Raw genomic sequence first — 104,092 nt, 5'->3', positions numbered from 1 at the left:
CTTTTGCAAAAAAGAAAAAGAAAAGGAAGCTAGCTAGGATTTTGATAGGAATTGCATTGCCTCTGTACATCAATTTGAGGAGTATTGTCACCTTGACAGTTAAATCTCTGACCCATAAACATTGGGTGTTTTAAATTTTATTTAGATTTTAATTTTTAACAGTGTTTTATAGATTTCAGTGTATAAATCTTACATTTCTTTTGTTAAATTTATATAGAAGTATTTGATTCCTTTTGTTGCTATTGTAAATGGAATTGTTTTCTTTCTTTTTTGGATTGTTCATTGGTAGTATTGAGAAATACAGTGGATTTTTCTACATTATTCTTGTATTCTGAAACCTTGCTGAACTGGTTTGTTAGCTCTAATCTTTTGTGTGTGTGTGGGAGTGTATTCCTAAGGATTTTCTATATATAAGGTGATGTCATCTGTAAAATGAGATAGTTTACTTCTTCTTTTCCAGTCTGGATGCTTTTATTTCTTTTTATTGCTTACAGTGTTAAATAGAAGTGGTTTAAATAGAAGCAGACATCCTGATCTCAGGGCAAAAACATCCAGTCTTTCACCATTTAAGTATGATGTTAGCTGTGACTTTCATGGATGCCCTTTGATAATTAGCAAAGTAAGAATATTCCCTCATACTCCTAGTTCCTTAACCTTTTTTTTTTAAAGGAAAGTTGCTGGATTTTTGGTCTCTATTGAGATGATCAGATGGCTTTTGTTCTTTATTCTATTAATATTCTTTACTACATTAATTGATTTTCAGATATTTAACCAACCTTGCATTCTTGAGATAAATCCTGCTTGTATAAACATTTTTATATATTGCTGGATTTTGTATGCTAGTACTTTGTTGAGGATTTTTACATCTATATTCATAAGAAGTGGTGATCTGGAGTTTTCTTTTCTTGTGATATCTTTGTCCCATTATATTATCTGGATAATGCCCAGATAGTCTGACTTCTGGCCCTCACTTTTCTTCTGTCCTGATTTCTTTTGATTTTCTGCCTCTCCGCCAGGACTGTCCCAGGTAGTGAGTGCATCTTGAGAATGCAAAATCATAGGCCCCACTGCTGGGGCCATAGCTGGCATCACCACTTGGTTTGTACCGTGGACTGCAGTCATCATCCCCTCCCCAGTCAAATGGCTGGATAAGTTGAGACTTCTCACAGGAGAAAACTCCAGGATCAGGGCTGAGGAAGAGGTAAGGGAAGGCAGTAGGTGGAGCAGTCATTCTGGATTCAACCAAGGAGATTCGGGGACTTGTTCTCACTTGTTATGCACGGCCCACTCTCAAAATCTCTTTCCCTCAAGCCTACCTTCCATTCAAGTCCTCTCCTAGCTCTGACCTCATCTCTTACCTACTCCTTACACTCAGCAGGGGCCAGCCATGTTGGCCTCCTGTTTATTTGTTTCTTCCTAGTCTTGGAGCCTTTGCACTTGCTCTTTTCTGGGGATGTAACCCATGCTCTAGATTTGCCTGTGACACTTTTCAAGTTTCAGCTCAAATTTTACTATATCAGGTTTCTGCTGCTGCATAATAAATGACCACAAACTTAGTATCTTGAAAACAACACCCATTTCTCACCTTATGCTTCTGTAGATCAGAAGTCTATGGTGACTCAGCTGGGCCCTCTACTTAGTGTCTCACAAGGCTGAAGTCAAAGTCTCAGCCTGTATGAGCTCTTATCTGGAGGCTCTGTCATATCCAGAATCACCCTGGTAATCAGCAGAATTCAGTTCCATTTGGCTGTAGGACTGAGGTCCCCATTTTCTTTGTAGGCTGTTGGGCAAAGGTTGTTCTCAGCTTCTTGAGGCCATCTACATTCCCTGGCTGGGAGCCTCTCCATCTTCAAAGCCAGCAATGGCACATTGAGTCCTCCTGCTTCAAATTTCTCTGACTTCTTCTGCCTTACTCTTCTATAGCTAGCTGGAGAAGCTTTTCAGCTTTTAAGAGCTCATATGATTACATTTGGCCCACCTGAATAATTCAGGACAATCTCCCTATCTTAAGATCAACTGATTAGTAAACTTAATTACATCTACAAAGTCCTTTTTGTCATGCAACACAGAGATTAGGGCATGGAATCTTTGGGGGGCCATTATTCTCCGTACCACAGTTCACCCTCTAGCCTGCAAAGATTCATGTCTATCTCCCATGCAAAATATATTCACTTCCTCCCAAGGTCCCTAAAATTCTCATCTCATTACAGCGTCAAGTCAGAGTCTAAAAAGAAAAATCTCATAGAAATCTCATCAAACCAAAAGCCTCAAATTTCATTATCTAGATTAGATGCATAGGAGGCTCTGGGTATAATCCATCCTAGAGCACAATTCCTTCCATCTGTGGACCTATGAAACTAAAGAAATAAGTGAGGTGCTCCAACATGCAAGGCTGGGACATGAATAGGATAATAGTTATACACATTCTGGTTCAAAAAGGGGGGAAATGGAAATTCAGAAGGAGTCACTGATCCAAAGCAATTTCAAAATCCAGCTGAGCATATTTCCTTGGGGCCTAAAGATAATCTTCCTTGGCTCTGTTCTGCCTTCTGAGCTCTCAAGTTCTGCCCTTTGGATTAGTCACCTTCCCTAAGAAGCCATTCCTGACTACTGTTTAGAACAGCCATCTCCAACTCCTTGAAATTTTTTGTCACAAAACACTGCTTAATTTTTCAATAATACATGTCATGGTTTTAGAATATCTTAGCTTTTTCCTTACCTGTTATCTGCACTAAAATATAAACTTCATGAAACCAGAAGACCTTATCTGTATTTTCACCTCTATTTCTCCAGCACCTGCCATAATGCCTGGTACATAAGTCTTGCTCAATAAATATTTTATGAATAAATTGGTTAAATATGGATTGGGGTCATGTGGTATGCTGAACAGTGGCCCCCTAAATTGTCCACAGCCTAATCCCTGAAACCTGAGAATGTTACCTTTTTTTTTTTTTGAGGGGGGAGGTAATTAGGTTTACTGATTGATTGATTTAAGTGGAGGTACTAGTGATTGAACCCAGGACCTCGTGCATGCTAAGTATGCATTCTACCACTTGAGCTATACCCTCCCCCCAAAGAATGTTACCTTATGTGGCAAAAGGGATTCTGCAGGTGTGATTAAGTTAAGGATGACTTAACTTAATGAAATACGAGATTATCCTGGGGTATTTGGATAAGTCTAAGGTAATCACAAGGGTCCTTATGAGAGGGAGACAGGAAGGTCAGAGTGAGAGGAGGTGGTATGATGATGGAAGCCAAGATTGGAATGATGTACTTTGAAATGGAGGATGGGGCCACTAGCCAAGGAATGAAGGCTTCAATTAGAAACTGAAAAAGGTAAGCAAATGGTTCCTCCAGAAGGAGCCAGCCCTGCCAACTCCTTGACTTTAGCCCAGTGAAATTAATTTTGGATTTCTGACCTCCAGAACTGTAAAAAAATAAATATGTGTTGGTGTTGTTTTAAGTCACTAAGTTTGTGGTAATTTGAGACAGGAGTAATAGGAAACTAACACAGTTGGGGACTGGGCTAACACTTGTAGTACGTGGCTGCAATATTCCATCTTCCAGAGTGAGACTGCTTCCTGGGAATAGATTCCTAGTTGACCTAGAGCTTTTATCTTGGTAAGAAGCTGCCCAGAGTAAAGATTATATTTCTTAGCATTCCTTTCAGCTGGATGTGGCCATGCGACTACATTCTAGACAATAGGATTATGGTAGAAATTATCTGTACAACTTCTGCAGTCCAGGGTAAGGGGCAAGCCATCCCTTCACCTTCCTGCTTCACAAGGGCTAGACTGTTGATAGTGGACCATCTTGGACCCCATGTGGTTGAGGGCAGTACCCCAGGGATTGAACAGTAAGAAGATAAAATCATGATTTTTAAAAATTATTCATGGGGACTGATGACTTTATGCGAAGATCCACCATACTAAGTTGGACTTTTATTTAAGAGAGAAATAACCTATCTCCTTTAAGCCATGGTTAGTTTGAGTCTTTGTTTCATGTAGCTGTATCCACACAGAAACTAATATAGAATTTCCACTTACTATCCATTATATTGGTGCTTCTTGGAAGGGTTGACATCCTTGCAATTAAGGCAAGTTTTGCTTTCTCTCTCTTTTTTAAAAATTTTTGAAGTATAGTTAGTTACAATGTGTCAGTTTCTGGTATACAGCATAATGTTTCAGTCATATATGGACAAACGTATTTATTTTCATATTCTTTTTCACTATAGGTTACTACAATATATTGAATATAGTTCCCTGGTGCTATACAGAAGAAATTTGGTTTTTTATCTGTTTTATATATAGTTGTTAGTATTTGCAAATCTCAAACTCCCAATTTATCCCCTCCCACTTTCTTTCCTCACCAGTAACCATAAGTCTGTTTACTATGTCTTTGAGTCTAGTTTTACTTTCTCTTGGCAATGGTGCCATCGTGGTCTGAAGACGTGTGTGAGACTGACATTTACTAGGTACCAAGAAGATGCTAGAAGGTCTGGGGCCCCATCCCCCTAGATGTTTTTCTAGTTTGCATGAACTACCACTAGTTGCCAAGAACTGGGAAGAATCAAGAAGGCTCACTGGATCTGAGGGTAAATTTCTCTGAACAGTGGGCAAAGGCTCAGACCTCACAGCAACGCCACAGCTCATTTTGGTACAACGCTTGTCACAGTGAGTGACAGAAAAGGAGAACTGAATAGAGAGCCTCTGCAATATGAAGGGAGCTTTAACCAGTCAGCTTGTATCAAGTTTTACTGCAGTAACAACCACCTCCAAATCTCAGTGGCTCACAACAACAAATGTGTTTTTCTCATCCATATTCCATGTCCTCCATGGGACAGCTGTGGCTCTGTTCTACATCATCTTCATTCCAGAATCTAGTCTGAAGGAATAGCCTCAGTCTGGAACTTTGACTCTTAAGACATAAAGAGAAGAAAGTTGGCAGGTCCCATGACGGCTCTTAAAGTTTCTTCTTGCAAGTAATACATGTTACTCCCACTCAAGTTCCTAAAGGAAGCCACACGCCCACTGCTAATGCCAGTGGAATGGGGATATATAATCTTTTTGTATGGTGGGACCTCATAGGGAGGGCCAATGAATGTTTTTGAACAACTGTCAAATCTTTCCCAGTCTGCCCTTTTTGTCACGAATACTGCCTTTTGTGTTTCTTCCACATGCAAAATAAATGCACCCTCTTCCCAAGGTAGATAACCGAAATGACCCATCTAATCATGGCATCAGGCTCAAATCCAGAACCTCTAATAGTCTCTATATCAGGTCCAGATGTGGCTTCTCTTGATCCAGAGACCTATGAACTGAAATAGATAGGTAAACAGATAACTAGATAGATAAATAAATAGATCAATCCATTAATCACAGGTTATCTCTCCCTCTTCTCCACATCCACCACATGAAGTGGAACAGGGACAGGATAATAGCAGTAAACACTCTCATTCAGAAAGAAAAATAGGAGACAGAAGTTACAGGTCTACAATAATTCTAAAATCCTGCTGGACAGATGTTGAGAAGGCTCCCCTCTTTTCCCTGGAATTGGGACTTCTTCCTGGGGCTAGTTCCCTAGTTCATTCTTCTCCATGTCCTTGGCTCTGCCCTAAGAATGGCCCATCCTTCTCTTTTTATTCTCCTTGGCCACATTTGCGAAGATTTGGAGGTTATACCTTTCTGAAGTAGGGCAGCTTTCTTGGTCTCCTTCATGCCCATAGAGATTTGGAAGCCCTCAAGCTCACACTAAGTCTTGAACACGCATGGTCTTTTTAAAATCCAAGCTAATGACTTTTTTGTGTGGGGGGGGGAAGGGGGATTTATCTATTTGATTCCAGTCAGTTCCTTGGGCCAACCACCAAACCCCCAATTTTTTCAGACATGCCTCTCTTTTTAGACTTAGTTGTAGGCAAATGGAGTGTTACACTCTTAGTCTCTTTTCTGAGTCATCTTGTATAACTGAAAGGATTTATTAGGAACCACTTTTACCAATTCAGACATTTTAACAAAAGTCATGAGAGCCATATACTTGATATGGTCCTTGCCACAAAGGTGAGTTTTAATCACTGGTTAGAAACATGGATCACTTGCCTGGTGTTTCTATATTCTCTTCCATTTCTGCTGAAAAACTGGCCAATTATTTTCTGAGTTGTCTCTTTCCTACAGTAACCTGTCAAGTGCACCCAACAGCAACCAAGGCATGCTACTAATATTCTCTTTCCCCAAGTTTTTGCCTAAAGCTCTAAGCTCTTTTGGACATTATTTATATTCTTAGTTCTATTTCCAGCTTACAGTTTAACCAAATGCTTCATTACTGCATAACACACATCTCCATCTTTCCACATTCCAAAGGTAGTGGAAGCCACTGTCCAGCTCCAAAGCCAATGCCCCCAAATTCAGGGGTTTTTTAAATTATAGGAGCACCCCACTTCTGGGTGCTATTCTGTAACAGTTGAATTAGATTTATTATGCTGTAGTAACAACCAAATTCCACGTATCAGTGGCTCACAGCCAGAGAAGTTTCTCACTTCCATTACACATCATTTTATCAGTGGGCTACAGCTCAGCTTCATGTCCTCTTAATTCTGGGTTCCAGGCTGAAGAAATCTTGATCTGGGAATTGCCAGGTTCATAGCAGAGGGAAAAGAGAAGGGAATCTGTCAGCCTACTCATTGGTGCTTAAAGCTTCTGTTTGGAAGTGGTACTTTCATTTCTACTCACATTCCATTGGCCAAAGCATGTTATATAGCCAAGCCTATTGTAAGTGGGACAAGCATGGATGTATAATCCTCCTAAAGTGAGGGGCCCAGTAGGAAGGACACCATATATTTGGAACAGTAATATAATCTCCCACAGGGCTGCACCAGAAATGTCAGTCACTGCATCCTCCATTCTTCCTTCATACACACTGCTGCAGCATTTTGTACCACATAACACCTCACGTACCTCTTGGTCAAGGGTAAATCTTGACTCAAGGTAGACAATTCATAGGTAGGTCAATGTAGCCTGACCTAGACCAATCAGGATCCTCTTCTTAGGAATCTGAACCATGAAATGTTCAGTGGATGAGGGAATTAGTGGAGAGGGCTGCAGCTGAAAGGTTGTGATGCGAAGTGGATTTAGAAAAGCCACAACTAACACAGACTGTGTTCCCTGAAAGTTGGGCTGACAGCAGCCAAGCCAGGATTTTAGTGCAAAACCTGCCCCTCACTCAGGTCGGTTTCCCACAAGGAAGTAGTATACACAAGGGAGCCTAAGAAACCTCCAGTGCATGGCTCCACTTGTCTGCTAAGTCTGCTCCAAACTTCCCACTCACCTGTTCAAAAACAGCCCACGGGAAAAGTTCAAAGTACTGAGCCCAGCATCCGAGCCCTCGCTTGGCCATCTGGCCGGCTCTTCCGGTAGGTGCTGGACGGCTTCCTGGGTGAGAAAGTAAGCAGCCTTGCAGGGGTGGCGCTGTCCAGCACGGCCAAGCAGAAGGCACGCGCTACACGTGGACCCCCATCTAAGTAGATGTGGCACAGTCTCCGCGTCTGTCTTATAGTCTCTATCAGATCCCAGTAAGTGCCATGGGTTGTGCAGTTCGGTTCTGAAGGCAGAAAGATGAGGGAGTGGACAAGAGGGACCCACAGGGCAGGATTCCTCTGAAGAAACAGGACGCAGGGGAAGAGATGGAGAATCGGGCTCCAGAGGCTGTGTCCAAATCAATCTTCCACTGGGGCAGGATCCATCCGACTCCGCAGTTTCCCGTAGGAAGGACATCCAGACTGCACAGTGCTGAGAATTAGGGGCTCCTTCCTGAAAACGTCTAGAATTTCATCTGTACACAGGATACAGAATCTTAAACAGTATGAAGGCGTGGGTACCCCTCCCAGACTTGTGCAGTTCAAGTTCAAGCAGCTAGGGAGGGAGCGGGACCCGCCACGCCTTCTCGCCTTAAGTCCTGACTCCCTACCCCTGCCAGTCTCCCGCAGGCCCGCAGCATTCCGCCTCTTGGAGTTTTGATCAAAGCGCTTTGCACTCTGTGACCCAATCGCTTTTGGGTGCGACTGCGGAATCGCTCTGAGGCCCGCCCACATCAGTCTAATTGCCGTTTAATACAAGGAGCTCACTGCTTCAGGATGGCCTACAAACCAATCCCAATGCTCTTCAGGAGCAACAGTTAGGTCCCCTGGCCAATCGTTTTCCAAGTTGCGACCGGGCCGCTCCCTCAGTCACGCCCCATTCCTTCGGACCTGGCGCAGGCACGGGGCAACCGCCACTCCATGGCCACAGGGGGGCGCTGCAGGAAGGCGCGCAGCTGCTACTGGAGGCGGAAACAGGCGGGGTCGCGCATCACTGCGGCCCAATCCCGCCCTCCAGCCCCTCCCCTAACCCGGGTCCAGGGGCCGGGTCCGAGACTGAACCAACGAAAAGGCGTCCAACCCTTCCTCTTCGCATCACCCCGGCACCCAAATGTGTACCCCACACCCGGCGGCCGAAGCAAACGGTACTGCGGCCAGACGGCCTGGGCAGCCAGGAGCAGCAGCGGCGACCTGTGGGATCGAAAGTGGGGTGGAACGGGGCGGCTGGAACCTGGCCCCGAGATCTTGGTCGGGGTCAGGTGCCGCCCCACTCCCACCAGGCTTCGGAGCCAGGAGCCAGCTTACCCCTGAAACCAAATGTCTGGGGACAGGCGTCACATCCAGCCCCAGAAACTAGGCATGGGACTTGGAACTCCTAGAAGTTTAGAGGCGGGGCCTGGAGCTCAGGTGAGTCACAGAAACCGGGGGCAGGCTCCTCTGCCGCCTCTACCCTCTTCAGCCACATGACCCCTGAGAAACCAGGTGTGCTGATGCAGTGTGGCTGGCTCTCTAACCTGAACTGTCACATAAAAGGCAATGCCTTTTTCTGGGCACAGGGCCTGGCCTGCTGAACCATCTGCCTGGCCACCTCTTCCCCGATTCTTCCCACAATTGGCCCCTCCTCATTTACCATTCCACTCAAATATCACCCCCTTTGAGACAGGCCCTTCCTTGTCTACTGTATCCAAAGTAACAGCCTCAATTACTTTTTCACAGTGCCTCTTCTTCTTGGCCTCAGAAGTGCCCATGGATGCCCCCCTCCACACACACACACACATCTCACCTGTGCCCCAGCCTGGCCTGGCCCAGCCTCACTGCTCTTTCCCCAGGGACAGTACAGAGCCAGATGTGGACGATACCCCCTCTTGGCCCTACCGGTTTTATGGGAGGGTAGTAGGGCAGTGCCAGTCTGGTGTGGTCACAGCACCTAGGACAGTCTGATCTGAGCCTGCCTGGGCAGGGCCTGTCCCTAAGGGTGGCCAGGAGGTGGGGATGCTGGATACCTGGAGACCCTGGACCGGCCTTTTCAGGAACACAAATGCAAAGGAAAATCTCCAAGTTCTTTTTGTTTTTTAATTTCTTACAAAACCACATGTCCCAGCCAAACAGGACACTGCAGGCCCGTCCCCAGGCATTGTGGCCTGATGGGGGAAGCCCTCATGGATGGGTGGCTGCCAACCCCAGAAGAACCGTCTGCCCTTCTGCCCAGGGCCAGTGTGAGGGAGGGGTCTGGCTGGAGGCTCTGTCCTGCCCACCCCCAGCTGCTGGGAGAGAAGGCAGACCCTGGGTCCCTGGTGCTGTCAGTGCCTGAAAGGGAAGGAGGGAGAAGACGGTTTGAGGGGGGAGGAAAGGCTGGGGTCAGGGACAGGGCAAGCCAGGGGGCAGGCCCACAATATCTCACCTAGAATATGCGATGCTATCAAACCAACGTGGAGACGCTAATGATGACCACCAGAATGAGGACAGTGACGGACAAACAGATGGCAATAAAGATTTTCTTCTGTGGGAGAGGAGGGGGTGGGTCAGGGAAACTCAGGAGAGGAGGGAGGGTGGGCCACCCAGTGCGGGGAATGGGTGGGGGAGGCTCACCTTCCTCGCCTTCTTCTGGTTCTCCAGGGCCACCTTGACATGTTCCTGCCCACGTTCCACATAGTCTGCTGAGCTCAGAATGTTCTTCTCAATTCGGTTGATCATCTCCCCCTACTCAGAAAAGGGGGTGGTTCAGGCGGGTAGGAATGACGGGGGTGGTGGGCCCAGCAGCAACTCTGTCTGCCCACCCCAGCCCCAAATGACTAATGGACGTTCCTGGCAGAAAACACTACACTAACAAAGACATGGAGGCAGAACTACATCTGACCAAAGTTCACACTCCAGAAGGTGGCTTCCAGGCCCCCTGTGCCATGCGCTCCCTCTGCCCTGCTCCCCTGCCCACTACAACCTCTACTTGCAGTGCTGGCTGGGAGCTGAGTACCTTAAATGGCTCATACTTTTTCACAGAGGGTGAACTTCCATCCCCTCATGAATCTGTCTGAATTCAGCCTGTCTCCCAGCTGCTGTGAAGCCCTCCCTATCCCTGCCTCCTCCTGGCACTGCCAGCCTTCAGGTCCTGGTACTCCTACTGAAAGAACTCTCTTCCCCACAACTCCCAGCTGCAACAGGGCACTGGCTACAGCCCTGGGGGGTCAGTCCTCCAGAACAGGGCTAGAAGCTCCCCTTATACAACCAGGGCCAGGGGAGGAACACCACCTCCCACCCCAACCTTCTGCAGAATTCAGGAGGCATGCCCTCTGGGGGCAACTCTGGAGCTCTTAGAGGTATAAGAGTAGATTCTGTTTGTGGAGGAGGAGCCAGGGTTTGGGTCATTCCTGGGGTGGGCTCAAGTTGGGGAGGTGGGGCGCAACGTATAGAGGAGCAGCCATCTGGGCAGCTGCTGAAGAGGTTGCAGTTGGGGGCACAGCTAAGGAAGGAAGTAAGGGCCGACCTGGAGGCATGGCCCAGTCTGGAGGGGAATGAAAGCCTCAGAGAGGGTGGAAGGGGGCTGACAGCCACGACTGGGGTTCTGACTGCACATAGTCTCACATCGAGGGGCCGGATCAAGCCCGGCCAGCTGCTCACAGTGCCCACCTGCATCTCCACCTCAGTAGCCAGAAAAGTGAAAATCTCATGAAGTTCACGGATACTGCGTTCAAGCTGCTGGATCTCACTGTGCCGGGCCGAGATCTCATTGAGGGCCTGTCGAGTCACCTGCGTGTCCTTCAGTATCTGGAGAGTGGACAGGAGTGGAGGAACAGGTCACAGGGAAGCCAGCAGCAGGTTCAGAAGTTCCTGTTGAGCTTCAGGGTAGCCCTCAGACCTAGAACTGGGCCAGGGCCCTGAAGAGTGAGTCCAGGCATGCTAATTCGCTCCCTGATGGGCCTCAGGATTCCCTCCATCAAAAAGGGGCCAGGACTCAGAGGACGGGAGGCCCGGCAGAGGGAGGCTGGATGCGGCTACTCACATTGGACACAAACACCTCACTCTGCCCGCTGTCCAGCATCTGCTCCAGCTCCTCATCCGACACCATTCCAGCATTTGCTGTGAAGGAAAAGGCCAGGTTCAGAGCTGGGTCAGATCACCTGACCCTGTGGGCCGGGTGCCATGACTCACTGATCTTCAGCTGCCTCCGAATCCGCTCCACATTCTTCTCCCGGTATTCGGACTGCATTGAGTTGCACTTGTTGATGAGCTCCACGAATTGCTGGGACAGGACCCCGTGCTAAGGATGGAGAATAGAGGCTGGGCAACCCTGGGAGGATCCCTGCCCGGTCTGGGCCTCAGCATCCCCATGGGTACAGTGAGCACAGAGCATAAGCTGTTTTAGGTTCCTGCTGCCTTAACCACCTTGAAAAGCTCCCCCAGTCTCTCAAAGTAAAAGCTGAGGCCCCTACCAGGGCCTACAAGGCCCTACAGGACCCATCCTCCCCACTTTCCCTCTGATCTTAATCTTCCCAATCATTTCTTCCCTACAGAGTGGGCTCCTTACTCTTTTCTGAACAAAGCACACCCCACCTCAGGCCTCTGCACTCACCGCTCCCTCAGCCTTGAAGGCTCAAGCCCCACAAAGGCCTTTAAGTCTTTGTTGTGATGTCACCTTCTGAATGAAGTTTTCCCCACCTTATTGAAACTGCAACCTGCCATCGCCCAGTGTTCTCAATTCCTCTTCTGCTCTTTTCCCTTAATGAATACTATGTTCTAAAGTAATTTACTTATTTATTATGGTGATTGTCTCTCCCCACTGGAATGTAAGCTCCATGGGGATACGGATCTTTGGTTCATGGTTGTATCCCAAACATCTAGAAAAGGGTCTGGCACACAGTTAGTCCTCAATAAATATTTGTTGAATGCTTGCTGAACACCAGCCTCACTGCTTAGACAGAGGTGTGCCAGTATGCTTGGAGGTCAGCCAATTGCCCAGATTTTACAGGTCTACCTGGGTCCTCGGCCTCTCACACCAATGACCATCACAAGCTCCTGAAACACACTCACAACTTGTCCATTCCCCTGGTGTCTAAAACATGCTCATTACTTGGAGTTCCTTCCTCAGAGACACATCTGCTCTCCTGGCTTCTGCTGCACTCTTTCAGATGCTTGAAATGCTCCATCTTCAATCTGGGGTCTTTGCTGAGCTCTGAGCCTACCTACTCCAACTCTCATCTCCAAGAACTCCAAACCACTCCTCCTCACTGGGCACCCAAAGGAGGCATCTCAAATCTTCTTACTAAGATGTTGATTCAGTGACCTCCCCCACCAGGGAAGTTCCTCTTCCTGACTTCTTGAATTCTTCCCCTGGGGCAGAGGATGTCCCTGTCACATGGGCAGGGAACCTCCCAGTCATTTGACTGCTCCCTCTTCTTCCCTGGGCAGAGCCATTAGCTACCAAGTCCTACCTGAGTAATGTCTTTGTCATCTGTTCAAGTTTAACTCCCCATCTTGGCTTCTAGAATGTGTATCACCTACAGCCAAGGCCAGATCATGTCAGGAGACTCAGCAATGTCTCACTGAATGGAGGAGAAGGCAGGGTGTTATCATGGATTGGAAGTCAGGAGACCTGGTTTCTTGACCTTGGGTGAGTCCTTTTTCTCTCTGAGCCTCAGTTTCCCCATTTGAAAAATCAGGTTGGACTTGATCTCTAAGGGCCTTCATTCTTACGTCTGCCATCTAATGATCTATAAAACACTTGCTGAAATGTTCTGGTTCTGGGAATGACAAACCCACCTGGGTTTTTCTCATTCTTGTGTTGACCGAGTTATAATTCTCATCAGCTTCCTCCTTCTGGGGCTCTATGGCTGTGGGAAGACACAAAGGTATTGGTGGAGGAAAGGGTTAGACCTGTGGCTTCTGAAATTCATCTGGGGACTAACACACAGGGCCACATTCATACCCCAGCCACCTAGCCATACAACAGAGAATTGCTTATCTCCATAGGATTTTTTTGGAAGTATAATTTATCATAAAATGACTAATTCTGAGCCTCTGAAAGGAGAAAGTATATTTTTCTTTGCAATAAATACATCAGAGAATTCCCACAAGTATGCAGAGGCCTCCTAACAAAACCTCCATCTGCCTACCCAAAGAATGCACACTGGGCAGCAAGAATTGTAGGAGTACAGCTGATCCTTGACAACATGGGTTTGAACTGCATGGGTCCACTTATACCTGGATTTTAAAAAAATAAATGCATACTCAGTACTACACAATGCATGGCTGGTTGAAACTATCCACACAGAACCTGGGACTTGGAGCACGGACTATACAGTTATATGCAGATCATGACTAGGGCAGGGGAGTTGGCAACTCTAACCTCCACATTGGTCAAGGGTCAAATGTAAATGGTTTCACTATAAATAGGGGAGCCTGAGAGGCAGGCATATGTGGAAAGAAATTAGGATTGGAAACCAGAAGATGCAGATTCTAGATGTAGGCCTATTGTGTGACCTGGATATATATCACTGGCCTCTCTGGGCCATACACTTCCCAGATATACCAGGAGCTGGGCAGGACCAGAGGAAAGTATCTGAGGTCCTAAGAGCTTACCCTTTAGCTGCGCGCGGATGTCCCTCCCCAGCTGTTTGATCTCGTCGCGCAGGTTCTGCAGGTCCTGCTTCATGCCTGAACAAGAGAAAGCCAAGTTTCCCAAACAGCAGCCTGTACCTCAACAAATCTCCCTGGCCACCATCTGCGTGGAACTACAATCCCCACAATCCCTCTGGCTAAGCATGCGTTCTGCACCGGGTTTCCACTCACTCTCCTCGGGAAGGGGCGTGGCCAGGATGGTGACTTGCTGCTTCTCCAACTCTCGGACTTTATTCTCCAGCTTGACAATAGTCTGCCGAATTGTCCGGACCTGGGGGTAATGACCGAAAGGGCAGAAGGAGGTATAGGGGTACTCCAGACCGCACTGCTTCTTGAGTCCTCCAGGCCCCTCGTGAATCCAGGCCGAGACCCCAGCCTCTTACCTTCTGGAAGAACTCATCGTCCGGGCTCCCCAGTCGTGCCGTGCCCGGGTGTACCACCAGCGCGACGCGCTCCTTGTCCTCATCGTCCGAGCTGTCATCCCCCTGCCAGGGTCGGGGTCACTGGCATCACTTCCTTGCTGTCGCTCTCGCCCCGCAGGACTCACGGGCTTCCGGGTCTTTCCTTACTAGCCCACAGCTACCCCTCCCTGCCCCGAACACCAGGAGTCCTGCATTCTAGCCAGACCCCACCCCATCCGCCCGTCCCCAACCCTGCTGCGCCGACTTCTCACCTGCCTCAGTTCGCGGGTCCTGTCCCGCATGGCGGCCCCAGCTCCCTCTCCCCGGCGCCGGAGCCGGGAGGGCCTCAAGATTTTAAGTTTGGAACTCCCGTACCCCACTCACACCCTGACACTCCCCTCCACCCTCACCTTGCGGACCCCAAAGCCCCCAACCAGCCACCAGAGGCTCTGTCCCTGGCACCATTCACAGTCAAGGGGAAGGAGCCGACCTCGGGGACCCCCAAGTTTCCACAGGTTGGAATTCCCTTTTCTTTCCCCCCTCCCGCTCCCGTAGCCTCGGCCCCGCCCCCTCTGGGATGACTGGAGCATGCGCATGGGATCGCGTCTCTTCCCCTCTCGAAGGAAAGGCGGAGGTCGGAAGCCACAGTGCCCTGAACGGAAGCGAAATTGCCAGGACGTGAGAACCCGCCCCCTTTGCCGGAACTATCGCATCTTCCAACGGAAATCTGGTTGCCAAAAGGGGTGGGAATGCGTCATTGGTACGTAGTCTGAGAGGCCCCACATCTCACATCACCCCATAGTGCACCCCCCCCCGCGTCACGTGACCAGCCGGGTACCAGCGTCTCCGACCATAGAACGTGACACTTTGAGTGTCACGTGTCTCGGCTCTGTCAACTCTGGCTCTGGAACACCTATCTCCCCAGTGTCCTCGGCACCCCGCCGCCCGCGTTACCCACCTTCAGCCCCCACGGGGCGAGGAGAGGGCACTGAGTATCCCCAGAGACCTTTTGAGGCAGTAGGTGGTAGGACCCTGGCTGAATTCGGCTTTATTTCTTTCGGGTCTAGAGGTGTGGGCAGACTGACGCCTTAGGATTTGGGGTTGTGAACATCATGAGACCTTGAAACTCAGAAAATAATAAGATCCAGCGTCAGAGTGTTGCAGGGTTTTGTAGGCAGAGAATCTGGGGGTGGGAAGTGACCTCACCCGAGGCAAAAGTTTCTCCCGCATACTCCTGGCACAGCTTCTGACAGGTGGGCGGCTGGCACCGGTTTGAGCACTGCAGTCCCGCCGCACTCACTACCTTCTGAGCAGTGAGACCATTTCAGGGCAGCTCAGGCTGGAAAAGAGTCTGTTATACTGAGCAGCAAGTCACCTACACCCTGCCCTCTGCCCCAACTTGCACCAGGTCTACCCTCTGGAGTCCACCCAAAACTTCCACATTATAGTGGCCTGTGAGCTCTTGAGGTGAGGGCATGACTTGTGTGGTTCTCACCCGAATCCCCAGCACCTAGTTCAGTACCCAGCACAGACTGGGCCCGCAGTAAATACTTGTGGACAGAATTTTAGCCTTTTTTCTGAAGATGAAGCTTATCATTCCCTAGTCTTCTCTTAATTTAAGCTTCAGGCGCTCACGGTGACACTCCGTAACCCTGACCCTCTAGATGTTCATTCCATTCAGTGGATATTTATTGGGCACTTACTATGGGCCAGACACTGTTCCAGGAGCCGGAGATACATCGAGACGAAAATGCCTTAGACTTTTGGAACCTACATTCTATAGGAGGAGGCCCCAAGGCTACTCAGTGAGTTTCAGCATAGCCGGAATGAATATTAGGTCTCCTGGACCCCAGAACTCTGGCCAGGGAGCTTATATGAAGGTCAAGCAAGGGAAGGAAGGACCTCTCTCTAGTATGTCCTGTTAAGGAAGCCTAGATTTCTGTGACTGAGTTGCTGTGGACTTCTGGAAAGTCACTTCTTGTCTCTGGGCCTTGATCTCCCATCTCTACAGTGGGTGGCAGTAGAAGGGTGGAGAGATAGCCTTTATGGGTATTCCCTGCTCTAAAGTTCAATGATAATGAGGTTGGAAACTGTCAAGTGCTGTCTAACTCTGTGTGAGGGGCTTTGATCCTTCTCCTCTTCCCTTTAGTCTCCAGCTGCCTGGGGCTGGGAATGAAGGAGAGAAGCTGGTGCTGCTCCAAGTAGCCAGAGAAGGAGTGAAGATGAGGGGGTTAAATGAAGGGCTCAGGAGGCCCAGCTCTGCCCTTGGGGGTCCCCTAGAGATCATGAGGAAGAATTTCTCTGCTCTTGGGTCTTCCATTTCAGCCTCTGCCTCCCTGCCCCACCTCCTTTCTTTCTCTGTCTCTGTCTCCATCTCTAGTCTCTCTGTATCCCTTAGTGGTAGAGTGGAAAGGCTTTTGGACATCTGACTCCTAGCCCTGTGTGTGAATAATTCATTGTTCCTCTCTGGGACTTAGTTTCGCCACTGGACCACTTGGTCTGGTAATTTCTGTTTTGCCTAAGGTAAGAACTGAGCAATATCAGGTGAGGTTATGAAAGGGTCTTGTAAACTGTTAAGGGTACGCTCCTCTGCAGGCCTTTACTATGTGGGTTCCAGGTTTCTCTGGACCCACCAGTCCCATCTTCCTCTCTCCATTTCTTAGCCTTTTGATGATCTGCCTTCTTGGTTCCAGCTATGATCTGGATTTGTTGATGCCTTTGTTAAATTTCCAAGAATTATGATATTCATCATTTTATTTGTGGTCTCTGGGTGGAATCACAGGGCTTCAGGATGGTAACTTAAGGTCATAGCAGGCTGGGCTCAAAGCCTCACGGAGGAGAAGGGGAGCAGAGGCCATCTCAGGAGAATGGCTCTGGGGATAGAACTTTCCAGAGCTGAGCCTTAATCTCTGTTTCATGGTCTGTTTTTACTCCTCTCAGGCCCTCTGAGTAGCCTCGAAGTGTGCATTAAGTGTATTGAGCCTTAGATGTGTGGCTGTTGGGGGAGGGGTATTTTCCTTTCAGTCTGGGTGAAGGTTAGACCCTACTTGATCATGACACTTGTCAGTTTGTCCTGTCCTCTCCATCTGCAGGTCCATCCTACCCACACTGGAACCAGATGACCTGGTTGGGAATCCCAGCTCATTCACGAGCTGTATAAGCCCGTAAGGCAAGTTACTTAACCTTCTCTATGCCTCAGTTTCCTCATTTGAAAACTGGTAACAGTAACAGTACCAATCTCAGGGGGTTGCCTTAAGGATTCAATGTGATGATGTGTGTAAAGTGAAAAGAACAGTGTGGAACTGAACAAGTGCTCTATAAGTGTTTGCTGCTGTTACATGACGGTGATGATAATGATTGTCACTCTGAGGATGTCAGCAGCTCCAGTGTCTCTGTCAGGGATTCCATGCTACTGCTCATCCAGGGTCTTCCTTCCTTTTCCCATCTCCTGAGCCCCCTGTGTCCCAGACCCTAGGCCAGGGGCCTTACCAACTCCTGCCCATCTCTCAAGTCTCCTCTTGGATCTGCCACAATATATATGTTGCTTATTCATTTCATGTATTGTCTGTCTTCACCCCTCCTCCTCACCCTACTAGAATGTAAGCTCCATGAGGACAGGGATTTTCATCTGCATTATTCCCTGCTGTGTCCCCAGTACCTACACCAGTGCCTGGCACATAGTCGCTGGTCAATAAATATTCATGAGGGAATGAAATGATTTCTTTTTATCTTAATAGTTACCTAGCATTTACTATGTGCCAGGCACCAATATAAGGACTTTGTAACTATTTACTTATTTCATCCTGGTATCGGTTCTACGAGATAGTTAACATTATTGTCCTCCTTTCATAGAGGAGGAAACTGAGGCAGAGACGTTGAGTAACTTGCCCAGAGTTATACACTAATGAATATGAGAGCTAGGATTTGATCCCAGAAAGTGAAGCTCCAGACTCCGCTCTACATGAAAAAATTCTTCATGACAGAAAAAAAATCAAAGCAAAATCAAAAGACATCAAACTGGGGAAAAAATATTTGCCATTCTTATCATACGCAAAGGGCTAATCTCCCTGTTGTTTAGATAGCTCCCACATATTGATAAGTAAGACCAAGGGTTCAATTAAAAAATGGACCAAGAACATGATAGACAGATCACAAAAAAAGACAATAAGGGCTTAAACACATGTGCAGGTGTTCATCTTTGCACATAATTCGAGAAATGAAAAGATAATACTGAAGTATCATTATTTACTGCATTAGCAAAATTCATATGTCTGACAAAACACTCTTTTGGCCAAACTGAGGGGAAACCGGAATTTTCACTCATTGTTGAGGGGGTTGCAAAGTGATACAACCCAGATAATATTTATCAAAATTCTGGACGCAGGAATCCCACTTCTGAAAAGCTGTCTGAAAGGTAAATCGGTTCGCTCCTCCTTCATGAGAAACCACCCCAATACTCACCGGCATAAAACAACAAGGATTTATTGTTTCTCCAGATTCTAAGGATCGCTGGGTGGTTTTGCTGCTGGTCTTACCTTAGGTTACTCAGTTGACGCGGTCAGCTGGCACTGTGGCTGGAGTTGGATGGCCCATGAGGGCCTCTCTCATACGTACATGTCTGGGACCGTATTTCTTTTTTTTTTTTTATTAATTTATTTTTTATTTATTTTTTGAAGGGGGAGGAAACTAGGCTTATTCATTTATTTATTTTTAGAGAAGGAACTGAGAATTGTAACCCAGAGCCTTGTGCATGCTAGCATGAGCTCTCCCAAGTGAGCTATACCCTCCCCCGCCAGGACCTCATCTCTGATGGCCCAGTTGGCTGGGACGATGCCTGCGCCACTCTCTCCTGGGTTTCTTCATAGCATAGTGGCCTCAGGGTTCCAAGAGGGTGAGAGTAGAAGCCGCAAGATCTCATGAGGCCCTGCTCAGAAGTTGCACAACATTACTTCCACCATATTCTGTTAGTCAAAGAGACTCACAAATCCATAAGGGCTGCAAAGAGTGAAGAAATGGATGCTGACTCTGGTTTTGATGGAGAGAAAGGCTAGAATGAGCTCCCTGGGAGGCACATACCGGTTGACCAGGAGAATGTTTCAGTAATCCAGGGTTTCGGCCTGGATTGAATCCCAGCTCCTGTCTTCAGTATGTTACTTAAACTCTTCACTTTGGTTTCCTGATAAGTAAACAGAGGTAATAATAACAGTAACCCCACATGGTTGTTGTGAAGATTAAATGAATTAACACGTTTAAAACAGAGCTTGACACAGGATAAACACTCTGCAAGAATTAGTTATGACTCTCACTATTAGTCGTAGTGTTATTAACATTATATTCATTTTAAGGGTTCAGGATGATTTGAACAGGCAGTGGAAATAGTGAGGAGAGGGATGTGTGACCAAATTCCAGGGGCCTAATGAATATAACCTGAAAAGTGGATTTGAGGGATGGAGGAACAGGAAGGGGCACACACCAGAATAACAGTGCTCTTTCACATCTGCTTGAATTGAGATTTTCAAGTTCACAAATGGCTTTCATGCTTGTTTTCACGGTAAATCTCCTGCTGTGCCTGAGGGGTGCATATTATAGCCCATTTTTCAGATTTGGAAACTAGGGCTTAGAGAAATTAGGTAACTGGCTCCATGGGGACAGGCTGCTCTTTGCTGTGCTCTCCACTGTGTCTCTAGCCACAGAATGTAGTCCTTTCACAAAGAGTAGGGCCTCAAGAAATTCCGGTTAATGGATGAATTGGTCAAATGGGTATTCATTCTTTTGTTCCTAAGCACAGCAGGTGTGATACGTCCTGTGCCAGGTACCATAGCAGAGCAAAGATTAATCAGATAGGATCCTTGAATATGAGGCACTCAGAGCCCAACAGATTAACCAGCTGTGTGTACATTTTGCCACCTGAAGCACTGAGGCTTCCTTGAAGGGCAGGTGCTCTGGGAAGTAACCCAGACCTACAGCAAAAGTAAACCTTTGTTTATTAAGTCACTGAGATTTGGGGGATGTTTGTTATGTAGCATAACCTAGCATTAGCCTTGCCTAGCTGATATTCCATGGTTCTCAAACTTGACTGAAAATAAGAATTGCCGGAGGTAACTGCTAAAAAGCCAGATTCCTGGGCCCCAACCCGGATCTACTGACTTAGAATTTCCAGGGAAGAGACCTGTATATTTAATAGGCTTGCCCTCCAGCTTCGGGAGGGTCAAGAAAGACTCCTGTGGCTAAACTTGGAATGGAAGAGTAGGAACTGGGCTTGGGGATGGGAGAGGGAAGGGTATTCCAAGGCTCAGGAACAACACGAGAAAAGGCATGGATTGGGGAATTGCAGGGACTGGCTTGGGACTAGGTATGTGGGGGATGGTGGTATGTGCTAAAGTGGGAAGTCAGGTTAGGAAGCCTGGGCTTTATCTCATTGGCAATGGGGAATTGGAGTGGTTTTCTGAGCAGGAGCTGGCCTTGTTATATTGATGGTCCAGGTGATCCACCTCCCAGGGTTACTGAGTGGACTTTTAAGTGATCATAGATGTGTTGAGTTCAAATCACTGCCCCATGAGAGGAATTACCGTTGTTATCACATAGCGTGTATTTGTGACCGTCCTTAGAGCCGCAACCAGATTTGAGTTATGTGTCTTTCACTCATTCATTCATTCAACAAATATTTATTGAGCACCTACTATGTGACAGGTGCCATAGTGCCACTGGAGAACCAGCAAGGGACAAAACAAGCAAAATTCCCTGCCTTCAAGTCCTGAACAGACATTGTTCCAAAGAGGACATGTAGAAGGCCAACAGGCCCATGAAAAGATGCTCAGCATTGCTAAGCATCAGGAAAATGCAAATCAAAACCACAATCACCTCACTCCTGACAGAATGACCATCATCCAAAAGAACGCAAGTAACAAATGTTGACAAGGATGTGGAGAAACGGGAACCCTTGTACGCTGTTGGTGGGAATGTAAATTGGTGCAGTCACTGAGGAAAACAGTATGGAGGTTTCACAAAACACTAAAAATAGAACTACCATACAACCAGGAATTCCGTTCCTGGGTATATACCTAAAAAAAACAAAAACACTAATTCAAAAAGATACATGTACCCCAATGTTTATAGCAGCATTATCTGCAATTGCCAAGATATGGAAACAACTTAATTGTCCATCAACAGATGAAGGGATTAAGAAGATGTGATCTATATGAACAATGGAATATTACTCAGCCATAAAAAAGAATGAAATTTTGCCATTTGCAACAACATGGATGGACTTGGAGGGTATTACGCTAAGTGAAATACATCAGACATGGAAAGACAAATACTATATAATATCACTTCTATATGTAATCTAAAAAATACAACAAACTAGTGAATATAACAAAAAAGAAACAGAATCACAGATATAAAGGACAAACTAGTGGTTACCAGTGGGGAGAGGGAAGTGGGGAGGGGCAATATAGGGGTAGGGGATTAAGATGTACAAACTATTATGTATAAAATAAGCTACTAAGATATACTGTACAACACAGGGAATATAGCCAATATTTTAGAGTAACTATAAATAGAGTACAGCCTTTAAAAAATTGTAAATCATTTAAGTGTACACTTGTAACTTATATAATACTGTACATCAATTATATTTCAATTTAAAAAATCCCTGCCTTCATGGAACTTACTTTCTTTGTCTTAATGCCTGGGTAAAGGTGTGAGGGAAGATGCCATGCATTAATTCAGCTCTTCACTCAGATTATTATTATTTTTAATTAAAAAAATTTTTTTCTGGGGAAAGCTCGAACACAGTCCCCCACTATCACAAATTATACAGCTGAGCTTCCCACGTTTGGGGAAATCGCAGGGTTCAGCACATCCAGAGCACAATGGGTAAGCCTCGCCCTGGGAAAACCACCTTCCTGATCATGGCATCTCCCCTGCCAGGCAAGTATTTCACTCAGATTTTAGTGAGCGTCTACTTTGTGCCTCACCCATGTTGGTTGCTGGGGAGAAGCAGAAGTGAGTCATTCCCAGGCTGTTCTAGTGTGGAAGTAGAATGAGCCCACACTGCATGAGGCTGTCTGCCTGGACCACTGTGACAGGCTTGAACTGGGCCTTGAAGGATGAGAAGTCTGTCTATCAAGGAAAGGGCAAAACAGCGTACCAGGCAGAGGAAACAACGCAGTGAAAGGCTCCAAGCTGTTCAGGGTCTATGATTCCTTGGTGTTGTTAAAGCGTGGGGTCCACAGAACAAGAAGGAAAGTGATAAGAGAGATGAGGTGATGGGGCTGCGGACCAAATGCTATTGAGTGTGATCCAGGAGGCTGAAGCAGGGTGGCTTTGTTAATGTGGGGGGTTGATGTTATCTTATTTGTTTGGTGGGCAATCACACTAACATCTGGGGAGAAAACTGGACATGAAGGAAAATGGCTGCAGGCGGGAAGACCCAAAAGAAGGCTGTCAAAACAGAATTCATCCTGATTAGGAGGGGAGTTCTGGTGCCCCTGAAGGTCCAGTTATGCTCCATCCCGCCCCTAATGCCCACCCCTCCTGCTGGTCCAGGTGAAAGCTCATGAGAGTCTAGACTGACCAGAGGTGGTGGGGATGAGGAGACCCAGGAGACAGCTCTGGGTTTGGCAGTTGAGGGAGGAGCTAGAACATTGTGGTTTTATAAGAATGGGCTTTCTAATCAAAAGATGCAGGCAAGAGTCCCAGCCCTGCCCTTTACTTTGTTTAAGCAGGCCAAGTCTGTTTCCTGATCTGGACACTTGGGATAATAACAGTAGCTGCTGTGAGGTTGGGAGGATTATGGGAGCTACTCAGTGAAGCACCTGGGAATTGGTGGATGCTCAGAGCATGGTAGCATTAATTGGATGGGGGAGAGAACCAAGGACAGCTTTCTGTCTGCTTTGGGTGACTGGGTGGAGGAACATGCCACCTCTGATGGAAAGCACAGAAGGGGCACTTTGGGGGGAAACGAGGCCACCACAGTCTTGGAGGTCAACGTCAAAGCCCCGCTCACTCACGGCAGCGATGGATCCCCGTGTCTCTGATTGCATCGTTTGTCTCTGTTCTTGGGACCCAGCTCAGTGCTTGGGCACATAGTAGGAGCAGGACCTGGCTTGCAGGTATAGATGTGGCTATTGAACGTATGCACAGCTGAACCCAGGGAGGTGAGAGGATAAAGAAAGAAGAGAACCCGGGATGGGGTCCAGGAAACCCTGACGCTGAGGGAATGTGAGAAAGGAGGGGGTCTGGAAGGAGGCTGGCTGATGACATTCAGAGTTTGGAGAGGGAAGGAATGGGAGACAGGAGTCAGGTGGGAGCCAAGGAGAGGAGGATTTCAAGAAGAGAGGTCATCAGGGTCACATATCGCTGCAAGATCATGGAGGATAAGGCCGGACGAGTGCTCGATGGATTTGGCATAGAAGAGGTCATTGGGTAACTTGGCAAAAGCAGGTTCAAGGCCTGTTGGAGGCCAAAGCCCCCATGGCAGGGGTAGAGGAGTTGATGTGATGTTAAGACGTGGAGATGGGGAGAGGAGGGGTGGACATTAAGGAAAGGGATGCAGAGAAATTGGACCCTCAGGGGTACCAGAACTCCCCTCCCAATCAGGACGAATTCTGTTTTAAGTCAGAGCCATGGAAAGATAGGCCAGGAGGTCTCCGGAGGTGGTGAGCACCCTGTCTCTGGAGGCAGAGGAGCAGAGCTCTGAGACCCATGCTGTCCAGGGACCCTCACACTGAGAGTGGGGAAGGCTGTGTTAAAAAACAAGCTCCATGGCCTTCTCAGCCAGACTTGGCTGATTCCTTGCATCACAAAAGAGGGTCACTCTTGCTATTTCTAGTGTCCAAAGAGCCTCCTGCAGAGACCCACACACAGAGGTGGTCGTGCACAGACTCACACAGATACTCTCAAACACAAAATATAAAATCTATCTATATCTCCTGGTGTAAAGGGATCCACAGCACCTCTCCTCGGGATATTTCCTTAGTTCATTCCCTTACCCCTTCTTTCTGCCATTCCACCGCCACCCCCACCCCGCACCAGCATCTCTGTGCCTCCAGCCGCATCTCCTCTGTCTCTCCGCAACTCTCCCTGCTTCTCTGGCCCTGCCCTTCCCCACCCAGCTCTAGGCCTCTCCAGTCCCCCTCCCTCCTGGGTCCCCCTCCCCGGACTACAACCCCCAGGCGCCCCCAGCCCGGGGCGCTGCGCATGCCCCCTGCTCCCCGCCCCCTCCCGGTTCCCCCCTCCCTCCCTTCCTCCTTACCTCCCTCCGCCCCCCTCCCCCGCGCTTCAGCTCCCGCATCCCTCCATCCAAGCCTGTGCCGCAGCCGCATCGCCACCGCAGCCCCGGCAGAGCCGAGCCCGGCCCAGGCCCCTGCCCCTGCCCGGCCCTCGGCCCGTCGCCCCCGGCCCCGCTCCCTCCCGCGGGCCCCCTCCAACGGCACCGGTGCCCCCCGGCGCCCCCAGACTCCAGCCTCCAGCACCGAGGCAGGAGGCAGGGAGCAGCAGCAGAGGCAGGAGAAACAGGAGGAGGAGGAGGAGGAGCCGTCGCAGGATGAAGGATCGGACTCAAGAGCTGCGGAGTGTGAGCTTGGGGGTGGAAGAAATGGGGGGGCGGGACCCCAATATTTGGGGAGCGCATGGGGATGAAGTGGAGGAGTTGCTGGGACATGGGGGCAAAAGCTGACTGGAGGTTGGTGGCAGGGGCACCCCAACATGTGAAGGCACCTGATGTCTCCAGTGAACCTGCATTTTAGGGACAGGGGCTAGAAAGGGTGGGAGGCCATTAAGACACAAGGGGGCAGGAGAGGTCCCAGGGGCCCTGGACACCCCACATTCCCGGGAGGGCCCTAGGGTCTAACCTGGGGATGGGAGAGAGTAAGTGTGAGGAGAGAATTGGAGGGTACTGTCATCCGCTGGGCAGATTTGCGAATTAGGAGGATGTGAGCTACTGGGCCAGGCTGAGCCTAGTGGGACCCAGATTTGGGAGATGGTGTGGGGAAGGACAGGTTGGGACTGAAATGCCAACACCTGGCAGTGAATGAAGTGTGTGTGTGTGTGTGTGTGTGTGTGTGTTGCTCTCCATGGGGAGGGGGCATCTCTCAGAGACCCAGTGGGAAGGGGTGGTCTCAGGAGACAGCCAGAGGGCCAGGGCCTGAGATAGGGTGATCCCAGAGGTGGGAGATGGGGCTGTGGAGGAGACCGAGAGGAGGTTCACACACAGGGCCACGGAATTGGGTTGTATGACATGGACTGTGCTCTGCTGGGGGGAACTGGGGCACCCTGCACGGTCAGGGGCAGGCTGACAGGAGCCCCTGGTCTGCAGGCCGGAAGAGGCCTGGCTCCAGGAGTCCGGCCAGGCAGTTAGTTGTGTTTGGGTGACGGGGGAGGAGGGTGGCACTGGTGTCTGCAGTGAAGGCTGCCATTTGGAGAGGCTGGGGAGTGGGGGCCTGATAAGAGTGGTTTCTGGGGCTGGAAGGATGCTGGAGGGGTGGGAGAAATGACCTGGGGCCCAAGGAGGCAGAGCTGACAGCCTGCTGTGTGCTCAGAGCCTGTGGTGTTATGTTAATAAAATCCTAGCCCCAGCTGATGTGGCCTAATGCACTTGACCAGATGCCTGTGGGTCATTACCCTGGTGGTTGTTATCCCATTTGACAGATGAGGAAACTGAGGTTCTGAGATGGGCAGGAACTTGCTCAAGGTCACCACGCAAGTGGGTGGGAGGATCAGACTGGAATCTGGGTTTCCCGTCTACCAAGTTGACATGTGTCTCCACTTTTTTAGTCTTTGAAAGACCAGTCTCAACACTGGGGGGGGGGGGAAATCTCTGTCTTTGGGGAGTCCCTGGGATTTGGGGGTGGGGAACCAGGTTACAAAAGACAAGAGGAAGGGGCTTGGAGGCCAGTGACTGTTGTCTCTGGGAGGGATGGGCTAGCATGTGGGAAGGAAGGAGGAACTAGTGATTGAGGGCGGGAATGTTGAAGATTTCGTTTTTTTAATTAAACTTTTACTAAATACACAGGCATCAGGAAAACGACACTTACAAAAATACCCAACACACGTGTGCCAGACACTGTTCTAAGTGTTTTATATGTATTCGTTCACTCACAGCAACCCTAGGAGACTGGTACTACTATTCCCCCACTTTATAGGTAAGGAAACTGAGGCCCAGAGAGGTTAAGTAACTTGACTGAAGTCACAGAGCTAATTAAAGGCAGTCTGGCAGGCTGGCTTCAGCACGGATGCTCTAAACTGCCCTTCTCTCATGATGCCATTTTCATCCAAAGCAGGCTGCTATCCGAAGTCTCATTAGACCCTTACCTGGTCAGGTAGGTAGGCTGAGAGACTACTTCATTTTATAGTGAAGGAAACTGAGGCCCAGGGTAGTTAAAACTTGACCAAAATCACACAGCTAGGAAGTGAGGAGTCCAGGTTTGAACCCAGATCCGCTGCCGCCAAGACTATGCCATGGCTCTAAAACCCAGAGAAGTAGAGAGTGGGTTGAGGTGAGGTGGTGGTGGAGTTTCTGTGTGATGAGAAGCGGGGGAGGGAAAAGGCAAAGGCAGGAGTGTAGGCAAGGCCGGGCATGGGGCCTTCGTTGGAGTGGGTCAGGGACCCTCCTGCTCAGGGTGAGGAATCCTGCCTGCTGGGGGCAGCCGGTGGGGGAGGTGGGAGGTGGTGTGGAGGGATGAAGGGGGCTGGGTGCCTGCTGATGGCTCTGATGTTAGTCATGGTTCAGGGAAACTGGAGATTTGGGAGGGCACGTATGGGGCGGAAAAAGGCTGCCAGGTGCCAGGAGTGCAAGGGTCACCCAACCAGAGTTGAGAACGAGGAGGCTGGGAGGCAGAGGGACTCAGCAGGGTGTGGGAGGCCTGGGAAAGGGGTCTTGGAGAGGCAGAGAGGGATGGAAGGGCAGTGATGGGAGGGGATGTCAGCCCGGGGGCCTGATTATCTTTTTCAACAGTACTTTTGAGGTCCCAAGGGGTTCTTAGGTCTGTTCATCACATAGCAGTCAAGGGCACAGATTTGGGAGTCAGACTGTCTGGATTCAAATCCTAGCTTTGTCACTTCCTGTGTGACCTTGGGTAAGTTGCTTAACCTTTCTGGTCCTCATGTTCTTTATGTGTAAATTAGGAGTAATAATGGGTCCTGCTTTGGAGGCTTGTCCTGAGGACTGAAATGATGCCAGAAGCGCCTAGAAGGAGGCCGAGTGCACAGCAATGCTCCGTGAGCATTTGTTATTCCACAGCGGACTTGTTCATTTCTCTTGAGCCTCACATCAGCCCCCTGAGATGGACAGGATGTGACCCCTGATTTATTTTGGACTAAACTGAAGGCCAGGGCGGGAACCTGACTTGCCCAAGGTCATACAGCTATTAATGGCAGAGCCAGGGTGGAACCAGGGTTTTCTGTTTCCAGTTTACCAAGCACCTTTGGCGCTGGGCTGGAGCAGAGGCTGTGGCAGGGAGTTAATGAGCTGGATGGTTGTCCCAGGGTCCAAGGAGTGGGGCCAGGGATGGGGCTGAAGAGGGGTAGAGGGAGAGCAAGTGAGGTGGAGAGGAAGGTTGCGGGGAGAGGGGACGCATTGTGGGCTGGAGCCCGTGAGGCAGCTGTGGGGTGGGAGGGGGTGTGGGGGCTGGATGGGGAGATTGGGAAATGGGCGAGGGGGAGGCCTGAGGTGAGAGAGGCTGGAATTTGAGGGCAGGTGGAAATGGGAGCTGTTCTAGGACAAATCATGCACCCTGAGGGCAGGGGCTGGGTCCAACGTATAGCACTTAGGTATTGGGGCACAGTAGGTGCTTTGGAAATGCAGACCTGATGTAACAGAAGGGAAAAGTAGCCCAGGGTTCAAGAGAGTGGGCAGGGATCAAGAGAACCCTGGGTGATGGAGTGCTGTACCCCAGCTGCGCGGGCTTGTTTCTGCCACTCGAACACACCAAGCTCACCCTGCCTGAGGGCCTTGGCACTTGCTGGACCCTCTGAATGCAAGGTCCTCCCTGACCGGCCAGTCGAGCACCACCCCCGATGCCTTCTTCTCTCTATCACATCTCCTCCTTCATCTCCCTCCTGCTATGTAGCACCATCTGAAGTTGTCTTGTTCGTTTTGCACTGTCTGTCTCCCTCCCCTGGAATGTCAGCCCCTGGAAGGAAGGCCCTCTCCCTGTCTTGTTCATCACTGTATTCTCAGCAGCACTCAGAAGAGAACTTGACAGAGATCACACATATTTGTTAGGTGAATGAAGAACTCGGTGGGGCAGAGGGAGGATGAGGAAGGGAGTAGGTGGGGAAGGCGGGGAAGGCGGAGGAGAGAGGTTGGGGTGGAAGGCTGGGCTGGATGCTGGGAGCAAGCCGAGGTCCAGGTCAGGGAGACAGATGGACTGAAGCAGGGGGTGCGGTGGAGAGAGACTGCTGCCTCTAGATCAAAGGATGCTTGTATCTCTGAGAAGCAGGTGTGAGCACATGTGTGTTGTGTGCTTGGGCATACATGTGTGTTTACATGCACACACAGACACACTCTGACTTTTCTATCATCCAGTTTCAGTCTCTTTCCACCTCTAGGTTTTTTTTTTTTTATTCAATAATTTACTGGGAATTGAACCCAGGACATTGTGCATGCTAAGCATGTGCTCTAACACTGAGCTATACCCTCCCCCGCTTCCACCTCTGTTTTAATCACCCTCTGGTTGTCTCTTTGGTGGACTTACTGGCTCACATTGCCCCTCTCCTCCCATCCACGCATCTGTCCCTGTTGTCTCCCCACCACCGACACACACATGAGGGCCCTTGGTGTCCCTCATGGAGAAAGATTGAAGCTAGAGGCTTAGATCTGATAACCCCTCTCCCCAGGACAGTTCCAGAAGGTTGCCAGGGCGGAGGCACTCTCACATTTAATCCTGTCAAACGCTTGAGGAGTTGGTGAGCCATAAAGAGCAGAGTACCTGGGTCTCTAGCCAGGCTCTGCCCTGTCAGCACACCGTCAGCTGTATGATCTCGGGCAAATGACTGAATCTCTCTCTGCCTCATCTGTCAAATGGAAATAAGAATGGTTTCGACTTCATGGAGTGGCCATAGGATTAAACAAGAAATGCGAGGCACTTGTAACAGGGCCCAACTCCCGGTCATCAGGACCATGTGTCAAGTGTACATAATTCTTATTGTCTTCACTTTGCACATGAGGAAACAGGCTTGAGCCGTCCATGAGGTGGATGGGGGCACATTTGATCATCTTGTTGGAGGGAGTCTGCTTTCTTTCAGGCTGGCCGACTCCTTTCGGAAATGGAGGCTGTGCACATTTAAACACGCACACCTCAGAGCAGGGAGGGCCCCTCATTTCACAGAGAAACCGGGGCCCAGAGAGGGGCTGAGATTTGCCTAGAATCACACAGCAAGTCAAATGGAGGCTGAAATGCCTGCCTTCCGGTCTGGGCTCTTCCTACAGCCTGGCATCTCTTAGTAGTTTTCCGTCCTGGCTGCTGGAGTTCAGTGGTACTGAGGACAAAGCAGAGCGAACTCTTTGGGGACCAGGAAGGAATAAAGGGACAGGAGGGGAAGAGCCTGAGATTTAGCACTGGATAGTTTAGGTCCCACCTCTGGCCTTATTTGCTGTGCAGCCTTAGGCAGGTCAGGCAACCTCTCTGAGCCTGTTTCCTCATCTGTAACATGGTAGGGCCACCGGGTAATAGTCAGCCCTCACCGAGCAGTTATTCTCTCTGGCAGCATCAGGCGTTTTTCCAGCCTGGTCTCATTGCCTCCTCCTGCCCACCAGTTAGGGACTTTATTGCTATTCAGCAAATGCAGAGACTGAGTCTCAGAAGGAAGAAGGTGTGTGGCCTTCTAGCTGCTGACCTGTGCAAGCTCTTTAACCTCTTTGTGACTTAGTCTCCCCATTTTTAAAAGGGGGCTATTGTAAGAATGAAATGGATCAATGAATGTGGTGTGCATTGAACCCTACCCAGCAAGTTATAAAATGCTATGCAAATGTTCGCCATAATTATAATTATGTTGACCAATGACCGTTACAGAGTTTAATGAAGATTAAATGAGATAAAAAGAATGCAAGACCTACGCCAAAGGTGCTTTCAAATGCTCGTACTTTGCGAGGTTTTCAAAGGCGCAGAGCATCTCTGGGATTGGGCCTTGTCTGGAGGGGACCTGAGAGGGGAAATACCTGGTGGCAGCTTTGCTGGTAGGAGGCTGCCTGGTCTCAAGCTTCAGAAAGGGCTATGGGAGGAGGCATGTCTTAGACGCCTCTGCTTTCCCAGCTCCCGTCAGCCTGGGTGCCTTCAGCAAGTCCCTTTCCTCTTCCCCCTCTGACCTCCTGTTCCCTCGTCTGTGAAATGGGGACATCTCTTCTCAAGGATCAGAAGGGATTATAGACGTAGAAGTGTTTGTAAACTGCAGTAGATTCTAGCTCTCAGATGTCTGTAATCATTATGCCAAATAAGTCATCCTCAGGCCCTCTACCTTTCTTCCTCTCTCAAGGGCAAGTAAACAGGCAGCCAAGGATGCTTCAGGGCAGAGACAGGGATCTGGTCCTGGGACCCCAGGAGAGAGAAAGAAGTGAGACTTCAGGAAGTCTTTAAAGACAGCGTGGGGAAGGGAAAGAGAACAGGAAATTTCCCAGACACCTGGGCCAGTGAGAGGCCCCACAACATGTGGGCAGCTGGGCTGAGGGCCGAGTGCTTGCAGAGAAGGGACAGAGGAATGGCTTTTGGCTCTAGGAGAAGGGGACCTGGTCGGGCAGCTGGCTTTTGAGGATGAAACATCATGAGAGGCTGGTGGGTCCTTGGAGATGAGCCAAGCATCCCAGAGCCTTTTGGAGACAAGGTCTATTGGTGTAGTTCCGGGTCAGGTGGAGGCTTGAGAAGCCAGAAATCTCATCAGGGCCCCCAAGCACCCCCTGGGGTCACCCCTCCTTCTGGGGGCAACTGTGGGCAGAGATGGAGGAGCCTCCCTTTCCTGGGAGATATTTGGAGATTAAATGTAAGTGCTGAGCATGAACCCAACTTGGTGCGGGGTGCATCACCTGTGGGGAGGACCCCTGGGGTCCATCTGAGAGGGGCTCAGTGAGGGAGTTGGGGTGCCTTCGAGAGGGTCCAGCTGGACATCTCTGGGCTTGCAGCTCTCCCCAGTGCTGTCGGGGCCCTCTGATTCCAAGTCACCTGGCTGTCTAGATCACATCTAGGTCCCATCTGGCTCTGTCCCGGTTCGATCTGAGCTGTCTGTGATCTGTCTGCACTGAGTCTGGTTGGGTCTGAGCTGTCTGGTTTTTGTCAGGCCCTGTCTGCGATCTGCTCGGACCCTATCGAGGTCCCATGTGAGCTCTTCTCTTTAGATCCCAACTGGCAACCCCACCAGTAGACGCTGTTTGGATCCTGTCTGGATCTCATGCAGGCTCTGATTGTGAGATTCTGCCTGAGTTTTGGCTAGGTTTGGTTTTTTTCTGGAAATCAGGGTGAACTCTGTTTAAACTTCCTTTGATGCTGATTAGGGCTCCCGATGTAATTAAGCTTGATGCGCTCAGCTTTTGCCCTCAGACTCCTGTCCTGAGCTAAGAAGGATCTTGAGTCGGAGTGTGGAGCACGGGGGAGCTCTCCCTGCCCCACTTCCCTCTTTCCCAGCTCCGAGTGAGTGTGCAAACCTGAGGCTCAGAGAGGCTGGGAGAACAGCCCCAGAGGGCCCTCCTGAATGTCCCCGGGGGGCAGGTGCACCTCTGTGTGTCCACCTGTGTCAGCAGGCAGCTTTGCGGTGGGTCTGTGTGCGGGTGAATGTCAGCAAAGCAGTGTGTCTCCGTGTGGGTGTCAGTGGGCCTATTTCTGTGTGCCTTGGGTGTCAGCCCTTCTGTCTATGTCACTGGTCTGTCTGGTGGCGGCGGTGGCGGTGAGGGTGGGTAAATCCCTTTGTGTCTCTGAGCCCCGGGGGTGGAGGGCTGAGCAGCTGCAGGTTGCAACTGGGAAATCCAAGCAAGTGAGAGTAGGTGGGTGTGAAATTGGAAGAGGCTGGATGAAAGCAAGTGAATATACAGAGGAGAGTCTTCGGGCGGGGTGGGGGGCTGAAAGTGGGTGGGAGGAGGGAGGGCAGGGTGCTGCCTGTGTTTCTCATCCAGCCCTCCCCGGGCCTGACTGTGCTTGCTTAACTTGGCGCCTGCCGCTGGCAGTGAAGTGACCTTGTACAGGGTCGGGCTAGTCGGCTAGTCAGCTTGGAGGCTGGAGGGGAAGAGAAGGGGGCCAAGTGAGGCCCGGCAGGAGTGGCAGGGGGATGGTGGAGGGGGTCAGGCTCCTGGGGCTCCATTCCAGACCCCTTCTTGCAGCCTCAAGCCAGTTACTGTGAGTCTGACATTTGGCTGGTTGTGACAGTATCGAAATACTTGCACACTGCTTGGTTCAAGCAGCTGTCTAGAGCGCCACCCGCCTCTAGGGTGACTGCACTCACACGATCACTTCTACCCCTGAAAGTGTGTCTTTGGCTAATTCCCTTCAAGGTGTCCTTTGGGCCGTCAGCAACCCAGCCTCTGGGACCCTGTGCCCGAGATATCCAGTATTCGTTCTAACTGCTTGATGCCCTGGCCCCCTGCATGTGACCCCTCCCAGGACCCCTGCTCCGAGCCTAGAGCTAGGAGCATGAGGACTGCTCACAGACGCTGCCTTCCTTTCCTTCCAGGCGAAAGACAGCGATGATGAGGAGGAGGTGGTCCATGTGGATCGGGACCACTTCATGGATGAGTTCTTTGAACAGGTAACAGAACCTGACCCCCAGCCAACAACATCCTACTCCCCGGCTCCCCCACCCCCACCCCAATCTCTTCTCCTCCATCCCCTTGGCCTTTTACCAACCCCTCTGGGTCTGGCCCATTTCCCTGAACCCTGACTGAGCCCCCTGAATCCCTTTGTCTGGCCCGACGACTTGGCTGGGTATAGCCGATTTGCTGCCCCAGGTGGAAGAGATCCGGGGCTGCATCGAGAAGCTGTCAGAGGATGTGGAGCAAGTGAAAAAGCAGCACAGTGCCATCCTGGCTGCCCCCAACCCAGATGAGAGTAAGTGTTGCTGCTGGGCGGCCGTGGGCTGAGGGGAGAGGGGTTCTGGGGTCCCAGCCAGGCGTCTCACTTGCCTTGACCCTCCCCTCAGAGACCAAACAGGAGCTGGAGGACCTCACCGCAGACATCAAGAAGACGGCCAACAAGGTTCGATCCAAGTTGAAAGGTGAGGAATGCCATTCCCTGACTGAGGAGGGAAGAAAAAATCTGCGCTCCATTGGACTAAACAGGCCTTTCTATGAGAAATATCTCCAAACTTCCAGGAGCCAGATTCCTGAACAGTGAGAAAGTATAAAACCCAAGATTTCCCAACTTGCTTCAGATTCCTCAGAGAAAGATATGTACATGACAGGAAAATGAGGGAGAGGAAGCTTTCCGTCCGAACTGCATCTGAGCTCTGCTGGTTCCATCAGCGTGAAGGTCCACCAAGGAAAATACAGTCTTCCAGGTGGCTGTAGTTTCACAGAGGCCTTGTTTCTCCAGAACAGGTGCTGGGCATAGCGCTAAGCACCCAGTAGGTGGGCTCAGCAAATGCTTCTGAATTGGTATCCTTAGCTCAGGACAGATTGGACTGTGTGGCTGACATCAGGGGCTGGCAAGCTTTCAGGAGGGACTTGCCAAATGCTCATGTATTCACTCTAATTTAAGGACTTGGGTGCTGGTAATAACCACCTTCCCCCAAAGCATTGTGGGTTGGGAACCTCCCTGTCTGCTGGTGCCAGGGGACTAGCAGTGTTACCATGATGCTAATTGTATGCTCATGGTAATTCTGCATCAGAAAACATTTGCCGAGCATCTACTCTGTCTGAGAAACATTGCTGGGCTTTGGGGAAAAGGAGTCATGTCAGATGCCTGGCCTTGAGCATAATAACCTTGGTCCAGGGAGTTGAGGACGGGGACTCCAGGCCCTTCTGGACTCAACAGGAGGCCATGTGTGAGCCTCCGGTGCTGATCTGTAAGCCCTTTGCACTCAGGAGAGTGTGCTGGAAAGCAGAATGATCTAAACTGGGAACACATTAATCCAGGCAGAGGGAGTCCACTTCCATCATCAACTCATCCCGGACAAGTCCCTATCCTCAGCTTCCTCATCCGTACAGTAAGAACTGAAGTGACTTCAAAGCTGGCTTTTTTTTTTTTTTTTCCTTCAGTAGGAAAATCTTTTTTTTCCCCAAGTGAAATCTTACCCAAAATTCCAATATATAGAACACATAAAAGTCAGGCTGTTCTGGTTGAACTGGGGTTGGGAGACCGGGTCCTACCTGCCTGGCCTCCTCTTCACTCCAGGCAACAGCCCCTGAGGTTCAGTCTCAGAAGCAGGATTCCATGGAACACCATTTAAAGATCCCTGGGCTCAGTGATTTCTTTGAGCCCGTGGAGCCCCGACCTTAACACTCTCTGACCCTGAGAGGGGGTGGTGGGTGTAGCTCAGTGGTAGAGCACATGCTTAGCAGGTCCTGGGTTCAATCCCCAGTACCTCCATTAAAGAAATATATATAAATTATGTAACGGGGGAAAAAGCCCCTGAGGAGGGCTGTATGGTTTAGAGTCTGGGAATATACCAAGAAAGAAGCTAGGAAAAGCGGCAATGGCGTAGAGAAGCTGAGCTCCAGAGAAAGAGACAAGACTGGCTTCCCTATCTTCCTCCAGCGAGGTGGTGCCCCGAGCTCTCGCTTTGTGCATGACCCTGAATGAGTTGTTTTACCCATTTCCATCTAAGTTTCTAGTCTGAAACATGGGCTGAACTCCCAGGACTGCTGTAAGAAGTCAACCAGACCCTGTCAAGGATCCCTTCCTCCAGGGCTTGGCCCCAGCCCCAAGTCTGACAATAGGGTCCCAGTCTGGCCAGAGATTCTGACATCCCTGGGTGTGTGTTCCTGGGCTTTTCCAGTAGCAGCAGGGCCAGAGCTGTCACTCAATCACTGGCCCACCATTGCTGGCAGGGGAGCGTTGGGGTGCCAGCGAGCCCCACACCTCCACCGCTGCCAGCAGAATGGAGAAGCAATGTTCTCAGGAACAGCCTGGAGGCCCTTCCAGGGCTGAGAGGGCCTGGTGATTCATCCCTGCTGCATTTTCCGGGCACAGTAGATCTTATCCTCAAGCTCTTTTTTTTTTTTTTTTTTTTTAATCTGAAGAAGTGTGGGTAGTGCATGATCTAGAAGCAGGAATCCCAGTTAAGCTGTGTGCTTTTCCAGAACATCCTCTAGACATGGGAATTCCTGGGACAGGGATCACCTTGTAAGGTAGGGTGGGAGAGCAATTTTCTCTGTTGGAACATCCATCCACTTACTACAGAATTTTCCAAGGAAAGGGTGTCCACTAGAACCTTACCCACCTGAAAGTTCTTGCCTTCCACCAGAAAAATCCCAGGGTGGGTTCCTGCTCCTTTCCAGAGGCTGTAGGAAGTAGAGAGTCCCCCACATGTTGGGGATATGAACTGGGTGGTTGGGAAGGAGTTATGGCTGTGGGACTTTCCAAGACCCAATCCTTCCACCTAGCCCCCTTCTGTCCGGTACCGACTGACCCTCAATCTCCCTTCCTACCTGCCTTCCAGATCTCCTCAAATAGTCCCTTTACCTGCTGACCGCGTCCCCCTCACCCCGCCCCACCATTCCTGGAGTCTGCTGTCTGCCGTCCCCTGGGTGTAACATCGGTTCATGGGCCTGGTACTTGCCTCGGGGTGTCAACCCTTCCTACGTCCCAGACCCCCGCCCCACATGCCTCGGGTCCCCCACCCTTCATTGCATCCTCTCTCCCACAGCGATCGAGCAAAGCATTGAACAGGAGGAGGGACTGAATCGTTCCTCTGCAGACCTGCGCATCCGCAAGACCCAGGTAGGAGGCAGAGGTCAGGCACCATCGGGGACGGACCGGGACCAGAAGCCCTGTCTTTTGGGGGTGGGCAGGGCAGAGCGGGCACAAACGTGGGGCACAGCTAAGGAGGAGCCTGGACAGGAGCGGGGCTTTGAGTGGGGGCTTTGGACAGGGCTACAGTGGAGGGTGGAACCCGGCCACATCTCAGTGTCCTAGCCGGGCCTTGGCTGATTTGGGCGTAGGATAAGGGCCTGGGGGTATGGGACTGCACACTTGTGAGGGGTTGGGATCGTGGCACAAGCTGAAGAAGGGGCCGTAGGCTAACTCAGTCCCTCCTGCCCACTACATCCCTCCACGGTCTCTTTTCCCTGCCTCCTGATGTGTCTGTACCCCGACCCTAGCACTCCACACTCTCCCGGAAGTTCGTGGAAGTAATGACTGAATATAACGCAACCCAGTCCAAGTACCGGGACCGCTGCAAGGACCGGATCCAGCGGCAGCTGGAGATCAGTGCGTGTGACACCCCTCCCCCCAAACTCCTGAGACCCGCCCCGTACTCCTTCCAGACCCTTCTTCTCCATGGAGGGGACGCCTGGCCTGGGGCTGGACGGGAGGGTGGGCTCCCAGGTCCCTGCCACATCCCACCACTTTAGGCACCCAGGTTGGTCCAGTCCCTGAGCAGGGAGTCCTTTCTCTCAACAGCCGGAAGAACCACGACCAACGAAGAACTGGAAGACATGCTGGAGAGTGGGAAGTTGGCCATCTTCACGGATGATGTGAGCCCCGCATGGGGGTGGGGGCTGTTTTTGGAAAGCATTTGCCTCTCTTCCCCAAGCTTGGGCTGAACTCAAGGTCCTAAGTCCGCCCTGGAATAACAAGCCCTCAAAGGTCTGGACCCAGAACTGGGGAATTCCATGCGGGCAGAGCAGGAAGGTACCCTTATAAAAAATGGCAAACAGGAGGGTGTCAGGCACTGTTCTAAGCACAGTACATATTTACATTTACCTGCTAAACTCATTTAGGCCTCACGTCAAGCCTTTGAGGGAGCCGCATTTCCCAGATGAGGAAATCTGACCCAAAGAGATTAAGTTACTTGCCGAAGTCACACAGCCACGGGCAGCGCCATTCAGGACTCTTCAGCACTAAGATACAATATTCTCTACTGAAACGAGTCATTTCACCAAATGACTAATTTGCCTACATTTTGAAGATTTGAAAACAAAAACACTTTTAGTTTTGCTGAAGTTTTGCACCCTGCCCTGCCCTTGTCATCTGGTATGTGAAATAGATGGGCTTTCCCCAACCGTAGTTCTCCTTTCTCTTCACTGACTTTTGCCCTGGCCTGACTAGTTCTGTCTTTCTGCTCTGGTGGCAGAATGACTCTGGTTATGGTTTCTAGACCAGGATTAAAGTATGTTCAGTGACTGTCTAGCAGTTTTCAGCGAACTGTTATTTAGAGAACTGATCTTTGTTAAATTAGCTTTGAGCAAATTGATAATGGGCCAGTTAGGCTGGCGCCCTCCCAAACAGTTCTGCCCAGGCTGTCTCCATCTATCTCTCTGTCTGAGAATGGAGGGAAGCCTGGTGAGTGGTTCTAAGGGGATACAGCTGACCCTTGCCAATTAACTCACCATCATTGCAATGGAAATCCATCATCACAATGCAGGGTGGTTGGTATCCTGCCTGAGTGCTGAACAAGATGCAGCCAGGCCCTAAGGTAGTAACTTCTAGAGTCAGGGAAGGCGTCCTGGGGGAATTGAGCTGTGTGCCTTAAGAGACAAGGAGCATTTGGACATGGGGAGGTGGGCAAAAGGACATTCCAGACAAAGGGGACAGACTGGACAAAGACAGGGCGAGTGGACCACTTGCCCAAGAGCCACTGGATGATTTGGACTGTTTTATGATTTGGGGAGATAAGGACAGAAAGGGAGACAGGGCCTTGACTGCTAAGGTCCAGGTATGTAGCCTGTGGGTAGCGGGGAGCCCTGGAAGGTTTTAGAGTAGAAGAGTGGCTTGATGTGGTCTAAACAGTGAGTGGTTTGGAAAGTAAGTGGTCTGGCTTTTGTGGGAAAGAGGTACCTGATTGTGGGTTGGAGCCTCCCTTTCACTGATTCCTGAGGGCTGCCATGTATTTCCTTATTATTTCTCCCTGACCCATGTCATGGGGGATCCAGGAGATTTGTGGGTACACTGCCTTCTCCTGTGGGCTTCCTTTTCTGCTCAATCCTCTCCCTTTGCTGTGTCCCCTTCTGTTATCCTGTCTTTGACCAGATGGCGGCTCCCAATACTGGTGGGGGTCCAGGCCCCCTGTCTCCCTTCCCAGGGTTTCTCTGCTGTGTGTGGCAGAGGCAGCCCTGGGCCAAGATGGTGGGCCCAGGACAAGTTTTACTTCTCGTAGTTTAGCAAACTTCTCTGCTTCCTGTGTGCCAGGTACTAGTCTAATCTACACACATTCACTCAATCTTCACACAACCAGGTGGACATTGTTAGTATCCACATTTTCCACGTGGGGAAACTGAAGCCCAGAGAGGTTAAGTAATTTGCCCGTGGTTACAGCTAGTAGATGCCAGCCAGATTCGAACCCTGACACTGGCTGCAGAATCTAAATTCTTCTGGGAGCAAAGGGTGGTCTGCAGCTCTCTCCCTGCCCCCATCGCCCTAGATCAAAATGGACTCACAGATGACGAAGCAGGCATTGAACGAGATCGAGACGAGGCACAACGAGATCATCAAACTGGAAACCAGCATCCGCGAGCTGCACGACATGTTTGTGGACATGGCCATGCTCGTGGAGAGCCAGGTACCGCCTCTGCCCCAGCACTCGGGGGCCCCGCCCAGGTCCCCAGGACCCCCTCTTCCAGTCCAGCCCTCACCCCATCCCGGGCACATCTCCTCTGCAGGGCGAAATGATCGACCGCATTGAGTACAACGTGGAACATTCCGTGGACTACGTGGAGCGAGCCGTGTCCGACACCAAGAAAGCTGTGAAATATCAGAGCAAGGCCCGGAGGGTGAGCCGGGGCGGGCGGGCCTGCGGAGCAGGTGGGCTGGAGCCGAGCGGGCGGGGCTGGGCTCAGGCCAGGGCTGAGGTGAGTGATGAAATCCCGTGAGAGGCCTTATCTCACATTCTGACCTCTTCCTTTTTCTGTTTTCTCTCCCCTCTTCTTTTTCCTCACACCCTCCTCCCCCATCTGTCTGTCGGTGTGTCTGTCTCTTTCTGTCTCTGTCTCTCTCTTCCCTCCCTGTCGCCCTTCCTGCCTGCAGAAGAAAATCATGATCATCATTTGCTGTGTGGTGCTGGGGGTGGTCTTGGCGTCATCCATTGGGGGGACGCTGGGCTTGTAGGCCCCCCACCCCTGTCCCTCCCAGACCCTTCCCCCACCACATTGGGAGCAATACCCCCACCATCCCTTCACTCCATCCCCTGCTCCAGGCTCACCCTCAAGACAGACCCAGGCAGCCCCCCCCTTCACCTCCCCTATCAGACCCTGGAGTCCCTGGACCTCCCCCGCCATGGACCACCCTCGCCCCCGCACGTAGATAGCAGCAGGCGTGATCACACATGCACACCAACATGCATGCCGCCGGCACATGCTCGAGACGTGTGGACACCCCAGCGTGTGTGTGTGTGTGTGTGTGTGTGTGTGTGTGTGTGTGTGTGTGTGTGTGTGTGTGTGTGTGTGTGTGTGTGTGTAGAAGCACCAAGTCACTCTTCCTGACCCCCACCTCAAGTCTGTGTGTTGTCTGAGCTTTCCTCCTTCACCTGGGTTGTTGTGTAGACTGTGGCCAGGTGTAACACAGCAGCCCACCAAGCCCCGCTCTGTCTTCTGTGAATAGTGGTGTGTGTGTGTATACGTCTGTGTGTGGGTGTGGCCACAGATCTGTGGACAGTTTGTGTAGATGGAATTTTTGTGTTTGAGTGTTTAAATCCACTGCAACAGCCCTTCCTCCCATGACACCCACCCCCCTACCCCGTGTCTGCTGCCAAGTGGGGCAGGTTGTGAGTGTATAGATGCTCACACTCACTTTCCCAGAGGATCCAGGTGGGCCCAAGTCCTCACAGGCCACGGAGGACACCTTAGTGCAATGTAGAACAAACCCTTCTGGCTTAGTCATCCCCGCGGCCGGCGTGTGTCCTGGGGAGCGCATGTGTGTGCGTGTGGAGTTCAGCCACGGCGAGTGGAAGCACACTTGTGTGAATAACTGGCTTGGCCTGTATGTCCATGTGTATTTCCCAGCAGGTGATGCGAGAGGCGTGTGTGTGTGTGTGTCTCGAGGATGTGCCTGGCGTGTCAGTAAGTCTTCTCCTGAGGCAGCGCTCGTTGTGCACTGGACACCTGTCTGGGGTGGGCACAGAAATGTATGTTTCTGTGCTATCTCGAGTACACCTGCACCGATCTGTGTGTGTGTAGGACTTGTACGTTGTGTGTTTCTGCCCCCTGTATAGGATATGCACATACTCATTTACCTGTAAGGACGAGTACCCCAGCCAGGTTTGTTTCTCCAGATTATTTGTCCCCTCCGTCTCTCCCCAGAGCTGCTGACCGCTATCTAGAGTGGCCACACACTGCTACGTCAACAATTGTGCCACGGAGCTTTCTGCCCTGTGTGGTCTGAGCCCCTGTGCACACATGCCCAGATGCTTATTTTCCTCTGTCTCTGCCAGAGGGTAGGCCTGCCCCTGTGGAAGCTGGGACACCTTTGTGTGCTCCTACCTGCCACGGTGGCCGAGGCCACACCCAGGCACACACATGAAGGAGGAGCAAGGCGCATGCTCACCCCGCAGGGTGTGGGTACAGGCCTGCACATGGATGCCTCCTGGGAGGGCTTTTTGTGGGCAAGTTACTGATAAGGGGAAATGTTTAAGGCTGCCCCAGGCAGATTGGAAATGAGGGCATTCTTGAGCAGTAACTTCAGAACTGGGAGAGGCCAGTGATGGTCCCCACCACCCCATCTGATACTCTGGGCTCTGCCTCAGGGACCTTGGGTTTGGGGAACTGTTTATTTCAGACGTGCTGGAGTGGGCTGTGTCCTAGGGCCCAGGCTCCTGCTGAAATACTGGCAATAGCTGTTCCCCAGCAGGGTGAGACTGAAGGTGGGACACAGGCCTGGGTTTCTGATGGTGAGGAAGGGGTCAGCTGCTCCCTCGCTGTGTAGACAACACGTGCATGGGTAGGTTTGTGCATTTGGTGGCTGGGGGGAGGTAGTCAGGCAAAGGACAGTGTTAGAAGCCTTTCAGTCTATTGGCCCAGGAACGTGGACCCACATGTGCAGGATTGAACATGCAAGTACAGGAATGCACCCTGCCCTGGGGTCAGGCATACGTGTGCACAGGATGGAGGACTTTGGTGTGAGTGCAGATCATCTCCTGGAGGGTCCCAGGTCCCTCTTCATGTGAAGCATGTGTGTGTGTGAATGAGAGAAAGACAGTGCAAATGTGACTTTCAGAACATAATCCCCCGCCTTCCCCACAGCTCAGCTAGCCAGCCTCTGCCCTGCCTGGCTGGGCCCTGCCTGTGTGTGGCCAATACATGTATGTAACCCCTAAGGTAGGCTCTCCTGAGGAGGGGAGCCTGCCTGTCCATTCCCAGAATGCCCTTCGTCAGGGCTGGAAATTTGCCCCCGTGTCTGACTGCAGCCCTCCTGCTCCCACTCAGGCTTCTTTGGGGACGTCAGAGCAGGCCCCAGCACCCCCCAACCCCACCCTTTTTCCTTCCTGCTGCCCAGGCAGGATACCCTTTCAGGCCAGGTGTTTCCGGAACTCCCACAGCCTTGGGGCCACAAGGAGAAGGGTGGAGCCATGGCTGGAGTGATGCTGTTGCCTCCTTGAGTGATTTTAGGCCTGTAGCTGTCCATCTCTGGGTCTCAGTTGGACCAGAGAATCCCTGAGGGTCTGTTCTGCCTCAGCTTCTATAAGTCCCACACATCATACGATGTGTTTGCTTGTTGGCTGCTGTGTCTGTGTGTGTCCTGGAATGTTGTCTGGGGGCTGGTGTCTTTCACACGTTCTCAGACAAGTGTGTGCTGCCCACCCGCCACGCACCTACAACCATCAAGCCCCTGTGTGCCCCGCAGGTGGTCCCGGGCTTGGCCAGGGCTCCGTGCTTCCCCTTCCCCTTCCTCCCTTGCCCTGCCTCTCACGAAGCACACTGCGTGTCCATCCCATGTGCCTGTGGGTTGATGCACGCTCTTGCCACGCCTTGAGCGTGTGTACATGATGTGTTCTATGCATTCACCCTGCCCCGCACCCCCAGCCTGCCCCGCAGAGGACAAGATGGGTGGCCCCCGGCTCCCTCCCCCCAATCCCGCCTGCTGTGCAGTCATGTGCGTTGGCGTGTGTTTGTGTCGCTGGCGTGTCACGTGATATAGCCGTGTTTGCTGACATGAGCCCCTGCCCCTTCTGTTTCTCCGTTGGTTTCTAGAGCTCTTTCCCTCTCCTCCCTAGACGGGACAGGACTCCTGGGGCCTGGCTGGGGGCCCAGAGCCAGGCCACCCTCTCCTGTTAGCCCTCAGAGTCCCATTTCTCTTTATTGGTGACCAAGTTGCAAATGGATAAAACACAGAAAAATTCTGCCCCGCCCCCCACCCTGCATGTCCTGTCCCCAGAGCCCCCCACCCCTATCCCGGGCCGGGTTGGGCCCCGTGGGACGGGAGAAATAGCAACCAATCCAACAGCGGGCATGCTGTGTGCTCACTTCCTTCTGTCCCCGACCCGGGACTGGCGCCGTGGGGAGAGGGATGTGGTGGGTGGTGGGTGGGGGAGCTGGACAGGAGGATGGACACAGGCTTGGAGAAGAGTTTTAATGCGGGGCTTGGCAGGTACAGCATTACTGGGGCATCTGTGGGCAGAGATCTAACGATACTGCAGGCGCTGATTCAGGTAGAGGAGTGGGAAGAAGTGAAAGTAAACAGGTTTCCTCGGGCTTCATTGAAGAGAATCAAAAGATAAGTGTCTAAAGGCAATACATGTTTTTAAATAGGGGGAATATGACCCCCAAGGATGGACAGAGGTGGTAGGAGGAACCAGGAAGCATCTTCACTCTGAATCCAGGACTGAGAATCACATGGGGACATCAGAAGGCCAGCATGAGGCCTGTGGAACTTCTACCCACTCATGTTCTGCTTGAAAAGCCAGAAATGGGGTGGGGCTGTTGAGCATCAAGGGAATCAGACCCTCGCCAACCTGCCGCCAGGCCTGGGTTGAGAGTGAAAGTATGCCTGCCACCAAGCCCTGCCCTAGATCTTAGGGGGGTCAGGTCAGAGACTCAAGGCTCACGGATTAAAATGTGGAGAGCCCTAGAACAGCCAGTCTGGCACCAGACCCCTCCTCCAGCTCTAGAATGCAGCCTTCCCTCCCCATCCAGGGTCTGAGGGCTCTGGATGAATGTGCTATGCTGGGCTCCAGGCCCCAGCTCCACCGTCACTGGGCTGAGCCCTCCATGGCCTGTACCCAGCGGATGGTGCGGGTCCGGCTCTCCTCCCAGGAGAACAGGGGCTCGTAGCCAAAATGGCGCTGAGCCTTGTCGGTGCTGACGGTGAAGGTGGTGTTGGCCACAGCCAGCGTGTAGGGGTTGAGCAGGGGCGCGTAGAGCAGCAGCGGCCGCAGCAGCCACTGCAGCAGGGCATTGAGAGCAGCCAGAAGCACCAGCAGCCAGTAGGGCAATAGCGGGCGGGCGCCCACCAGCCGCAGTCCACAGGGGCCCAGGAACTCCATGTTGAAGTCCTCGTAGCTCTTGTAGGGGGAGTTGTCATAGCAGAAGTAGACCTGGCCACCCATCAGTGCAGCTCGATGCTCTAGCTCCCGGGCCACCAGCACGTGCATCCAGGCCACGTTGCCTGTGGGGGAGGGGAGCAGGGCAGGATATGCCCGAGTGCCCTTGTCACCGTGTGATGCTGCTCGCTCCCAGGCTGGCGCAAGGACAAGCTACCCCTCTTTGGGTCCATGTAGGTGCTGCCCGTATGACTACAGGCCCTGGTGAAGGCCCCTCCCAGGCCCCTGTAGTCACTTGTCCCCCTGGGCCAGCCTGTGTGGATGCCAGTCCTTTTGCTCCTGGGCAGATGCTCCCCATCTCCTCTCCTGAGAAGATGCTGTTCCCATAACTGAAATCCTTTCCTCAGCCCATGACATATTTTTTATGTCAGCCTTCGCAGTTTGCATGGGTCCTGTTTCCTGTGCAGACAATGTCCGCATATCATAGGTTGCTCTGGCCCAACTATAGACCATCCTTTTTTAGCCGGAGTACACAACAACCCCCCTCCCCGAACCACATAGGTCCTGCCCCGTTCTGAGCCTCCCGCACTGCCTAGCCCGGGCCTCACCCACGTAGACCCGGCCGTGCTCCACAGAGGCTGGGATGGCCCGGAAGAGCCGACCGCCTAGGCGCAGGCCCTGATGGTAGAAGTCCCTCATGATCTGGTGGCCTTCACCGTAGATGCCGGTGGGACGCAGGGCACATGTCACTAGGGGCAGCCCCCCTCGGACCTGGGGGCAAAAGGCAAGCACTGCTGAGACCTAGGGCCCCCGGGCCTGCCCTCTGCCCTGGCCTCCTCAAGCTGGAGATGGAAGGGAAGTGCCCAGGGCAGGAGGCAGAGGAGCCCGCAGGCCCCAGCTCTACCTCTGCCTGGCAGTCCTTTCCACCCCGTCTCCTACATTTCATCTTCCCCGGCCTCACCTTCCTTCCGTTGGCTTCTAGGACCAGCCGCTCAGCTAGGGCCTTGCTGCAAGGATAGGGGTGTCTGTGTGCTGCTTCATATGGGGTATTCTCATTTCCCCTAGTGGAGAGAGAGGGAAGAGTCTTAATGCTGAGGCGAGATGGGGCCCTTGGAGTATTGGGGGAAACCTCAGCTCACCTGTAGAAGGGCTGGCCTTTGACGTTGGGCCCCACAACTTCCATGCTGCTTGTGTAGACCAGGAAGCGTGTTCCACTCTGTACACAAGCCTCAATCACATTTTGTGTGCCTGGGGGAGGTGTTGGGTGAGGGGGTGGAACTGTCCAAGCTGAAGCTTCCTCCCGCTCTGCATCTTTCCCCTCCCTATCCCAAAGCTATGAAGGCATGTGCCTTCCTTCCCCAGACCCAGGGAAAACCATAGCAGGTCAGTGAGGGCTGGCCTGTCATGACAGGGGCAGGAGTGTCCACAGGCCAGCTTGTCAAAGGAGAATCAGAGGTCAGGGTCAAAGAGAGGGCAGGGGACAAATAGCCAGGATCAGGCCATGTGCCAGGGAGTACTGAGTAGTTGGTCAGAACAGGTGGGGAGCGTCTCACCCTGCACGTTGACCTCATGGATGGTCTCAGGACTGGCTCTCCCGAACACGTCCACCAGCCCAGCTGTGTGGATGACCACATGGGCTCCAGCCACAGCTGCTGCCACCTCATGGGCCTGGGTCACGTCCCCCTGGATGGCAGTCACCTGCACGGGCCCTGGGAGCAGGTAGGGGCCACCAGAAGCATTATCAGAGCTGAGGCCTCTGGACAGCTGCTGGGTTTAGCCCACACCCTCAGGAGCCACATGTTCCCAATGTGACTCATCCATTCCCATCCATTTGCACTGGAGAACATAACAGGCATCATCTTTTCCACCACAGTGAAGGGATCCACACCCTCCACCCAATCCTCCCCGACTCAGTCCCCACCAGTCACCTGTCTTCAGCTCCTCCAGCCAGGGATCCAGGTGGAGGTCAAAGATGCGCAGCTCACAGAGCCGGGGTTCCTGCTGCAGCAGCATGCGGACCACATGCTCCCCCAGGAAGCCACAGCCACCTGTGACCAGGTACACCAGCTTCTGGGCCTGTGCAGAGTCTGCCATGCCCGGCTGGGGAAAGAGACCCTGGCTCAACTGGGCTGCCTGCCACCCCTGCCCCAGCGGCAGCAGCCCACCTGTTACTCCTAGAAGGGGCCTCTGGCTTAGTGGAATGGAGCAGGGACACAGGGGCCAGAGCTGTTTACAGAGGCTGAAGCTGTGGGCGCAGCAGGCTACCTGCCCTCTGACCCTGCCAACTGCAGTTACCAAGACAAGGGGGAGGGCTCGGCCTGCTGGAAAGGCTCAGGGTTTGAGGTGGAGGGGAGATTCTGAAACAAAAAGAACAAGGGAGCTGGAGAGACAGGGTAGGAGGGTAGGAAGGGCTGGGACTGGGGGAAAGGACCCCTGGACCCTGGCATCACCTCTGCCTACCTGCAGCCACCGTCTGAGGGTGCCCAAACTGGCCGTCTTCTCTCGTCCCCTGGGCCAGCAGGCCAGCAATACACCATCCCCTTCCGCTTGCTCCTCCTCCCTCCTGGCCCATTCCAGGAACAGAGAGCAGCCCAGCCTCCACCTCTCCAGCCCCCACTCTCTTGCCACAGGGCACCCTCTGGTGGCTACTCTGCGCTGCACTGGCATCTGGTTCCAGCGAAGAACTTGGGGAAGGGGGATGGGGAAGGCAAAACCTGCTGGGTGGGCGCCGAGAAGGGGTTTCAGCTGCAGGTTGGAGCAGGCAGGGTGACCTCACTCCCAGTACATGACGTCAGTCTTTCCCTCTTGCTGGAGTTCCCAGGAGGCCAGAAGCCCAGCAGCAGCTGTGGTTCTGGGAAGGGAAAGGAGGCCTGACCTTGGCCCTGCTCTGGCTGGCCTTGGCAGGGGATTTCTGGATGGCTGTTCCAGCCTATCAGATGGCCGGGAGTGATGGAGGCCGAGTCTGCAGGTCTGGGCTCTTGCCCAAAAGCCCCTCTACCCATCCCAAACTTCGGGCCACCTATTTCCCCTTCTCTTCACTTGCCCCACCTTCTGTCCTTGTCAACCCTCATCCCACCATACTTTTCCCCAAAGATACTGACCAAGCACTTTTGTACAATAAAGTTTAATCACAATTATAAAAATGTGGCATTGGGTTTGCGCTATTAACATATGTACAGTCCAGCCCAACAGGAAGGGCCCGCCCCCCCACTGTCCCGGCCTGGCAGAGCCAGAGCTTCCAGACACCAGGGTGGGAGGGCGACCCACAGGGTCTGGCAGGAACAGAAGATGAGGCAGGGTTCCAGGCACGGAGTCCCCAGGACTGAGGGCGCAGGGCCCCCCTACGGGGAGAACATGGCCACTGCCCCTAGAGACCCCTAAACTGGGGAGGGGTGCACGCAGGGCACAAAGGGAAGTCCCCATTAACACAAAGCAAGGGGGCTCTTCAGCCCCCCCAAGAACAGGATCTGTACAGGCCGGCACCCCAGGTTTCCACAGGAAACAGCTGCTGGCAGCTACAAAACATTTACAGCTTCTTCTCCGCAAAGAAAAAAAAAATCGGGATGGGTAGGCAGGGGCACGAGGGGAAGCAGAAGTTGCCTCAAGGGACTGAGGCTCCCTCGCTGGGCCTGGGGCCCCCCAACCCCACATTCAGAGATGGGGCGTGTGGCCCCTGCTGAGCCCACTAAGGCTGGGTGGGCTGGGGAGCTCAGGGCACCAAGGGGAATAAATAGGGGTGGGGGCACCAGTCCTGCCCCACCTCAGTTGAGGGAGCCGCGGCAGCTCTCGGTGCCGCACAGACACGGGATCTTGTTGTCCTCCAGCGGGAACTTGTAGTCGTAGGTGATCTCCTCATCCACGCCAATGGGCTGCTTGGAGTAGATCACGATCTTCTTCTGGGACTCGATGGTGATCACCTTGGCGTAGCAGTTGGGCTGCAAGATGAGGGTCCAGGGCCATGTGAGTGGCAGCGGCCCCTAGGCCCCCGCCCCACCCCTGGCCCGGCCCGGCCCCTCACGCACCGTGCAGCAGTGGTTGATGAACCTTGCCAGGTTACCACACTTGGTGGCATCGATGATGGTGTCGTGGTCCACCCGGAACAGGTAGCTGCTGCCAATGCCCTCCTGCACATAGCGCTTCTCCCGCATGTCGGCCACCATCTAACAGGACAGGGTGCAATGATCAGGGAGCTGCCCCTTAGCTTCCTGCTGGACCAGGCCTGACCCCACCGGCCCCTGTGATGGGGGGCCCTGACAGTCTCCCAGCCACCACCCCAGGGGCCACATGGCCTGTCTTGGATCTGCAGCTCTCCCTCTGGCACCCACCACCCCAAGACTCTGACTCACCTGACTTTGCTTCCAGGACTCCCCTCTTGCAGCCACCTCCCTAAATCTTTGGCTGCCATTCTGACAAAGTCACCCAGAGAGGACCCCAGGGAAATCTGAAGTGGTCACTGGGCAGGAGAAGCAGCCACTGGCTCCTCCTGGAGTGTCTCCTGACCCACGGTGGAGCCCCAGACTGCTGGGTGCTAGGGCAGCTACTGAGATGATAATGGCCATTTCATGAACTGAACCCCTTCTCCGGGACCATCTCTCCAAAACAGGCATCCATGGCTGCCGCTGTCCACCTCAGGGCCTACATTCTTGTGTGAGAAGGAGCAACTCATTTCCCAGAAAACAGGACGATAAACCCTCTGCACCCTCCCTGGGTGAACTCACTCTATTCCAGGGCTTCAACTGCCAGCTAAGTGGTGAGGACTCCTCCCAAACTTCCATCTCCAGCCAAAATCCACCTCAGTGGAGCTGCGGGACGTCATCCTCTAGATGTCCCCTGGGCACTGCAACTTCACATGTCCCAACCAGAGCTCATCTTGACCACACATCCGCTCCTCCTCCTCACTCCCCATCTCACTGGCAGCCCTACATACTCCGAGCTGCTAAAGGCGGCGCCCCGAGAAACAGTCTGGCCTCGGCCCTTGCCCTCACTCTCCAGAGCCAACTCATTGCCTGGTCCTGCCAGCCACCTTGGACCCGGACTCCACTGTTACCCTGGACCCACCGCCTAGCCCAGGCCACCCGCCTTTGGCCAGGATCTGTGCAACAGCCCCCACACCCCGACCCCGGCTCGTCTTGGCCTCTAGTTCTCTCTTCACACTGCAGCCAGAGGGAGCTTATTAACCTCCAAAGTCCTCTCCTGCTTAACGCTTTGTAGCGAGTTTCCTCCTCTCATCTCAGTCTAAATTTACTAACGTGGCTCCCAAGCTCTGTGGGCCTCCATCGGCCCCTCTGGCCTCACGTTGCTGCCTCTGGCCCTAGTTTTTCCAACTAGCCATGCTGACCTCCCTGCCCTCCTAAGACCATTCTGCCTCCAGGCCTTTGTACATGCTCTCCCACAACAGGGAGCACCCTTCCCCTCACCTGAGCCTGTGAGTTCCTCATTATCCTTCAGCTGCTGGTTTAAACACTACTGTGCTCCCACTGCCCCCACCTCCCTAGACATCCCCTTTCATATCAACCAAACACCATTTTTTATTGTAGTTACTTGTTCAAAACCTGTCCTGTCCACTAAACTGTGAGGTCCTTAAAGGTAGAGATGTTACTGGTCTTGTTTCTTGCTGGATCATTAACATTTAGTTTACCAGTACCCATTACTAGTTGTTGAAGGAAGGAAGGGAGGAAAAAAAAACGGCAGGTCTCACTGGCTAAGCCTTAGAGCGGGCAGGGAGTGCGGGGTTTCACCAGAGGGTCAGGAAGTTCTCACGTCAGCATCCCGTGCTGCCGCCAGTTTAGGGCCTGGGTGTGGAGCCTCACCTGGCGGATGTTCTGGCCCACGTATTCGATGACCATCTCGTCAGCTGCAATGGGTTCCATGGCAAACAGGCCCCACTCGTGGATACGGCTCCGGCCGAATCGGAGCTTCTTCTTCCGGAACTAGAGGGTGGAAGGCAGACTGTGCTGCTGGACGCCCCCTCAGCCTCTTTGCCTTTCCTTGGACCTCCAGGGCTGGAGGGTGTTCTGGCCACTCAACCCAGCCCCACCCGTAGGAGGCTCCACGATGCTGCCTTCCCACTGCTCCCTCCTCAGTCCCCACTCTTCACCTTGAGCTGGTTTAACTTTAGCAGATCGCTGTCCATGATGGCCGAGGTGCCGATGGCGCTCAGCAGCCGCCGCTGCTCGGACCGGCGCTCCGAAAGCACCCGGTTAGTCCCCTGTGAGAAGTAGGCAATAGAAGATGTTAAGTGATGGGAGAACTGATGAGAAGAAGATGCCACCAGTGGGCAGGTACCAAGGAGGAGCCTCACCTGAGTGTCCGCTCCTTCCAGCTGCCGGGCCGAGACGGGGCACACATCCAGGTACCTGTCCTTCTCCTTCTTGCTGATGGGGTAATAGCCTTCACTGCGGGCTGAGCCTGTCTGGTGCTCGCGGGGCCCGTCCTGGGGCCGCCGCTTGCGCTTTGGAGTGCTCAGGTTGGTGAGTGCAGGGTGTTAAGGAAGAGAATAGGGTCCTCATGGGCCAAATCCCTGAGGCTCCGCTCCCCTCTGCCCCCTAGTCCAGTCCAAGGACAGGGCAACTGACCTTAGCTGGAGGTCCTGAGCATACTCAGTGTGAGAACAGAAAGATGGAGGGAAATAGGTCTGCCCACCGTTTTTGCCAAAAACACCTCGGGAAGCAGAAAAGAGGCACCAGGCAGAGAGAAAGGGAGGCTTGGCAGTCAGAGGAGAAATACCCATGCTGAACATGGCAAAGAGAACTGGATAGGGAAGGATATAAACGCACACCCTAGGAATGATCTCAGGAGAACAGTGCCTGGCTGTGCGATCCCAGGGAAGCCCACCTACAGCCCCTTGGCCTGTCTCCCTGTCCTGAGAAGACCAGCCCCTCCGGCTCAGGATATTGGTGTGATGGACCCAGTGGGTGTCGTTAAGCCAGTCAGCCCCACTCGTCTGCTGCAGCAATCGCTCATACGTGAGCCGCAGGTAGCTCATGTCCTCCAAGTCCAGGCCTGAGTTCCAAATGTCATACAGGATGGTCATCTGCTCAAACTCGCTGCGGGGCTCGAAGGTGGGCGGCGGCGGCGGTGGTGGGGGTGGGGGCGGCCGCCGGCGCCGGGCGTGGGAACGGAGGCTACGCCGCCGGACGGCACCCTCGCCATCGCTGCTGCTGCTGCTGCTGCTCTCCGAGGACTCCGACTCCTCCTCTTCCTCCTCCTCCTCCTCCCCCTCCTCTTGCTGCTGCTGCTGCTGCTGCTGCTGCTTTGGCTCCTCCGCCTCGGCCACTACCACCTCAGGGGCCTCCAGGACCTCGTCTGCCGGGGAGCTGAAGAGGGCTGCAGGGGCAGGAACTGGCTCCAGGGGCCGAGGGGCCGGGGTGGAGGGCGGCGGTTTGATGGCTAGGGCGTAGTTGTGCTCCAGGAGGATGTGGCTGAGAAGGGGGCTCGGGCGGTCTGACTCGTCCACTGTCTCTGTGGCCTCCAAGTCGTCGCTGGGTGGCAGGGAAGGCAGCCCGCGCCGGGCTGGGGTCAGGGCCAGGTCGGCTAGCACCGCCAGGTCCACTTCTGTCCCTGGCTCAGCCTCTTCTTCCTCAGTGGAGCGGCCTCGGCTTCCAGCGCGGCTCCGACCTCCTCGGGACACTTCCTCAGGCCAACTCTTGACCAGTGACGCATGGTCCAGGGGCAGGTTGCGAATGGTCCGCTCCAGGCCCCGGGGGACTTTGCGGGAGGTGGGGCCCGGAGACTTGACCTGCGGTGGGGCAGCAGGGGGAGGCTCTGGGGCTGGCACCTCCTCCACGGCAGAAAAGGAGACGGTTTTCCGGCGTTTCTTGGGTGGGGGCAGGAGGGGGATGGGAGAGGAGGGGCGCTCGTCGGGGCGGGGAGCAGGGGCCGGGGGTCCAGCCGGTGGCTCAGGGGGAGGCTGGGGCACACTGGGAGGCAGTTCCTCAGTAGAACCTGGGGAAGGAAGCACACAGGTAAAGGGAGAGGGTCAGCTTCTTGGCCTAAAGTCATCAGACTGAGATTCATTATGGGCAGGAACCTCGCCAGCCTCCCTGGGGAGTCCACACCCCAGATGCACTCACTCCTCAGCCTCCGACAGACACTCCTGCTTGCTGGGGAACACACCGCCTGCCTCTTACACCTGCCATGTCCTCAGCACTACAGGCTCCCTTGACAGAATGGGATTTCACATTTGCTCATTCATGCCTTCGACAAGCATTTACTGAGCACTAACTATGTGTCAAGGATCAGAAAAACACGTTGAACAGACACCTTCAAAGCCCTCAGAGAACTTACAGTCCAAGCAAGATGATTACACAAAACGAATGTGCAGCCTGAACTCTGAAGGGTGGGGGTGGGGGCTCTAAGGAAACAAACATTTGGTCTCTAACCTTTTTATCAAGACTGGTGGTGACAGAACCACATCCACCAACCAGGCAGAGACCAAGGCAACTTTTTGCCTCCTGCATTTTACAATGAGGATACAGTTAGCCATTTTTGAATTAAAGTATCCATTATCTCAACTATAAATAACATTCTTTGCTTAGCAAGGTGAAACAGATACAATGTAAGGAACTGAATCTTTGTATTAAAATATTTTACAGAATTGCACTGGGGATTTGCCCAAGTGAGAAAGAGGTCAGGAAGTCTCCCCTCAAGAAGCTGAAGGTGGGGCGGGGGGTATAGCTCAACTGGTAGAGTGCATGCTTAGGATGCATGAGGTCCTAGGTTCAATCCCCAGTACCTCCTCTAAGAATAAATCAATTAATAAACCTAAACATCTCCCCAGCAAAAAAAAAAAAAGCAGCAGCTGAAGGTGAAGCTGAGGTCCCAAGGATGAGGGGTGGGCTGTGGAGCAGGCAGTGCTGTCTCTCCCTAGCTAACAGGGACAGGGAGCACATCCTCCCTCTGTGGTGACCCCCAAGTCTGCTGCTGAGTCTGGGGGGGGGGGGTCTGAACACTGCTCAAGACATACAGAGCCCTTTCCTTGTCCTGCAGAACTGACCATCCAGATGAGGCTAGTCCATGGCCTCACCCTCTCACCCTTTTAGCCACTCACACAGGCATGGTCTTTGAGGCCCCTGGCCCTGTGCTCACACGGTGCCCTTCGTTTGGAATGCCTCTCTCCTCTCTCCCATCCAAAAAGCTCACATGGACCTTTTAGACCCAACTCAATGCCACCACCTTTGTGAAGGCTTCCCCATTTTCCTCAGACGTTGGTAGTATCTTCCTTTCAGAATCAAAAGGCTAGTGGTTCTCAACTGCCAATCTTCAGATTGGCTGCAGCAGGTTAACAGCTAATATTTTGTGCCAAGTACCAATCCAAGCCTTTTACACAAAGTAAGTACTCATTTAATTCTCACAACCACCCTATGAGGTGAGTACTACTATTAACCTCATCTTACAGATAAGGAAGTCGAGGCAGAGAGAGGCTGATAACCCAAAGTCACACAGCTAGCAGATGACGGAACAGGCTTGGGGCAGCCTGTGTTGAGTTCGGGGTCTTACCGACTACCCCAAGTGGCTCTGGACCTTCTGCACTGAGACTGAGAGGCTTCACACCCGGCCCTACCACTCATGAGCACCAGGCCTGGCCCGAGCAGGCAGTGAGTAACATGCATCCACTGCCTTAACTGACATGCCCTCAGCCTCCTGTCCCCTGAGGCTCTGGACACCACCTGGGGTCTCAGCCAGGAGTAACCCACGCTCAAGCTAGTGAGCCTCGGCATGCCGGTCCCTGTTCCTCCAGTTTCTATGACTCCTCTCACCTCTTCTCCACTCCAGCATTTTGGGGCAGCCTTCTCCTCTGACCCATCCTCCCAACCTAGCTCACTGCGCCTTCTGGAAGCCTGGCTCCTGAGGAGAACAAATTCCCCTCCTGACTCAGCTTCTTCCCACAGATTTCCCTTTTGCTCCCCATCCTGAAGGAAAGCTGGTCATACCTTTCATTTATGGAGATAACTTTCAGGGGACCTGACCAGTCTATACAACTCCCAGAAGCCACCGTTTCTACTCCGTGACTTATCCCCCTCCCCCATTAACTGATGGCCACCTGACCCAAGCCAGCCCGAGAAACTTCCCTGAGGATAAGGATCTAAGGTAGGAGTGGGTCTGTCTGTGAGGGTGGCCATCTTCTGTAGAAATGGAGAAGCAGAGAAAGACCATTTGCAGAAAGACAGGAATGAACCAGACAGGAAGACAGAAGAAAAGCAAATCCTGAAGGTGTCCAGACCCTTGTCTTTGGGATCCTCCAGACAAGCCCTCTCCCAGGCTCCTGCGACTGGGTCACCCAGGCCTCCTTGGTAGCTCATTCTCTAAAAACCAAGGGGTCCACCTTAATCGTCCTCTCCTCTCCCACCTCTGCCATCTAGCTGGGCATCCCACCTGTTCACCAGATTCTCACATTCACTCATCTTCAGCTACCCTCCACCAGTGACACACATGACCTTGTCACGCCTCCTCCACCCTGGACAGTGACACTCCGACCTCTACCTTCCGACCACAATTCCCCAGGTCCTTTCAGTTCACCCCACTGCACCTGTTCAATTTCCCAACATCTATCACCCTCCCCCTAAATTAACTTCTTTGTCATTCCCAGACCATAGAGGCCCTCACTTCGTCTTCTCCTTTTTTTTTTCTTCTTTACATTTTCCAGGTGATTTTACTTATTTATTTATTTTAGGGTTTTTTTTTCGGGGGGGGTGTAATTAGGTTTATTTATTTATTTTTTTGGAGGCAGTACTGGGGACTGAACCCAGGACCTTGTGCATGCTAAGTATGTGCTCTACCACTTGAGCTATACCCTCCCCCATCCTCTCCTTTCACAGTACTTTCCACAGTCTTCCATCACATCCACTCTGGAGACCCCTAAACCTGAATCCACCCAACTACCTGCCTTCTCTCCTCCTTCACCTCAAACCCCAGCTTAAGCAGGGCTTCTGAGTTGCTGGCCATCCTAGTCAGCTGTCATTCTCACTCCCCACCCTCCTCACCTTCCAAGGCTCCTACTCCACCCATTCCTCTCATGCTCAGAAATTTCCTGCCTCCCTGCTGCAGAGAGAAAAAGGAAGCCTTCAGGCTGAAACCCCACGTCTCCTTGCCTCCCCACTTACAGAGAGATCTGCATTTAATCTAGACAGTCCATCTCCTCACCTCCCCAGGTGCGCCACTCCAGCAAGTATTCCTCTCCCCTGGTCCAGCTACCTGCTCCCTCTTTCCTTCAGTGCGTGAACATGCTCACCTACTTTGAAAAGCTAACCCTCCTCCAACCCTGCATTTTCTTGCTGTCTCTCCACTTCCAGCTGGGTAACCTTGAGCATCTCACTAAGCCTCAAATTCCTCATCTGTAAAATGGGAGTAGTAGGGATGCTGTGAGGAATAACTGAGAAACTGAAATTTGCAATGTGCTAGACATAGAGCCTGGCACAAGCAATCTACTCAATAAATGTAACTAACATTATTAATAACCACCCCTCAATTCTCTTCTTTCACAAGAGTAGCCTACCCTTCCAAAAGACTGGTTATCGGTCACCTGCCCTCACTCTTTAAGACCTCCTAACTTGAGCCACACTACTGAAACTGGTAAGGTCACCAGTAACCTCCTAACTAACAAATCCAACAGACACTTTCTCTATTGTGGCCCTCTGAGAAAGACCATTCCCAAGCTCCCTGGTTTCTTCCCCACGTCTCTGATCACTCCTTTTCAGCCTCCTCTGGCTCCATTTTGCCCACCTACCTCTTATAAGACTGTAAGGCTCTACCCCCTTCTCTCATTCCATCATCCTTCCATTCCGTACATCCATCTAAAGTATACAAGTATATTCACACCCACAGTTTCAAATATCTAACACATTTCCAGTCTACTGTTCTTTCTAGAGCTCCACAGCTATGGATCAAACTACCTACTAAATGCTTCTACTTGGAGATTCCAGAGACACATCAAACTCAACCCCAATTAAATGCATCAGCCTTCTTCCTAATTCTGGTTCGCCTCCTTGAGTTTCCTTTCTTGGTAAGTAGTTTAACCAAGTAGTTCTGTCTCCTAAATTTCTCTTAAATCCTCATCCCCACTTCTACTCCCACCACCTCACTGCAACCTCCCTGCTTTGGTTCATGCCCTTGCTTACCTGCATCCCTTCAAACCTTCTCATGGGTCACCCCACCTCCCTCCTCACCTCTTCCAAATCCCTCCCCACCTCCAGCCAGAATGACCCTTCTGAAATGCAAAACTGGTCACATCCCACTTTTTCTTCCTACCCTACAGAGAATGAGAGAGTACTACAACTGATGCCCCCTGTCCTGAGACCCCACTGGCTCTTCTACCACCAATGGACTTCAGAGAGGCTGGGAGAAGCATCTTAGGATTAATGAGCCTCAACTCCTCCTCTCATGGGGCCTGGACAAGAAGAGAGTGCACAAGCACTAGGAGGTCTTCCTGTGGTTCTGCCTATCTCAGCCACAGATTCTCAATAATGTTCAAGAGCGAGATCTTTGGAAGGCCACATGCATCTCTGAAGCATAACTTGAAAACTGAGTTAATTCCAACCCAAGAGCATACTACTCCAAGTTACCACCATCGCTTGCCTTACTTACTGCAATAGCCTCTTACTCTCCCTGCATAAACTCTGGTCCCTCTCCAAGTTTTCTCTGCACTGCATCTTTTCAAAACACAAACACAAACACAATCACGTCATTCCTCTGACGGCATTCTACTGGCCTCAAGATAAAGCTCAAATTCCTAACGTGGCCTACTCGTTTTGCATGGTCCAGCCTTTGCGCCTCTCTCCAGTTTAGGCCTCCCCGGCTCCCGCTCACCCTCAACTCTCCAGAAGGTTAGCTTTCCTTTATGTCTGCCAATATGCCATGGCCTCTGCATGAGGGCCTTTGCGCATGCTAATCATACCCTCTCCTGCTTATTTTGCCTTGATTTCAGCCCAAAGGTGGTAACCAGAGATTTCCCCTGAGATGTGCTCCGGTTCTCAGGGTACCCTGTACTCTCTTTCGTGGCACTTACCAAGTCTGTAGTCACAGATTTTCCTAAGTATCATCTTAAGTAGAGACTAAACTTTCTCTCCTCACAGACCATAAGCTTCACGAGGGTGAAAACAGTGCCTCCTGTGCATACCATTGTATCCCTTGTACCCACTGCAAGGACTCGATAACTAAGTATCTACTGCCTGAACAGTTCACTCAGCAGGATAAATTATGTACAATGTATTATGTACGTATGTTATGACATAAAATAACAACTGAACGTACAAATCTACAAAGGAAAGCAAAGATAGAATTAAGTTCTGAGTTTATGTTGCTAATAGTTACTATGTATCCAATTCGTCCATGTAATCACCTTCAGGTATACACTACACATTAAAGAACAGGCTAAAGAAAAATTAGGAGAAACTAATTAAATTGGGAGTTTTCTCCTTAACTTATTTGGGAAGAGACCGTTCTATTTTACTTCAGTAGCCAAACACCAAGGTCTGGCTCTGAAAACTGTTTACAGCATCATAGTTTTGAGCATGTTTAGGCCATAAATGTCTCCAAGGGATAAGTGACAGGAGAAAGTGACTTCCGTCCAACTCTGTATGTTTTCCAACATAGTCACACACTTGTATACTGTCGACCCCACTGTTCCCATGGATACAGACACACAAAGACCAAAACAACAGCTCTACACTACCTACCTGCAGGTCTTGCTGGAGACTTCTGTTCGGGGAGAGGTGTGACTGGGGAGTCTGCACCCTGTTCTGGCTCGGGCTCCTCCGCAGGTGCTGGCTGGGGCACGGGGACATCTCGGGGGGGCGATGATGCTGAGGGTATGGTTGCTGGCTGCTCCTCTTCCTCTTCTTCCTCAGAGGAGGACTCAGATGATGATGAGGACGATGAGGACGATGAGGAGGAAGATGAGGAAGATGAGGAGCTGGATGAGCTGCTGCTCTCGGAGTCCGACGTGCTATCATTCTCACCATCTGAGTCAGCATACAGAGAACATTTGGAGGACGAATCGCTTTCCTCGTCCTCGCCTGGAAATCCAGAAGGGGCAATCAGGCGAGGTGGGAAGACCCCTCACTTGGTCAAGCTGTGGGCTCATTCACTGACTCACTACTAGGGATACATTAGGCTCTGCACTAGGTGCTGGGGATTCCTCGCTTCAAGGAGGTGGAGAAGCATGTAATTTGTCCAGAGTGTGATAAACCTCAGTATGAAGGGCTAGGGGAGCAGGCAAAAGGAAGACCTGGATTCTGCCTGGAGGATCAAGCCAGGAAAGACATCCCTGTGAAGATGCCTGTCAACAAGGACAAGACGGAGTTCACTGAGCAGACACAGGGGCTAAGTGGAGACATCAAAGGTAAGTGAAGATGATGCCCTTAGGGACTGGCAAGCAGTCTGCTCTAATCACTGAAGGAAGCTTTTCTCAAAATGTGCCTTATAGACACTGCCTGGACAATGGTCTCTGAAAAAGGATTCCAGAGTAAATAAGCTTAGGTAATGTTACATGTCTACACCTCCAGGAGTGGTAATACACTAGATGGGCTCTAAGGAACTAAGAATTTTAGTCTTTAAGGAACATAACTGAGTAAATTAGAACAGAAGGTGATGTGGGAGGGAGGAGTGTGGAGAATGGCAGGATGAAGCTGAGCAGATAAGAAGGAGTGAGATCACAAATGGCCTGAAGCATCAGGCTGAGGAGTTAGAAAAGAACAGGGAGCCAGGAAGAGGCTTTATGGAGGGAAGTAACAGGGTCAGGTGTGCATTTTAGGAAGGTTAATTCCATCAGCAAGTTGGAAAATGGATTGAAATGGATAGGGAAGGATGGAAACAGACAGGGAAATAAGTCAAAACTGCTGCAGATTGTAAGTAAGAATGAGAGAAGAGCAGGAACAAGGGAGGTGACAAATTCAAGAAACAGAGGCAGTAAAACTGACAGAAACTGGTGACCAAGTGGATGTGTAGGGGTCTGCACCCTCTCACTCTTAGCAGATGATCTTGCCCTCTGATTACCTGAAAGACTCTCAGATCATTGTCCTCATGATCTTGGCCTCTGTTGAAATGGCACCTCTCAGAGGCACTCCCTCACCATCAGACAGAACACAGTCAGTCTTTCCCCAGTTCCCCAGCCCAGTCACTCCCTACCCCACTAACCTATTTTATCTTCTTCAAAGCAAGTATCTCTATGTGAAGTGCTACAATCTGTTCACTTATTTTCAACTCCCGTCCTCCCCTTTGACTGATCGCAAGCTCTACCAGAGCAGGAATCACATCTGTCCTGGTCACTAATGTGTCCGTAACACCTAGAATGGTGCCTGGCACAGAGGAGGGGCTCAATATATATTTCTGAACAAATGAATGAAAAGAGAGACTAAACCATGTGCCCAAGCCTCATTATATGTGGAGGAACAGACAGGTGTTCAACTGAAGACAGAGTTGTGTCCAGTGACAGCAACTGCAGGGAGGGGAAGAAGGTACAGCTCAGTGGCTGGGCCTTAAAGGAAGAACCGTGCTCAAAGGGGGAAAGGCAGAGCCTGGCAGCATCAGGGGCAGTAGGAAAATGCAGACTGCTTATCTCAAGGACTTGGGAAAATAAATAGGCTCTCCTGGGTTGTCTGCTGGGGAGAGAGCATTTCAGTTGCAGAGGTAAGCAGGAGGGAGCGTTCTGGATCTTATTTACAGTGGGCCAACGGTTCCAAAGAATGGGCTTAAAAGACAAGTACTTTGGGGGAAGGCGAAGATGGCCAATCAATCCAGCAGGAAGGTTATGTGGGCTCAGAAAAGGGCTATGGGTGGCTGAATCCCTTCTTCCCCAGAATTCTGTTGTACACTGTGCGTGCTTACCATCTGATGCCTCTGTATCCTTCTTCGCAGCATCCATGGCTTCCTCACGCTCTTCATCTTCCTCATCTTCCTCTTCATCCTCCTCATCCTTAAGGAAAGGGACAAATGGGAATTAACAGGAAAAGGACGATGCGTCCTCCAGGAGGTATTATTACTTGGGCTCCAGTCCAGAGAAAAGCTAACTACGGGGACAAGAACTCAAGCCGTAAGCTCTTGGCAGGGACCAGGTGCCTTGGCCCCTCACCTTCTCTGAGGAGGACTCCTGGGATGCCTCCTCCCCCTCACTGTCCAGAGCAAAGGACTTGCGGTGCTTGCCCTGGGTCTTGCTTCGCTCTTCATCTCGCTTTGGGGGCTTGGTCCCCGGACGTCCTGGCTCTCCAACCTCCTTCTCACGCTCAGCGTCTAGGCCCAGATGAGTAGTAGTCAGTGTAATTTACCATCAGCCACAATTACCATTGCTCTATTCTGTGTGCACACCAGACACAAGAACCACAGCTAAAATCCAGGGACAGACCTACCTGAAGCTTCTCACATCTCAGAACTGCTTTATTTTAACCATTTCAAATTTCCACTTGGCTCCTTGCCCTCAAGACACTTTCACCCCTCGTCCCTGCCTCCTCCTTTCCTATCAGAATCTAAGTAGCCTTCTGTCCCCTTTCTCCTTCACCTGACCTCCCACTCACCATCTTCATCTTCCTCAGCTGGAGTAGAGGGCCGGGGCCTCTTTTCCTCACTGGCCTCTGAAATTTCCGAAGGCTCTTTCCGCTTTACCTGGGAAATGGGAAGAGATAGAGCCCATTCAGAATCCAAACACTCATGGTTCCCAACCACCCTTACCCCAAGGCAGGGGGCCCCCCTTTACCCCTCTTCCCTCCCAACTAGAACTAGGTAAGATCAGAATTCTGGGTACCTTGAAGGAAGGCAGCCGCAGGGCCCCTCGCAGCCCTGACCCAAAGGCGAAGGCTTCGATGCCGGTGGTACCCCCGCTCTTGGCCCAGTCCACGAGGGACAGCAGGCCTGGCTCTTTAAGCTTTGTCTTCTCTTTATCCTCCTCCTTGGCTTGCTGTTTAGCTGCATTCTGGAATGGCTGCAGGCAGTATGGGGACTGAGCCCCAGAACCCAGGCGCTCCCTCCTGCCTCCTGCCTGAGAACTACTCCCAGGCCCCAGGAATACAGAAATGCATCTACTCACTTCTCCATTTGACACACATCTATGCCACACCTCCCTTGCACCAGCCCCTATACACGCATTTCTCAAAAGTCCACTCATTAAGTCCTTCAACTTTATGAAGCTGCTACTATTCCTGCTCTACTAATGAAGACACTGGACACTGAAGCCCAGAGAGATTTAAGGGCTCTGTCCACTACAAGTAAGCGTGGAGCCAGGACAAAGGTCTTCTGACTCTCGGGCTCACACTTTTTCTACTGTTCTGTGTGCCCCCTAACTCCCCTGTCCAACTGTGTCCCACCTCGTGTCCACAGACTCTCTCTCCACTTGCCTTGATCATCTCTCTTCTCTATTCTGAACTGTGCAGCCTGAAGAAGCTGGAGGCCTATATCCTCCAATGGAGCCCCAGGCCTTCCCAGTCCCAGGCACTGGCCCTCACCTTGGCCTTCTCTTCCTTGCTCTCCCACCACTGATCAAAGGCTCCAAAGGCCACATTCTCCACCATCTTGCGGTTGAGGTCTCGCTGCATGATGCTCTTCATCTCTTGGACGAGGGTGGCCAGCACACGACCCACAGTGCCTGCTGATGGTAGGGCTTTGCCCTCTGCCAGCTCTGCTTCCTCCCTGGGAGGCAGCCGGGCCTCTTCTCCTGAGACTGAGGAGGAGGGCAGGGGCTCGGCTGCCATGGGCAAAGGCAGGTGATAGGCCTCCCGGGAGTATGCCCCTCGGCCTTCTTGCCCTTGTGTGTACAGAGCATAGGGTAAGCCATAGGCTGCCTCTTGGTGGGGCGGGAATGGGAGAAAGGCCTCCCCAAAAGCCCCACCGGGGGGACCAGCTGAGGCAGCAGTCAATCCTTTGCCCTGCCGCAGCTGGTGGAGCCGAGTTAACATCTGGGTCTGCATCTGGAAGGACATGGGCATCCCTCCCCACTGAGCCCCAAGTCGATCCATGAGCTCTAGGGAGTTCACAAAGTCATAGATGTGGGGAGGGGGTGGAGGAGGTGGGGGGTACTCAGGGGGCGGTGGCCCATCAGGTCGGGGTGGGAGGAGGTAGGCAGGCTGGTGGGGAGGATAACCAAGGGGAAGGGAAGCCAGGTACGGCGGAGGAGGGGGAGGAGGAGGAGGAGGGGGTGGAGGTTGCTGGGGCGGTGTTGGGGCCGGAGGGGGTGAGCCGCCCCTGTCATCGTCGGAGATTTCCATGTCCTCTCCAGAAGAGCATGGAGAAGCCTGTAGGGGTGCAGAGGATGGTCACAGAAAGCTGCTGCCTGCTCCTTGGGCTTTTCCTCAAATCTCTGTTCTCTTGCCTAGTTCCCTTCCTTCTCTCCCTAGGCCCAACCCTGCCTCCCGGATCCCAGGCACCTCCGCCAGCTGAGCCCAACCTCACCTGGTTCTGTCCGTTGGCCTTGGGCGACTCCCGGGTAGCCCCCGGTTCCCCACTCCCCGTAGGTGCCACATCCTCAAAATTTGCTGGGGCTGGAGGGGGTGTGCAAGGCCCGTGACCTGACCCAGAAGGCACCTCACTCCCTGTGTCTCTAACCCCAGGGCCTGTGGTGCTGTTCTCTTCCTCTTCCTCAGTGTCAGAGGCCAGGAAAGAAAACTTGGAGCGCTGCTCCTTCAACAACATCTCAATGCGGGAATCCAGGCTGCTGTGTTGAGCAAAGGGCACACTCTCGTTGGTGGTCTCTGGGGCTGGAGAGCCAGAACGAGCAGGTGAGGCTGGGCGAGGGGAGGTGCGGGCTTCTTCTCTCTCAGGACTGGGCCCCCCACCACCCCCGCCTCCACCAGGTTCTGGAGGCTCTGGGGGTGGAGCTTCTGAGGCAGGAGGCCGATAGTCCTGGTCAGCAGGCCGGCTGGGCTCAGGGGGCAAGTAGGAGGTATAGGAAGGTGGGAAGCGTTCGGCTGTATTTTCAGCAAAAGGTGCCCCAGGAGGCTCCTCCCGAGTTGCCCGGCGGGGTGGGTAGGAAGCATGACGTTGGTAGCGATTCCAGCTTTCATAATATGCTGGGTAGTTTGAGTCAGAACCACGAAAATGAGAGGCCGAGGAAGAGGAGGACGACGAGGAGGACGAGGAGGAAGAGGAAGAAGAAGACGATGCGGCGGTGGCTGCAGTGGTAGCGGAGATGGCTGCAGAGGTGGTCGTGGGGGCCGAAGATGCAGAGAAGTGGCGGCGGGAGAAGGAATCTTGGTAGCTGTTCTCTGATCGCCGGGGCTTGAAGGAGGTGGAAGTGGTGCTGGAAGAAACGTGCAGGGGTTAGCTGCGTTCAGCTCTGTATGACCAAACCCCACTGTCCCGGTTGTCCATACCCAAAGACCCTCTACACTGTTCCCAAAGGAAGATTTAAGTGCTGTTGCGTTCCTAGCTAGAGACTAAATTCCCTGAGGACAGGGCTTTGTTGGCTGAATCCACAGAGAAACTAGGACAAATTACTCCCAACTCCCTCTTAGAGACACTCTGGGCTGCTTCTTCCCAGTGGCAACTCTCAGAATCTGGGGGTCCCAGAGGGTGCTTATGCTGTACCTGCTGGAGTAGGCAGAGTCCTGAGAGTAGGGGGTGCTGCCCCGAGATGTGTAGGGGGTTCCTTGGGAGGACTGAGGGGTGAACTGGCCGAAGGAAGAGGGGGTGTCTTGTCGGCCGCTGGAGAAGCTTGTGTCCTGGGAGCAGGGGGTGCCATTGCCAGGAGTGCCCACTGCAGCAGTACCTGATGGGAAGGCAGCTGTGTCGGAGGAGGAGCGGCGGCGGGATTCAGTCTGGAGAGAGAGTGAAGCAGGGAGGAAAGAGATCAAGCACTATTTGACAATGTGCCCTTCCCAAACTAAGAATTCCAATTCTCCATCTTTTGAAAGCACCTAACATCTTTTTCTTGGCTCTTCCTATACTTAACAGTGAGTTCAGAACCTCCCAGACTACTGCTGGCATCCAAGCACTGGCCCACATGGCTAGGGCTACGGCAACCACAAGCTTCTCACCGTCTCAGTGGCTGCACCAGAGCCTTGGAACTTCTCACTCAGGGCCTTGCCCCCAGTGGGCACCGTCTGAGGGGTGTAGGAGCCATTGACTATTAGTTCATAGTACTTCATTCGTTGTTGTCCTGGAGGGAGGGAAATGGAAACCAACAGAGTCAGATGGAGGAAACACCTTTCTGATTTGCTATTTCCATTTCATTCAGGCCTCAAGTTTCCTAAGATTTCTTAGAAACCTGGGTTTGGGGTTTTCAGTTCTTCCACTTATCTCTATCTAATAACTACTACAAACCACAGACTGGACGACACTTCACAGTCCACAAATCACTTCCAATGTGTGTTACTGTGTTGAATGATCACTGGGAGAGAGAAACACCAGTACCCCTATTTTACAGTCTTAAAAGAAAATTCATCTGCACAAAGTCACAAAGTTGGTCGGTGGTAGAAGCAGAATTCAAACTCAGGTCATCTGATGCTAGATCTCACCACAGTCTTTATCCTATAAACTTATGTTGCAAAATGGCAGCCTGAAGGCTAAATCCAGCCCCCCATCGTGTTTTTTTGTGTTTGCCCCATACAATCACTTAAAATATTGAGAAGGAAGGGGGAGGAATGCAAGATTTAAAGCCCATGAGATTTCACACAAGAACCTAGATTTCCAGCTTAAAAAATAAATTATCCGTCAATACTAGTCATCGTTGCCACTTACAAATTGGCTAATGCCAACTAACAGCTGCCTCCCTTAAATGGCACTAGACAGTATGCCATGGCCCCCACCTCTCCCTACCGCTCCTTGACACAAAAGCCCAGACTGTTCACTCACCTATACAGGTCCCAAATTCTTGACACAAAATTTCAAAACCCAAAAAACTCAAAATCCAGTGTTTTTGGAAATTTGGTGTCAAAACCTGACCTGAGGCTATTTACTATAGTTTTCATTCATCTTACCTAGTACGACCTTTCACACATTTTCTTACAAGCACAGTCATACACCAGACTACAGGGTGCTGCCCTAACCCAGCCAGAGATAACACACAAAAACTCACATATATGCCATAATCCCTCTGTAAAATTCTGAAGTCTAAAACACAATCTGGCCCAAAAGTTTCAAATGAAAAATCATAAACCTGACCCCTTGCCTGACCCCAACAGGCATTTGCGTGTACCATCTCTGCCTGAACCCAACCTCAGGCAGCAGGAAGGGAGCTCTCACCTTTGATGTCGAGCTGGGCATGAATAATGTTGCCCATGACAGAGGTAAGGTGGAGGTTTTTCACTGTTTCCTTGGCTCCCCGAGTGCTGGTGAAGAGCACACGGGCCAGGCCCAGGTGCTTGCGAGTGCGAGGGTGAAGAAGGATCTCTACCTCTTCCACCTCGCCATACTTTCGGCACATGTCCTTCAGGAAGGTCTCCCGCACGTTGTCATTCAGCCTTGCGAAAGTCACTTCTTTCAGTGGGATCTGTCCAATATAGAACTCATCCAGCTGCAGAAGAGACAGGAGTTAAGCCTTGGGCCTCAATACTGATCACTGCTCCTTTGCCCTCTAGGAAACTTCAGAAGATCCATGAGGCCAAGAGAGAGAGAACTAGGAAACTAAGAGGGAAGTGAAGTGGGAAGGGGCTCCCAACAAGGGATACATTAGTCTTGACCCTTCTCTTCTCTAAAGTCTTCTCACCACAGGACAATGGCAAGAACCAAGAAAATAAATGTACAAACTGAAGACTAAACATACATGGAAGGAACTAGTTATGTGAAAGTAATTCACTACCTCAGCTTTTACTAAGTGATTACCACGGCCTGGGCATTAGGAATACAAAGATAGAAAAAAAAAGGATTCTGATTCAGAAAAGCAGAGAAAACAGACACACACACACACACAATCACAACATGACACAAGTGTCAGCAAAGGTGCAGACAGGGTTCCTGGGAGCCCAGAAAAGGAAATCTTTGTTCAGAGTGGAGGCAAGAAAGAATTCATAAAGATGGTGTCATTCGTACTGGGCTTTTCAGATAAACAAGAGTTCACCAAAAATGACAGGACCCATAAGGCACAGAACTCTTAAATAACTTGGCATTGCCTGGAACATGCAAAGCGCTCGGTAGGAAGAAATACACATGTGCAATATCAAAGCAGATGAGGCTTGGCCAAATGAATAATCATACTTGTCAATGCACAAAAACGTGGACTTGTCAACAGAAGTAAGGTAAGAGAACAGTAAAACCAAAGAGACAAATGACAGCAATAAAATAGAGAAAAGCATGGAGGCAAGAAAACCAGGGGAAATGAATACAAGAGTCTGTATTAAAGGAATGGCAACAAAAATAGAAAAACCAAGGTAAAAGAAGAAACATGTTTATAAAAAAGATTCAGCACAATTTGGTGACAGATAAAAGAGAAGAATCACAGGATGACTCCCAAGTATCTAGTTTGTGCTGCTGAGTAGATGGTGCTGTCATTCATCAGTAGAAGGAAAATAGAAAGGAGAGCAGGATTAAGGGGGTGAACATAATTGTTTTACATCTCTCAAGCTTGAGGTTTCTGGATGGAGCCATCCCTCCATGAGGCATGTTAAGTCTAGAGTTCAAGAAACTGATCTTGGCTGGGAACAGAGATTTCAAAGCCACCAACATTTCAGTAACAAAGTTGTGGAGCAGAAAGAGACTGTTCAGGAAAAGTGTATGAAGTGAAAAAAGAGGAGTGAGGGAACCAAACAAATGACTTATTCAAAAAGGAAGAATACAGAATTAATGAAGGAAACTAAGAACCACTAGTTTTCCAGGTCCAGTCCAAGGCCTGATGAGTATCCTGCCCAGTCAGGGACATAGGAATCCTCTAAGGACACAAGATGGAGGAGGGACGAGGAACAGCAGACCCCCAGGGATGTTGTCACTGTATCCAGTGGCCTTGTCATTCCCCTTAATTGAGAAACTGGGGTAACATACAGGGCACTGTTTTGCTGCATGCTGTCTAGAAGCACATGGTGATAGGTGTAGTAGGTAGACCTGTCTTCGTCCTTCAAAAAGTTAACACCCCTGCTTGAGACACTTCACCTATACCTTTTTAGAAGATAAACATCCCTCCTGTCCAGAACAAACTCAGTCTCACAGACTCAGAAATTATTAGATCTGGCTGTGATCGTTTCATTGGAAAACCCCCTTTTATTAGGCTACAATAAGACTAGACTGCAAGGACCAATCCTTCACACTCTCCAAGGGCCACCACACCAAGAGACCAGCAGACACGTACCTTAAACTTAGGGACTGGGAGGGAAAATTCTCTGTTTTTGGACCTGACGTGGCAACGGGGGTCTTGGAGGTCTTCGACTGGAATATACTTTGAGTCCTAGGAAAAAAGCAGGAACAGAAAGATAGTTCAAGAAGAAACCACATCGTTGAGCTCTAGAGCCCCTTTGGAGACCCATCAGCAAAAGAGCGGGATGCTGGTTGCCCACTTTAAAGGAGGCAGGCTATGGGTATGGGAGTTCTTGGTGGTGAACGGAGGTAACAGAGAAGAATCGGGCCTGAGTTCCCTAGATGGCAAGGAAAGGCCTGGGGCACTCACGTTGACACTGAAGTGGATTCCATCGTATCTGTACACCTTTTGAGAAGGCCTGCGTAAGGCAGGGTCCAAGGCAGGATCCACGATGAGCTTGTAGTTCCGCCACTGGAAGCTCGGGGCTTTCTGCCCATCTCCCCCACCTTCCTGATCCATCTTTGCTCATTTACACTGTTAAGAAAGAGGGATACGTAAGGGGGTTCAGGACTTAGGCCTGACTCCCTTGCTGCCCCTCACCGACTAGCCCTGACTCCAGGTTCTCTCATCACCCCAGTTTCCACACCTCACCATGACCCGTGGCTCCCCTAGATTTCCCAAGTACCTTCTTTCACCACAACACCCCATTCTCTCTCTACCTCCCAACTCTCCCCTCAGGCCCCCAGGCCCATCTCGCGCCCCCTTACCTTCCCGCTCTCCCTAGCGCGCGCCCCACTTGGCCTCGGCGCAAGACCCCTCCCCCGCCCCCTGGCAGGCCCCGCCCCCTCCCGCCTCCTCACCGGCCAGCGGCCCGGGCCAAGCCCGGCTCCCGCTCCCACACACCCGCTCCGGTCCCCGCGCCCCGATCGTCCAGCCAAGAGGTGGCACCTCTTCGGGGCGTTGGAAACACCGCGAGACCGAGCCCGAGACCCGGCTTCGGCCCCGAATCCGAGCGGGGGGTGGGGGGAACGCGCGCCGCTGCCCTCTCCTCCCGCCCCGGCGCGTTCTGCCCCCCCCATCTCCGCGCACGCGCGGCGCGGCCCCACTCACCCGCTCGTGGCGAGCGGCTCCCCCTCCCCCCACCCCGCGCGGCACCTCAGCGGCGCGAGGCGGCGGCGGCGGCGGCGGCGACAGCGCGAGACCCGGCCCCGCAGCGGTGGCGGCGGCGGCGCCCCCCCACCACCACCTCCCCGGCGCGCGCACCAAACACCACCGCCACCTGCGCGAGGCCCAGCGGGCACAGCGTCTATATTCGCACTTTCGCCACGGGCACAGCCGGGAGACCCACGGGGCCTAGGATGACGGCTTCGCCTCGGCCGGCGCCCTATAAAGCTCAAGAGTTGCGACCCAGGAAGCCTGGAGATTGGCCGCATCCCCCGGAGAGTGGGCTTCACCACGACTATCCAGCTGCTCTGGCCTAGGGTCCTTGACGAATCGGCGGCGACGAAAGCAACGACTAATCCCTGAGGAAAAGGGGGCGGGGCGGAGGGGAGGAGGCCAGCCAGAGCTCGGGAGATTTGAGTGGCGCGTTGAACAGACGCAGATTCGTCAGGCGGGCGGGGCGAATCAGTGGACAGGATGCGAGCTTCTTTGCTCCTCTTTTCTGCCCCTTCCTCAGGCGGCCAAAGGTCTAAGAGGCTGCAGATTCGCCACAAGTCCTGGCCTCAGCTGTTGCCTCCCTTCACCCGCCTTGGTGGAGTCAAGAAAATAATGCCTGGTTAGCCAAGCCCTTTTGGCAGAGTCGGCTACTTTTCCTGGCTCTATCTTACTAGCACAACTCAGAGGACTGTTCAGTTCCGACCCAGGGGGAATAGCTACAGAGTCCGATGAGAATTTTCGGCCGAGTATAGAGCGGCCAAAGTGATTCTGAGAAGGAGCCGGCCTAGCGAATCTGCGAATTCCTTTATGGGCGGGGCCAAGGCGCCGCGCGCAGAGGGCGTGGTCAGAGTGTGCGGAGCCCGGCGTCGCGGGGGCGCTTCCTGTAGGACCCACCGAAACCCGGGCGGGCTGGGAGGGGCGCCCGGGAGGTGGAAAAATACTATCAATAACCGTGACTCAGGCTGTTTGGCTACGCACATAATGCCGGGAGCATTTTCCTCCCGTTATCCACTTTGGGCCTCTAGTTGTTTAAGATGCCCATTTGACAGATGGGGAGACTGAGGCCCCCAGAGGGTGCGGCCTTTTGCCCTTACTGGCCTACCATTTAGTGATTAAATCTTAGTCTGTCTTAAAGCTATGCCACAAGCCTGGTGGGTCCTCAAGTCCCTTGAACCTGTCCTCTTAAAAAATGATAAACTAGATCGTACTTGAATTAGGGTGGACGGGTCGATTCCACAGGCACCATGGTCCCGGTGGTGTTTTTTGGCTGCGCAACCCCTGTCCCTCCTCGCTAACGCAGTCCTGCCGCTCGAGGGCAGCACCAGCCCAGTTTTAAACGGGGCCCTGAGACTGCGATCTCCCTGAGGCGGGGCACCCTTCTACTCACACTTGGACACAGTCATCCTAGTCTCTGGATAACAGCAGTCCCAGGAGGCCCCTCTGCCTGAACTGAAGATGCCCTGGGTTCCAGACATCAGTCCTCGATGTATGACCTTGGGCAAGTCATTGACCTCTTAAACCTTAAGATTCTTTTTAAATGGATATTAATTACTGTCATGCAGGACTATTGTAGGGATTAAAACAATGTGGGGAGAGGCCCTTGAGACCTAGTTCATGTAAATTTACAATTTTAAGTAATAGGAAAAGAGGGATTGGTTCAAAAAGTATCCTTCTGAGAGAGGAATAGGACCCTTTACAATTTTGAGGAAAATGAGGCTGAAAAATAAATTTACAATAGAAGCGTGAGTGATGAGATAGATACCTTTCTCTCATCCCAGTTGAAATATACTGCTTCCTGTTCTCAAACAGAAAGATTCCCAGTGTGATGGTAAAGGTAGTCCAAGTTTTCACTGACTAGCTGGGTGGTTTTGGGTAAGATCCTCAGCCTTCTTAGGCCAAAGGTTCCTTATCTCTGAAATGGTACCGATAAATACTTGTCTCCTGATGTGATTGTTAAATAAGTTAAGTGGGTTAAATAAGATTACCCATGAGAAGCCTCTAGTACGTAGTAATCACTCAAGGAAGAAACTTACACTAAAGAAACTTATACTAAAATCCTCAGTGGAAGAGAGAGACCCAGGAACAAGAATGCAAAAGCCTTTAGCCTTAGAATAACTCAGTCTCCACATTCAGAAGCTACTGGCCCTTGTCAGCACCAGAAGGGGGTCATACCTGGAACCCACTCTCCTCCACCCCTGTCCTACTCCCAGGTACACCTGCCTCCACTTGAACTCTTAGAAACAAGTCACCTGTTCCCAAGGAGGTCTCCCCTCTCCCCATTCACAGCCACAGGGACATGTGTGAAACACAATTTATTATACAAAACCAGGTACATCAAAAATTCAGTGTCAGAATAGCTCTGCATTCCAAGGGCTATGGACTGGACCTTCTCCCTTAAGACCTTCTCACCCCAACCCCTGCTATGGAGTCAGGCTGCTATGCCCCAGCCCTGGACCAGGAGAGTGAGAACCAGATATAGAAAGATAAGTGTCGGTCTAGGGCAGTGGGGCAGGCACTTGAACCTCCTCCAAATAGGGAGTCTCGTCCTTGGAAAGCCTGGACCCATGCCTGGGGTAGAAACACCCAAAGCCCTCTCTATGGAAACCAAAGCAAGTATGTGGAACCCATCAAAATCTGAGAATGGGGAAAAGCTTCCAAAAAAAAGAAAAAAAAAAAACCAACCATAAAATAGATTCAACAAAAGTAAGGACTGGCTGCCTTCTGCGGCAGCTGGGTGGATACGTAACCTTATGACCTCCACATCCTGTATAGGAACAAGTGGATAAGGGTCAGCACCAAAGGTCTGACCAGGGTCTCCCTGCTGCCCCTCTACCTACCGCATGAGGCTTGGACTGAGGATCTTTTCGTGCTCCTCCTAGCCCAGGTGTAGGGTAGAACTTATAAAAGCCATGGGACAAGGAAAATCCCTGGGAATGTGGGAGCTGCCCCAAGGCCCAGCCCCAAAGGACCTTGAAGGCAGGAATCTGTTCTCCACCTTAGTGACCACAGAAAGCGGCTCCAAGCAGGGAGTGGGGTCTGTAGACCTGAGGCCTCTGGCCGAGCCCGGAGGGAGGCAGTGTTCGCAGCTGTGGCTAACACCAGCCTCACACAGCCTGCAGCTCCCCCTGCAGGCGACTCAGCTCCTCCAGCTCTTGCTTGTGGCGGTCTGTCTTGTGTGCCACCAAGGAACGGTAAAAATGCAAGGCAAAGGCCACAAACACAAGCCCTACTGGTACCATGATTGCTGTGGAGGCCATGGCTGCTTGCCAGCCTGGTCCGTGGGCCCCACCACTGCCACATACTTGCTGAGGTGGGCAGGCCCTAGGTGGCTCAGCCTGTGAGGGGGCTACAGAAGCAGAGGATGGCTTCGAAACTGGACTAAGGGAGGTGGCCACTGGTGGCAGAGTCCCAGGCACCTGGGAGACAGGTACCATGGGGGCCGATGTGTCCAAGGGAGCCCCGATGGGCACAAATTTGACCCAGCCAACCAGGACAACTTCAGCGAGGAAGAGGAAGGTGCCCAAGGCAGTGGAGAAGCCCCAGGCCAGCTCCACGTAGCGGTGGAGTCGCTGGTGTGGAGACTGGTGGACAGAGTTGAGGTTGTGGATGTTGCTAACGGCTTCAATGTGAGGCAGCAGACACGTGGAGACCATGAGTGCAAAGAGGTGCACAGCCACTAGCACGGTGGTGCAGGCACTAAAGGCCACCAGTAGCCCCGGCGGGTATTCGTGGTTGCTCTCCAGCTGTACCTCTACCATGGCGACCTGTGGAGATAAGAGGGGATGAATTGAGTGCCCATAACCTCAACAGCAGAGGGTTTTTTTGCCTGTTGGTATACATCACTGATGTATCCCTAAGACTAGAACGGTGCTTGGCAGAAATAAAGCACCAAGTCTTAGTTGAGTGAATGAATCGGAAGGCTTGGTAAGGCTCTGTCCTGTTATGGACCTCAGTTTCCCCACTTGGCTATCGAGAGGGCTGGAAGGCTTTCTGATGATTTTTTTTTATTGAAGTATAGTCAATTTACAATGTTTATTAATTTCTGGTGTACAGCATAGTGATTCAGTTGTATTCCTTTTCATGTTCTTTTTCATTATAGGCTATTACAAGGTATTGAATATAGGTGCTATACAGTAAGACCTTGTTGTTGGATCTGTGTTTCTGACAGTCTTATCTCGTTATAACATAGGGGTTAAAAAAGATTCTGGAGTGGGGCAGTCTGGGTTCATTTTCAGCTGTGTAATCTTGAGCAAGTGGTTTAGTTCTCTCTGTGCCTCAATTTCCTCATCTGGAAAAATAAAGATTGGTAACAGCACCTACCTGACTTACTGGGTTGTTGTGAAAATTTAATGAGATAATATCCATCAAGTGATAAGAATAACATGAGGCCCAGAATATGTTCAGGAGTTTGCTGTTACTATTAGAGTTAATGCTAAAGTCCAAGGCCAGAGTTTGCAAATTGGCACACCAAGAATCCAAGCCAGCTTGCAAACATGTTTTGCATGGCTCGGACAGTGTGTATTTTAAAGAATTAAGTTGCCAATTTCTAAAACTCGAGATGTCATATAAATATCCCTATTTCCAGAGCCTCTTGAAAATGTGGAAGATCTAGTTATGCCAAGCCCACATTCTCGCATGGCAGCTCTCAGCTAGAGTCATGAGTCATAGCTGCTCCCTTTGGATAGGTCATGGGGGTCTCTTGATAGCCACAGTCCCCACCCAGCCGACTTGGCATCCGTACTGCCTGTGTGGCCTTTGCAAACATCTGAGTTGATGATCCTGTTCTAGGCTTGTATAAATTTAGACTCTAGAGGCGGACTGCCTAAATTCAATCCTGCCACTTACTTGCTGTGGAACCCTGGGCAGGTGTCTTAATAGCCCTGATCCTCAGTTTTCTCATCTGTAAAATGGTCACAGTAGTCGTACCTGCTTCATAGGATAAAAGAAAGATGATATACAGGAAAGCCTTAGCATAGTGCCTGGTACTTAGTGATAGTTCAATATAATTTGTATAATGTTATTCTAACCCAGGCCACCTGGATTCCAGAATCTGGATCTTTCCCCATGCCTGGTTCTTGCAGGATCCGTTAGATTGCTTTGGGGCTGGGGGAAGGAGGAAGGTACAGAGCTGGGGCAGGGGTGTAGGTAGTAGTGGTAAGAAGGCAAGGCTGAGTATTTTGGGAAATTGGGCCATGGCGGGTGTTAGCAGATGTTTTCTACCGACAGGGATCTGGGCCACGCCTAGTCCTGGTTTCTTCCAGAGTCTGACCCGGTCTTGCTGTCCTCTGGCAGGACTGGGGCCAGTCCTGCCCCCAGAACTTACTCATCTGGCCTCTTGATCCTGCAGAGATCCTGACCCTTAAGCTGTCACCCCAGCAACCTGCAAGTTGGGCAGCAGGCCCAATTGTCCCCTTGGGAACAGGCTGGACCATGGAGGGGTGGGGGTGGGGCACCTCCCTCAGCTAGGTCCACAGGGCTGCTCCCTTCCCCCTGCAGTCTGTACAGGTGAAGGGGGAGCCAGCTCCCTGTCCTGAGATGACACCACATCAAGAAGGGTGCGCTGGCCTGTGGATCCCACATAGAAAACCATAGACCTAGGTTGACCCTTAGGTATAGAAACTTTCCCTCTCTTCATTCAAATACAGAGGCTGTGGCACAGAGAGGGTCAGGGACTAACCCAAACCACCTAGTGCTATGCCCCCTTTTATCCCCATCTTGATATGCTCCTCATGTTTCTATGAGGACCCCCCTCCAGCCCATTTTCTCCTTTTTCCTATTATGACAATGGGAAACTCTGGACCAGCAGTTCAGCAGCTCTGGGTCCTAGTTCATCCTATATCCTTCATCTGCTGAGTGTTCTTGGCAGAGCCACTGCCCCATTCTGGGCCTTGGTTTCCATGAATGTCCAATTAACAGGTAGTCTGAGCCATCCCTGTTGTATGTCTTGCTCTGACATGCTTGGATCTAGCGTTTGATGACAAGAATCAGCTCATCTTGGGGTGGGTGCTTGGCAGGCTACGGAGGGCACACCCTCCATGATCTCACAATTTCCCACTGGCCTGTGAGGGGGTGGAAGCCTGTCCAGGGTCACACAGCTGACCACAAGCAGGAAGGATCCAGGACTTATGTCTGCTGACTCCTCCTCACCCTGGGACCTCCCTCAGTCCCACTTCCTATGAGGCCCCTGCTGGACCGTTAGCTGACATCATCTGCCCACACTTGGAGTTTATCATCTCCAGAATCAATTATCATCTTCCTAAACAGCTTCTTCCCCTAGGGACTCCCTCACAGGCATCCTCTCTCGTCAAATCTTTCCTGGGCTACACTAAGCACTCTGTGTCTGCTGGGGCTTGGCCACCCTCCTTGGCACAGGCCCACCTTCTGTTGGGTGACCACTCTATCCAATTTATACTCTCAACTCCCCATCCTACCCTGCCCCCTAGCCCTATTTATACAGCTCCCATCCAGCTCCTATTTGCTTTTGAACGTCTCCTGGGGATCTGGTAACCACTTCTGCTGGACTATGCTCCTTTTGGACCTCTGCTCTATCCCTGCAAATGTATCCACCTTAGTGATTTGTCTTCCCCCATGACATGTGTCCCCCATGAAACCCTTAGGATTTATTTATCCTCCCTATGGCCCAGATTATGCTGGGTGCCTGTTCTCTCACTCACTCTCTCTCTCTCTCTCTCTCACACACACACACACACTTATTTGTGTAAGTCCCTTGGGACCTTGTTTGTGCCCCTCTTTAACGTCTTAAAAACCGGTCTTTCCCTTCCCTCTGCCCTGTCTCCCTTGGGTACCCGTTCACTTCGCCCACGACCTGTGCCCCCCATGTGCTTCACCCCCACCCCGTGCGCCCCTTCCCTCCCCTCACCATGGCGAAGCCCGAGAGCAGGGCAGACGTGCGGCTGGAGGCTTTGAGCTTGGCCCGGCTGAGGTAGAGGCGGCGCCAGCTGAGCGCCCGCAGCGAGTGCTGACTGGCCCCCATGAGGTCCAAGTAGCCGCGGTGCACGAACTCCCGGTACGTGGCCGAGCCCGCGGGGCTCTCGGCCTCCGGGTTCAGCGGGGCCTGTTCGCCCGCGTCCCCCTCGCCGCCCTTCATCCTGGGGGTCGCGGCACCAGGCGGGCTGGCCGGTCAAGGCGGGGCGGAATCGCCTCGGGGACCCCAGCTGGGCCGTTCCAGGCCGGAGTAAGACCCCATGCCCCGGCGGGGTGAGCGGGGATGTGGGCGGCGAGCGCCCAGGAAGAGGTGGCCCGGGCGGAGCAGGAAGAGCAAGCGTCTGTGGGGAGCCCTAGGGGCTGAAGCAGGACAGCCGAGGCCGAAACAGGAACTGGGGCGGAGGCGGAGCTGGAGCGGCCACATGATGGGGTGGAGCCGGGGGACCGTCGGCAGAGATCCCAAGGGACCCTCACCCTAGTCTCCCTAGAATGTCATCTAGGCGCCCAAGCCCCGCAGAGATGAACGCCCAGCCCTGGCCAGTGACTGGGAGTTCCTGGGCCCTGGACCACTCAAGTACACCTGGACACCTCCAAAGTCCATACTCCAAACCCTACCTAAACAGTGAACTCAAGGAAGTGAGCCCATCCATCTGTAGGAACCACAGGGGGGCCCTGCAACCTCACTTTCGAGAAGCCTAGTAGGACCTAGTTACCCTAGATCCACCCAAACAGCACTCCCACCTCCGTCTTCGCCCAAAGCCCCAAAGGTTTAACACTTCGGTCATCCCCACGCTACCCCCACATCCCCTACGCCGAAGACAGACACACGAACTCAGCGGCCCCGGCTGGAAGATTTTGAGTTTTATAGCAAACCGTATTGTACAGACCTGGGGCCCAGGGGCCCAGCCCGGCTGGGTCCCCCACTTGCCCCTCGCCGGGCTGCCTCATCCTCCTCCCCCAAGCGGCCCCATCCTCAAGCCTTTCGCGATCCCCAGGACCCCACCCCTCTGGCCTTTGGTCCGCCCAGTCCCTCCCCCCACCCTCGCACCTCCCTGTTACCTGAGGTATGTGGATAGAGTTCCCCCCCCCTCCCCTACATGGTACAACCTGGCTCCCCAGGGAGGCCTGGGCTGAGGAGCGGGAGCTGGCCCCAACTCCTCCTCCTGACTCCCAAATCCCGCCCCCGCAGTGGAGGAAGGGGCCGGGGAGGGCCAACAGTCTGTTACTAAGTTCCCATAGCAACTAAGAGGGGCCATTTCCAGCCTTAGCAATGGCTTTGGGAGGTGTCCATTGGCTGCTAATTCCATGGCAACCAGGAGTGGCAGTTCCCTGGGCAAATGGGATACAAGTTTCCATGACGATGAAAGAGTGGGTTAGCCAAGCTGGAGGAGTCCCATCTTCCCCATCATTGGGCTGACACCCCCCACCCACCCCACCTCAGGTCAGGAGGGGTGGAGCTGCTCAATACAGTAAAGCAAGAGAGAGCATGGGGGTGGGTGGTACAGTCCAAACTGGGTGCCCACCGGTCCAGTCTCAGTCCAAGCTGGTCCCGTCCCCTCACGCTCCGGCTCCCCCAGGTCCGAGGTTACCCCGGTTCAAGTAACACTTCAGTACAGATGAATGTTCAAGTATAGTGCGGGGAGGCAGGTAGGGGGCTGGGGTACCCCTCACCACTCCCCAGGGCCGCGATGAACAGCAGGTAGGCCCGCAGCCCCCACTCCTCACAATAGCTGCCATTGTCAGTGACATTTCAAGGAGTCAGGGTTGGGGGGAAGGAACTGAAATCTGGGGAGGGAGTAAGGAAGAGGAGTGACCCCAAGAGGGTACTACCGCCCCCACACCTGCTCTTGCTCCCCACCCCTCACTCAGCCCTGGCTTTCCCCTAGTTCCCCGAGTCCCCTCATCTCTGACACCTGGATCCCCAACTGCTCCTCTGGTTTCCCTTTTTGGCCCCCCACCCCACCCACCCCAACTCCAAGTATCTGGTCTTTGTTCCCTGAACCCTTGGTGGTTTGATTTCTGCCCACCCTCCCACCCCCTAGCCCATCCTCTACCTCCCCCAGCCCTCTGGGTCCCAGTATCCTGTGTGCAGATACCCTTTCCCCATTCTCCCTCCCTCAAACTTGCACCTCAACCCCCCTCCCACCATCCCTTTGGCTCAGCACCCCCAGTACCTCTGACCCACTCCCCCCAGGGGATGGACAATGAAGCAGGTGGAAGGGGGAGGGGATGGGAAAGAGAGACCCCCAGAGATATCAGTGCAGGGGGCAGAGAAGGGGAGGCTGGCTCGAGTCTCTGGGCAGAAATCCTAAGTCATAAAACTCAGGAATCCCAAGTCATGAGGTGGGTAACCTGGCCTCCCGGCAGGGGTGAAATGAAGGCCTGAGGTCCAGGCTCCTGATGAGTCCTGGGGGAGGGTGGGGGGGGCACCCAACTAGCTGTCCTTGAGAAGTAGCTTCTCCTCTGGGCAGCGGAAGGGGCCAGGGGGCCCGGCAGCTGCCAGCCGGGCACAAGCTTCAGGTGAGAGCTGGCGGCAGGAGCGTAGATCTAGGCGGCGTAGGCGCGGGCAGCGGCGGAACAGCGGGAGGCAGTGGTCCGTGAGGCGGTGGCAACCTGGGGATGGGGTAAGGGGAGCTGAGACCAGGAATGTGGGTGGGAGGTAGGCACTGACTACGGAGACCAAGAGGCTAGCAGGATGGACAGACTTGGGACCATGCTTACCAGCGAGATTGAGGTGGACCAGGGTCTCTCGGAGAGGGGAGGTGGGGGCCGTGAGGAGGTGGACGCTGGGATCCCCAACGTGGGCGCAGTGGCTCAGGTCCAGGGCGCTCAGCTGGGGTGCATGGCGCAGAAGGAGCCGCAAGGAGGCATCCGTCAGCTCCAGGCCTGCCAGGCGCAGCTCTGCTACTCCCTGCAGCCGCCCTCGGCTCTCCGTTTGCCCTGGGCAGGCAGAGAAGAGGTCGGCACTCCAGCTGCTCCCATCCCCGCACCAGCTGTCTCATCACACATTCGTCACCACTCCCTAAACCTGCTGCCACTATAACGAAGCCTCGACTTGCATTCTCTGCGTGGCCTGTGGCTTGTTCTCCCCAAACCCCACACAACCTGACCTTATCTCATCTGTCCATTGCTCACACTGCCTCCTCAGGGAGGCCTTCCATGATTACTCCGTTTGAAGCTGTAACATTCCACATACCCAAGCCCCTTCCCACCATTTTTTCCCTTTTTCCTCACCATCTGACACATTACTTTTTTTTTTTCTCTCACTAGAATATCAGTTTCATGAAGGCAAGAATTTTTGTCTGTCTTGTTCTCGCTCTATGCCCAGCAATTGGGACAAAGGTGCTCAAGATACAGTGACTCTTGGATCCTAATCCAAACAGTTCAATTATAAAATTAAACTATGGGAAAACTGAGGAAATTTAAACATTAACTTCATATTAGATCATATAAAGAAATTTTGTTAATATTTTTAGATGTGACAATGGTTTGGCGTTTATATTTTTTAAAAGGAGGGGGCAAGTCATTATCTGATCTCTGAAGTTTTTATGCATAAAATGGTATAACATCTGGGATTTGCATTAAAATAATGAAATGGGAAAAACAAAGATATAGTCATTCATTCAACAAATGACATCCCTAACCAGACTGCCATCCCAGTAGGCTCCTCTCCCACATCCCACTCCTTCCATGATTAGGAAAGTTCCCATCTGGCTCCCTTTCTCTCCATCCCCTGGTCACCACTGGGTCAGTATCACTCTTGATTGAACTCCTGCCCCAGCAGCCTCACTCACTCGGGTCTCTCCTCTTTTTCCTGGCATCCTAAGAGAGCCATTCTCAAACCCAAATGTGACCACATCCCTCCTCTGCTAAAAACTCTCTGAGGACACCTCAGAGAAGTCCGATTTTCTTGGTAGAACAACCCAGTTCCCACAAAGTCTTGCCCCTGTCTCCGAACTCCTCTCCCTCACTCCCAAACACTTGGGCCAAACTCCACAGGCAACCCTGTCCTGAGAGACTCTGCCTGTGACCACCGGTGCTCAATCCCCTGCCTGGCCAGGGTCCCTGGCTTTCAGGTCTGAGCTCAGAGGCCTCCTCTTCCTCCATCTCTGGGTAAGAAGAGCTCCCACCTTTCAGCACTGTGGTTTGTGTAACTAAATGCCTCTGATGTAGCAGCAGCCCCTGAGTGAGTGCTCACAGTGGGCCGAGCACCGGCTGAGTAGCTGCTTGCCCCTCAGCCAGTGGCTATTCAACTAGAGGGGCTTCTGCAACCCCCTGGGGAGCTGGTTAAAATGAACTGCTGGCCCCACCCCCAGAGTTAGACAGGGCCTGAGTTTATTCTCCTAACAAGTTCTCCAGTGATGTGGACACTGCTGGTCCAGAGACCACACTTTAAGAATCACAGCTTTGGGAAACAAGTTCTCTGATCACCATTCCTATTTACAGATCAGAAAACTGAGGCTTAAATCATCAAGAAATCTAGCCAGGATCACATGACTATGAATTAACAGAGCCAGGACACAATGTCTTGTGACTCTAAGTCCTAACTCTTACCACAATGCTATCTGCTTCCCAGGCACCAGCCTAGCCTCTAGATAAACTAGATTAGATGTCACCAAGTCATGGAACTAACCTACATAAGTTTTATAGAGTCTGCATAGTGCTACAAATTTTTTTCATGAATAATGTTACAAAAAAGGACTTTTTTAATAAAGAAATTTAAATATGGAGGTTTTCCTTGAAAAACTGTACAATCTGGCATCGCCTGGCAATGCTGCCAAAGCCGGGTGGCAAGGTGTACCTGCTAATGTCCCGCACCAAGCCCACCACTTCTGTAATCTCCCAGGCCACCTCTGTGGGCACCTGCCTTGGCAAGCTCTGAATTTTGTCCCTCTTTTTTTCCTTTTGAGCAGCTAAGAGCCTGGAGAGGGGATATATCTACCAATGCCCTCCACCCTGGACCACAGCTAAAAGAGGGGGAAAGAGAGGTCACTTGTGGCTTGGGCAGGAGAAGTGGGCATCAGCAAGGATTTCACTGAGGAGGGCCTGCGAGGATTTGAACGTGCAGAGGAGGAGCGCGGAAGGGAAGAGTAGCCAGGCAGAGGACAGCAGGGGAGAAAGCAAGGAAGTAGGCAAACTTTCAGTTTTGCTCCAGGAATGCTGCACAAAGCCAGGGAGCCAAGATGATAAAGGTGGGTGTAGAGTCCCAGTGAGCACATTGGGCCTTGAGGGCCTGGAAGGCTGATCTTTGCAAGCTCCTGATGAAGGGGCTTAGACTGAACTGAACTCAGGCAGAAGGAGATGGAGCCAGTCTGCCAGCCAAGCAGCACCTTCTCACCTCATGGCATGTGCCAGTCCCAGTGCTCAGTATGAGTGGGCAATGAGTGCATGCTCTGGTCTGGCTCTGCTTGTGTGACTTGCAGAAGTCACTCAACCCCTCTAGACCTCTGGGGCCTCATCCAGAAAATGGGAAGAATCCTAGTTCCTTCTCTACCCCACCTTCCAAGACTGCTGTGGAGGGGGATGGGGTAGAAGACAGGAGCTATGAAAGAGAGCTATGAAGCAAGGTGCTGGGGTGGACAGTCCTTGCCCTCACAGAGCACAAGAAGCTTCTGGGAGGAAATGGATTTTAATCAAATCACTTCACAATTGTACAGCGACATGCTGGGAGGGGACTGCTCTCTGGAAGAGGGACTCTAATCTCAATGGGGGAGAAGATCATGGAGGGCTTCTAGAAGGAAGTGGCATTTACGCTGAGGCCTGAAGGGTCATTAGGTATTCATTATATGAAGAAGAGAGCATTCCATGAAAGAGGAGTGGGCAAAGGTCTTAGGGCTAGAGGAAACTTGGCAAGGAGTATGAAGTGGCTGAAATGGAAGGACAGCATAGGTCAGTGGAAGCCAGACCAGGCCTTATCGATAAAATACTGATCTTTACCTAAGGAGCACCAGGGAGCAATGAGAACGAGTGTGGAGCACAGAGGTGACATGGACAGATCTGCCCACTGGATAGTTCCCCTGGCTTCATTATGGAGAACAGACTGGTGGGGGCCAGAGAAGATGCTGTGAGCATCCCATCTCCTGGTGAGAGCCAGACAAGGACCACCGGGCCTCAGTACCCCTACTCCACACCTCCATATGACCCCCCCAAGGAACCAGGCTGGTGCTCACCTGACCAGCCTCAGTTGCCAGTGTCCCCCTCTGCCAATATGGGAGCCACGCCCCACAAAACTGTTAATTCTTGCCTCACACTCCCTGGGAAAATCCTGTCCCTTTCAGGACTCAGTTGAAAGAGCACCCCCTCCAGGTGGGCTTCTCTCACTGCCCTCCTGCCCCTACTCTCCCCTCAACCACAGCCCTTCTCATGCCATAACCTTCTACTTCGGAGTCTCTTGCATGACTGGGGTTCCACCAGGGTGAGGAATGGGGCTGATTCAGTTTGAGGTCTCCGGGGCCCCACACAGGGTGGGGCCCATAGTATGTGTGCAGCAATAAAGCTGACGTTACCTGGCAGGGTACCTGGGCCTGACTAGGGGGAAGAGGTGGCTAGTCTGAGTTGGGAATGAAACCACCATCTCCCCACAACCTTCCACGTCAACTGGCTCCCTCCATCTGCTCTGCTCCCTCAGGAAAATCCTTAACCTTTTACTGTAGAGCAAGGGGACCCTGGGGCCAAATGTATTATTATTGCTCAGTCATATTTTTGCTGGGTTCACACATGAATTTTAAAAGAATCTGAGGGGAGAGCTCAGTGGTAGAGTGCATGCTTAGCATGCACAAGGTCCTGGGTTCGATCCCCAGTACTGCCACATGCAAGTAAATAAATAAATAAATAGATAAATAAACCTATTTATCCCCCTTCCCCAGCAAGAAAATAAATAAATAAGTAAAAGATATGAATTCACTGCCATCATTTAAAAACCAGGCTATGTCACAGAAAATCCGTATTTCCGGCTCCTTTTGACATGGAACTGACTAGCTACGCTGGGCCACACTCTTTCACAGCAGTTACCGCTGCTCCCTTTGGAGAATGCTCTCCAGTAGTGCCCACCGCACACAGAGACCTCACTCAGAATCCCCTGGCTTCTCCCAGAATTCAGTGTCATCCTCCTCATCCCATTCCCTCAGCTCCTATGGCAGGGCCCACAGCAGGGGACTGAATCAGTGAATAATGGCCAAGCAACGCCTTTCTATTCAAATTCATGTGCTCTATCCTTTCTTCAAATCCTTTAACACCCAGCATGAGTCAGAAGAGAACTTGGAGGCCTCATACCCTAACCTATCCAACCCCTTCTACAAATGGGCTAACAGAGTCTGTACCTGGTTTGGTGTCTGGCGGAGGCAGCAGCAGCTCGCGGAGCTGGGAGTCTTTAACATCCTCGATCCAGCGGAGGTCCAGAAGCCGCAGGGCCGGCAGTGGGGCAGAGCCCAGGGCAGAGACAGAGAGCCAGGAGCAGCCAGAGAGCACCAGCTCCTGCAGGCCTGGGGAGGGGTGGGTTGGGAAATGTGCTAGGAAGGCTCGGTCCCAGATTTGTCCTTCTCCTCACCCTGTCCCGCCTCACCACCCAGCACTACCTTGCAGTCGGTTCAGAAGCCACATGAGCTGCTTCTTGGAGACACCTGTCCAGCTGAGGTCCAGGGCTCGAGGCTGGCGTCGAACCACACCACTAAGCATGGGCGGGGTCAGTGACTTCCGACGGCTCAGGTCCATTCGTGGCCACAGACGCTTGTCGTAGCACCTGCCGGCCACAAGGGGGAGACAGAGACCTCAGTCCTCAGCTCTCAGGGAGCCTATAAGCCTCCCCACACTCATCGGTTCACCCCAGCTCTCTTTTGGTCCATACAAGACCAAGGTGGGTGAGGAGGAAGCCCCAGGACCCAGGCCAAGAGCACTGGGTTTGAGGCTAAGCTCCAGCACTAACTGGATGTGGGACCTTGGGCAAGTCCATTTCTCTCTGATTATTACATGAAGATGATAGCCCAGACTCTGCCTGTCTATAGGGTTGCCATAAGATCAAATAGGGTCATTGTAGTCGGCAGGCATTATAGCTTCTAAAGCTCTCTGCCAAAGACATACACACACCCCTACACATTGTATCTGAGGGAGTGACAAATGGATCTGAAGCACCTTGGGCTTCTCGCAAAGTTACGGTGGCTGTGGGCACTTACCTCCTCTACCAATTTCTGCCCCATCCTGACGACCAGCTGCCCAAGGCTTGACTGACAGCCCTCAATCCTCTTTGACTACTGTGTTCCTCCAACTAGAAGGTAGACTCCACAAAGGCAGCTCTGGCTTCTTCCCCTCAGCATCCCCAGTGCCCAGCACCATGCCAGGTGCATGGTATGTGACTTGTTGCACATCTCTCAAATGAATGGATGATGCCAAGCCAGTGTGAACCACTCAAAGCATCCAAGGAGCACCCCCTACATCACACCTAACTTATGGCTTCTCATATTCACTCACTTAATGCTTAGGGAAGGCCTAGAAGGTCCCAGGTATTGAAACTACAAAGATGAATGAGACCTGAACCAAGTTAACGGGTTTCCTGATTCCAGCATTTTTGAGAGCCATGACTAGTCTGGAGAAAAGATCCCCAAACTTATTGTACCAAGGAATATTTCCTCATCTCTCCCAAGGTCATCTACTAATACTTTGTGGGACACTAAAGTTCCTGAAGACTCAGTCTGAAAAGTCTCTTCTAGTGCAGTGGTCCAAAGGCATGGAGGAAATTCCCACTGGGCTGGATGAACTGTGTCAGCAGCAGCAGGGGTGGGGAGCGATCCAGGAAGCTGTATCTTACCTCCCTCCCACCCCTCATTCTGAAGGTTTTCCCTTCAAGAAGCCCTGGGCTTGGAGCAGTGATCCCCAAACTCCAGTCATTTCCTCTCCACTTACCTGCAGAACATGACTTTATCTTTAAATTGATCCCCTCTTTGCACTTAAAACCAGTATTGTTTTACATAAATGTGTTAACCTTAGAAATGAACACAATAAAACCAGAGCAGGGTTATTAAATTCCAGCCAGGTGCTGTTGTGGCTTTAGGCTACCATCTAAAGACTATTTTTGTTAAACAGGGAGTTAAGTATCAGAAAGGTGTTAAAGATATAATAGCACCCAATGGAGACACTTCCGTTTCAAAACTAATAGAAGAATTAAGCCATGTTTTTGTGCCACTTACAACTGCCAGGCACACTCCGGAACTCCTGGATGACATTTTAGGGAAAGCTGGAAGCACAGACACTAAGGCTTCAATCTGAACAACTCCAGCCCTCTGTCCCACCTGCCACTTCCTACCACTTTCCCCTCTTCTGGCACTCTAGCCTCTCCCTCTCCTGGTTCCATTCACTCAAATCACTCCAATTCTAAAAAGGAAAAGAAAAAAAAACAAGAACAAACTACCTTCAACCCATCTTCTGCCCCCAGGTCCTGCCCCTTTTCTCCTTCCACTCAGTGAAATCCTGCTCCATCCAAAATCTCTCCCTGTTCACTCCTACCCAGTCTTCAGTTCTATTTCAACTGCTGCCACCACCTTGAAGCCCTCTTGGATCGACCATGGGTATAAAGTAACCCTTTCCCCTGAGGGTACACAGGCCACCAACTGTTTCTGTATCATACGCCACAAGAGCCAGGCCAAACCACCTGCCTGCCTATAGAAACACGCTGTCTGGTGCCAACACACTTTGGCACATGTGCACCTCTGCTGGAAATGCCAACCAACCCAGATCCTTCAGGGCTCAGCTCCAGTGCCTACTCTTCCAGGAAGTCTCTCCTGACTTTTCTTGTCTGGAGTTAATTTGTCACTTCCCCTTGGATGACCAGGATACTGGGTTTAAACCTCAGAGTAACAGCCAACAGTCACCAAGGGCCCTATTGATACTATGTGTCCAGGCATGGGGCAATCAAAAGTCAGGGGAGAGAAAGCCAAGTCTATAGTACCTGAGGTGACAAGGGACGTGATAAGAGTCAGAGAGAGGACTAGGGTGGGGAGCTTCTCAGGGAGATGATGCCTGATCTGAGACTTTAAGGGAAGCAGTAGTTATTCTGGTGAGGGCAGGGAAGAAGATGCTGTGAGTTCCAGGTGGGGAAGAGCCAGTGTCCAGCCCAGGGAACAGAGAGCAAATGGAGAGCTCTGAGGACCTCAGGCAGCAGGAACAAAGGGCAATTCATAATCTCATCTTAATAATGTGAATGATGACGGTGACTCCAGCACTAATAACTCGTATTTACTGAGGGTTTACTATGTGCCGCTACCGTTCTATGCGTTAAGCATTTAACCTCACAACAGCCCTAGGAGGTAAACACTATTATCATCATCTCCTCTTTAGAGTTAAGGAAAATCAGGCCCAGGGAGGTTAAGAGACTTACACCAGGTTCATACCTATTACACGGCAGTGGAGCCAGGTCATAAAACAAGCAGGTCTGGATCGAGAGCCTGAACCCTTAAGTGGGGAAGAGGCAAGGATGAAACTACAGAGAGGCCCAGGAGGACCGGGCTGCCAGGCTGTTCTGTCGTGGGCGCAGAACCCAGAGGTGGGGAGTGTGAGCTGTGGGGCTCTAAATCCCAGCTCTGCCACCTCTGTGTTTTGAGTGACCTTAGGCAAGTCACTTGCTCTTTCTGGGCTTCCATTTCCCTAACCTTAAAGTGCGGTAAAGGCAGCACTTATTTCAAGGTTTGCTGCAAAAAATGGAGGAAGATAGTACAGGGGAAGTGTTTAGTGCAGTCGCTGTTCGTGTCTAAACATCCATTAGGACCATGAAAGTTCACTGTGAGGATGACAGGGAGCCATGGGTGGGTTCTTTCCAGACCAAGGAATGACACTAAGGCAAGAGGCCAGAAGTCCGAGGCCAAGGCATCCATCCCCCAGAAGAGGCAGAGCCTGATGTCTAGGTTCCCTACCCTTGACTCCAGACACCCCTGACCAAGTCAGCACCCTACTAAGCCCACCTCCAAATTCCTAAATTCACGTCCTAAACCTCCCTCTGGCAGAGGCCCTCTGGGGACATGGAGACGGACAAACCACCACCTGTAAGGAATTAACAGCCTTCTGGGCCCCAACCAAAGCCAGATCCTCCCTCTCAGCTCTCTGGGCTCCCAGATGCCACCACTGTCCTCCAATCTGTCCATCTCTAAACCTTTACTCCCAGTCCCAACTGGCCTAGACCCTGGGTTCTAGTCTCTTCCTTGTCCACGCCCTCCAAAGTCCCAACCTTTTTCCCTGCAACTCAGCACCTCCCCCAGGTCTTGTCAGCCCACCCTCTCTCCCCTTGCTCTGGCCCATCACTTTGCCTCCTTTTCCAAGAGAAGATGGAAGCCACCAGACAGGAAAGCCTGCAACTCCCTGCTCTCCTACCTACAAATTTCTGTCCTGCTCCATGCTCAACTCTTTCCATGCTCCATCCTGATTTTCTCACTTTCTTTCATTCATTCATTCATTTGACAAGTGTTTTTTTAGCACTTGCTGTATGCCAGGTATCAGAGAAACTAGGGACACAGCAGAGAATAAACAGATCAAGTTCAAACTCAACTCCAGGTGACCTGGCTCCTGTGCCCTCGCCCCCATGTAGCACAGCCACAGATATCAAGGCCTCCTTGTGGCAAAATCCAGCTGCCACTTCTGGTCGCTGACCTCCCATGACCTCTTGCCAACACCCGACACTGTTCATCATTCACTCCTTCCTCAACCTCTCTCCTTCAGGACTCACTCATGCCCTCGATCGCCTCCAAGTCTCTGGCTGTTCCTTCCCTAACCTACAGATGCTGACACCCTGATTTCTGCCCTCTCCCTTAAAGCTGCTACCTATAGGGTGAAAACTCCCAAACGTGGATCTTTCTCTTAAGCATCAGACCTCTACCTCCAGCTGCTCTCCTCTTAGCTCCCAACTGGCCCCACAGCCTCTCAAACCAAACAGGGTGATTCTGAGCACCTTGGCTGCCCCTCCTCCGAATCCCCAAGCTTGGGCCATGACACTGCTGTCTACCCAGGCTCATGGACTAGAAACTCTGCTTAGAGTCATCCTGCTGTCCCCACAGCCATGTGTCACCAAATCCAAGCCATTCTGCTTCTTTCAAAATCCTCAACCCCAGCCCCTCCTCTCCATCACACTGCCCCTGCTTCTGAGCCTGGGCTGACAGAGCCCCTGACTGGTCCTACTGTGACCCTCACAAACCCTTGCTCTGCCCTACCCTCACCCTTCTCACCAAAAGCCACCATTTTATAAAGTGTAAATACCCTTCAGGCACTGTGCTGTGTTTTGTGAGAATCACCTCATTTCATCCCTACAAGGTACTGACATGAACGTAGACTACAGATGAGAAAACTGAATCCTTGACAGTTACAGCTCTCCACCCATGGCCACACACCAGGAAGTGCAGGAGTCCCAGCTGATGAAACCCATGGGTGCCAGACTCCGGGGCCCAAGCTGGAAACCACTGTCCAGTCCAGCTTCTCTGCTTTGGCCACCTCCTGTCACAAGTCTCTCCTTGAGACAGAAGTGAGGTCCTTTTCAGGTCTGGATCCCACGTGCCAAGCACAGGGCTGGCGCTGATGAAGAGGCCTCAGCCAACATTTCCTCCGCTACAGCACATGCTGTAACGATTTGCTGCTATACTACAGGTTGACTGGGAGCCCTTCCAGGGCACAGACCTGTATTCTGAGGGTGTAAAAGTATGTGCTTTCAGTGTTTGTCACTGAGTGAGTTGCAATGATTACTGTTAGGGCACTGAGTAGTTTCTATTTCCTAGGTACTGTCCTCAATTCTTTAGGTATATTAGCTTACAAAAACACAACAAATGAAATGCCCTGGTTCTCCTATTTTAACAGATGAAGAAAATGAGGCACAGAGAAGTTAAGAAACTAGCCCAATGGCACACAGCTCATCAGAGGAATAATAAGATTCAACTCTGGGTAGTTTACCTCCAGAGCCTGCCTTCCCATCCTCTGAGCTCTACAGCTTCCACAGAGACTAGAAAGTGTGAACTAGAAATCCTTAGGAAAAGGACTGGGGTTTGAGTTCAGCCACCAAAGTGCACTGCGACTTCAGGTGTCCCTCATGCCCTCACAGGGCTGCTATTATGAGAAACAAATCAGCTAATGCTTGCAAAGTTCCCAACAGGATGCCTGGCCCTCAGTAAGTGCCTGCGAAAGAGCCTGAATTTACTTATTTCATGTTTTCTGAGCACCTGCACTGCCCCTTGTCCCATGCTGGGAACATGAAGATAAAACAGACACAATATCTGTTCCAAACAGTTTCATGGGAACATGACAAAGAATAAACAAATGAAGGCTTGTCAACATGCAGAGAGCCTCTATGTGCTATTTTGGGTTTGGGGGAGGTAGGGGACAATGTCGCAGGAGTTTGATGTGTGTGTGTTGGAGGGGGTTGTCCGGGGCAGGACCAAAGAGAAAGGCCAGGGTTTGGGAGGACAACCAACATTTCTGGAGAAACAAGATTCAGGAAGCAGCGAGGAGATGGGGGCAGGAAAGGCAGAGGGTGCTGGTGGTGGCTCTGGGCCATGAAGAACTTCGGAGTAGAATCAGGAGGCCCAAGTATGACTGCCTCTGGGAGGACAGGGTCCCTCAACAAAGGGCTCTCTTATTTGTAAGTGGGACCAATAATAAGACTGTCCCCAGGAGAGGGGGTGTGAAAAGCAAGTGAGATGACACTCGTACAGCAGTGAGCACTATGCCTTGGCACACGTTAAACACTCGTAAGTCACAGTTATTAAGAGGAAAGGTTCTGGAACCAGAAGGCCTGGGTTCAAATTCCTGGTTCTACAGCTTCCTCTCCACATGACCTTGACCTCAGCTTCATCTGAAAAAGGGGATAACGGTACCTACCTCACCAAGCTGTCGGGAGGGTTCAGAGAGCTCCTAAATGAAAAGCAGCCTGTGCACAGTCAACTTGGAAGTATCACACTATGGTATGTGCATCCTACAGAAGTATTATCAGTACAAGAAAAAGGCCCAGAGAGGCTGAGGGATCTGTTGCAGGTCACACAGCAAGTGAGGAGAGTGTCAGCAATGGAACCCAGGCCCGTCCAGGCCACTCACCAGCGGCTCCAAGTCCGGCAGACACGCATGCAAATGCATAGCTCTCGGGGCCCGAGGTGCTGGAAGACACGAAGCCAGGCGGCCCGGGGCAGGGGGTGGTCGGATCCAGCAGCCAAAGGCAGCGTGTCGGGCTCAGGGCTTCGAGGTGGGGGCCGGACGACATGCCGCTCCAGCTGTGGGGGCCGGGGTGGTGGGGCGGGGCCCAGGGGCCAGCTGAGGAGGGGCCCCCCACTGCCGGGGCGCACAGCCCGCCGCCCCCCACGGTTCTCCTTCTCGCCCGAGCTGCCCCGGGCAGGGCGTCGCCCATTCCGGGCCTCGCCAGGAGCCTCATCCTCACTCAGCGATGTGCCTGAGGAGTCTGAGTCCGAGTCTGAGTCCGATGAGGACGAGGACGTGTCAGGCACCCGCTCCAGCAGCTGGCACATCCGCTTGAAACGCTCTAGCTTCTCCCTCTGTGGTGATGGAGACGGCACCGCCGGGCCCTCAGCAGAGGCCAAAGGCGGCTTTGGTTTCTGCGGAGAGATACGGAGACTGTTCTAAGGCCTGGCACACGCTTTCCCACCCCCCTACCCCTGAGGAGTCACCAGGGGATGAAGAGCCCAAGGGACAGTCCTGAGTTCCAGCCCTGGTTCTGCTCCTGAGTGATGTGCGGCCAGCCAAGTCTGGATGCACCAATCTGGACTTCACTTTCCTTATCTGTCACATGAAGGCACTGATCCAAAGAATTAAAAGCCTTATGGGTTTCAACCGCTTATGAGTTTCCAAAAGCAGTGAGGTATGGAGAACAGTGAGAGATCTAGTTTGGAGTATTGGCTTGGCTCTCAATTTTCCATGTGACCTTGGGAAGCCCCTGCCTCGTCATCTACAACATGGAACCCTGGGCTAGACAATTCCAAGTGTCTAATCAATGATGTAAGAGTAACAGTGGTTGTCAGGCCCCAGGTGGAGTCTCCCATTCTCGCTGACTCATGACATCCTTGCAGTGGTTGGAGTGGCAACTTGAGCCATTCTTTTAGACATAAGGAAACTGAGGCTCAGAGAGATTGTGGAATTTGCCCAAGGTTGCAAACTGACAAAGACAGAGGCAGGATTTGAATGCAATCAGGCAGACCCTTGTATTCAGTGTGCCAGTGCAAAATGACATCTGAAATTCTAGCTTTGCTGTGTGACTTTAGGCAAGTCTTTACATCTCTCTGGGCCTTATTTTCCTCAAATCTAGTAAATTTTCAGTTTACAAAGCTCGTTCCCTTTCATTAAACAGTTTTGTGGCATAAGTGGGGTAAGGGAGGCAGTATCGTCTCCATTTCACTGATGAAGAAACTGAGACTCAGGGCAGCTGACAAGCTGCCAAGACCAAACAGGGAGTCAGCAGTTGAACAGGGATTTGAACTTAGTTCTTTCCCCTTCAAGGTTTGGAAAGATGAAGCACATGGGTCAGATGATACTCCCAAGGGCTCTTGCGAAGTTTGGGGCCCTTGTGGCCTGGCCCCAACCGGCTCTACCCCTCCAATCCTCCCAGGGGCCCTAATGCCCACTGTGGCCAAGTGGGGCTGGAGCAGGACAAGGTAGGCAGGAAGGGACAGATTTCTGTCTCCAGGGTGAAGGGTGGGGCAAGGAAAGGTGGGAGTGGGAGGGAGGAGGTCCCCGGCACACCTCCCAGTTCTCGGGAGGGAGCCCAGGGTGGCAGGACGAGAAAGCCTGGCTCGGATTCAGAACCCTGGGGGGCAGAAGGCCAGGGCCGCCTGGGTCCGATCCTCGGAGGAGGCAGGCGTCTCCACCCACCTTCTTCAGGTGCCTCTCTCGGCCTCCTTTCACCTACCAGGGCAAGAAGAAGACATGGGGAAAGGGAGAGACGCCATTAGCCCCTCATTGTCCACAAAACTAAGATCTACGCTCTCCTCTTAGACTACAAGTCCCAGAAGCCCCCATCTCAGGGAGAACTCTGAGCATGCTCACCTTGCAACTAGTGTCTTGGCTCACTGAGCATGCTCTCATCTCTTTCTTCGCCCTCAGGCCCTTTCCAGCCCCTCCTTCCTCCTCTGCAGCAGCTAATTTGAGCATTCTCTCTCTCTCTCTCTATCTCTCTCTCTCTCTCTCTCTCTCTCCTCCCTAGAGCACCTAAAGCCTCCCGGTCCAATGCCAGCTGCCTCTCACCTGTACCTCTCCTCCACACTGAGCATCCTCCCAAACTCCTTAACTACATCTCCCAACAACCCCTGGGGGAAACCCATGAAGCACTACCTCCCAGGTCCCCCCACCCCAACACACAAAATAGGACTACAGCTCCCAGAAACCCTTAGGCTGGACCTTGTGAGCATGCTCCCTGGCTCACCTTTTTCCTTGGGGTAGGGGGCTCATTCCCTGCCTCCCTCTCCTTTCTTTTGGGGGGCCCAGGCACGTCCTCTGGGGGGGGCCCAGCAGGTAAGGGACCCTTGCGCCTGGGTGGGGGTGGTGGAAGTGGCGGCTCCTCCGTCAGCTTCCATCCACTCCCCAGGCTGGCGCCCTCCTCGCCGTTGTCAGCCCTGCGACGGCCTGGTCCCTCACCTGAATCCTGGGGAGATGTTAGCTGGGGGTGAGGTTCTGCACAGATTTCCGACTCCCACCTACCCAGAGCCCAGCCCCCAGCCAAGCCGCTGCCCTACCTTGCTGGTCCGGCCTTCCTGGGTGCAGCGAGGGCACTCCCAGCAGTTGGGGATCTCTGCATTGATGACACCCTCAGCTTTCCCCATCTGTAGGCAGACGGCAGAGAGTGGATGTTGGGTGCCAGCAAACCCAGCAAACCCAGAGACAGCATACCCCACCTGCTTGCTCCCTGACAATATGCCCCACCCCAATCTCCAGGGTCCCCAGGGCCATCACCTTCAGGCAGCCAGGGTGGACGATCTCGTTGCAGATTGTACACTCCATGAGGCTCAAACCAAATTTCTCTTCCTCTCCCTCCACTGTGTCCTCCTTCCCAGCCTCCCCACACAAGAGGCACACAGCTGTGTGTGGGAGCACGGGCTGTTGGGGGAGAGGAGGGATCAGGGACCCCAAAAGCAAGCAACAGGAGAAAGACCCTTCCTTCGGGGGACCCTGACCAGCTGCTGCATGAGGTTCAGAATCCATGGGCCACGCTGGGTCAAATTCTGAATTTGCTCCTTTTGGCAATATGGCCTTGAACGACTGACTTAACCTCCTATGTCTCTCTCTCCATCTGTAAAATGGGGCTAGAAATTTTTTTCTTGCAGGACTGTTGTAGGAAGGAGATGATGAGAAACAGGTATTTGATACATAGTTATAGTTATCTCTGTTGTGATTGTCCTATCTGGATCCAGGGCCTGTGTGACCCTGAAATTGTAGCCGGCTTTGGGAAGGGAGAGAGATTACAAGAAAACATGACAATAACACTCAGAGGGCTGGAGGAAACGTTGGCAGCACAGCAGCTTGGGGTGATTCTGAGTTTGCTCAATGAGCAGCACAAGGGTTGCAGTGAACCCCACAATGAACTCGGTTTTGGCAAGACCCCTGGGAACACTAAAGGCATCCAGCTGGTCTTAGGGGAAGGAGAGCAGCCTTCAGACAATGTGACTTTGAGAAAGTCAGTGGTAAAACTAAGTCGTATAAGGGATGCTGAAGGTTGTGAGGCAGGCTCAAGGAAGCAGCAAGTAGGGAAGGAAGGAAAGAAAGTGAGCTAAGGGTTGGGGGACAAAAGAAGAGAAGGGCTGTGGAGTAAAGAGACCAACCAGGAAAGAGTGGCTGCAGGAAGAAAGGGAGGTAGTGGCACGAGGAGGGGATGCAGGATACAGCTCACCCCTCATGGCTTCTGGGGAAGGACCACTCTCTGGTGCCCCAGGATGCTCAAGGGTTGAGGAAAGTGGGAAGAAACCCATGTTTCTTGGCTACCTACTGTGTGTTCGGCCTTGTCACAGATACATTCATAGCCACGCTCGTTTGCTATACAACTCAGCAAAGGAAACATTTCACAAAAAAGGTACCGAGGTTCAAAGGGATTTGCTCAAGGTCACACAGCGCGTAAGACTGGCCTCAAATCCAAGACCATTCTGACAGGTAAGAAGGAAGCCAAAGACTAAGACCTATTCACAGGGCCAGCTCTGGGGAGGGGTACGAGAGGCCTGGAGCCTTCCATGGGTCTGGGCCTCTGACAGCTGGGAGAAGTATGAAGGTGAGCAGTGGGACAGAGCCTTCTAGGCACCCGAACATCCACCCAGGCTTGAAGCTGAGGACAAAAGTGGGCCTGATGGACATCTGAACAAAACCAGTGAATGAACGAGTGTACAAGCAGCAACTTAACAGCACATTCTAGAGAGTCACCACCAGTCACCCAGAAAGGTGCTGGGGCCAGCGGGGAAGGGTGCCCGGAGCCCCGGGTGTGCCTGCAGCGGTGGGGGCAGCACTCACGGCAGTGCACTGCCGGAGCAGGCACGACTGCTTCATGCGCCCGGGCCCCCCGAACTTCTTCATGTCTCGGCAGAAGTGGCAGTCCCCGCACTCAGTTCGCACACAGGCCCGGCAGCGGCGGCAGCGGGTTCGGCGTCGGCGCGCTCCGGCCCCCGGCCCCCGGCTGCTCGACGACATTGGGGGCGTCAGCAACGCCGAGGGCTGTGGGTGAAGGGTGGCAAGGTCAGGGGGGCCCACTGGGGCCCTGGCCTGGGACACTTCTGGCAGCTCCCCCAGGGCAGCAGGAGCTTGGCTTCCTACTGAGGGAGATAAGGAACGAGGAGGTCCCCCCCTCCTGCACGGGGTGAGGGGAACCGCTCCCTCTACTCAAGGCCTCTCTCTCTGAAACAGTTCCCCTGGCTCCTCTGGGAACCCAGAGAACTGGCTTCCTGATCTCACTCCTCCCCTAACACTTCTTCAGTGTCCCCTCGTCTAGCCCATGGAGGACGAAGGGACACTGGGGTGGGTGGCACAGGCCCCCTCCACTAACATCCCCACAGCAAAGCTCCTTGGAAAGCCAGGGTCTCCTTGTCTGTAGAGTTACCTTAGAGAGGTCCCAGCTCTTACCCATCCAAATGTGCTCCATCCCATGCTCTCTGCAACCTAAAATGCTCTAGGTTTACCTCCCAGATACCACTAGATTCCTGGGTGGACACTCCACACCTTTGTTATTCTCACCTTTCCTTCTCTCACAAACAACTAACACATAACCTCTCTGTCCCGACCCAATCCCTAAAGATTTACTGGGCTGCCCAAGTTCCCAGGATTCTGAGACCCTCCCTGAGATGCTGCTTCAGAGTCCCTCCTTGGCCCAAAACCTCAACTCCTTTGCTCCCCAGAGCTCCCTCTGCTCCAAGATGCCCTCCTCTTGGATCTATTGGTCTACCTGGGCAATCTCCCGGATTCCCTGGGATTCTAGAATCCAGCCTGACATCTCCACAGAACTCAAGATGGGTTCAGTCCTACATGTGCACCCTCCCCCTGCCCCTCAGCTTCCCAGGCTGCTTTCCATCCCTAATTGTCTAGAATCCCTTGGGCTCCCCTTCCCATGGAAACCAGATCCTCCAAGATCCCATACAGACTCAGCAGGCCTGGAGGGTCTCTTCACCGCCAGAGTCTTACCCCAGCTTCCCCCTTTCCAGGGACTTCCAGACCCATCCATGTGGGGAAGGGGCCCACCAGCGCTCCAGGGGAGGGGCCTTGGAGGGCGGCGACTGCAGGCAGGGATGGGGGTCTGCAAGGGGAAGCAGGGTCTAGGAAGGAAGGCCAGTTCCCCAGGGTTGAGAGGTAACAGGAAGGAGGGCTGAAGAGGAGTTTGGAGCAAAGAGAGGGTGAGGCTGGGGCCGGGTAAGGTAAAGAGAAGCCGGGCTAAGGATGAATGGGAGTGGGAGCTGCCCAGGTCTGGAGGGTGAGGAGGAGCCGCATGAACCCACCTCACACGTGTCCCGGGAGCCATCTCTCCCTTCTCGGCAGCTCCCGGCGGGTCGGCGGCCATCGGCGGCGGGGGGGCCGGGCGGCGCGGGGCGCGGAACACTCAGAACGCCGGGGTCCACGGCCCCCCGAGGGCGCTCGGCCCCTCCCTCCGGCGGAGGCCGGGACGGCGGCGAGTGGAGATGGGGGGCGCCGGGGGCGAGGCCCTCCCACGGGCTGCGGCGCGGCCCTTCCAGGGGGAGGTCCTGCTCTGGGGGGCTCAGTCCCTCAGCCCCCCCAGGCCAACGGGGGCTCCTCGGGCGCAGGGTGCACAGCTTCTGCCCGGGCCCCACTCAGTCCGGGGGTCCGAGTCCCAGCTCCCCTCCCCCCCGTCCTGCCTCTCCCCAGCGCCCCCGGCCCTTTAACTGGCCCCTTCCCGGCCCCCCACTGCCCAGGGGTCCAGGGCCAGGCCTGGGCCCCCCACCGTTTCCGGGGTTCAAGCCCCGCCCACCGCCGGTTCCCGGGGAGGGGGGGGTCGCTGTAACCTGCCCCCCTCCCCTGGGCCCGTCCCTGGTCTGCGGCCCCCTGCCCTACAGCTACGGGGCAGGGGGGGGGGGTAAAGGAAGCTGCTCCGGCCCCGCCCCCCCAGCCTGCGCGCACCCCCGCCCTCTCCCCCTCCCCCCAGCGCGCGACCCTCTGGAGATAGGGATTTAAATAAAATTTGAATAAATCCCCTTGCTCAAGCAGGAGGGTGGAAGGAAAGGATGTAAGGGGGCAGGGAAAGGGGGAGGGGGCAATTGGGGTGCCTCAGCCCCCCTGGTCCCCTGGCCCCGCGGTGCTTCGGCCCGGGGCCCTGGCCGCCTCTCTCATCCCTCCTGAGCTCCTTCCTCCTTCCTCCTCTCTTCCCCCTCCCCTCCCCTCCCTCCTCCTTCCCTCCTCCTCCTCCTCTTTACTCCCTCCTTCTCCCAAAGGAACCCCGCCCCCTGCCCCCTCCTTCCCCCACCACCTCCACTTTCCAGGACGAACACGCGCAGCGCACGACGGAAGTCGTAGTCCCGCGGACGCTGATGCCACCGTGGGAACAACGGGACATTGGGGCCAGCAGGGACTACAAACAAGATGGCGGAGGAAGTGCCAAGCCGGGAGCCGAGGATGCCGGGAGTTATAGTCCGGTCGCCCCAAGGCTCCCCGATGCAGAGTATAGAGGAACGGGAACGATGACTACAAGCAAGATGGCCCTCTCCCCCGACCCAACCTCCTTCCCAGGCACTCACACGCCCTCATGTCCACAACCCTCCGCGTGTGTGGTACCTGACGGGAGTCGCAGTCCATCTGCTGCCTTCCCGCTGCCATTTCTACTCGTCAGGAACAATGGAAAGGTGAAAAGGAAAGAGGACTACAAGCAAGATGGAGAAAGAGGGACGGACACCTGACTAGACAGTCGATCTTATGAGGTGCGATGGGAATAGTAGTTTTCTAGCCTTCTAGCGTTCCTTAAGAATGGCGGAACCAGGAGACTAAGGAGACTACCATAAAGATGGCAGGCTACCTTGCCTCTCCCCTTCGCCTCATTCTACTACCTTGGGCACCTCGCCCGCCTGTAATATCGAAATCCCTCTTCTAGTGGCGCAGAGCCTGACGGGAGTTGCAGTCTCCCCAGCTCCCCTCTATTATCTTCAGTCGAAACAATGGAAGGGGAAAGGGGCGGGGACTACCAGCAAAGATGGAGGCAGAAAGAACGGGGAGACGGCGACCTGGGGTTTGTAGTCCATTCGCTAAGGCTACTCCATCCGGAAACGGGGGAAGGACTACAGTAAAGATGGCGGCCTATCACTCGCCCTCTGCTCCAGTGCCTGCTGGGGAACGTAGTCCTTTCCTTATCTCTACAGAGAAAGGAGTAGGCTGTTGAAATGTGTATCACCGCGGACACACCAAATTGAGAGCTGACGGAAACGAAGTCTCTTTCCTTTTCTCCCCGCCACCCTCTTCTGAACGACCTGCTGGGAAATGTAGTCTCATGACTTCACGCTCTAGTGGAAGGGGAGAATTTATGTCACCAGCGGGGATCAATGCGGGTGAGGGAGAAAGACGTCCGGGAGATCCAGGAATATATAATATCCGCCTCCCCGTATGGCGAGGACTTCATCTTTCAGGGGAAGGCTCTTAAAGGAAAGTAACAGTAATCAGTATTGTCGCGACAAGGGAGGTATGGTTCTTGCCGAAAGTACCGTCACGCTGTTGTCCCTTGGAAAGCTTCGGCGCCTCACACCCGAAGCTTGTTCCCCCAAACCTCGGAGAATCGATACCTTCCACGTCGTGAGAGCTCCAGGGAAAAGGCTCTGGAGTCATACAAAATCCCCGCCCCTCCTTGGGAAGTCACCAAACCTCGGTTTTTCTCATCTGAAAAATGGGGATAATGATACCTACCTCAAAGCAGAGTTAGGAGTGTTAAGACAATGTTCACGAAAATGCCCAGCTCAGGGCCTGACACAGGGCACGTGTAGGTAGTTCCTTTTTCGAGGTCCCTTCCAGCCCAGCTGTTATGGGATCCCAGGAATCCATCATGCCGGAAGGAGTTGGCTCCTGTGAGAAGAAAACTGTGGCAGGCTGTCTATCCCATCTTGAGCCGCACCCCCTCCTCCCCGTCCCGTTCTCATCTGGGCCCTCCTGTGTCCACTACCCAGTACTACTCCCAGGGGGCGCCCCTCCTCCATTTGACTGAGGTCCTACAAACTGGCCAGATTCCTCAACCTGAAGTTGTGGGCGCTGCAAATCTCCCAGCCTCAACTCCAGTCTTGAATGCTCCGCCACCCCCACCCTCTAGATACTTCATCTGCCAAAGCAAATGGGACTGCTTCCTACTTCTGTGTTTTCTTACCTGCCCTCTTGATCTTCCCCTCTGCCTGGAAAACTACTCACTTTTGACCCCAAGGCAGACCCCTTTGCTTCCCCCTTTCTTCAGTGTTTGAGAGGAGAGGGTTAGAGGGCCCTGCGGAAGACTTGGTGGGTGTGGTTCTTCTGTTAGGGAAGTTAATGCTGGCCAGTGTGATGTGATGTCCTAAATTTGCAGGGACTGGCCTCTGGCTGAACTGCGGCTCCTTCTAGTTCACAATATATCAGTTAAGAAATCCACGGCTCCCAGAATTGTGTCCTCTACATCCTCACTGCTTTAGTTTTGGCTTGCATGATTGCCTCAGGGCTGTCTTGAGTTGTTACCTCTGTCTTCCCCTCTCTCCTTCCCACTGCTGCACCCAATTAACTTTATCCTTCAGGTCTCTGTCCCACTGAAGCCTTCATGTATGTAATTCCCAGATGAGATTCATCTGACTCTTCCCCTAGATGATAAGCTTTATGAAGCGTCTACCTGATATGTTATGTGCTTTCAGCATCTCATTTGATCCTCATAAGAATCCTATGAGATAGAATCCCATTTCATAGATGAGGAAACTCAGAATGGATGAATAGTAGATAGAGCCAGAATTCAAACCCAAGATTCCAGAGCCCACCCTTGGAACAACTGCAGCATCCACAAACTGATCAAATCCAGCCCACGTGGGTGTTAAGTTTGGCATGGCAACAATAAGTTTCTACTTTCACTTGAAATCCAGAAATCTGGCAACAATGAGTCTGCATTCCTTGAACAAGAAACAGCTGGAGCTGCCCCTTTCGGTTAAGACAGGTACTCACCAGATCAACACAGTCCCCATTCGGCTTGCTTCAGTCATAAGCACTGTTGGCCCCACTTCATTACCCGAGACATGAACATCAGCCTACTGAGTATCAAGATCTTTTCTTACACTGTGTTTTCTTACACCTCACTGCCAGGTGCCGTGCTTGCGCCCACAGCTGGGTAGTTAGGGAGCTGGCAGAGTGAGACTGCATATAGAGATACAGGAAAACATTTACTTTTTACTTTATAACCTGCTCTACAGTTGGAAATTTTTACCATGAGCAGATATGATTTATATATATTTTAAACATGAGCAGAAAATACTATAATCCTGCCATGTTGAATTAAAATATAAAGACAACAGTCAGACCTTCTCAGACATAAGTGAACTCAGGGAATACAGCACCCACGGGCCCCTTTTCATTTGTTCAAAAATAATGTTTGTCTTCTGTCCTAAGGCATTTTATTTAAGAAACTTTGGAGGGATGGCTTAAGACCCCTTAGTGTCAGGTGGTTCCTATGTGAGGCCATGGGGCTGCAGACCACTTTCAGAAACAGGTGGAACCATTCAGTCTCCAGTGGGTTGATGCTAAAAAGGAATGGAGGGCACCTGTCTGCTTTCAGAACTATCTGCAGCCTTGGGCTGAGCGCACTGAATTCAGGAGCTGGAGCAGCCCATTTTTCTTGAACTTCCTTTTCAGCAGTGGCTGCTCCTCCTTCTCCATCTCTTCTGATCCCTGCAGAAGTTCAGAACTTCTATATCAGCCAGAGTAGGCTAAGTTATGCCGCAGTAACAAATAACACCCAAGTTTTGGCGGCTTACGACAACAAAGATCTGTTTCTCACCCACGCTGCATGTCTAGTGTTGGTCGATGGAGGGAGATCTGCTCATTCTAGTCACTCAAGGATTAAGGCTGAGGGAAGAGGCTCCATCTGGATATGAGCTTAATCACCATCCAATCATGGGTGGATAGATGGAGGAGGACTTGGTGAAATGTACACTGGCTTTTATAGCTTCTGCCCAGAAGTGACATAGGACAGTTGTGCTCACATTGTATTAACTAGTCCATAGGCTTCCCTAACTTCAAAGGGGGCAGAGACAGGAACTCCTTCCGCCTTCTCACTGAATACCTGTGAACATCCCTAATGACAAGCACAGCTTCCTATGGGTCCTAGGGGAAGGTATTGCCACCATATAGAGGATTTTCTGGGCAAGCACTGACTACAAGACACACACTGAGTATGGAGATTCCTCAGAAGACTAGGAATAGACTTATCATATGACCCAATAGTCCCACTCCTGGGCATATATCTGGAAGGAACCCTACTTCAGAAAGACACCTGCACCCCAATGTTCATAGCAGCACTATTTACAATAGCCAAGACATGGAAACAGCCTAAATGTCCATCAACAGACGACTGGAAAAAGAAGATATGGCATATTTATACAATGGAATACTATTCAGCCATAAAAACTGACAACATAACGCCATTTGCAGCAACATGGATGTTCCTGGAGAGTGTCATTCTAAGTGAAGTAGGCCAGAAGGAGAGAGAAAAATGCCATGTGAGATTGCTCATATGTGGAATCTAAAAAAAAAAAAAAAAAAAACAGAGGCAGAATCATAGACATTGAGTACAGGCTTATGGTTGCCAGGGGGGCCGAGGGTGGGAAGGGACAGACTGGGATTTCAAAATGTAGAATAGATAAACAAGATTATACTGTATAGCACAGGGAAATATATACAAGATCTTGTGTTAGCTCACAGTTAAAAAAAAAAAGTGACAATGAATATACGTATGTTCATATGTAGCTGAAAAATTGTGCTCTACCCTGGAATTTGACACAACATTGTAAAATGACTATAACTCAATAGAAAGATGTTAAAAAAAAAAACAAAACACATGCACTGAGTGAGCTCTTTTGTTATCACTTGGGATGGCAACATATACATAAAGTAGAGAGGAGTTTGATTCACACTGAACTGTGGTGGGCAAGTGAATAGAATAGGCAGAGGTGAGAGGTTGATGGTCACCCCAGGATCAGTAAACACAAAAAGCAAGGCCTGCACAAAGCTAGATCTGGCTAGTGAAGATGACAGAAGTGAAACATTCAGCAAGCGGGGTGGCTTCAGTTGACCACAGAACTCTTCAATAGTGCTCACTGGCCAGTGTCCCTGGAGGATCTCACGTCAAAGGTAGCTGAGTTTCTACTGTCCATCAGTGTTGCCAGTGGAAACTTCTCCCTGACAGTCTCCAAATTTATCATGTAGATAATCTCACGTTTCTTTTCAGAGATGTACCCTTCCGTTTGGGAGCCAGGATCAGTGCTCTAAGTGGGTTCCTGCAGCCTGCACTCTGGACATTGTAAAACTTTCCCTTTTTAAGATGGTAAATTGTAAGGGCTTTTTGGTGTGTTGGTTTTTTGTTGTTGCTGGCTATTTTTTTTTAACCACAATTAAAACTTTAAAATTTTTTGTAAATTTCCTCTTAAGTTACTACAGGAACTAGGAACAACACAGAGGACTCCTCTCTAGGTAGAATGGAAAGGGCATGATCTTTTTCTTGAAAAAGCTATTTGAGGATAAAATTTAGCTAACTAAGAGATGAGTTAAAATAAAAGGATTGTTGGATACCATTGAAAGTATTTAAATACTGATCTAAGACTGAACAATAAAGGAAATCAGGGCTGCAGAATAGAGTATAAGTGTTACAAATATTGTAAAATAAAAATAATAATACAACCCACAGAAAATGATGTAGGGAAAGAAAGTGAGAGAAATACTAGAAATTAACTGGGAGTAGCTAATGCCGCTAGTCAGCTAGCAGCTTCTTCTAAAACGTAATTAATAGATAATGAGTCTATCCTTTCTGTTTTTCAGAATCTTCTTTCCTTAACCTTAAAGGAACACTATATGAAAAAATGTCATTTGTGCTGTACACCAGAATCTAACACATTGTAAACCAACTACACTTCAATTTTTAAAAATTTAGAAGTTTAAATAATGAATGTCATTTGTAGTAAAGAAACATTTCTCTGAAGTTCATTCTTTCAGTTACACTTCTATTCCTTTTCCTTCTGTGTAAGTCAAATAAATTAAATATAATGTTTTTGTTTTGAAATAGGACATATAGTATGAATGGATTGTTACAAATGTTTTTCTTTATTTACCCATAAGATGTCAGAATGATGTTCACCAAATGTTAATGCAATAATGGCTACTTTTGGGTGGTGAAATAGGGTGGTTTATCGGTTTTTTTCTTTGTTGCTTTCTGGTTTGCTTGAATTTTTATAATGAATAGGTATCATTTTAACAAAAATTATAATGTCATTAGTCTTAAATGTATATATTTAAAAAAATTTTTTTAAAAACCTGGGGGGGGAAAGGAATTAGGTTTATTTATTTATGTTAATGGGGATACTGAGGATTGAACCCATGACCTCATGCATGCAAACTTGCACTCTACCACTGAGCTGTACCCATCCCCCAAAATGTATATTTTAAAGAATGTAGTTGCAGACTTGACTAGACATTTCTCCAAAGAAGATCTACAAATGGGCAATAAGCACATGACAAGATGTTAAACATCATTAGTCATTAGGAAATGCAAATCAAAACCACAATGAAATACCACTTCACACCCCTTAGGATGGTTATTATTTAAAAACAAACAAACAACAGAAAATAAGAAGCATTGATGAGGATGTGGAGAAATTAGAATCCTATGTGTTTCTGATGGAAATGTAAAATAGTGCAGCTGCAGTGGACCACAGTGTGGTGGGCCCTCAAAAAAATTAAACGTTAATTTAATGTGTAATTAATTATTTAATCAAACAGAATTATTATATGGCTTAGCAATTCTATTCTAGGTATATACCCAAAAGAACTGAAAGGAGAAACTTGAACAGATATTTGTACACCCCTGTTCATAGCAGCATATTCACAATAGCCAAAAGCTAGAAGCAAACTGTGTCCATTGATGATGAATGGATCAATAAAATAATTCATCATTATCCCATGATGAATGCGATACACTGTATGGAGATATCCCCTTCCGTCTGAGAGCCAGATCAATGCTCTAAGTGCATTCCTGCACCAAGGGCTTTGTATCCCATACATTTGTACAATGGGATATCATTCAAAAGAAATGAAATTCTCATACATGCTACAACATGGATGAACCCTGAAAACAGTATGCTAAGTGAAACTAGTCAGACACAAAGGACAAATACTGGATGATTCCACTGATATGAGGTCCCTCGAATAGTCAAGTTCACAGAGACAGAAAGTGGAATTATGTTTACCAGGGCCCAGGGGAAGGGGAATGGGGAGTTAGTGTTTACTGGGTACAGAGTTTCAATTTGGGAAGATTAAAAAGTTCTGGAGACAGATATTGGTGATGATTGCACAACAGTATGATTATACTTAATGCCACTGAACTATACACTTAAAAATGATTAAAATGGTGAATTTTACATTATGTATGTTTACCACAGCAAAACACTCTACTGTAAGAATGGGGGGAGGGGGAAATAATGTAATTGCAACAAGTTTTCTAGTTTAGAATGGATATGGAAGATGTGAGTTTGAATTATGCAATGAAGTCAGAATATTACCTGGAAATTTTTAAAATTTATATTCCAGTCACTTTTCACTTTCTTGTAAAAATAGACTATCTAGATATAATTGTGGTTTTTAAAACAAACAACTAGTATGAAATGATTTTGAGCAAAATTGTTTTAAAAAAAAGCAAGATGTAGAATAGTGTGTGTGGTTTGCTACTGTTTGTTTTAAAAAGTCAACAAACAAACATACATATTTCATCCCATATATGGAAAACATCCATGAAAGTATTCAGAAGAAGCAAGTAGCCATGGTTGCCTCCAGGGAGGGGAACTGAGAGCCTGGGGAATAGAAGTGGGAGGAAACCCTTTCACTGAACAGATGCCTTTTTGGCCCTTTTGAATATTGAACCAGACAAATGACTGCATTACCTTTGGAAAGAATTGCACACAATTATAGTCAAATGATGTTAAAAGATTTCTGGAAAATTCTGATATACATATCTGGTTGGTTGAGGACCACTACCACTAGATTGAATAAATGGGTATTAAGCACCTCTTGTATGCCAAGCCCCTTGCTAGGCAGCTATGATGCAAAATTCCTGACCTAGTCCAGAACGACGAGGGAGCCTTAGGCCTTTGCCTACTTAGAGATGAGGGTTTGGGACTTAGTCTCCCTATAGTGTAGGCTCTGTAAGACAGTGGCCTCCTACACATTACTGCATCCTTCCAAAACTCTAGACAGCTCTGAATCCTCATGTAAAATTTCCACCAGCTGCTACTAGGCCTCCTGCCTTCA

At 51.7% G+C, this 104,092-nt stretch overlaps 6 protein-coding genes and 2 non-coding genes across 17 annotated transcripts; 2 read left to right on the top strand and 6 right to left on the bottom strand.

Annotated features, from left to right (window-relative positions):
* Positions 1-9,401: 9,401 nt before the first annotated feature.
* On the bottom strand, positions 9,402-14,950 carry STX4 (syntaxin 4). The gene is made up of 11 exons (XM_010996132.3): positions 14,634-14,950; positions 14,344-14,445; positions 14,132-14,231; positions 13,922-13,996; positions 13,103-13,173; positions 11,495-11,603; positions 11,346-11,422; positions 10,973-11,110; positions 9,938-10,048; positions 9,750-9,848; positions 9,402-9,655 (listed from the first exon to the last, which is right to left on the bottom strand). The coding sequence occupies exons 1-10, from the start codon at positions 14,661-14,663 to the stop codon at positions 9,768-9,770; spliced, it is 894 nt and encodes a 297-aa protein (XP_010994434.1). The 5' UTR covers positions 14,664-14,950; the 3' UTR covers positions 9,402-9,655; positions 9,750-9,767.
* A 7,187-nt stretch (positions 14,951-22,137) lies between these two features.
* LOC116147286 (U1 spliceosomal RNA) lies at positions 22,138-22,301 on the bottom strand. Its single transcript, XR_004130818.1, has one exon. It is a non-coding gene; the product is annotated as a U1 spliceosomal RNA (small nuclear RNA).
* Positions 22,302-24,682: 2,381 nt separating this feature from the next.
* STX1B (syntaxin 1B) lies at positions 24,683-42,916 on the top strand. The gene is made up of 10 exons (XM_010996133.3): positions 24,683-24,940; positions 33,016-33,090; positions 33,290-33,389; positions 33,481-33,555; positions 36,148-36,221; positions 36,602-36,710; positions 36,903-36,976; positions 38,863-39,000; positions 39,101-39,211; positions 39,465-42,916. Exons 1-10 carry the CDS (start codon positions 24,911-24,913, stop codon positions 39,543-39,545), a joined length of 867 nt encoding a protein of 288 aa, XP_010994435.1. The 5' UTR covers positions 24,683-24,910; the 3' UTR covers positions 39,546-42,916.
* A 71-nt stretch (positions 42,917-42,987) lies between these two features.
* HSD3B7 (hydroxy-delta-5-steroid dehydrogenase, 3 beta- and steroid delta-isomerase 7) lies at positions 42,988-46,982 on the bottom strand. 4 transcript variants are annotated; one of them, XM_010996137.3, is made up of 8 exons: positions 46,372-46,429; positions 46,207-46,268; positions 45,840-46,011; positions 45,465-45,620; positions 45,051-45,159; positions 44,873-44,972; positions 44,520-44,682; positions 42,988-44,036 (listed from the first exon to the last, which is right to left on the bottom strand). In XM_010996137.3, the coding sequence occupies exons 3-8, from the start codon at positions 46,003-46,005 to the stop codon at positions 43,621-43,623; spliced, it is 1,110 nt and encodes a 369-aa protein (XP_010994439.1). In that variant the 5' UTR covers positions 46,006-46,011; positions 46,207-46,268; positions 46,372-46,429; the 3' UTR covers positions 42,988-43,620. The 4 variants fall into 4 exon arrangements, with proteins under 4 accessions (XP_010994439.1, XP_010994437.1, XP_064334641.1 ...); XM_010996135.3 differs by lacking the exon at positions 46,207-46,268 and having other exon boundaries at positions 46,372-46,982; XM_064478571.1 differs by lacking the exon at positions 46,372-46,429 and having other exon boundaries at positions 46,207-46,362.
* A 37-nt stretch (positions 46,983-47,019) lies between these two features.
* On the bottom strand, positions 47,020-68,492 carry SETD1A (SET domain containing 1A, histone lysine methyltransferase). 4 transcript variants are annotated; one of them, XM_064478569.1, is made up of 19 exons: positions 68,334-68,492; positions 67,424-67,588; positions 67,109-67,204; positions 65,074-65,344; positions 63,867-63,988; positions 63,418-63,647; positions 62,284-63,130; positions 61,341-62,126; positions 60,644-60,820; positions 60,417-60,504; positions 59,978-60,135; positions 59,734-59,821; positions 57,585-57,923; positions 50,806-51,855; positions 50,213-50,385; positions 50,009-50,119; positions 49,722-49,841; positions 47,934-48,071; positions 47,020-47,846 (listed from the first exon to the last, which is right to left on the bottom strand). In XM_064478569.1, the coding sequence occupies exons 2-19, from the start codon at positions 67,571-67,573 to the stop codon at positions 47,673-47,675; spliced, it is 5,118 nt and encodes a 1,705-aa protein (XP_064334639.1). In that variant the 5' UTR covers positions 67,574-67,588; positions 68,334-68,492; the 3' UTR covers positions 47,020-47,672. The 4 variants fall into 4 exon arrangements, with proteins under 4 accessions (XP_064334639.1, XP_064334638.1, XP_064334640.1 ...); XM_064478568.1 differs by lacking the exon at positions 68,334-68,492 and adding an exon at positions 68,165-68,288; XM_064478570.1 differs by lacking the exon at positions 68,334-68,492 and adding an exon at positions 68,165-68,288 and having other exon boundaries at positions 57,585-57,869.
* Positions 52,578-52,650, top strand: TRNAP-AGG (transfer RNA proline (anticodon AGG)). The gene has a single exon. It is a non-coding gene; the product is annotated as a tRNA-Pro (tRNA).
* A 2,017-nt stretch (positions 68,493-70,509) lies between the features above and the next one.
* ORAI3 (ORAI calcium release-activated calcium modulator 3) lies at positions 70,510-75,884 on the bottom strand. Its single transcript, XM_010996138.3, has 2 exons — positions 75,093-75,884; positions 70,510-71,976 (listed from the first exon to the last, which is right to left on the bottom strand). Exons 1-2 carry the CDS (start codon positions 75,318-75,320, stop codon positions 71,317-71,319), a joined length of 888 nt encoding a protein of 295 aa, XP_010994440.1. The 5' UTR covers positions 75,321-75,884; the 3' UTR covers positions 70,510-71,316.
* A 1,315-nt stretch (positions 75,885-77,199) lies between these two features.
* FBXL19 (F-box and leucine rich repeat protein 19) lies at positions 77,200-95,410 on the bottom strand. Of its 4 annotated transcripts, none has more exons than XM_031432866.2 (11): positions 95,083-95,410; positions 93,611-93,811; positions 92,069-92,212; positions 91,852-91,938; positions 91,542-91,760; positions 90,863-91,024; positions 89,210-89,721; positions 82,732-82,895; positions 82,477-82,638; positions 77,879-78,097; positions 77,200-77,770 (listed from the first exon to the last, which is right to left on the bottom strand). In XM_031432866.2, exons 2-11 carry the CDS (start codon positions 93,785-93,787, stop codon positions 77,592-77,594), a joined length of 2,025 nt encoding a protein of 674 aa, XP_031288726.1. In that variant the 5' UTR covers positions 93,788-93,811; positions 95,083-95,410; the 3' UTR covers positions 77,200-77,591. The 4 variants fall into 4 exon arrangements, with proteins under 4 accessions (XP_031288726.1, XP_064334637.1, XP_064334635.1 ...); XM_064478567.1 differs by having other exon boundaries at positions 90,992-91,024; XM_064478565.1 differs by lacking the exon at positions 91,542-91,760 and having other exon boundaries at positions 95,083-95,217.
* Between the last annotated feature and the right edge of the window lie 8,682 nt (positions 95,411-104,092).

Source organism: Camelus dromedarius, chromosome 24, assembly GCF_036321535.1.
Source record: "Camelus dromedarius isolate mCamDro1 chromosome 24, mCamDro1.pat, whole genome shotgun sequence".
In the NCBI taxonomy this organism is placed as follows: domain Eukaryota; kingdom Metazoa; phylum Chordata; class Mammalia; order Artiodactyla; family Camelidae; genus Camelus; species Camelus dromedarius.
This window is presented reverse-complemented; position numbering and strand designations above follow the sequence as displayed.

Bases quoted from the DNA above. Each gene is read 5' to 3' on its own strand.
- HSD3B7 (XM_010996135.3), bottom strand. From the start codon at position 46,578: ATGCCAGTGCAGCGCAGAGTAGCCACCAGAGGGTGCCCTGTGGCAAGA. The intron at 46,012-46,371 runs GTAGGCAGAGGT...CTCTTTCCCCAG, and splicing joins CCCTCAGACGGTGGCTGCAG to CCGGGCATGGCAGACTCTGC. The intron at 44,683-44,872 runs GTGAGGCCGGGG...TTTTGCCCCCAG, and splicing joins TAGAAGCCAACGGAAGGAAG to GTCCGAGGGGGGCTGCCCCT.
- FBXL19 (XM_031432866.2), bottom strand. From the start codon at position 93,787: ATGTCGTCGAGCAGCCGGGGGCCGGGGGCCGGAGCGCGCCGACGCCGA. The intron at 78,098-82,476 runs GTACAGACTCTG...CTGCCTGCCCAG, and splicing joins TCCGCCAGACACCAAACCAG to GGCAAACGGAGAGCCGAGGG. The intron at 77,771-77,878 runs GTAAGCATGGTC...CCCCATCCCCAG, and splicing joins GGTCCACCTCAATCTCGCTG to GTTGCCACCGCCTCACGGAC.
- STX1B (XM_010996133.3), top strand. From the start codon at position 24,911: ATGAAGGATCGGACTCAAGAGCTGCGGAGT. The intron at 33,556-36,147 runs GTGAGGAATGCC...TCTCTCCCACAG, and splicing joins GGTTCGATCCAAGTTGAAAG to CGATCGAGCAAAGCATTGAA. The intron at 39,001-39,100 runs GTACCGCCTCTG...TCTCCTCTGCAG, and splicing joins CCATGCTCGTGGAGAGCCAG to GGCGAAATGATCGACCGCAT.
- STX4 (XM_010996132.3), bottom strand. From the start codon at position 14,663: ATGCGGGACAGGACCCGCGAACTGAGGCAG. The intron at 14,232-14,343 runs GTAAGAGGCTGG...CATTACCCCCAG, and splicing joins ACGATGAGTTCTTCCAGAAG to GTCCGGACAATTCGGCAGAC. The intron at 9,849-9,937 runs GTGAGCCTCCCC...CCTCTCCCACAG, and splicing joins ACCAGAAGAAGGCGAGGAAG to AAGAAAATCTTTATTGCCAT.
- ORAI3 (XM_010996138.3), bottom strand. From the start codon at position 75,320: ATGAAGGGCGGCGAGGGGGACGCGGGCGAACAGGCCCCGCTGAACCCG. The intron at 71,977-75,092 runs GTGAGGGGAGGG...TTATCTCCACAG, and splicing joins TGCTCTCGGGCTTCGCCATG to GTCGCCATGGTAGAGGTACA.
- SETD1A (XM_064478569.1), bottom strand. From the start codon at position 67,573: ATGGATCAGGAAGGTGGGGGAGATGGGCAGAAAGCCCCGAGCTTCCAG. The intron at 63,131-63,417 runs GTACAGCATAAG...CGTTTCTTCCAG, and splicing joins GACTCTGCCTACTCCAGCAG to CACCACTTCCACCTCCTTCA. The intron at 59,822-59,977 runs GTGAGGGGCCAA...CCTTTCCTTAAG, and splicing joins AGGAGTCCTCCTCAGAGAAG to GATGAGGAGGATGAAGAGGA.